Consider the following 144,179-nt stretch of genomic DNA (forward strand, 5'->3'; position numbering starts at 1 on the left):
GAGCATGTTAGATTGCGCTGTCAGAGTTTGACAGCAAGATCTAAGGTGTTAACAGGCGATGTATACATTAAAAGGAGGGAGGCGACCTAGGATGTATAGGTACTTCCTTAAGGGGGCTTTACACGCTACGATATCGTTAATGTTTTGTTGTCGGGGTCAAGTTGTTAGTAACGCACATCCGGCGTCATTAACGATATCGCAGCGTGTGACACTGACCAGCGACCTTAAGCGACCTCAAAAATGGTGAAAATCATTCACCATGGAGAGGTCGTCCCAAACTCAAAAATCGGTAAGGGTTGTTTATCCAGGTGGTTCATCGCTCATGCGGCAGCACACATCGCTATGTGTGACACCGCAGGAGCGAGGAACGTCTCCTTACCTGCCGCCGGCCCCAATGAGGAAGGAAGGAGGTGGGCGGGATGTTACGTCCTGCTCATCTCCGCTCCTCCACTTTGATTGGCCGGCCGCTTAGTGACGTTGCGGTGACGTCGCTGTGATGCCGAACGTCCCTCCCCCTTGAAGGAGGGATTGTTCGGCAGTTACAGCGACGCCGCCGACCAGGTAAGTATGTGTGACGCTGCCGTAGCGATAATGTTCGCTATGGCAGCGATCACAAACAATCGCATGCGCGACGGGGGCGGGTACTTACACGCTCGCTATCGCTACAAATTGCTAGCGATATCGCTACCGTGTAAAGCCCCCTTTAGTCGTCAAGGGCTTAAGGAGGTTATTCAATCTAAAATGACAAGTCTGCAGCCTCTCTATGTAACTACAAACTTATGAATCTTCCCAGTGCACAGACTGTGTGCTACGAGGAGTCACCTGTTTCAGGAATGGCAGTCACGTGACCGCAATTGTGCGATATTTATGTTCCTGGCCAGAACTTGACTAGTGGGCACGGCTTCGCTCTATACAAATGTATGAAGTGGGCATGCCTGACTAGTAGGCATGTGTCACGGCCAGGTGGACGGGCAGACCCAGGGGGTGGATCCACTGGGCCGAACTCCTAGATGGTAGTAGAGAGTCCGGTAGCTGGAACACTATAAACAGCAGAACAGTCCGTGCACACGAGTATAGCGGAGAAGTCCCTGGGACCACGGAGTCACGGGTGGTAGTCCGGGTGACGCAGCTCAGGTTCGGAAGCCGAGATGATGTCAGGCGGGGTCCGGAACCTTTGGAGCGAGATGATGGGTCACCGCAGGGATCCGAGATGGTGCGGACTGTCAGGATGGCAGATGGACAGCGTTCGGGGTTCAGGATACGGCAGGACTGGATGGCGAGGCAGGCACGGCTCTACAAGAGAGATAGGTGAGTATATGCACAGAAACACCAGGAGACCTGACTCCTAGCTTAGGAAACACGAAGATCAGGCCCCGCCCCTTTGGACAATAAACCCCTTTATACCCTGTACCTGTTTAGCCTCATTTCCTGTTAATGGACGCTGGCCCTTTAAGAAAGGGTCAGTGACCGCGCGCGCGCCCTAATGCGCATGCGCGCAGCCCGGGTGCCAGAAGCCAGGGAAGGAAGCTGAGAAGAGGACGCAGGGGAGCCGGCCAGGGCCTGGGAAGCCGTCGGGCGCCGAGATCGGAGACCAGGGGGCCTGGGAAGGACAGGCACCGGAGGCTGGAGAGCGGGGAGCGTGGCAGGTGAGCCGGGGAGCGGGGCTGAGGACCCGGGAAGCGGAGCAGAGGACCCGGGGAGGGGAGCCGAGGACCCGGGGAGCGTGACAGCATGGCTGTCCAGTGGGAGTGGCCTTGCTCAATACATTTGTATTGAGCAAGGTCATGCCTACCTGTCTGTTTCTCAACGGGCCATGTACTATATAGCACAACTGTGGTCAAGTGACCACCATTCCCGGCTCAGAAACCGATTAATTTATGGGTTTGCAGTCACATAAAGTGACACAAAGAGTGACTGCAGACCTATCATTTTAGTCCGGTCAACCCCTTTAAGGTATAAAACATAGTTCCATCATGAACTCTTTGTCAAGCATTAATAGACTTTTTTTTTGCTTTGTGTACCCCTTATCTCTTGGTTGGGGTAATTGAAGCCCAGTTAGTGGAGTAAAGTTTATAATGACACATGGTAAGTTGAACTCTTAAAAATATATTAAATGTTTGCAAGTTATACGGTAATTGTCAGGGGACATACTTCTGCCGGTTTACTCTAAGCTGTAAATAATGAGAAGTTTTCAATGTGTTTCACTGAGTTTACATAATTTATGATAAGGAAAGTGAGCCCACTTGTCCTGATATCATTGTGCAGTACATACAGTAAATCCACTGTGGCAGGTGACACCGGAATGAATTGTCTGCTGCTGTTAACCTAAGTGTCGGACAGGTAAAAGAGTGTGATGACTTTGGCTGCCTTGATCACATATCAGCTGCCATTTTGCAAGTGAAGCGTACATGATAAAAGCAAACTGCTAACGAAAAGAAAAAAGAAGCTGACAGATTTATTTTTGTTGGTGAAGAGAAAAATGTTGCAAACCTGAACTGCATTTATAATATTTGCAATTCAAAAAAACTGTTAATCGAGCACAAGGTCAGACCGGCCGTGCAGTCTGCAAGGGTTTGCTGAAGGGTGAAAAATTGGCACCGGTAACTTTTTAAGATACAGCAGACGTCATTTATATACTGTGATAGGTTTACTTTTATAGCATGAAGACAAACAAACTTTCAGCCAATAAAGGTAAATAACAATGTATTAAAAAGTATATAATATAAGATAATATTACTTTTCCCAATAGTAGTGTGTAACAGGCTTAATGATCAAAAGACAATCTCAAATAAAAAAAAGGAATCATTAAATAGCCAAATAGTAACAAAATATAATTTTATTAAATATATTAAAATAGTATTAACAAACAGTAACAATAATACACTAGGAGAAAAGCGCCTCAAACCAGCAGGAGAGGGACGAAAATATATCATATTATTTAGTATGCTATTGGTCCATGTAAATATATTGTAGATGATATACCTATCAAATCATAAAGATTTCATAAGGTATAAGTGTAAGACAAAGAACCAACCTGTCTGCATGTTCCCCAGCCGCTGGAATGGCAACCATAGACCCGACGCGCGTTTCAGAGTGGATTCCTTCATCATTGGCCATGGCGTCATTCCAGTAGTGGTCTCGTTATATACCCAGCTGGACCAATAAAATGTGTAGATTATAAGCGGCACATGCGTACCGTTCCATCGGACCACAGCTGACCCGATATGCGTCACCCAAAAAGGAGGAGCTGAGTGATGCAGCGAGCGGGTCACATGAGTGATAACCGGTCACATGACTTAGGTCCTGACAGGTTAAAGATGCACTTGAGTATCTGGCAAGTCGGTTCTCTTTGGCATTCCAGCGGCTGGGGAACATGCAGAAAGGTTGGTTCTTTGTTTTACACTTATATATATCTTTATGATTTCATCGGTATATCATCTACAGCATATTTACATGGACCACCAGCACACTAAGTAAAACAATATATTTTTGTCCCCCTCCCGCTGGTTTGAGGCGCTTTTCTCCTAGTGTACTCAGTGTACTCATTGTCATTGTTTGTTAATAATATTTTAATATCTTTATTAAAATTATATTTTATTACTATTTGGCTATTTAGTTATTCCTTTTTTGGTCTGAGATTTACTTTTATAGCATATTCTCATATACCATGTTCTAAATTATTATGCAAATTAGATTTAAGTGTCCAAAAGATGTAATTATTTTTTTTTCAAATAAGCTCATGGATGTTATTGTATCTCAGGTCTCTTTGGATCACTGAAATCAATCTCAAACACTTGTGATAATTAGTTTGCCAGTTGAGCCCAATTAAATAAAAACTACTTTAGGGAGTTCCACATTAATTACTCAGGCCCACAGGTTTCAAGCAATGTTGGAAAAGTTTTAAATAGTGCAATGCCTTGAACAGGGTATAAAATCATTAGATAAAACACTTCACAAGCATGATTACTGTACTGTGAAGACATTTGTGGCTGATAGTGAGCACAAATGGGTTTTGTGCAGATAAAGGCAGAATGAGGAAGGTTTCTGCCAGACAAATTCATTGGATTAAGAGAGCAGCTGCTAAAATACCATTACAAAGCAGCAAAAAAGTATTTAAAGCTATTGATGGTGCCTCAGGTCCCTGAACCTAACGGGTAGGATCCTCCAGAGGTTTGCTGTTATACATAAACCTACTCTTTGGCCACCGCTAAATGGTGCTCCCAGGAAAATTAATATCCATGCAACAAGTCCAAAATTGTGTTTTCATATCACAATCAGCAAAGGGAATATAGGGATTTGTAAAGTTACTTTATTAGCCTAGAGCAAATGTAGGCTTACATATGGGGTATACCTGTGTACTAACTGTAGTAGGTACAGAAGTTACATGCCTAACAATACCAGACATGGAGCTTGCAGTAGATAGGAGAAAATGGTTTACCTCCAAGATGGTTGACTAGATTTCAAACTTCTCATTTCCAGTTACATTTTGTAGAGGAACTCTGGAGCATAAGCTGTTGTTCTGAAGACTATAATGTTGTACAACCTATGGGATCGTCGTAAAAAAGTGTAAGGTTCAATTTAAGTCACTTCAACAAAACCATTTATTTAAAAAAAAAAAAACACATTATGCTAAGATATTACAACCACTCTATTAAAAGTAAAGGCTACTTTACACACTGCGATATCGGTCCCGATATCGCTAGTGTGCGTACCCGCCCTCATCTGTTGCGCGACACGGGCATATCGCTGCCCGTGGCGCACAACATCGCCCAGAGCCGTCACACATACTTACCTGTCCGGCGACGTCGCTGTGACCGGCGAACCGCCTCCTTTCTAAGGGGGCGGTCCGTGCGGCGTCACAGCGACGTCACTGAACCGCCGCCCAATCGCAGCGGAGGGGCGGAGATGAGCGGGACGTAACATCCCGCCCACCTCCTTCCTTCCGCATAGCGGCCGGGAGGCAGGTAGGGAGACGTTCCTCGCTCCTGCGGCGTCACACGCAGCGATGTGTGATGCCGCAGGAACGAGGAACAACCTCGTTACTGCTGAAGTAACGATAATTGGGAATGGACCCCCGTGTCGCCGATTAGCGATTTTTCACTGTTTTGCAACGATGCAAAATCGCTAATCGATGTCACACGCAACGGCATCGCTAATGCGGCCGGATGTGCGTCACGAATTCCGTGACCCCAACGACTCCGCATTAGCGATGTCGTAGCGTGTAAAGCCCGCTTAAGCCTTCATGTAGAAAAATGAGTTATATTGTCACAACTGTAGACCAGGCCATTGATTTTTAGTGACTTCACTAATTACAAATGCTAAAAGCTATTTTATGGATATCTAAAACACATCAGAAAATGAAATATTTCCTTTACTAACTCAATATCCCCTTAGCAAAAAAAAAATCTCCACAATTTGTCTTGTTTAATAGGTGGGGGTATATTGACTATAAGATTTCTTGGCTGGATGATTAATGTGATAATTCTGATGCATGCAAGTAGAAACCAAAGTAAAAAGCTGGGAAATTATATTAATGCATAAAAATAATAGCCACGTCGTATATAAACTTCAGACTGCATATCTTTCAACAATTTAAGCATTTTTTTATAAGATGGAGATCAAATTACATACAATTACAGTATATATAATAAGCTTCAGTGTATTGAAGGGGTTGTCCACTACTTTTACATTGATGGCCTATCCTATCCTATTGGACACCCGACACCCCCATCGTTCAACTGATCTCAGTACCCAGTGATGGCAGCAGGCAGCCGGAAATTGTCAGTTCCTGAAGTTGCCCCGTAAGCTGATAGTGGCTGAGGCTGGTTACTGCAGATCGCCTCCTATTCAAATCAATAGGAGGCAGAAATGCAGTACCTGGCTGTGGCCACTATCTGAAGATGTGGCAGTTCCAGAACTAAGCAGTTCCAGCCACAGGCTGCCGCCAGTGCCGAGAACATCTTATCAGCGGGGGTACTGGATGTTGGACTCTGGCGGGTCAGACATTGATGACCTATCCAAAGGAAAGGCCATCAATGTAAAAGTGCTGGACAATCTCTTTAATCATGATAGGGTGTTACCTCTTCCAATACATGGGCCTGGCTTTCTTCTCCTGTTGCAACCCCCCTTTGCAGTACGCCATGCAGGATTTCTCAGTTAGCCAATCAAACTCATAGTTACATTGGTTGAAAAAAGACCTGGGTCCATCTAGTTCAACCTTCCTCCACCAATTAAGTATGTTGTCATTAAATCATTTATAACCAACAATGTTGTGTGCACTGAGGAAATCATCCAGCCCTTTTTTAAAATCTGTTATAGTGTCAGTCAATACTACCTCTTGTGGTAGGGCACTCCACAATCTGATTTATCTAACTGTAAATAACTCTTTTCTATTTAACTGCCGGAATCTCCTTTCTTTCACTCGCAGTGAGTTCCCTCTGTTCCTTAGTATTGTCTTTGGAAAGGAATAAGTCATGTGCCAGTCCTTTATATTGACCACACATGTTTTATTTCTGCACATTTCTTGCAGGTATCCAAACTAGAGATGAGCAAACCTGGAATATGGTGTACAAATGTCAGCACCAAAACTGCATCTTTCTGGATAAAAATGGAAAAAAAACCCCTTTTCTTCCATTACATACAGGTCTGTGAGTTCATTGAGGTCCCCTGCTGAGGTCAGGCTACCTGCAGTGAGAGGTGGAGGGCCGTCGGAACCTCCAGCTGTGACTGCGGCTAACCTGAGTGATGTCACTGCTCACAGTCGAGGCTCAGTCTCTACCTAAAGTTAGAGCGGGCAGTCATATTCTCGGTGTAACTTCAGATGTTCAGATGTAACAGAGATGGAATTGTCGTGGGACCTCATGTGGATTACGTCAGAACTGGGTGCTTTTGGGGTTAATAAAATGTTGAAAAAGGATGTTTTTTTTATCTTATTTCAAATAAAGGATTTTTCATTGTTTATGTTTATTTTTTTTGCTTACAGATTACTAATGGGAGGGGGTCTCATAGATGCCTTCCACTACTAATCTATGGCTTACTGGCAGCTGTGAGCTGTGATTAACCCCTTATTACCCTGATTGCCACCGCACCAGGGCAATCGGGAAGAGCTGGGCAAAGTTCTGGGACTGTTGCATCTAATGGATGCGACAATCTTGGGTGGCTGCAGGTTGCTATTTTTAGGCTGGGCGAACCCAATAAGCATAGGTCTCCCCAGCCTGAGAATACCAGCCCCCAGCTGTCGGGCTTCATCATGGCTGGGTATCAAAAATGGGTGGGACCACATGCCTTTTTTTAAAATAATTTATTTATTTATTTTATAAAAAAGCCACATGCAGTTCCTCTTATTTTGATGCACAACCAAAATAACCACACGGCTGGGGCTGCAGCATGTAGCCATATGCTTTATCTGTGCTGGGTATTATAATTTGGGGGGACCCTACACCAATATTTTTATTTATTTATAAATGGACAACAGCAAAAGAGGCGTGACCAACAGCATAGATGCCATAGAAGGCATCCAGCGACTGGGGCCAGCATCCAGAGGGGGCGTCACTGGCAGCAAGTGGGAACGTGGTTGGCAGAGTGCGCGGGCGTGGCAGCCACTTATCACTGCACTGCTGGATACATAGCTAACAGCCATAAAAGCTGGGCTGAGGCATAAAATCGTAGATCAGGCCACGCCTCCAACTCTGAGCTAAGACGGGCGGGCCGGTCACAGACAGTAGGCGGGCTGGATGTGGCCTGCGGGCTGCCTCTTGCCCAGATCTGGATTAAATACATGACTTAATGGACAATTACTTTGATCTGAGGTCCTCATGTATGTCATTACACAAAAACTTTAAATGTGGATTAAAGAACAACAACAAAGCGTTTTGGGTTTTATTCACAAAAGGTATCAATGTAATCAGTATAATATCGCCATGATGGTCATGCCTTGAGTTTAAAGGGGTTGTATGGTCTGAATCCATGCTTCTGCAGTCTTAGGAATGCTCATATTGTACCACACTGTGTGCTGTGAGGATTCGCTGATTTCAGAGCCAGGAACGGCAATCGTGTGGGAGCGAGAATGCGATCTGCATACTCTCAAATAGAATCTGACTAGAGGGACATGGCCTTGCTAAATGTAGATGTATTGAGTGAGGCTGCCACCCCTTAGTTGGATTGTGGCCAGATGTTTGCATATCGCTTACTCGCAGATACGTGACCACTATTCCCAGCTCTGAAATTTGCGAATCCACAGAGCGCACTGTGTGTGAGATGTGAAGATTGATAAGTCTGCAGTCACAGAGTGACTGCAGATTTATGGATTTAGACCGGACAACCTCTTTATTTTGCACAATCGCCGTGACAGGTTCTATTTAACTTTATACATTTATCAATAAACTTTTTAACATAAACTGTAAACATTAGAAATATGTGATATATTACACTGTTCTACATATTTTCAAAAGTTGTCAAGTTCAGTTATAAAATCAGCCATTTCTTAATGATTTTGACTTAATGAATACCAATCTGACAATTAACATTTTTAGTTCACTCTTGTTTCTATGATATCAAAGAGCTTCTCTTTAAATCCTACATATAATGTATGCATAAAAGTTTCAGTATTTTGAAAGATTATTACTTTTGCAAATATAAAGATGCAGAATATTTTATTATGAGAATTTTCTCATATTTATTTAGAAGAGACTTAGCAACAATTCAAAAAACTAAAACATGTCTAAACACTAATATGAATTCTAAACAGTTATAGAACTTGTACAAAATTTGGTCCTCATTCAGTGACAACTTTTGCTTGTCTCTTGAACTCCTCTCCATCAGATATTCTCTTACAATTTTCCAATAGTAATCTACAAGCATTGATGGACTCCATTTTCTTGATATCTTTTCTCCATAGCCACAATATCTTGATGAAATCTTTCACCATGCTCGTCGCTCACTTGTAATGCCCTCCGGACGAACACTGGATTAGGGGATCCACTGGAATGAAGATAACGACCACTGGCCTGGAGGAGAGAACTAGAACGGCTACCGAATGTTGACTAGACACCAGAGGTGGCGAATAGACAAACACACTAGTAGGTCGCTGGCAGAGGGCAGCCCCAGGGGATCAACAGTATCTCGGCAGACTGGCGCCACAGATATGAACACAGCCTTTGATAGCAGAAGCAGCAGCAGTCACTGTCATGCATTCGGCAGGATGGATGGATGTTTTCAGTAGCAGCAGCTGGTAAGGTAGTTGTAACAGCAGCAGCTGGTATCGTAAGAACGGACGATGGATAGTTAAGGCAGCAGCTGATATTGTAGGAGCAGCCAGAAAGGATACTTGCAGCAGCAGATATCATGGAAGTGGCTGCCATGGATAATTGCAGCAGCAGCCTTGTCGTGCACTGAAACACAGATAGGAATCAGCAACAATACACAGCTCAGTAACAGCAGTGGCAGCATACAAAGGGACCTGAGAACTAGCAATGAATAGAACTCGTTGCCTAGGCACCTCTCTTAAGGAGAAGGTGCCTTAAATACCCAATGCAAACATACTGGCCAATTGAGAAAGGGGGCATGTTTGTGCATGCACCCTACGGGCACTTGTGGGAGGCTTGTGCGCCGTGCACAGACCCTGGGAGGCAGCAGCAGTAATCAAGGATGGAACAGTCACCACTGGGGGGCCAGGAAGGTGAGAGTGTTGGTGGCCTTACCGGGGGAGGGGGGCAGGACAGCACGTGGATGTCGGTACAGGTGTTACATCACTGCAGTTTAGTGGAAAAAAGTCTAGATGTGAATGTAAGAAATGAATCTTTAAGGACATGTTACATGTTTTAAGGAGATTTTCCATCAAGTTCTCATAATTATCTGCTCTTAACTTTCACCTAAAATTTGTTAGAACTAATGAGAATGCTACCAATGCAGCCTTTTCCTTGCCCTGCAACAAATTAAGAAACTCTGCATCTTAAAGAAGCTTACGAGTCTGAGGTCAAATTACAACTACTTCCTTTATCTTTGCTTTGCTCAACTTTGAGATTCTTGACTGCTTTTGCATTTATATTCATTGCCTTTATAAAGTTCTTCACTAGGCAAAACTTGACATGTAATAGTGGTAACAAATTATTATGTGGGTCAACATCAGCTGGATACTGGACATTTTTACTCTTTGGCTAAAGGGAATATTGGAGACGCAAGGCTCTTTTATTGTAGTGATAGTCTCTTACATGACCATGCCACTCACACAGAAAGCAGCAGTACATTGTGTATCAACCCTGGAGACCAAATAAGAATGCAACCACCTTTATGTCACCACAGAAGGGACACAAATTTTGGTCATAGTTCGGTTCCTCAACAGCTGTTTCATGTTGTCACAGATTTCTTTCATGTGGACTGAAGGTAGCACATTGCCATAATACAGCAAGATGGCTTTTATGCTTGTTTCAGTTGAATTGATGAAGATCCTCCATTCCTCCGGATTATGACTGATATTCAGAGCTTCCGTTAAACTGTTGACGTTGTTGCATGTCACAATACAGCCTTCCATGAAGATGTATAGGACAAGATCTTTATCATGGTTGTGGAATAAAAATTTAGAACATCACCTTCTAGGTTGTAGCCTGGTAACTAGGGGCGGCTTTGCACACTACGACATCGCAGGTGCGATGTCGGTGGGGTCAAATCAAAAGTGACGCACATCCGGCGTCACTTGCGATGTCGTAGTGTGTAAATCCTAGATGATATGATTAACGAGCGCAAAAGCGTCGTTATCGTATCATCGGTGTATTCTCCGACATTTCTATAATGCCGGTGCAGAGACAGGTACGATGTAGTTCCTCGTTCCTGCGGCAGCACACATCGCTGTGTGTGAAGCCGCAGGAGCGAGGAACATCTCCTACCTGCCTCCCGGCTGCAATGAGAAGGAAGGAGGTGGGCGGGATGTTTACATCCTGCTCATCTCCGCCCTTCCGCCGCTATTGGCCGCCTGCCGTGTGACGTCTCTATGACGCCGCACGACCCGCCCCCTTAGGAAGGAGGCGGGTCGCCGGCCAGAGCGACGGTCGCAGGGCAGGTGAGTGCATGTGAAGCTGGCGTAGCGATAATGTTCGCTACGCCAGCTATCACAAGATATCGTACCTGCGACGGGGGCAGGCACTATCGCACTCGACATCGCAGCATCGGCTTGCGATGTCATAATGTGCAAAGCCCGCCTAAGAGCTCAGCCTAAAGGGTGCTTTACACGCTGCGACATCGCTAGCGATAGCTAGCGATGTCGTGCGCGATAGCACCCGTCCCCGTCGTTCATGCGACATTTGGTGATCGTTGCCGTAGCGAACATTATCGCTACGGCAGCATCACATGCACATACCTTTTCAGCGACGTTGCTGTGACCGCCGAACAATCCCTCCTTCAAGGTGGAGGTGCGTTTGGCGCCATAGCGACGTCACTGCGGCGTCACTAAGCGGCCGCCCAATAGCAGAGGAGGGGCGGAGATGAGCGGCCGGAACATGCCGCCCACCTCCTTCCTTCCTCATTGCCGGTGGACGCAGGTAAGGAGATGTTCGTCATTCCTGCGGCGTCACACATAGCGATGTGTGACACCGCAGGAACGATAAACACCCAACGGCATGCAACACCAACGATATTTTGAAAAGGAGCGACGTGTCAACGATCACCAATTTTTGACGTTTTTGCGATAGATGAACGTCGCTCCTTGGTGTCACACGCTGCGATGTCGCTAACGGCGCCTGATGTGCGTCACTAACGACGTGACCCCGACGATATATCGTTAGCGATGTCGCAGCGTATAAAGCACCCTTTAGTCTTGGGCAGATCCAAATCTCTAACAAGATCAGTTCCCTTTGTGTGAAAAGGTGAGGTTCAGTTGAGGTTGCTGACAGAAGATGTTTCATGACACCAAGTGCCCTCTTCTTTCTCACTTGACTGAAAATGTTTCTGTTGTTTTTGGAACCGGCAGTTCTTCTGTATGTGGTACTAGGCCTATTGCAGATAAAATATTTTTCCACTGTAAAGTCCACTTATTCTTATTTGAAACTCCTTTTCTAATGGGGGGCACCAGGCAGAAATGGCAATTGGTAGTGTGATCAGTTGGCTCTCTCCAGATCATTGGGACTGCAAAAGGCATAGATTACCTCTTCACATGCAACCACTGGATAAGCTGTGATGCACATCTATTGTAACATATTTGTGGAGCTCAACACTTTTGCTGATCTACTTTCTGCAGCGACAATACAAGTCTTAAGGCCCAGTCACACACAACGACTTACCAGCGATCCCGACAACGATTCGTCCCGATAAGGATCGCTGGGAAGTCGCTGGTGAGATGACAAACAGTCGGGCCTTACCAACGACACAGTAGCAACCTGTATAACGATCTCTGCGGTCATTAGGACCCTGTCACACAGTGTCAAACACAGTGATGTTTCCTGCACAGTAGGACATCGCCTTTGAAGAAAATGGTTCAGACCATTCTGCAACGACTAGCGATCTCACAGCAGGGGCCTGATCGCTGGTAGGTGTCACACATAACGAGATTGCTGGCAGGATCGTTGCTGCGTCACAGAAACTGTGACTCAGCAACGATCTCGTTAGCAATCTTTTTGTGTGTTACGGGGCCTTTAGGCTTTCTTTATCATGGTAGTCAAGTTTTGCCTTTGTGAAGCAACAGGAACTTCTCCATATATGTAGCAAAATCTATCCACTTTGTTAAGAATGAGGCATATCTGAAAAGAAACATATAGAAACATGTCAATATGCTAAGAAACTAAGCTAAGAATTCCTAAAACTGTATACCTGTAACGCCTGCCTGGATCCACAGGCTCAGACTGGCTGTAATAGACAGGCTAGAGGGAAGCCACTCACCAAGCAGGACCCCTAGAGCCCTGAAACCCTTTAACCCCTATACATGGATTTAGAATTACACAGGGCCCAAGGTGATCACTACCTGTGGAAGGCTGCAGTCCGAGAGGGTAGTAGTCAGATAGGGTCAAACCAGGAATTGTGGAACAGGGACAGAATCGGCAGGCAAGGACGTAATCAGAAAACAAGCAGAGGACAAAACTGGATCGGGCAACGAGGTACATCAACAGCAGGCAGGAGACGTAGTCAGGAAACAAACGGTGGTCAAATCCAGATCGGGCAGCGAGGTACATAAACAGCAGGCAGGAGATGTAGTCAGGAAACAAGCGGTAATCAGCACATGAAATCACAGAACAGGACGGAACAGGAACCAGAATTTTTAGAACTATCTCTGGCAGAGGTCAGCAGACAGGAGGGGCATTAAAAAGGGTGTGGTGTCTTCCCATAGGCTGTAGCTGAATGATGGTACTTCATCTGGGAGACACCCACCACCTACAGTCAGCCAGTGGCACTGCAGATTCCCAGGAAACCCAGACCAGTGGGTGAGCAGAGCCTGCATCCACTGACGCCGCTGGCATCGACTCCTCTCCAATCACCATCCACAGGAAGGAACACGACGTCGCCTGGCGATCGGAGTAGAAGTCGATGGAGCGGACTCCGGTGGTGACGTAACAATACCTTACACATAGAGTATTTATAAAGCAGGGGATGTAACTGTAATTCGAATTATGTCATCAGAGCTAAGTTGGTGTTTTTTGATTGGTCACCTTAAAATGATAGAATACTGAAGGCTCAGAGAGAACATGTGTATATATGGGAGAAATAGCTGTTAGCTGACAAGTCCTTATGCTAGATATATTTGGAATATCCATTAGTTAGTCAGAGAACCTAAACAGTATACAGAACATATAATCCACCATATATTGTAACATAAAGAAAGAATAAAGGAAATCTGAAATTGTAATACACCATATAACAACATACTGTTCCAACTTTCTCTCCTCTGGTTTTTATGACTTGGAAGAGATATATGGTATGCGTTATACAAGATCTTTTATATCCTCTCACAGGTAGCACAACTCTGGAACTGAAAGAACCAATATCGGTACAATAATCTTCCGGCTAATTGCAAATTAAAAATCTGTTGCTGCTCAGATACTTGACAGTCAAGCCTCCCGCTGGCTGATTTTCACTGGTTCAGATATTATGGATTGAACTCCAGGGACCCATGCAATCTACAGATGCTGTTATAAGGGGAAGATGGGTGACTGTAGTAATTCACAGAGGAATAGCTATCAAAGGTGTAGAAGAGGCTGTGATATCTGCTGAGATTTCTAATAACAAGGTTTTTGCGTTTACGGTTTCAATTCAATTTAATCATAATTCTCCCTTAAAGCAACTGTACGGTGTTCAGTGCCACTCAATACCATCTATTTATGATTCCTCTCCTTGTTTTCTATATTATTATTTCTATTGCTACATGTTCATCTTCCCTGTCTTAATAATTTCTAAATCTGAGCAGATTTCCTTTATTTTTCCAGTTACTTTAATTTATTGCTGAATTTGGAAGTGGTGCGAGGTGTTTGTTAACGTCGTAGCTGTCAGGTGAGGATCTGTCAGATATTTATAACAATGTATTACTCAACATTAGGCCTCTAATCCAGACGATTACATAACACGAACCCATTGAATCCTCCAGATCCAAGATGATTGCAACTTAATTAGTTTTTATATGTTTCCACTTTTGGTTTGGATAATCTCTGCGCTTTGCAAAGTCTGCTTGGAATTATCAGATACACTTTTCTTATTTTTGTTCAGCTATAGTTTATTGTCTTGATTTCCATTTCTTTGTTTATCACTTCAGCCATGTATGGATTAGAGGACATGACCGTTTATATCAGATTTAGCAAATAAGACTAATTCCCAACAGACATGACATTAATGATATCAATTTTTAACCTATTAAAGATGTAAGAGGGTGTCCAGTGCCTAACGCCCCTGAAGAATGTTATAGAATGTGATGATAAATTGGTATATTTTAGTGAAATGTGATAGTAATGTACTGTATGATATATGTTTCTTCTATGTAATTTGGCCAGCCACCACCAGGTATCACAGGGTCTATGGTCCCTCAGTGTATGGGAATGTAAAGGGAGTGACAGGATGACATGGGTTAAAAGGGGGAGGATAGTCCCCAGCACAGAGGAGATATAGGGAATAATAGCTTCCTAGTTAGGGCAGTTAGAGAGAGTAGTGACAAGCAAAGAAAGGACCTGCAGGGTCAGAAGTAGCAGAGTGGAATAGGGTGGTGTGGAGGATGTAGACATAGACGAGAAGACAGAAAGAAGGAGTAAAGGAGACTGAAGTGAGCATGAGCCCCCCTCAGCTAATGAGCGTAATTCCAGTATGGAGGAAGTAAAGGAGGGTAGCGTCCCCTTTCTCAGGAAGGAAAGGATAAATCACTCCTTGGTGGCCATAGATGAGAATTCTGGATTCTGTAAAGCAGGTAACAACAGTTTTAATAATGAATAGAATAGGTGACGCAGACAAGGGACTTTTGGTATTAGGTTGGAACAGCAAGGCCTGTTAGGCTCTAAACGTTGACTATATGCCTTTAGCCCAAACCTATCTCCCCTTCAGCAGCTATAATTGAATACAATTAACACCGGTATTAATAGGGAATAGAATAGATGGAGCCCTGACAAGGGACTTTTGGTTTTAGGTTCTAGCAGCAAGGACTGTAAGGCGATAATTCATGCCTATATGTCTGTAATCCTAACCTATCCCTCCTCCGGCAGGTTTCCATACACTGAATGAAGCAAACAGTTTAATTAATTAGGAATAAAATAGATGTAGGCTTGACAAAGGATTTTTGGTTTTAGGTTGTAAGACTCTAATCCCTGGCTTGATGCCTCTACTCCTAACCTATCCCTCCTGCAGAAGCTATCCCTACACTACTTCTAGGGTAGAGTGAGCAAAGCATTGTGTCAGCAGGTCTTATATATGATGCGTTGTGGCCAGCCAATCACAGTAATGACAAGAGCCTACATTGCTACAGCATTACTGGGATTGACAGGCAATCCCCGCATGTTTAGGGGATGAAAAACAGCCATGAAACAAGCAGGGCTAGGATTCGAGAATGGTGCATGAACACCATGGATACTTGTCGTGCCCAAGCATGAGTATTGAGCAGTGGCAATAACAATCGCCCATCACTGTCAAGACTATTTTTTTTTCGTGTGATTAGCTGATATTTTATTTGTACTATTTTTGGGTAGATTTTTTTAATTGCATGTTCTGGTTTTGATCTCCTGCAGGGCCTAGTAGATGTACAAAAAAACCAAAAGATCTTTGTTAGGCCCCAGGTGCCATTGCAATCCATATGTACTGCATCTTTCTTTTACATGGGGTGGAAAATTGGGGGACACAAGGGGCCTCTGCTTCTATCCAGCCTTATGGTCATTTGTATGACATTTAAGAGGTTAAGTAGACAGTATTAAAGTAACCTTCACTTCATGCAGTTGTTGTGAAAAGAGTCCATAAAAATATAGGTCCAATAAAAGTTATAGGTAATATTTTGCATCTGGGTCCTCATTGCAGCTTTTTGAGCAGATCTATCATCTCAGTGAAATTCGTAAAGGTTTGTACAGAATGAGAAACAGAAACACCAACATACTTGGTCATGAATTGTGTCTGGTATTGTAGCTCATCTCAATTAAAGTGAATGTGACTGAACTACAATAAATTGGGCATCTATGGACATGCATGACACTGTTTTCAAAAAATACAGCCATGTTTTTGAAAACTTGAACAACCCCTTTAATACTTATTAAATTCTGGAGCATCTAAACTCAGTATTGTGATATTTCCATTAATCAGAACATCAAAGTTATCTTTAATCTGCAGTTCAGAGAAATATGAAAAACATCTCAAGCTCCTCATTGTCTAATTTCTATGTAATTCATCTGAAATGTCATGTCAGTGAGGCTGTTTCCGTGAGCAGGAAAAGTACCGCACAGGAGTTGATATATCATTGGAGAAACTTGTGCAGTTCTCCACTTCCAAAGCAGGTAGAATCGTGGATTTTATTGATCTATTGAACTGCAAGGTGCCATATACAGTATTGTTATTGCATAGGGCCCTCATGTGTAAATGTTCCTTCCTGATATTCCAGCTAGAGGAACGCACTGTGGATCGGACAAAATTTCTGTGAGAGCGATGATCCCATCAATAAAGGCCAAGGGGAAAGCTTTAGGTATGGTTTAGTTGGAAAAGTTGAAGCCCTTTCTGGGAAAGGGCCTGCCCTTTGCATATGTGACCAAAGATAATTCCCTCTTTAATTGTGTCATGGTTGTCAGACAGTCCCGTGGTGTCTGACTGCAGAAGGTCGCTGCTTTTGGGTGCAAAAACTGCTTCTTGATTTTCCATTTTTTCTTCTTTGGTGTGAATAGAGTTCTATGTATCTCCTCTGTTAACTCTTTCCTTTTTGTACCCTGTGAGTATCTTGACATTTCAACAGTAAATCCTTATCCCCACTCCTTGTGTCTATATACACCTGCATTTCCCATGGTTTGTTGCTGGTGATAGAGTTTACTCCTATGCTGTCCAGATTGCAAGCAGTCAGCTTGAAATCTCCTACCATAACACATTGTTGTATGTTGCTGTCATACTCCCAAAGTCATTTTGCAGATAAATTATCTGTTTGCATTTCTCTGTTTTCTCTGTGTGTTTTTTAGGTCTTAGGGTACCTTCTCACTTAGCGATGCAGCAGCGATCTGACCAGCGATCTGACCTGGTCAGGATCGCTGCTGCATCGCTACATGGTCGCTGGTGAGCTGTCAACCAGGCAGATCTCACCAGCGACCAGTGAACAGCCCCCAGCCAGCAGCGACGTGCAAGCGACGCTGCGCTTGCACGGAGCCGCCGTCTGGAAGCTGCGGAGACTGGTAACTAAGGTAAACATCGGGTATGGTTACCTGATGTTTACTTTAGTTACCAGCGCACACCGCTTAGCTGTGTGTGCAGGGAGCAGGGAGCCGCGCACACTGAGCGCTGGCTCCTTGCTCTCCTAGCTGCTGTACACATCGGGTTAATTAACCCGATGTGTAATGCAGCTACATGTGCAGAGAGCAAGGAGCCGCGCACACTGCTTAGCGCTGGCTCCTTGCTCTCCTAGCTGCTGTACACATCGGGTTAATTAACCCGATGTGTACAGCAGCTACATGTGCAGAGAGCCGGAGCCGGCAGCACAGGCAGCGTGAGAGCTGCGGAGGCTGGTAACTAAGGTAAATATTGGGTAACCACCTTGGTTACCCGATGTTTATCTTGGTTACAAGCTTACCTCAGCTGTCAGACGCCGGCTCCTGCTCCCTGCTCGCTTCATTTGTCGCTCTCTCGCTGTCACACACAGCGATCTGTGTGTCACAGTGGGAGAGCGCCTTTGAAGAAAACGAACCAGGGCTGTGTGTAACGAACAGCGATCTCGCAGCAGGGGCCAGATCGCTGCTCAGTGTCACACACAGCGAGATCGCTAATGAGGTCACTGCTGCGTCACAAAAAGCGTGACTCAGCAGCGATCTCGGCAGCGATCTCGCTATGTGTGAAGCACCCCTAAGTCTCAAGTAGCAGACTGTGGAGACGTAGGCGGCTAACATTGGCCTTTAATAACTACAGGAGTTGCATAAATGTGTTTCCAAGTGTCCTTGATTTCCCAGGGCCGTGACAAGGCTTGAACATTTGACCTTAGAAATGTTTCTTGTTGAAAATTACACAATTTTTTTTAGTTTGGAACAAATGCTAAACTACAAGGTTTCAGAAAAACCCAAGACGTTTTGTCGATATTAGCAATTTACTTGCATTTTTTTGCACTTTTGTAAGTACTTTTTTAAAACATTTATTAGACCTTATCGAAATGAGCTTTACCTTACCATGGGCTCCTGAGGCTAAGGCCAGCATGTCATGCAGAATAGTATACAAGGGCCTTTCAGGGGCCTCATAACCACTACAGAATGGGTTCAGAAGCTACTTCTATCATCCTATACCAAATCATGATGAGAATTTTCAGTCAGTGGACATCATTACGTATAGCTATTATAGCGCTAAATAATCTGATTTACATTTGTAATTATGCCCTATTTATGTCATGTAAAAGGCACTGTAGTGTAAGGCTACATGAATTTCATTTCATGCAGTAAAATCTTGTTTGTTCCAACCGCCCCCATCCTTAGCAGGTGAGCGAGTCGAAAATATTTATGTCACATATTCTCCTTGGTTTAAATTCTTTGAAAATTGATGTCCTGATGTGACCAGCAGGAAGCGGTGAACTATCTGGGAGCTTTCTACTGTTTTAAACTATTTGATTTGGGGATGTCAATAGGTCTGATTGTCATTGAAGCTCAAAAAGTATATTTTGTCTGGAAGTCAAAACACATACAAACAGTGGCGTAACTAGAGTCTGATGGGCCTCGGTGAAAAGTTTAGGCCTGTGTCCCTCTTATGTTGATCAGATGTATGGACCATTGAAACATTCTAAATTCTATAAAGATATATGAGTTGCCATCCCCTTCATTATTAGTAATGTCCTCCATCCTGTACTAATAGCCTCCATCCTGGGCCACTTCCTGGTAAATTTGTCCCGGATCCTGGTATATATGTTCCTGATTCTACTATATATGTCTCTCATCATGTTCCCCATCCGGGTAGATATTTTCACCATCCTGGTATATATGTCCCCAGTATGGTATATATTCTCCTCATCCTGGTATATATGCCCTCACTATGGGTCCACTCTGGAATAAATGTCCCTATCCTGGTATATATGTCCTCATCCTTAGCCCATTCTGGTATATATGTCCTCATCCTGGGCCCACCCATGTATATCTGTCCACATCCAACTATATATGTCCCTCATCCTGGTATATATGTCCGTCATCCTGGGCCAATCCTGGTATATATATATAAAAAAAAAGACTGATGGCACATCTTATCTTTCTAATGTGAACAGGTGCAAACTGAACATGGACCTGTCAAAGATGTGCAGTCTGGCTGTCCGAGATGATCACATATATATTCATGTCATTTTCCCACTTATATAGCGATGTTAATTCCACAGCACTTTACAGATGTGATCATCAATGTCCCCATTGTGGCTCACAATCTACATTCCCTTTTAGTATGTTTTTGGAATGTGAGAACCAGAGAACCCGGAGGAAACCTACACAAACACAGGGACAACATACAAACTCCTTGAAGATGTCCTCGATTACCACTAAGGCTGCTTTCACATCTCCGGTTTTAGCAGAGCTGGCCAATCCGGCTCTAAAACCTATGCAACAGATGCAGCGACAAAACCGCATCCTTTGCATAAGTTTTTTACATGCGGCCCGTCCGGTTTTTGCCGCTTGCGGCAGGCTACTGAGCATGCGCAGGAGGAAAAAACGCATTCGGCGGCCGGATGCAGTTTTTGCCGCAGGACGCCGCATGCGGCGTCCATAGGCATGCATTGCAAATCGCGCCGAATCGGCCGGATGCGGCGCGATGCGTTTTTTTTTGCCGGACAAAATAACGTGCCAGGCAACGTTCCATCCGGCCGCCACATCGGCTAAATCTGCCGCATGCAGAAAAAACGGACGGAACGCAAGCCCATGCGGCACAATACGACACTAATGTAAGTCTGTGCAAAAAAAACGCAACCGGCGGCAAAAAAACCCGGTTGCGTTTGTTCTGCAAAGCGCCGGATTGTGCCGCACAGGAAAAACTGGATGTGTGAAAGCAGCCTGAACCACCATGCTGCGCAATCATGAAGAAAACAATGGAACTGGTACTAGCATCTACAGTATTTCCCTCTTGCAAGGTAGGGCAAGGTCTAGCGGACAGCACCTCAGCACAAGCTAAGCCTGAGACTACCTTCAGAGAACTTGCAGGATCATTTTCATATCCAAACAAACAATTTTCTCTACAGTGCTAAATCTATCTGTAGCCACTGGAACATGTAGTCAACATTGCGGAGTAGAAAGTTTGGAAGGAATAGACCAATTCATAGAGTCTCGTCATATGGAGTGCATTGATTAGGCCTTGTGCGCATGCTGCATTTTTTTCCGCGTTTTTGCACATTTTTTGGGTGAAGTTTTGGTCCCACAACTGCATGAATTTCCTTCCCAGCAAAGTTTTTGAGATCTCAGTTATTCTGTCCTCACGTTGCAGCTTTTTTTTGGCTGAGTCTTTGTGGTCAATTCTTTCTGCGTTTTTGAGCCCTTCCAGTCCATAGATTTGACTTAAAAAAAAACGCACTTGGCAAAAACGCTGTAAAAAACGGCAAAAAATATATGCCGAGGAAGCATTTTTTTGGGACCAAAAACATGCATCTTTGTGGTCACCACAGATGCAGTGTGCGCACATAGCCTTATAGTGATTTTCCCAACTGTTCCTTCTGTATCCACTTGTGATATTTGTCACTTGGGGTGTCTATCAGCAGCTCATCACTTTGGTTTCATAAGGCATTAATTTCATAAGTAACAACCATGAACATTGTTATGGAAATATATAATATTTTAGTTCCCGAACCAGACCAGTATTTGTACAGAAAAACATATTGCCTGCAACTTTTGTGATCCAAGTACTGGCCCAATCGGAGATGCCTCAGATGTCAGAAACAATTCTAATTAGAAAACATCTGGCATCAGTTTTTCTCCCGATTTTTGTACCATGCAAAAGAGAAAAGACACCAGATGGTCCGATACAACCCTAAAAGTATTGATTAAATAACTCAGCAAATCATCAAATCTTATCTTCATATCCTGTTCATCATAAATAAAATATACCTGGAACCTTGTTGGATGTAATCAATACTGACTTTGTTTCTTAGAATACCGTATTTTTTATGTTACCGTATGACGTACCGGATTAAAAGACACACTCCAAATTTAGAGGTAAAAAAGGTAAAAAAAAGGTTCCGTCTTATACTCCGGTGGTGTCATACCGGAGGGGGGCGGCAGCAGTGGTGGAGCGGGGTTACAGGAGACAAGAGTGGTCCTGGAGTAGGGCGATGCTGCAGGCGTTGTGGTGATTGCTGTGCTGGCTGTGGTGGGGGCTGTGCTGGCTGCAGGCACAATACTGGCTGTGTGGAGCAGGGCGGTGCAGCGGGTGTCACAGATGCTCTGTCAATGATGCAGGTTTCAAAGAAATGGTGCCCGAAGTAGACGCATGCGCAGATTGAGCTCTCGGCTCAATGACAAGCACATCATCTGCACACTCCCCACTTCCAGGCACCAATTTTCTTAAGTCCGCTGCTAGGAGATCAATCGCCCGGAGGCGGCGCGTGCACAGATGAGATCTTGAGTCGAGAGCTCCATCTGCACATGTACCGACTCTGTGTGCCATTATTTGTAGCTTACAACGCTGAAAGAGTATCTCACTAGCTACATCGCTCTGCACCACACAGCCCCCACCGCAGCCTGCATAGTCCCCATTGCAGCCCAGCACAGCTCCCACTGCAGCTGTGGCGCCCCTGACCTGGTCAGGCACCACTGAGTACTGCACCCATGCTGGGGACAGTACAATACAGGTAATCCAGAAGGCTGACCGAGGTGTGACTACACAGGCGCATAGTGATCAGGTCTCACACATGTACCTATGAGAGGACCCCTGGGGATCCCAGGAGGGGGAAAAGCCTTCACCTCCACTGGAATAGTGGAGGGGGCCAAAAGCCTCCATCTCCTCTCAAGGGGTGTGGTAAGAGAGTCTGGTTGCTAGGTGGCGTAGGCAGGCACAAAAGGGAAAAGAGAAGGAGGAGTAAAGAGTCTGCAGCAGAGTGTGGAGGAGTGAGGAGCAGGAAAGTGAAGCTCTGACAGGAGCAGGAGTGAAGGTCCCAGATGTGAGCCGGTTCAGTGCAGAGTCCAGGGAGCTCCGAGGAGAGCAGACCCCTACCCCTGGGGCTGTTGCAGTCTGACAGCGTCCGCGCAGTGGCTACCGACGGGGGAGAACGGTCACCTAGGAGTGCTACCCGAAACCCATCTCCAGCTAGAGAGAGAGCACAGAGTGGGAAGTAAGGAGACTGCTAGGGAGTACCAGGCCCAAACGGGCGGCAGATCCCGGAGCGGGGATAGATCCACCTTTCCCTGCTAAACCTGCCGGTGTGGGGCTCTCAAAGCCCACACCACAACACCTAAAAGCCGCAGCCACGTAGCCACAGTTAGGGCCCACAGTTCACAGGAGGCAAGAAGCTGGAGTGATCTGGCCCAGGCAACAAGCATACGGCAAACGAAGGGGAGTGAGGCTTCAGCAACTTCCCTGGGTGACCCCCATAGGGACTAAAAGTCGGGGTTACCCCAAACCACCAAGGGCTAAGGAAGGCGAGTTGGTAGTCACCATCAGAAGTCAGCCTGAAGGATACCTGGTTCCCGCCTGGTTCATCCCAGCTACGCCCGGGTTACTCACCCTGCCACCTGAAGTGAGTAAAACCCCTGAAAGACATCCTGCGTGTGTGGAGTTATTCTGCGCCTTGTGGTTCTACGCATCTACACAGGGCCCTGGGGCTTGACTCACTCTCAGGAGGCTATTACAACTAACTGCACCCACCATCAGCCCCAGGCGTCCCTTAACCTGCAGTGGCGGTCCCCACTGACCGCAATACTGAGAGTGGCGTCACGACAAATAGAAGATCTCCTACTGGTGACAAGATCCAGCCGAGTGGAGTCCCTGAAGGTAATGCACCGACACAACACCTGTGGGGCTTCACATCTGGCGTCACGAACAGGATAAGGACTAGACCTGTTCAGACAGGTGACCATGTGCCTGGGCGGTCCGCTTGAAAAATTGGAAGCGCCGCCATATTGCCACCATGAAAAGCGCGCTGAAAAACAACAGCAGCCCGCGCTGGGAGAAGTTACCGCCCACGAAGAGGTGTGGCTACCCAGAGATCCCCTGCAGAGTTCTGACCTCGCTTGTGAAGAGAGCGGAAGCGTCCAGAGACGTCGGGACAGAAAGGGAGCCAGAAGCCTGCTGCTGGGAGAGGAGCTGCTGAAAGAGGCAGAGCGGAAACTGAACAGCTTGCTACTAGAGGCAACGACGAGTCCACTGCTGGGAAATCGTGCAGAAGAGGGCGCAGAAGAAATGGCGTCTGACCGCAGAAACCCAGAACCGGGCTCCGCTGCCTGGTGGTATCGGGAGCTGGCCCAGTTCTGCGACCGACTGGAGACCCGGGTCGTGGAGCAGATCAGAGAAGAACGCATGGAACTTCTGGAGATGGCTGCCGCGGTTCAGGCCTATGAAGGGAGAGCCGCGCGCCGAGCGCCAGACCGAGTGGCAACGACTCAGACCCCGATGCTGCCACCGATGGGTGAGTCCAGTGTTACCCCTGCCAGCACGAGTGCCCCGACCCCTGCTGCCACGCCCGCGGTCCCTGAGGAGGCGCCCGGCGCGGCGACGCTGAGCCAGGCCGCAGCCACGCCAGGTGCGGCCCGCCAAGCCCAGGCCGCCGCAGCGATGCCCTGCTCGGCCCACCAAGACCCGGTCCCTGCAGCGATGCCCTGCTCGGCCCACCAAGACCCGGTCCCTGCAGCGATGCCCTGCCCGGCCCGCAAAGAACCGGCTGCCACCGCGACCCTCATCCATGCCGCAGGTGTGACGCTGACCCAGGCCGCCGCCATGCTAGGCCCGGCCCGCCGAGACCCCACCGCAGCAGCAACGCTCGTCCGCGCCGCAAGTGAGGTGCTGAACCAGGCCGCAGCCCCGTCAGGTGCGGCCCGCCAAGCTCCGATCGCTGCAGCGACGCCCAGCCCAGCCTGCACCGATCCCATCGCGACAGCGACGCCGATCCAGGCCGCCGCCATGCAGGGCGCGGCCCGCCAAGACCAGGCCGCCGCCATACAGGGCGCGGCCCGCCAAGATAAGATTGCATCATCATTAACCCCGGCCTGCAAGGCCAGAGCAGACACCGCTCCCCAGTCCAAAGAGGTCCCTGCTGGAAAGCCCACGCTGGGGGAGGACCCCGCATACTGGCAGCTGAAGGCTGACATGGAGGCCAAGTTTCCACAATGGTTGGTGGATCAGTACATGCTCCCTCCACACACCCCCAAGAGGATTCCGACAACTCCTGCAGCAACCACGCCAAAGAGTCCCCCGCCTGGGCCTGCTGAAGAAAGTCCATCCCCAGCACTGCCACCAAAGGAGTGCTCAGAAGAACTAAGGGGGAGAGGAGGCCAGGAGGCTGGGGAGCTGACCTCGGAGAAACCAGCAGTGGATCCATGCCCAGAGCCGGAGATGTTGCCCTATTCCCGCTGGGATGAGGAAGACCTCACACCGTCTGCTGAAGAAGATTTGTCTAAAAGCCTCACCTGGGAGCTTGTAAGCTGTACCTCGCAGAATCCAACCCGCAAGACACGGCGCCGTAGCAGAACCCAGTCTTTCCCTGCACCGCCATCCCCAGAGCAGAGAGAAGTCACGGCCCGAGACCTAGAAGAAAAACGGTTCCTGAGAAGAGCCAAAGCCCAGGTCAGAGGACCCCTTTGTAGAGGAGTAGTAGAAGACTTTAGCCTGAAGTCAGGATACGGGTTCATCGTTGCACCTGGTATCAAAGGAGGCATTTTTGTCAATAGGAGAGACATCAGAGCTAATTTGCCCAGAGGACATCCTGGAAGGAACCTGCGTACAGGAGACTCCGTACAGTTTACCATGCATCAAGGAGAAAGAGGGTGGTATGCGCTAGACGTAACACCATGTCCTACAGAAAAAGAAACAGATACAGAGAAAGAAACAGATACAGAAGATACAGAGGAAAGAAAAGAAAAGGAACCCATTGATGACCAAGATGGAGAAACCAACAGGTGCCGCAGCCCTACAGGCCCAAGCCCTGGTGAGGAGGAATCTGCCTAAAGTAAGAAGTACAGCAGTTGAAAAGTTAAAGTTTTGACTAGTTTTGAAGTTTTTGCAACGTTTTAAAGTTTAAGAATGTGCCCACATAAACTGATGTGAGAAATGAACCTTAAGGCTATGAACTGGCTATAGCCACAAACTCTCGCAGTGTAAATAGTTACACCAGAGGGCCCCACCACCACCAGAGCCAGCCTGTTTAGGGGCTTGGCTCGTCTGCAACCAGGGAGCACGTCCGTATATAGGGCCTTGGCTCACCTGCAACCAGAGAGCATGCCTGTTTATGGGGCCTGGCTCTCCACCACAAAGAGGGTACCTGGTCAGCACCAACTGTGGAGGCCGCCTCTACATCCTGCCAGAAGAGGCTGAAGGCGCGGATCCACCAGGCCAGGTATACCCTGAAAACCACCAGCCCATGGAAGCCGCCTCTACATCCTGCCAGAAGTGGCTGAAGGCGCGGCCAACGTGAGAGGGTTTTGGGTGGGTTAACGGACTTGTGGGTGGAGGGTGGTGATGTATGGTACCTGGTGCTTTTAAAAGTTTTACCATGTTTTAATGTTTTATGCATTTTAAAATGTTGTCTTGCAGCCCGAGGACGTGCTGGTGATAACTAAGGGGGAATGTGGCGCCCCTGACCTGGTCAGGCACCACTGAGTACTGCACCCATGCTGGGGACAGTACAATACAGGTAATCCAGAAGGCTGACCGAGGTGTGACTACACAGGCGCATAGTGATCAGGTCTCACACATGTACCTATGAGAGGACCCCTGGGGATCCCAGGAGGGGGAAAAGCCTTCACCTCCACTGGAATAGTGGAGGGGGCCAAAAGCCTCCATCTCCTCTCAAGGGGTGTGGTAAGAGAGTCTGGTTGCTAGGTGGCGTAGGCAGGCACAAAAGGGAAAAGAGAAGGAGGAGTAAAGAGTCTGCAGCAGAGTGTGGAGGAGTGAGGAGCAGGAAAGTGAAGCTCTGACAGGAGCAGGAGTGAAGGTCCCAGATGTGAGCCGGTTCAGTGCAGAGTCCAGGGAGCTCCGAGGAGAGCAGACCCCTACCCCTGGGGCTGTTGCAGTCTGACAGCGTCCGCGCAGTGGCTACCGACGGGGGAGAACGGTCACCTAGGAGTGCTACCCGAAACCCATCTCCAGCTAGAGAGAGAGCACAGAGTGGGAAGTAAGGAGACTGCTAGGGAGTACCAGGCCCAAACGGGCGGCAGATCCCGGAGCGGGGATAGATCCACCTTTCCCTGCTAAACCTGCCGGTGTGGGGCTCTCAAAGCCCACACCACAACACCTAAAAGCCGCAGCCACGTAGCCACAGTTAGGGCCCACAGTTCACAGGAGGCAAGAAGCTGGAGTGATCTGGCCCAGGCAACAAGCATACGGCAAACGAAGGGGAGTGAGGCTTCAGCAACTTCCCTGGGTGACCCCCATAGGGACTAAAAGTCGGGGTTACCCCAAACCACCAAGGGCTAAGGAAGGCGAGTTGGTAGTCACCATCAGAAGTCAGCCTGAAGGATACCTGGTTCCCGCCTGGTTCATCCCAGCTACGCCCGGGTTACTCACCCTGCCACCTGAAGTGAGTAAAACCCCTGAAAGACATCCTGCGTGTGTGGAGTTATTCTGCGCCTTGTGGTTCTACGCATCTACACAGGGCCCTGGGGCTTGCCTCACTCTCAGGAGGCTATTACAACTAACTGCACCCACCATCAGCCCCAGGCGTCCCTTAACCTGCAGTGGCGGTCCCCACTGACCGCAATACTGAGAGTGGCGTCACGACAAATAGAAGATCTCCTACCGGTGACAAGATCCAGCCGAGTGGAGTCCCTGAAGGTAATGCACCGACACAACACCTGTGGGGCTTCACACAGCCAGCACAGCCCCCACCACAGCGGGCACAGCACCCCACAGCCAGCACAGCCCCCACCACAGCCAGCACAGCCCCAGCCCCCATGACAGCGGGCACAGCCCCCACCACAGCCAGCACAGGTCCCATTCTCCACCTCCCGGTAAACTACATTCATATTATAAGACACACCCCTCATTTTTCTCCAAACTTTTTGGGAATAAAAGTGCGTCTTCTAATCCAAAAAATACAGTACTTTCGTTTAGTGGAAATCCATTATTATCAGCATTTTGACTCAAGAAAGTCATAGGTTTTTGCATAACCTACGCTTGTACAAAAAATCTGCAACTTTTTGTCAATATTTTGCTGCCATTCCCACCGTTCTAAAAATCAGTGTTAAAGCTGTTTCAGGAAACCAGACTGGTGGTATACATTCATTCTATGCACATTTGTAGCTCTTTATAATAAAAAAGACAAAGTTCCCAATGCTATAAAGATTTATTAAGAAACCAGCCGAGAAGTTTGGATCTATAAAGGACCTAAAGCTTTAAGGGTTTCAGATGTATACGGGGAAACAATGTGCTTATTGCAAAAATAAGGATTGTGATAAACTATTCATGATTTCATGATGACAAGTGGGATAGTGGACTGTTCTACAGCGTCCAGGAAATTTCCAATTTAGTGGTAAACCGACAATGGAGATTTTACTCTGCAATTCTGTTAAAACAAAATAGAGGTCAAGTAGCTGAATATTTTCAGTTCTCAGTAGATAATTGCAGAAACAGCAAAGCAAAACCCATCATTTTACTTGTAATCTAGAGAATGTAGATGTTATTGTTCGACTGGTGTCTTCTATCTGTGATGCTTCCTCATAACTGCCGAATGCTCATGTGAACTCACATCGCATTTGTAGAAGCATTTATTAAGTGGAATCTGTCAGCAGGTTTTTGCTATTTAATATGATAGCTGCATAGTTTAGAGACCCTGATACCAGCAATGTGTCACTTTCAGGGCTGCTTCTTATACATACAATAGATACATACGGTGGTTACTTTGATTAAAGAAAATACATAAAAGTGCTTCTCAATAAATTAGAATATCATCAAAAAGTTTATTTTTTTTAAATTTATTTCAGAAATTCAATTCAAAAAGGGAAACACTTATATTATACTAGAAGGTGGCCCGATTCTACGCATCGGGTATTCTAGAATTTACGTATTGTGTAGTTCATGTATGATTTTTGTTATATATATATATAGATGTTGTTGTGTGTAGTTACCAAGTGTTTGTGTAGGGCGCTGTACATGTTCTGGGTGTTGTCTGGGTGTGGCGGGGGGTGAGAGCGGTGTTGTTTGTGTGTTGCGTTGTTTGTTGAGCGCTGTGTGTCTGTAGCGTTGTGTGTGTGTGTTGCGCGGTTTGTGTGTGTGTGGTGTGTTTTGGGGGGAAGTATGTTTTGTGCAATGTGTGTGTTGTGCGGTATGTGCGTATATTTGTGTGTGCAGCGTTGTCTGTGTGTGGGTGTCTGCGTAGGGCAGTTGTTTGTGGTTCCCAGTGTGTGTGTGTGTGTGTGGTGTGTTGCGCAGTGCGCGCAGCGCGTGCGTGTGTGTGTTGGGGGGAGGTGTGCACTCCCAAACGTGCTCCATCCCCTATGCTGCGCACCCCCCATCGTGCTACATCTCCCATCCTGCGCACTCCCAAACGTGCTCCATCCGCCATGCTGCGCACTCCCAAACGTGCTCCATCCGCCATGCTGCGCACTCCCAAACGTGCTCCATCCGCCATGCTGCGCACTCCCCATCGTGCTCCATCCCCCATGCTGCGCACTCCCAAACGTGCTCCATCCGCCATGCTGCGCACTCCCCATCGTGCTCCATCTCCCATGCTGCGCACTCCCCAACGTGCTCCATCCGCCATGCTGCGCACTCCCAAACGTGCTCCATCCGCCATGCTGCGCACTCCCAAACGTGCTCCATCCGCCATACTCCGCACTCCCCATCGTGCTCCATCCCCCATGCAGCGCACTCCCCATCGTGCTCCATCCCCTATGCTGCGCAACCCCCATCGTGCTCCATCTCCCATGCTGCGCAGTCCCAAACGTGCTCCATCCGCCATGCTGCGCACTCCCAAACGTGGTCCATCCGCCATGTTGCGCACTCCCAAACATGCTCCATCCGCCATACTCCGCACTCCCCATCGTGCTGCATCCCCCATGCTGCGCACTCCCAAACGTGCTCCATCCGCCATGCTGCGCACTCCCAAACGTGCTCCATCCGCCATGCTGCACACTCCCAAACGTGCTCCATCCGCCATGCTGCGCACTCCCAAACGTGCTCCATCCGCCATGCTGCGCACTCCCAAACGTGCTCCATCCGCCATGCTGCGCACTCCCAAACGTGCTCCATCCGCCATGCTGCGCACTCCCAAACATGCTCCATCCGCCATACTCCGCACTCCCCATTGTGCTGCATCCCCCATGCTGCGCACTCCCAAACGTGCTCCATCCGCCATGCTGCGCACTCCCAAACGTGCTCCATCCGCCATGCTGCACACTCCCAAACGTGCTCCATCCGCCATGCTGCGCACTCCCAAACGTGCTCCATCCGCCATGCTGCGCACTCCCAAACGTGCTCCATCCGCCATGCTGCGCACTCCCAAACGTGCTCCATCCGCCATGCTGCGCACTCCCAAACGTGCTCCATCCGCCATGCTGCGCCAGCATCAGCCTCTCTACCCGCAGCATCAGCCTCTCTGCCCGCAGCATCAGCCTCTCGCCTCCCAGCATCAGCCTCTCTACCCGCAGCATCAGCCTCTCTGTCCCCAGCATCAGCCTCTCTGTCCCCAGCATCAGTCTCTCTGTCCCCAGCATCAGCCTCTCTCATCCCAGCATCAGCCTCTCTGTCCCCAGCATCAGCCTCTCTGTCCCCAGCATCAGCCTCTCTGTCCCCAGCATCAGCCTCTCTCATCCCAGCATCAGCCTCTCTGTCCCCAGCATCAGCCTCTCTGTCCCCAGCATCAGCCTCTCTGTCCCCAGCATCAGCCTCTCTCATCCCAGCATCAGCCTCTCTGTCCCCAGCATCAGCCTCTCTGTCCCCAGCATCAGCCTCTCTGTCCCCAGCATCAGCCTCTCTGTCCCCAGCGCAGCCTCTCTGTCCCCAGCATCAGCCTCTCTGTCCCCAGCATCAGCCTCTCTGTCCCCAGCATCAGCCTCTCTGTCCCCAGCATCAGCCTCTCTCATCCCAGCATCAGCCTCTCTGTCCCCAGCATCAGCCTCTCTGTCCCCAGCATCAGCCTCTCTGTCCCCAGCATCAGCCTCTCTGTCCCCAGCATCAGCCTCTCTCATCCCAGCATCAGCCTCTCTGTCCCCAGCATCAGCCTCTCCATCCCAGCCTTCCCCAGGATCAGCCTCTCTCCTCCCAGCCTCCTCCAGCACGCCATGCTCCTCTGCCGACACTCACACACCCGATCGCATACACTCACACACACCCACACACACCCGATCGCATACACTCACGCACGCACACATTGACGATATTGCACATACGCGCTCATACTCACAACATCCGGAGATACCACATGCTTCTGGCCATGTGATCCTCCGACAGGTCCTGGAAGGTCACAACAGCACAGTATCGAGGCCGAGAAGCAAGCGATATCTCCGGATGCTGTGAGTGTGTGGATGCGATGTGATGTATGTGTGAGGTGTGTGTGAGAGTGAGTGTGAGCCGGTGTACACTGTTAACTATGATACACATCGGGTAACCAAGGGACCTTAGTTACCCGATGTGTATAATGGTTAACAGCGTTCACGGGCTCCGTGAAGATCCCAGCATCGCAAGGTTATGTCTGGCGCTGCTGGGATCGTGACGGAGCCGGTGTAGAAGCAAGCAATATCCCAGGATGTTGTGAGTGTGTGGATGTGATGTGTGAGGTGTGTGTGAGAGTGAGTGTGATCTGATGTGTGTGTGTGTACTCACCTGGGAGTCGGAGCTACGTGTCAGTTGGGCAAGAGCGAGTGTGGATTGCGTGAGGGGGCGGGGCCTGCAGAGAGCCGGGGCAAGAGGCCAATCCGTGTGGGGGGGCGGGGCCATGGCGAGCCCAGCGGCCAATCAGCTTTGTGTCACCGTAAGGACACAATTTTGGAGCATGACAGACAGACAGACAGACAGACAGACAGAATAAGGCAATTATATATATAGACTAGAAGGTGGCCCGATTCTAACGTATCGGGTAGTCTAGAATGTGTATGTAGGTTAGCAGATTGAATAATAATATAATCATCAAGTTTTGAATAATGATGGTTCATTTCTTGCTCGTTGGTCTCCCACTGTGCAGCACGCATCAGCGTGTTTGACAGTGGGAGACCATCGATCTGAATGGGCAGGGAGCCGGCGTACACTGGTAACCATGTTAAACAATCGGGTAAGTATGCAAAGCGCTTTGCTTAGTTACCCGATGTGTACCATGGTTACCAGCGTACGCCGGCTCAAGCACACGTGTGCCAGGAGCCGGGGGTAAGGTGGTAACCATGGTACAGATTGGGTAACTAACGAAAGCGCTTTCCATAGTTACAGGATTGTGTACCATTTGTTACCAGCGTACGTCGGTAAGCTGATAACTATGGTACACATTGGGTAACTATGCAAAGCGACAGTGCTGGTTTATTTTTTGCTTGTTGGTCTCCTGCTGTGCAGCACGCATCGGCGTGTTTGACAGTGGGAGACCAACGATCTGAATGGGCAGGGAGCTGGGGTAAGCTAGTAACCATGGTACACATCGGGTAACTATGCAAAGCGGTTTCCATAGTTACTCAATGTGTACACTGGTTAACAGCGTACGCCGGCTCCGGCACACGTGTGCCGAGAGCCGGGGTAAGCTAGTAACCATGTTACACATTGGGTAACTAAGCAAAGCGGTTTCAATAGTTACCCGATGTGTACCATTGTTACCAGCCTATGCCGGCTCCGGCACACGTGTGCTGGGAGCCGGGGTAAGCTAGTGGTTTCACACATCCAGCTTTTCTCCACTTTGTCGGATCCGGTGTGCTGCCGTAGGCTGGTTTCAGACGTCTGTTGTTTAGGTATGTGTGATATGCGTTTTGTAACACGGATATCACACGTACCCATGTTTTTCTCTGATGTGCCTCACACGTCCGTGTTTGCACACGGACCATGTGACTTTTCATGACCCCGCACACACACACGCAGGCATCTCCGGCAGTACGGATGTCACATGGATCGCACACTGATGTGATCCGTGCGACATCAGTGTAAAACATACCGGAGAAAATATGGGTCTTTTTAATAAAAATATTTTCTATATTTACGTCTCTCCAGAGATGCTCTCTCTGGCTCTGCTGCCTCCCGCTCCTTATCGCCGCTCATTATACTCACTGAATATTCAGTGCCCTGAGGAGCTGGAAGCAGGAACAGCGCTGAGGACTTCAGTGCCGGGGACCGCATCGCTGGGTGAGTGTACAGCAGAGTGTGTGTGTGTGTACATGCATGTGCGGTATGTGTGTATGTGCTCGATATATCCATGTGTGTCTGCTGTGTGTCTGCTGTGTGTGCATATACATGCATGTGTGCTATGTGTGACACGGACGTCTGAAGGCAGCCGTACACTATGTACAGGACAGTGGCTGCGCCGCAACTTCCTGGTCACATGACAACATGTGATCGGAGCTTGTCGCATGGCAACTGTAGTGTACACAGTGCACGGGAGCGCGCCGACAAAGTGGAGAAAAGGTAAGTATTAGGCCCTGTGCGCACTGGAAAATGGAATTTTCTTAAGAAAATTCCGCAGGGTCTGAAAGATTACCGCACCTGCGGTAAAAAAACGCAACAAACCGCACCCAAAAACCACATGCTGTTTGCGGCGGCTTTACCACGGTATTGTTCGCGATACTGCCGCGGTTTTGCCGCGTGCGGATTGGTACATGTGTTTTAATGCATTCAATGCAATAAAGCACATTGAAAAAAAAAAAATTCTTCTGAGATAGAGGGATAGATAGATAGATAGTGGAATAGATAGATAGATAGATAGATAGAGGGATAGATAGATAGCTAGATAGATGATAGAGGACAGATTGACACGCTGCATTTCTCCCGGGCGGTAGTGTGTTTATATTACCGGCCATGGGAAATGACCTGTAATTACCTCTACAGGCTCCCTGTGAGGCTGCATTCATTCAGCGCTGTTGTCAGTCGCAGCTGGATGCAGGCATCGGAGGACGTGGATTACGTCGGAGCTGTGTCTTTTGGGGGGCTTAATAAACGGGTGAAAGAGGAGCTTTTTGTTTTATTTAAAATAAAGGATTTTTCGGTGTTTGTATTTATTCACTTTAATTACAGGTTTTAATCATGAAAGCTGTCTCATAGGCGCTGCCATGATTAAAAGCCGGGACTTAAATGGCGGCGATGCGCTGTCATTTAACTCCTTATTACCTGGACTGCCATCGCATCACGGCGTCTGGAAGAGAAGGGGACACTCCGGGACCGCCGCATAATGGATGCGACAGTCCCGGAGCAGCTGTGGGCTGATATTCTTGGCTGTGGGAGGGGGGGGTACATTAACGCTGTCCCTCGCTCTCCCCAGCCTGAGAATACCGGTCCGCCACTGTGTGTTTACCGCGGCTGGACGGTAAAAATACAGCGGAGCCCACGTGTTTTTTTTTCTATATGTCCGTTTGATTTCTGTGTGTATTCTTTATGTCTGTGTCTGTGTGTGAGTGTGATGTGTGTGTATTCTGTGTCTGTGTGTGATGTGATGTGTGTGTATTCTATATGTCTCTGTGTGTGATCTGTGTGTGATTACTCTCTGCTCCGCTTCCTCTTCCTGTCATAATGACATCACTTCCCTGCAAACCGCAGGGCAGCGATGAACATTACCGCAGGTAAACCGCCAAATACCACAGGGAATAACGCAGGAAAACGCAATGAACCGCACAGAATTTGCTGCCTGCATTATTCCCTGCGGGATTTCACAATTACATTGCAGTCAATGGAGTGAAATCCCGCAGCTACCTGCGGAAAAGAAGTGACATGCAATTGTTTTCGCTGCGGGAATCCCGCAGCAAAACATGCAGCTGTCACAATCCGCATATTGCGCACAGCATTTTTTTTCCATAGGTTTTGCTTTTAATAAAAATATTTTCTATATTTACCTCTCTCCAGCGATGCTGTCTCCGGCTCTGCTGCCTCCCGCTCCTTATCGCCGCTTATTATACTCACTGAATATTCAGTGCCCTGAGGAGCTGGAAGCAGGAACAGCGCTGGGGACTTCAGTGCCGGGGACCGCATCGCTGGGTGAGTGTACAGCAGAGTGTGTGTGTGTGTGTACATGCATGTGCGGTATGTGTGTATGTGCTCGGTGTATCCATGTGTGTCTGCTGTATATGCATGTGTGTTATGTGTGACACGGACGTCTGAAAGCAGCCGTACACTGTGCACAGAACAGTGGCTGTGCCGCAACTTCCTGGTCACATGACAACATGTGATCGGAGCTTGTCGCGCGGCAACTGTAGTGTACACAGTGCATGGGAGCGCGCCGGCAAAGTGGAGAAAAGGTAACTATTAAAAGCGACAGTGCCGACGTGTGCGGGACCCGGGGTAAGCTAGTTACATCGGGTAACTAAGGAAAGCGGTTTCTATAGTTACCCGATGTGTACTATAGTTACCAGCCTACGCCAGCTCCGGCACACGTGTGCCAGCAGGCGGGGTAAGCTAGTGGCTTTTCTCCACTTAGTCCTGCCGGTGTGGGCTTCCGGGGCTGCAGCAGTCACCTGGGAGTCGTGCGTCTCCGTGTGGGTTCGGGGAATGCGTGCGGGGGGCGGGGCCAGGGTGAGCATCCAATGCGTGAGGGGGCGGGGCCTGGCCGAGCGCCCAATACGTGCAGGGGGCCGGGGCGAGAGGCCAATCCGTGCGGGGGGGGCTCAGCACCTGGGAGTCGGGCGTCTCCGTGTGGGTTCGGGGAATGCGTGTGGGGGGCGGGGCCAGGGTGAGCATCCAATGCGTGAGAGAGCGGGGCCTGGCCGAGCGCCCAATCCGTGCAGGGGGCCGGGGCGAGAGGCCAATCCGTGCGGGGGGCGGGGCCAGGCCGAGCCGAGCGGCCAATCCGTGCGGGGGGGGCGGGGTCATGCCGAGCCCAGCGGTTGTCACTGTAACGACACAATTTTGGAGCAAGACAGACAGACAGACAGAGTAAGGCAATTATATATATAGCTAGAGTCATTACACACAGAGGGATCTATTTCAGGTGTTTATTTCTGTTAATGTTGATGATTATGGCTTACAGCCAATGAAAACCCAAAAGTCATTATCTCAGAAAATTAGAATATTATATAAGACCAACTGAAAAAATGATTTTAAACTCAGAAATGTTGGCGCCTACTGAAAAGTCTGTACAGTAAATGCACTCAGTACTTGGTCAAGTTCTTTTTGCTTGAATTACTGCATCAATGAGGCGTGACATGGAGGCGATCAGCCTGTGGTACTGCTGAGGTGTTATGGAAGCCCAGGTTGCTTTGATAGCAGCCTTCAGGTCGTCTGCATTGTTGAGTCTGGTGTCTCTCATCTTCCTCTTGACAATAGCCTATAGAGTCTCTATGGGGTTTAGGTCAGGTGAGTTTGCTGGCCAATCAAGCACAGTGATACTGTGGTTAGTAAACCAGGTATTGGTACTTTTGGCAGTGTGGACAGGGGCCAAGTCCTGCTGGAAAATAAAATTTCCATCTCCAAAAAGCTTGTCAGCAGAGGGAAGCCTGAAGTGTAATTCACAAATATTTCTACCCCAATTTCAAAAAGATAAAATTTGGAATAAAATTTGGTGTTTAAAAAAAAGATATAATTTATTTATATGGTAAAAACACCCATACAAAATCACAGTACAAGATACCATATAGACCATAAATATTGCCATTTCATATTAATATAAATGAAGCAAAATGATTAGCCACTAGGCAGAAAAATATATGCTCTCAACTCTACTATCCCGCCTAATAAGCAAATGAATGCCCTGATATGCAGAGGCGGAAGATAGAAGGATAATTAATCTGGGATAGCTTCTGCATGATGGTGGTTACTTTAAGGATGGCTAACATTGCATGCTGATGTCTTTAATAATACTAATCCAATGGATGAGAGGCGGAAGATATGTGGATATCTAATTCTGACATTTTGATTATTGTGGTGTGGATGGTCTGAGAGCAACCAGAATCTTATGCTGTTGATCCGGATACCACTAAAGGCCCCGTTACACGCAATGACATCGCTAACGAGATGTCACTGGGGTCACGGAATTCGCAGCGCACATCTGGCCTCATTAGCAACGTCGTTGTGTGTGACACTTACGAGCGACTGCTAACGATCCCAAATACTCACCAAATCATTGATCTTTGACACGTCGTTCATTTTCAAAATATCGTTGCTCGTTCTGGACGCAGGTTGTTTGTCGTTCCTGAAGCAGCACACATCGCTACGTGTGACACCCCAGTAACGACGAACAACAGCGTTCCTGCGTCCTCCGGCAATGATGTGGGAGTGACGTTAATGCGGCTGCTCTCCACCCCTCCGCTTCTATTGGTGGCCTGCTGTGTGACGTCGCTGTGACGCCGCATGAACCGCCCCCTGAAAAAAGAGGTTGTTCGGCGGCCACAGCGACGTTGTTAGGAAGGCAAGTTCGTGTGATGTGTACCTGCGATATTGTTTCGCCATGGGCAGCGATTTGCCCGTGACGCACAAACTATGGGGGCGGGTGCTATCGCTAGCAACATCGCTAGCGATGTCGCTGCGTGTAAAGCAACCTTTATCCTTTTCTAAAGCTAAGGGACATACATATGGATTAATGCATCAAGGAACTATGCATCTGAGAAGAGGAAAATTTTTGCATTATCATATGTTTTTTCCTGTATTAATGTGATCTCTTTTGATCATTTGAGGTGGGATTTGGAGATATTCTCTCTCTCTTTTTCCCTCCCTATCTATTACTGCTCTTTATCAAGGTATATTGGTGAGGGATTTAGGGAGATTGGAAGGTATATATTAGGGATAGCCATGGAGGAGCAAAGATGCTCTCTGCATATCAGGGCATTCATTTGCTTATTAGGCGGGATAGTAGAGTTGAGAGCATATATTTTCTGCCTAGTACCTAATTATTTTGCTTCATTTATATTGATATGAAATGGCAATATTTATGGTCTCTCTCTCTCTCTCTCTCTCCCTCTCCCTCTCCCCGGATCCGCTCCCCATTGATATACATTGGTCCGGATTCCGGATCGGATCTGGACTTCTTTGACAACCCGCGACCAATCCGCCGGACCCGGATTATTGGAAGTCCGCTCAACTCTAGTGAGGACCCATTACTATTTGATTTGTATAGGATTTAATATAGGGAACCCTGAAGTGCTCTAAAATTTCCTGGTAGACGGCTGCGCTGACCTTGGTCTTGATAAAACACAGTGGACCTACACCAGCAAATGACATGGCTCCCCAAACCATCACTGATTGTGGAAACTTTACACTAGACCTCAAGCAGCTTGGTTTGTGGCCTCTCCACTCTCCCTCCAATAGAGCAGGAACAAAGTAGATGCAGAACTGTTACTCCATTGCTGAAGATATGACATAAATTCAGGAAAGTTGAATGAAGGAGGTTTATTCCACGTGTTTCGAAGTGTCATCCCACTTTCTTCATCAGGAAATCCACGGATATACCCGGTAGATAGTGTAGATTAAAAAAATACAGTGATACCATGGTTTTCGTTGATAATAATCCATCTGGATACAATCAATGAAAACCGAAACCGACTCAAACCGAAGCAATTATTTTTCTAGGGATCAAGGTAAATCCAATTAATACATTTAAAGCCCGCTTTACACGCTGCAATGTATCTTATAATGTGTCGGCGGGGTCACGTCGTAAGTGACGCACATCCGGCATCGTAAGTTACATTGTAGTGTGTAACAGCTACGTGCAATTGCGATTGAACGGTAAAACGTTCATCGCACGCACGTCGTACATTCCTCATGAATTGTACGTCACATTGTTAATCGTACCCGGAGTAGCACACATCGCAGTGTGTGACACCCCAGGAACGATGAACAGATCTTACCTACGCCCTGCGGCTCCCGGCCGGTAATGCGGAAGGAAGGAGGTGGGCGGGATGTTTACGTCCTGCTCAGCTCCGCCCCTCAGCTTCTATTGGCCGGCTGCCGCGTGACGTCGATGTGACGCCGAACGTCCCTCCCACACCAGGACGTGGACGTTCGCTGCCCACATCAAGGTCGTATGGAAGGTAAGTACGTGTGACGGGGGGTAATCGTTTGTGTGGAACGTTCAACAAATTGAACGTGCCACACATACGATGGGGGCGTTGCAAATCGCATACGATATCGTATGCGAAATTGCAACGTGTAAAGCAGGCTTTAGACACTCTAAAATGCATACCAAAACCACATTTTATAGGGAATTAAAGTTAGTGATTAATACTAAAATCAATAAGAAATTAATATAGACTGAATATAAAATACTGATGTAAAGAATAAATACATTTTAGCTTACATTTCTTACATACATTTTGAAACTGATGAGTGGGGTGATACTCACACAATGCCACACAGAGCAGGAGAATGCACGGATCACCCTTTGTTGTTTCAAAAATAGCAGCGTAGTCACATGGGCATGCAGACAAAAATAAACGAAAACCGAGGCCAATTTTTAGTGGAAAAAATCAACGAAAACTGAAATTAACGACAACCGATGTCAACGAAAACCGAGGTAACACTGTATTATACATGCATTTAATAGACACTCATCTATGTTACATCAGGATCTGATATTGTAAAAAAAAATTCCGGGAGAATTAGGTGTGTGGCTAGAAAATCCAAGGATTTAGGAAGTATGCTATTGCCCAGCTTGTTTTGCAGCAATAAGTCACAACCTACATGGTTAAAATACAATGGTTGTTTTAGGTGTGGACAGAGGAGATGTGGGCTTTACCAGTATATAGACAAAACAGAATTTTTTCAAGATAAAAATACAAACAAGCGATATCAAATCAAGAGCTACATAAATTGCAATACCACACATGTTGTTTATTTAGCAACATGTGTAGTATGCGATGTGTATTATGTGGGTTGTACTACCCGCACTATGAAAAAAATTGTCTGAACATATTACCGCATCCAATCCAGAAAACAATAGTTCCCAACGTTCCATCTCTGGGTTATCTAAACATTTTTGTGAGGTGCATGAGGGGTGAGATGACGGGATTAAAGGGTAATTTACACGCTGCGATATCGGTACTGATATCGCTAGCGAGCGTACCCGGCCCCGTCGGTTGTGCGTCACGGGCAAATCGCTGCCCGTAGCGCACAACATCACTTACACCCGTCACACGGACTTACCTTCCCTGCGACGTCGCTCTGGCCGGTGATCCGCCTCCTTTCTAAGGGGGCAGCTCGTGCAGCGTCACAGCGACGTCACACGGCAGCCGTCCAATAGCAGAGGAGGGGCGGAGATGAGCAGCTGGAACATGCCGCCCACCTCCTTCCTTCCTCATTGCCGGTGGACGGAGGTAAGGAGATGTTCGTCGCTCCTGCGGTGTCACACATAGCGATGTGTGATGCCGCAAGAACGAGGAACAACATCGCTACTGACCAGACAATGATATTTCATAAATAAACGACCTCTCACATACCATCGATTTTTGCGTCTTTTGTGATCGTTTAAGGCCGCTCCAGCCTGTCACACGCTGCGATGTCGCTAATCACGCCGGATGTGCGTCACAAACACCGTGACGCCGACCATATATCGTTAGCGATGTCGCAGCGTGTAAATGGCCCTTTAGAGTTAAAGGAATAGAGAGGGTTTTCAAGCCTCCAAGAGGGGGAGATTGGGAGTGTGTACTCCTGGATAAGCATTTGGATTCTTGCTTTAAATGCACGCTTTCCTGAAGGGTTAAACTATCGTGGAGACCTGTTGTATATTTATTGAATAACTGTGTGTTGCACCTACGGGCCACATTTATGTGATTGTATTTGGGTACATCATAATTTTTTATATATACTGTATATATATATATTTTTTTGTACATGGTTATTGAACCGCTGTGGGTTACTAAATGATAACCGTTTATGGATATATTTAGGTAACATCTATGTATAAAATAGGATTTGGATGACATCATGCATTTTGTGCATCATTCACACATATGGGATTATTTTTTATTGTTTATTTTTTTATTCTAACTTTCAAATCAACATGATATTGAGGAATATTTCCTATTGAGTATAGTAGGGGGATTTTTGCTTAATTTAAATCCAGAGATGGAGTGACAAAGACTGAAATAATTTTATTTCATTACGAAATTATATATGTACCGTATATAAAAACATGTGTGGTATGCAGGCAGAAGAAATATTTGTGGTTGCATATTATGTGATCTGCCTCATTCTTGGGAAAATTCTTGGGAAAATCTATATATATAATTGCCTTATTCTGTCTGTCTGTCTGTCTTGCTCCAAAATTGTGTCCTTACGGTGACAAACAGCGGATTGGCCGCTGGGCTCGCCATGGCCCCACCCCCCGCACGGATTGGCAGCTCACCTCGCCTCGGCTCCGCCCCCTCTCACGGATTGGCCTCTTGCCCCGGCCCCCTGCACGCATTGGCAACTCGGCCACGCCCCTCCCCCCTCACGCATTGTACGCTCGCTCTGGCCCTGCCCCCCACACGCATTCCCCGAACCGACTCCCAGGTGAGTGCTGTACCCCTGGGAGCCCACATCAGTGTATGCCGGCAACCCAGCATTGCTGGGGTTGCCGGCATACGCTGGTGTGGGCTCCCGTGCGAGCGGGGTATGCTGGTAACCATGGAACACATCGAGTAATATTGTAGCATGGTTACCAGTGTACACCGGCTCCCAGGTGAGTGCATCAAGGTCGTGCAGCGGCGGAACACACACACACGCACACACATAAGAACAAACACACACCTCACACACACATCAGATCGCATCCACACACTCACAACATCCCGTGATATCGCTTGCTTCTCGGCGGCGATACTGTGCGTGCAGTGACCTTCCAGGACCTGCCGGAGGATCACATGGCCGGAAGCATGTGGTATCTCCGGATGTTGTCAGTGTGTGTGAGCGTGTATGCGATCGGATGTGTGTGAGTGTATTCTGATGTGTGAGTGTGTGTGTGTGTGAGTGTATGCGATCGGATCTGTGAGTGTCGGCAGAGGAGCACGGCGTGCAGCACAGCTGCTGGGACCGCCCACCGGTGGGCACAGGGAGAAGTGGGGTGTGTGTGTGAGTGTGTGCGATCAGATGTGTGCATTTATACTGTCTGATGTGTGACTGTGGAGCACGATGGGGGGTGCGCAGCATGGGGGATGGAGCACGATGGGGAGTGCGCAGCATGGGGGATGGAGGATGATGGGGAGTGCGCAGCATGGGGGATGGAGCACGATGGGGAGTGCGCACATGGGGGATGGAGCACGATGGGGAGTGCGCAGCATGGGGGATGGAGCACGATGGGGGGTGCGCAGCATGGGGGATGGAGCACGATGGGGAGTACGCAGCATGGGGGATGGAGCACGTTTGGGAGTGCGCAGCATGGGGGATAGAGCACGATGGGGAGTGCGCAGCATGGGGGATGGAGCATGTTTGGGAGTGCTCAGCATGGGGGATGGAGCACGATCGAGAATGCGCAGCATGGGGGATGGAGCACGATGGGGAGTGCGCAGCATGGGGGATGGGGCACAATGGGGAGTGCGCAGCATGGGGGATGGAGCACGATGGGGGGGTGCGCAGCATGGGGGATGGAGCACGTTTGGGAGTGCGCAGCATGGGGGATGGGGCACAATGGGGAGTGCGCAGCATGGGGGATGGAGCACGATGGGGGGTGCGCAGCATGGGGGATGGAGCACGATGGGGGGTACGCAGCATGGGGGATGGAGCACGTTTGGGAGTGCGCAGCATAGGGGATAGAGCACGATGGGGAGTGCGCAGCATGGGGGATGGAGCACGTTTGGGAGTGCACAGTATGGGGGATGGAGCACGATGGGGAATGCGCAGCATGGGGGATGGAGCACGATGGGGAGTGCGCAGCATGGGGGATGGAGCACAACGGGGAATGCGCAGCATGGGGGATGGAGCACGATGGGGAGTGCGCAGCATGGGGGATGGAGCACAACGGGAGGTGCGCAGCATGGGGGATGGAGCACAACGGGAGGTGCGCAGCATGGGGGATGGAGCACGATGGGGAGTACGCAGCATGGGGGATGGAGCACGTTTGGGAGTGCGCAGCATGGGGGATGGGGCACAATGGGGAGTGCGCAGCATGGGGGATGGAGCACGATGGGGGGTGCGCAGCATGGGGGATGGAGCACGATGGGGGGTACGCAGCATGGGGGATGGAGCACGTTTGGGAGTGCGCAGCATAGGGGATAGAGCACGATGGGGAGTGCGCAGCATGGGGGATGGAGCACGTTTGGGAGTGCACAGTATGGGGGATGGAGCACGATGGGGAATGCGCAGCATGGGGGATGGAGCACGATGGGGAATGCGCAGCATAGGGGATGGAGCACGATGGAGAGTGCGCAGCATGGGGGATGGAGCACAATGGGGAGTGCGCAGCATGGGGGATGGAGCACGATGGGGGGTGCGCAGCATGGGGGATGGAGCACGATGGGGGGTGCGCAGCATGGGGGATGGAGCACGATGGGGGGTGCGCAGCATGGGGAATGGAGCACGATGGGGGGTGCGCAGCATGTGGGATGGAGCACGATGGTGGGTGCGCAACATGGGGGATGGAGCACGATGGGGGGTGCACACCTCCCCCCAAAACACACACACACCGCCACACACGCAGTGCACAACACACCACACACACACTGGGAACCACAAACACTGCCCTACACAGACACCCACACACACAGACAACGCCGCACACACACAACACCCAACACACAAACACCGCGGCACACACAAATATACGCACATACCGCACAACACACACATTGCACAAAACATACCTCCCCCCAAAACACACACACACCCCACACCCACACAAACCGTGCAACACAAACAAACACAACGCTACAGACACACAGCGCTCCACAAATAACGCAACACACGCAACACACAAACAACACCGCTCTCACCCCCCGCCACACCCAGACAACACCCAGAACATGTACAGCGCCCTACACAAACACTTGGTAACTACACACAACAACATCTATATATACATATATATCTATATATACAGTTAGGTCCAGAAATATTTGGACAGTGACACAAGTTTTGTTATTTTAGCTGTTTACAAAAACATGTTCAGAAATACAATTATATATATAATATGGGCTGAAAGTGCACACTCCCAGCTGCAATATGAGAGTTTTCACATCCAAATCGGAGAAAGGGTTTAGGAATCATAGCTCTGTAATGCATAGCCTCCTCTTTTTCAAGGGACCAAAAGTAATTGGACAAGGGACTCTAAGGGCTGCAATTAACTCTGAAGGCGTCTCCCTCGTTAACCTGTAATCAATGAAGTAGTTAAAAGGTCTGGGGTTGATTACAGGTGTGTGGTTTTGCATTTGGAAGCTGTTGCTGTGACCAGACAACATGCGGTCTAAGGAACTCTCGATTGAGGTGAAGCAGAACATCCTGAGGCTGAAAAAAAAGAAAAAATCCATCAGAGAGATAGCAGACATGCTTGGAGTAGCAAAATCAACAGTCGGGTACATTCTGAGAAAAAAGGAATTGACTGGTGAGCTTGGGAACTCAAAAAGGCCTGGGCGTCCACGGATGACAACAGTGGTGGATGATCGCCGCATACTTTCTTTGGTGAAGAAGAACCCGTTCACAACATCAACTGAAGTCCAGAACACTCTCAGTGAAGTAGGTGTATCTGTCTCTAAGTCAACAGTAAAGAGAAGACTCCATGAAAGTAAATACAAAGGGTTCACATCTAGATGCAAACCATTCATCAATTCCAAAAATAGACAGGCCAGAGTTAAATTTGCTGAAAACACCTCATGAAGTCAGCTCAGTTCTGGAAAAGTATTCTATGGACAGATGAGACCAAGATCAACCTGTACCAGAATGATGGGAAGAAAAAAGTTTGGAGAAGAAAGGGAACGGCACATGATCCAAGGCACACCACATCCTCTGTAAAACATGGTGGAGGCAACGTGATGGCATGGGCATGCATGGCTTTCAATGGCACTGGGTCACTTGTGTTTATTTATGACATAACAGCAGACAAGAGTAGCCGGATGAATTCTGAAGTGTACCGGGATATACTTTCAGCCCAGATTCAGCCAAATGCCGCAAAGTTGATCGGACGGCGCTTCATAGTACAGATGGACAATGACCCCAAGCATACAGCCAAAGCTACCCAAGAGTTCATGAGTGCAAAAAAGTGGAACATTCTGCAATTGCCAAGTCAATCACCAGATCTTAACCCAATTGAGCATGCATTTCACTTGCTCAAATCCAGACTTAAGACGGAAAGACCCACAAACAAGCAAGACCTGAAGGCTGCGGCTGTAAAGGCCTGGCAAAGCATTAAGAAGGAGGAAACCCAGCGTTTGGTGATGTCCATGGGTTCCAGACTTAAGGCAGTGATTGCCTCCAAAGGATTCGCAACAAAATATTGAAAATAAAAATATTTTGTTTGGGTTTGGTTTATTTGTCCAATTACTTTTGACCTCCTAAAATGTGGAGTGTTTGTAAAGAAATGTGTACAATTCCTACAATTTCTATCAGATATTTTTGTTCAAACCTTCAAATTAAACGTTACAATCTGCACTTGAATTCTGTTGTAGAGGTTTCATTTCAAATCCAATGTGGTGGCATGCAGAGCCCAACTCGCGAAAATTGTGTCACTGTCCAAATATTTCTGGACCTAACTGTATATATATATATATATATATATATATATATATATATAACAAATCATACATTAACTACACAATACGTAAATTCTAGAATGCCCTCTAGAATACCCGATGCGTAGAATCGGGCCACCTTCTAGTAAATCTATATTTAATCTGTTTAATTTGTTATTTGGATCATTAAACAGCTTTTTAGGTATACAAATAGTGCGACTTAGAATTAGGTAGTGGGGTGTTTCTCCAAAAGGGTTAACGTTAAAAAATGTCAAATGATTATCACATTCATGTGTGTTTTTTACTAGGTTGGTTTTATATATGGATTTGTTTTTATTTATCTGTGTATGCTTTTGAGTAAGGAGCCATCTCCAAATATAATATCAATATCAATAGCAATATCAATAGCCTAACATATCAAGAAGTATTAGCTACCTCTTACATTCCCAATTGTAAAAGGGGTCAAGTTCTGCAGCAGGATGGTGCTTCATCTCATACATCCATCTCTACAACAAAGTTCTCCTGGCAAAGAAGATCAAGTTGCTCAAGGACTGACTAGCCCAGTCACCAGACATGAACATCATTGAGCATGTTTGGGGTAGAATGAAAGAGGAAGCTTGGAAGACAAAACCAAAGAATCTAGATGAACTCTGGGAGGCATGTAAGACTGCATTCTTTGCTATTCCTGATGACTTCATCAATAAATTGTATGAATCATTGTTGAACCGCATGGATGCAGTCCTTCAAGCTCATGGAAGTCACACAAAATATTAAATATGGCTCTAATAGCAACACAACTTCATTCAACAATGTTATGCAATATATCTTTGTATTAGAAGTTAATTATTTGTTTGAATTTCACATTATTTTCTGTGGGCGATGAAACTTTTGTCTTGCCAAAATCTGACCTTTCTGTGTTCATTAAATGATCAATATTTCAGCTTTGCAGCAACTTTATTGTCATAAAATAAACCAAATTTGGGAGGGTTTCAGCTTTCAAAAGAGTAATTTATGAAACCAATGGATGAATTTAAAGTCAGGTTATATGCTTTTATTTACATAACATGGATAAGCGACAGAACTTTTGTCAGGGACTTTATAATGGAAATAACATAGGACACCATGGCCATTCATTTGGAGGCCATAACACCTGTAGCAGTAAAAAAGGAGCTCTTCAGCTGTATAGTAAAAAAGTATGCACAAAGCCATTTATACCACATTTCCCCATGTTCTAGAAATCATCCACAAGAAGAATGAGCATGTTGTTTCCTCATGTGGATTAGCGGCATATCCATGCCAGTAATATGAGCGTCACCCTCTGATTTCTGTCACAGATCTTCTTGTAAAGTGCATTTTAGATTGCAAAATCCGAAAACTACAGCAGTTAAAATATATCTAATTATCCTTTATACAAACAGAAGAGATTAATATGTGAAAAATCTGATAATAACATGGACAATGACACAAGTAGCGATTCTTAAAGTTTCTTGCATGTTTTACTATAATACCACGCTTCAATTTGCAAGTGCAAAGCCCATAATTATGACGTGTATACAAACCCTAATCTCCAAATCTAATCTAAATAATAGCATAATTATGCTCAAGGACACAACCCATACTTACAACTTAACATACTTTTGATATTTTCCTATATTTTTTACTCCCTAGACTTGCCTGTAATTTAACCTAATTATCCAGACTGATACAAATAAATCTTAAAACCATAATTTAGCACAAACCCCAAATCTATACACAAAAAAACAGAGAAAGGACCACATGAAATAAATAATCATCTTGAAATATGCAAGCTACAAAGACGGTATTAGTTTACATGAATTTCAGTGACACTGCTTGTATCTAGGCGTCCAAAGACTTGGTAATTGCACCACCCGCCATGAGCTAGGTCATTCTGTAAAAAAAAAACATCTGCTCTTAGTAATTCAATCCACTACACCCGTTCATCTACCTCACTAGGCTAAGGTAACCTTTCTCATGTAGCTTTATCTTCCTTTGTTGCAGAGACATTGTGGGCAAAGATGTATCCATGGATGCAATTACAGGATAGCAGGTATAGCGGCTGCTACGGGACGCAGAAGTAGGAGTTGATGACTATTACATGACTTCAATAATGTAAGGATTTGGTGTCCTTAGCTCAAAGGACATTCTTACAGGAATTCATCTTCACTCTAGGCTAGGTGTACCTCCTTCATTTTACCTTTTTGCAGGAGTCACAGAAGGAAAAAGTAAACGGCTTTGAAATAACATTCAGAACTGACCAGAGTCTGGGGTTTCTGCCAGCTCAGCCTGTGGGGACAAAAGGGTAGTGCCTAAGGCCTCTTTCACACGTCAGCAATTCTGGTACGTATGTTACTGTTTTTATATGTACCAGAATCACGGACATACGCAGCAGACCCATTATAATCAATGGTTCTGTGCACACATCAGTGATTTTTTCACTGACCTTGTCTCCGTACGGCATACACGCATGTCTCTGATTGCCACACAGAGACATGTCCATTTTTTTCTGTCATCACTGATGTCCCACGGACCACACTATGGTGGGATCTGTGAAACACATACCAGAAAAACACAGACATTGAAAATAAAAAGCATGTTTAACTCACCGTCTCCAGCGACACTCTCTACGGCCTCTGCATGCTGCTGCTTCAGAGCCTGCTAATTACTAGCATGCATATTCATGTATGCAGCCACAGTCGACCCGGAAGTAGCTGCAGCGGCAACAGGAAACACAGCATGGCCGAAGAGTTCAGCACCACGGACAGCAGGTGCGGGGACAGGTGAGTTTATCTCCATGTGCAATCACGGATGACGGATCAGGTGTCACTAATTGCACATGGACAACCCACGTGTGAATCACGGCACACGGAGGGACATATGCATTTTTAACATGTCATTAAAAAACGTCTGTGTTTTAGAGTGCGTAAGTTGACGTTTGTGGGCTTTAAAGCACCATCTGTTAAGCCTTTGCAGACGAAGTCAAAACAGGAGATCTGTTAACGAGTCCAAAGCACTGCAAACTCCTTATAAGTATCCAAAAATATTGATTATCAATCCCAGCATACAAAGAAAAAGCGCAGGTAGCAACATTTTGGCCAACACAAGGCCTTTGTCAACCCAATTAAATGACATACCCTGAATTGTGTTGTGACTGTATTATATATGGAGATATGATTGCAGATCACTCCAATCGACCCTCCCACCGGTAGGGTTTCTGTAGTCATGACAATACTAAACACAATTTCAAACAGAAGTTAAAATCTGTCACGCTCCCCGGGTCCTCACCCCCGTTCCCCGGCTCACCTGCCACGCTCTCCGCTCCCCAGTCACCGGATTCCGTCCGTCCCAGGGCTCCGGGCCCCCGATCCCGGCGCCCGACAGCTTCCCTGGACCTGGCCGGCTCCCCTGCGTCCTCCTCGCAGCCTCCTTCCCTGGCTTCTGGCACCCGGGCGGCGCGCATGCGCATTAGGGCGCGCGCGCGGTCACTGACCCTTTCTTAAAGGGCCAGCGTCCATTAACAGGAAATGAGGTTGCACAGGTACAGGGTATATAGGGGGTCATTGTCCAAGGGGGCGGGGCCTGATCTTCGTGTTCCCTGAGCTAGGAGTCAGGTCTCTTGGTGTTTATGTGCCTGTACTCACCTATCTGTCTTTGTAGAGCCGTACCTGCCTCGCCATCCAGTCTGCCGTGTCCTGATCCCCGCACGCTGTCCGTCTGCCATCTGACAGTCCGTACCATCCCGGATCCCTGCGGTGACCCGTCATCTTGCTCCAGAGGTTCCGGACCCCGCCTGATATCACCTCGGCCTCCGAACCTGAGCTACGTCACCAAGACCACCTTCTGTGACTCCGTGGTCCCTGGGACTCCTCCGCTGCCTTCACTTGCACGGACTGTTCTACTGCCCATCAGTGCTTCAGCTGCCGGACTCCCTACCACCATCTCAGAGAGTTCGGTCCAGTGGATCCACCTCCTGGGTCTGCCCGACCGCCCGGCCGTGACAGTAAGATCAGGCCATGGATCCCGCTGCAGCACTCATGGCTCTGCAAGAGGAACTCCAACGCCAGCGTGAAGTCCAGACCCGCATGCTGCAATTCATGACCTCCGTGGACACCCGCCTGTACACATTACAAGCATCAATGACGCCTGCGGCACCCAGGTCCCCCGCCAGGCAAGCCATGGCCCCCGCACCAGTGGCAACCTCGTCAGATGCTTCCCGACTCCGTTTGGCGTCACCTCCTCGTTATGCTGGAGATCCCAAGACCTGCAGGGGCTTCATAAATCAATGTTCCCTTCATTTCACGCAGCTGCCACATCTGTTCGCCTCCGACCAAGCCAAGGTCGCCTTTATAATGTCCTACCTAGAGGGCGAGGCGCTGGCGTGGATGAACCCCTTGTGGGAGAAGGAGGACCCCATGACCAAGGATCTTCAACAGTTCCTGCAGGCATTCCGCAGCACCTTTGACGAGCCGGGACGCGCTTCTGCCTCTGCTTCATCACTCCTCCGCCTACGTCAAGGAACACTGACGGTGGGCCAATACGCCATCCGTTTTCGCACTTTGGCTTCAGAACTCGGGTGGAATAATGAGGCCCTAACAGCCGCCTTCTGGGAGGGACTCTCGAGTCGCATCAAGGATGAGTTGGCGGGTCGGGACGTGCCCTCCACCCTAGATGCCCTGATTGCCCTAGCAACTCGTGTGGACATACGTTTTCAGGAGCGCTCCAAAGAGCTATCTCGTGAGAGACGCCCGTTACGGCATTCATCTCCTCCTCAGAAGCCCTCCGTACCTCAGTCATCAACAGCTGGGAGTCCCGTCCACGAGCCCATGCAGATTGACCGAGTGCGTCAGTCTGCACAACGTAGAGCAGAGCGGCTTGCCCAGGGTCTCTGCTTTTACTGCGGTGAGGGCACACACCTCCTCCGTTCCTGTCCGGAAAGGCCGGGAAACTCCAAAGCCTAGGGTTGGTAGGAGAGGCCACCCTAGGTGCTGGGACTCTCTCTGATCCGGTCACATGGACCGTGCAAGTGACAACGGGAGAGACGCGGTTCACGGCTGAGGCCTATCTTGATTCCGGGGCAGCAGGCAATTTCATCCAGCAAGCCACCGTGGACAAATACCAGGTGCCTGTTATCCCACTCAACAAGCCCCTGGTGATTGCCTCTGTGGATGGGAGACCCCTTTCTGACACCATCTCCTGGACCACCAGGCCGGTTGAACTGCGCATCGGTGCTCTTCACACCGAGAACATCGCCTTCTACGTCCTTCCGCACATGTCCCATCAGATCCTGCTGGGCCTTCCATGGTTACGGACTCACGAACCATCAGTCAGCTGGGGCACTGGCGAAATCACCCGCTGGGGTGCTTCGTGTCATGAGAGATGCCTAAAATCCACACAACCCATCCGACGACCTCCGGTTCCTGAGAACCTACCGGGGCTGCCCTCGGCTTATTGGTCCTTTGCTGATGTCTTTGATAAAAAAGAATCCGAGGTACTGCCGCCACATCGCCCCTACGATTGTGCCATCGACCTGCTCCCTGGAACAACGCCACCACGAGGACGGATATATCCTTTATCTCCAGCCGAAACAAGGGCTATGTCGACTTACATCTCAGAGAGCCTGGCTAGGGGATTCATTCGGAGATCCTCCTCTCCTGCTGGAGCAGGTTTCTTCTTTGTCAAGAAAAAAGAGGGCGATTTACGTCCCTGCATCGACTACCGGGGTCTGAATCAGATCACTGTTAAGAACAAGTACCCTCTGCCGCTCATCCCCGAATTGTTTGACCGGCTTAGAGGAGCTCGTCTGTTCACCAAGCTGGATCTTCGGGGTGCTTACAATCTGGTGCGCATCCGCTCTGGTGACGAATGGAAGACCGCGTTTAATACGCGCGATGGACATTATGAGTACTGCGTGATGCCCTTCGGCCTGTGTAACGCCCCTGCCGTCTTCCAAGAACTGGTGAACGACGTGTTCCGAGACCTCCTCTACACCTGTGTGGTAGTATATCTAGATGACATCCTTGTCTTCTCTCCGGACCTCCCAACCCACAGAGAGCACGTACAGCTGGTTCTACGACGACTAAGAGAGAACCGTCTGTACGCAAAGTATGAGAAGTGTGTCTTTGAGCAGTCTTCTCTCCCCTTTCTGGGGTACATCATCTCTGAGACTGGACTGCAGATGGATCCCAAGAAGGTCTCCGCCATTCTCAACTGGCCTCCCCCTTCTGGACTGAAGGCAATCCAACGCTTCCTGGGATTCGCCAACTACTACCGCCAATTCGTCCCTCACTTCTCTGCTCTGACTGCTCCACTTTCCGCTTTGACTAAGAAAGAGGCAAATCCAAAGGACTGGTCGCCTGCGGCCGACGCCGCGTTTGGCTCTTTGAAGCGGGCTTTTGCTTCCTCGCCTGTACTTCACCGTCCGGAGTTGAACCGCCAGTTCACCTTGGAGGTGGATGCCTCCTCCTCAGGAGCCGGAGCAGTGCTCATGCAGAAGTCCTCCTCCGGGAAGATGGTGACTTGCGGATTCTTCTCCAAGGGCTTCTCAGCGCCTGAACGCAACTATACCATCGGGGACCGAGAGCTCTTGGCAGTCAAACTGGCACTGGAGGAATGGCGCTACCTCCTGGAAGGTGCAGTGTATCCCGTGATCATCTACACGGACCACAAGAACCTAGAATACCTGCGGTCCGCTCAGCGACTGAACCCACGGCAAGCCAGGTGGTCCTTATTCTTTGCCAGGTTCGACTTTCAGCTTCACTTCCGACCCGCGGACAAGAATGTACGCGCTGATGCCTTGTCCAGGTCTTTCATGCCCATGGAGCAGGAGGAAGAGACTACCCAACCCATCATCTGTCCTAGCAACATCATTCCGGTGGCCCCTGTTACCCTAGCCCAGATACCGCCCGGGAAGACCTATGTCTCCGATACCGACAGGCAAAAAGTGTTACACTGGGGTCATGCCTCAAAAACAGCCGGGCATGCTGGTCAGAGGAGAACATGGGGTGCGATTGTACGCCATTACTGGTGGCCATCCCTTCGCACGGACGTCGCTGCTTTTGTCTCTGCCTGCTCCTCCTGTGCCAGGAACAAGACGCCCAAACACTTGCCCCATGGCCGTCTTCTGCCTTTACCGATACCCTCAGTCCCGTGGCAACACATAGCAATGGACTTTATTACGGACTTGCCATTATCCTCCGGGCACACAGTCATATGGGTCGTGGTTGATCGATTCTCCAAAATGGCCCACTTCGTTCCTATGGCCGGACTGCCCTCTGCTCAGGAACTCGCGGAAGCCTATATACAGCACATCTTCCGCTTGCATGGCTTTCCATCCCACATAGTGTCCGACAGAGGAACTCAGTTCACCTCCCGCTTCTGGAGGGCTCTATGCAAACATCTGGGAGTGACTCTGGACTTTTCTTCTTCTTACCATCCTCAGTCTAACGGCCAAGTGGAGAGGGTCAATCAAATCGTGACCTCATACCTACGTCACTATGTCAACGCCCATCACGACGACTGGTCCTCACTTCTGCCTTGGGCTGAATTCTCCCATAACCACCACGTCAGTGAGTCATCCTCCGAATCTCCCTTCCATGTTGTTTACGGACTCCAGCCCGCCGTCCCATTGCCTATATCCCCTTCATCGGATGTCCCGGCTGCTGATACTGCAGTTCGTGACTTTGCTACCATTTGGGACTCTGTCAAAGCGTCCCTTGGGCGCGCTTCCCAGCGGATGAAGAAACACGCTGACAAGAGACGTCTGGATCCTCCGTGTTTCTCTCCTGGTGACCTGGTCTGGCTTGCTTCCCAGTACATCCGATTGAAGATACCTTCCTACAAGCTGGGTCCTCGCTACATCGGGCCGTTTAAGGTCCTCAGCAAGATCAATGAGGTATCCTACAAGCTACAGCTCCCGGCCACGATGAGGATACCCAACTCCTTCCACGTCTCTCTGCTCAAGCCGGTTGTCCTTGGTCCCTTCTCCGCTGCTGCCAGTCCGGCCCCTCCTCCTATTGCCGATGATGACATCTATGCGGTAAGGGATATCGTGGCCATGAAGACCGTACGAGGTCGACAGTTCTTCCTGGTGGACTGGGAAGGGTATGGTCCTGAGGATAGGTCTTGGGAGCCCAGGGAGAACGTGGGCACTCCTCTTATCCGTGCCTTCATGTCCCGGTTGCGGGGAGGGGGGCGTGGGGGGGGGGGTACTGTCACGCTCCCCGGGTCCTCACCCCCGTTCCCCGGCTCACCTGCCACGCTCTCCGCTCCCCAGTCACCGGATTCCGTCCGTCCCAGGGCTCCGGGCCCCCGATCCCGGCGCCCGACAGCTTCCCTGGACCTGGCCGGCTCCCCTGCGTCCTCCTCGCAGCCTCCTTCCCTGGCTTCTGGCACCCGGGCGGCGCGCATGCGCATTAGGGCGCGCGCGCGGTCACTGACCCTTTCTTAAAGGGCCAGCGTCCATTAACAGGAAATGAGGTTGCACAGGTACAGGGTATATAGGGGGTCATTGTCCAAGGGGGCGGGGCCTGATCTTCGTGTTCCCTGAGCTAGGAGTCAGGTCTCTTGGTGTTTATGTGCCTGTACTCACCTATCTGTCTTTGTAGAGCCGTACCTGCCTCGCCATCCAGTCTGCCGTGTCCTGATCCCCGCACGCTGTCCGTCTGCCATCTGACAGTCCGTACCATCCCGGATCCCTGCGGTGACCCGTCATCTTGCTCCAGAGGTTCCGGACCCCGCCTGATATCACCTCGGCCTCCGAACCTGAGCTACGTCACCAAGACCACCTTCTGTGACTCCGTGGTCCCTGGGACTCCTCCGCTGCCTTCACTTGCACGGACTGTTCTACTGCCCATCAGTGCTTCAGCTGCCGGACTCCCTACCACCATCTCAGAGAGTTCGGTCCAGTGGATCCACCTCCTGGGTCTGCCCGACCGCCCGGCCGTGACAAAATCATATATCAAAGATACATACATAACATGTAACATAAACCATGGCAAATTATTCTGGATTATCTATACACTATTCTTACTGTCTACTACATTCAGAGCCATCACTATGTCATTCACATAGATCCACCCTATACTTCTTCAACTCCTAGTCAATCACCTTGTTCAGATAGCCATACCCTTCAATGTTTCATTGGCCATGTGGGGCCATGTGGGGCATATATTTGGGGAAGGGTTCTCCTCAAGGAATTGTGCCATTACCTCTCAGTGGTGCATACAACCATGTGTGTCAGATCCATCAAATACTTCCTGGTCACGACCATCATGTGACACACCATATGATGGAACAAATATGACACAATGTTCCGGAATTTTAACACATCTCTCACATTAGAGCCTAGGATACCTCATTTGGGTCTCCACATAGAGGGTTTTAATACTTAATAAACATATGGATTAATGGCCGGTCATGTGATCACTGTATTACGAAAGATGCATGTCTCATGTGATCACCATACCTCGGTCACAAAATAGGTGCCCCAGAAGTCAGATCCCTACATACTTATAAGGAGTTTGCGGTGCCTTGAACTCTTTAACAGATCTCTTCAATTCCTGCAGCCTAATGAAGGGTTGTACCCAGCAGCATGAATAATGGAGTGGTGCAAGTGATCTCTTTACTTCAAGAAGAGTCAAAACAGGAGCAAGGCCAAGTGATGTGACCATAATTTATTTTTTACAAAATATTTAGTTAATATCTAGATGAATGAACCCGAACTGTAAAGGTCGGGGTTCATACCGAACACTGGATGTCCAGGGCTCAAACCCGAAAGTGTTTTTGTAAAAAAAAGTCGGTGTCCAAGTTCAGGTGCTGTCCATATGCTAACCACTCAATTGAGGTGCTCGAGTACGCTTGGTACTAGGCCTAGTAAGCGCCTCTTACAGTCTCTGAATGGCTCTCATTGGGGGTAAAAACAACATTTTGTTGTGTGTCCAAAAAAGAACAAAAAAAACCCGTTCTACCTCCCATCAGAAATGCTCTGTTTATGGCTGGCTGTATGTGGGCAGAGAGAGCTAAACTGCCCAATCATTGGCTTCCATTATACTCGTTACTCGAGTCGAGCCCCTACGTTCATGTCCCCATTTACTTATATGGGTTTTGGGGTCTAGATTAATTTTGGTTTCTTGCACTTACTTGCCTCTCTTTTTTTTATTCCTTTTAAGAAGCACAGAAACGCAAAGTGACTTCATCTGCTTCATTAAAGTCAATGGTCCTGTCGGCCCGAATCTTTGTCAGGGCTTCAAACTGACGTGTGACGGAAATGTGATCTGAACTCGGCCTTACCTGAGCCTTGAGTTTGTGATAATGTTATTATGCTCGAAAAGTTTATAACATTTTCAATTTTTTGCTAAACTCTTCATTTTCATCAGGACCAGATGGCAGACCTCCTTGGTTTGCCTGTAGTTGTGAAGTCTGCAGATATTACAGAACTGCATACAATGTGGTCATTCAGCAGACTGTGTGACATACAGTGCCTACAAGTAGTATTCAACCCCCTGCAGATTTAGCAGGTTTGATAAGATGCAAATAAGTTAGAGCCTGCAAACTTCAAACAAGAGCAGGATTTATTAACAGATGCATAAATCTTACAAACCAACAAGTTATGTTGCTCAGTTAAATTTTAATAAATTTTCAACATAAAAGTGTGGGTCAATTATTATTCAACCCCTAGATTTAATATTTTGTGGAATAACCCTTGTTTGCAATTACAGCTAATAATCGTCTTTTATAAGACCTGATCAGGCCGGCACAGGTCTCTGGAGTTATCTTGGCCCACTCCTCCATGCACATCTTCTCCAAGTTATCTAGGTTCTTTGGGTGTCTCATGTGGACTTTAATCTTGAGCTCCTTCCACAAGTTTTCAATTGGGTTAAGGTCAGGAGACTGACTAGGCCACTGCAACACCTTGATTTTTCCCTCTTGAACCAGGCCTTGGTTTTCTTGGCTGTGTGCTTTGTGTCATTGTCTTGTTGGAAGATGAAATGACGACCCATCTTAAGATCCTTGATGGAGGAGCGGAGGTTCTTGGCCAAAATCTCCAGGTAGGCCGTGCTATCCATCTTCCCATGGATGCGGACCAGATGGCCAGGCCCCTTGGCTGAGAAACAGCCCCACAGCATGATGCTGCCACCACTATGCTTGACTGTAGGGATGGTATTCTTGGGGTCGTATGCAGTGCCATCCAGTCTCCAAACGTCACGTGTGTGGTTGGCACCAAAGATCTCGATCTTGGTCTCATCAGACCAGAGAACCTTGAACCAGTCTGTCTCAGAGTCCTCCAAGTGATCATGAGCAAACTGTAGAGGAGCCTTGACATGACGCTTTGAAAGTAAAGGTACCTTACGGGCTCGTCTGGAACGGAGACCATTGCGGTGGAGTACGTTACTTATGGTATTGACTGAAACCAATGTCCCCACTGCCATGAGATCTTCCCAGAGCTCCTTCCTTGTTGTCCTTGGGTTAGCCTTGACTCTTCGGACAAGCCTGGCCTCAGCACAGGTGGAAACTTTCAAAGGCTGTCCAGGCCGTGGAAGGCTAACAGTAGTTCCATAAGCCTTCCACTTCCGGATGATGCTCCCAACAGTGGAGACAGGTAGGCCCAACTCCTTGGAAAGGGTTTTGTAACCCCTTGCCAGCCTTGTGACCCTCCACGATCTTGTCTCTGATGGCCTTGGAATGCTCCTTTGTCTTTCCCATGTTGACCAAGTATGAGTGCTGTTCACAAGTTTGGGGATGGTCTTAATTAGTCAGAAAAGGCTGGAAAAAGAGATAATTAATCCAAACATGTGAAGCTCATTGTTCTTTGTGCCTGAAATACTTCTTAATACTTTAGGGGAACCAAACAGAATTCTTGTGGTTTGAGGGGTTGAATAATAAATGACCCTCTGAATAAACTTTTCACAATTTAAAAAAAAATAAAAAAAGAAATAACATTCTTTTTTGCTGCAGTGCATTTCACACTTCCAGGCTGATCTACAGTCCAAATGTCACAATGCCAAGTTAATTCCGAATGTGTAAACCTGCTAAATCTGCAGGGGGTTGAATACTACTTGTAGGCACTGTAATTGCTGATTTTCTGTAAAATAAGATGACATGAGGATGATTTTTTTTTTAACTAATAATGCAATCACTTCCAGTTGTTTCTAGTCAGGATTAGAAAAACTGGGAAACTCTGAATGAAAGTATATACAGTAATCCCTCACTTATCGCGTGAGTCACATTCTAGAGACCCCCACGATATGTGAAAATCCGCAAAGTAGCGGCACTATATTTACTTTATTATTTGCCTGTATTTTTTTTAATTATAAGATGCACTTTTAGTTCCAAAAATTTGGGATGAAAATGAGGGGTGCATCTTATAAGCCGAATCTAGCTTACCGGGGGGTGGTGGACAATGATGACAAGTGGCAGGGACCATACTGCAAACTGTGCGCTGAGCTGCAGAAGATGAGGCAGGGGCCATCCTGAAAATATCAGAGATTCAGGCTTCCAGTAATGGCACCCGGATTCAGCACGTGCGCAGATTGAGCTCTCGGCTCAAGATCTCATGTGCACATGCGCCGCCTCTGGCCCATTGATCTCCCAACAGCGTACTTAAGGAATGGCGCTTGGAGGTGGTGCGTGCAGATAAGATCTTGGTCTGTCATTGGGTTAATAGCTCAATTTGTTCATGCACCGACTACGGGCGCCATATCTTTGAAGTCCGTATCGCTGACAGTTTCTGGATGTTCCTGACAATGCCTGCAGTGAGCATCTGCCCTGCTCCACCACTGCCCCTGCCTCCTGTGACCCTGCTGCACCACCGCTGCAACACCCCCGGTACCCGCGATACACTAAAGCCACAATAAGTGAACAGCGATATAGTGGGGGATGACTGTATAGATTTTAGTTTTATTTTTCTCCATTTTATTCTGCAAATTTACATAGTTTAAAAAAGATTTGCAACCAAGTAGTCATTTATTTCCAATCCTGAAAAGTTTGTATGATGAATCTGCAAAGTTACTTTTATTGCAGAGGACAATTACATTCTGAGAAATATGGAACTTCCAGTAGTTTTGCAAGTAGAGAAATATTTCAGAAACTTAAATGTTTAATGAGGCGTCTATAGACTCGTGAGTCAGGTAGCAAGATGGACAGAAAAATAAAATAACAAATCTCTTTAAAAGTCACCTCTCAGTCATGTGACCATACAAATGCATAGGGCTGCAGGCCACGTGCATCTATAAAGGTCACGGGTGATGTATAACATCCCTAATAATTCAAAATAGGGTTAACAAACTTCCCATTAAAAAAGAAACTGCAGCAGCCAATCTGTATTTTGATGTTCTGCCTAAACTGGGGCAGAAAACAGTATAAGCCTCGCTCTGCTACATATTTTTTTATTTCACTTATAATTCTCACCATCATTTTCATACATTTTTCAAGAAGAACTCTGTACATTCTGTTTTTTATTTAGACATTTCTACACACAATTGTTTTCATGCACTTTTTTATGGATATCCATAAAAAAATTGCTTAAAACCACGAAAACTACAGCATGTGGACCCAAAAATTAATGAAAAGCCAGTAAGAAAAAAGGAACAAAAAGTACTTTGTAATATATTTCGTATTTCTCTAATTGGAATTAGGGTATGTGCATCTTTTTCTGGAGTATACCTGTCACAAGGGTACCATGATGAGGAGTGGTCACCTCTATTTTATGTGTCAGAAGATTACAGAGCAGGGCTATTCCCACAATTGCACAATTTAAAACTGCTGGCTGTGCAGATTCTCCCTGATCCTGTGTTCCAAGGGTTAAGCAGTTCATCTGGTCTCTACATTCAGGATGAAAAGTAGGGTATCGGCTGTTCTGAGTTTCCCATTCACCTTTGATATAAATGTATCATGGGCGAAGGTACCTCTGCTAGGCAGAGTTCAATTACAGTACAGGAGATGGGGGTGCAGAAACAAGGTAACAGCTTTATTACTGGACAGGAGGTGGACAGGAGAAAAAGATGCAATTAAATTAAAAAGTCTGCTATATCAACAATAAAGGTAACAAACTGTTGTACGTTCTAGCTGGACTGCACAAACTATGTCACCCCAACTATTACAGACACAAATACAGCAGGAAAACTTTAGTACACAAACTAGGCTAGAAACTTCACTACGATTACAACTAACTGGCCTCCACTCTTTGGGCAGCGCGGCTACCACAATCTGGCTACTGGGGCCTGCACTACACCCTATCGGAACTGTGCACTGGTAAAAGGACTTATGATACCACTATGGAGTGCCAAGTCCACTCTCAGAAGCTCGTGCTTTGTGGTGTTTGGGTGGCTTGTCAGTGCACACTTCTTGTTCACAGACCCAGGGGGCTTGCTTCCTTCTGATGGCGTCTTTTCTCATCTTTGGAATTGCTGACCTCAGAAACTTTCCAATCTGATACTGGCTCGGTGGACACTAGGGCTCTGTTACAGTTCTGTTTGTAATGTCTCTCGCAGCCCAGCATTGTGCCTGTCTCCCGACCGCCTTACTTGTATAGTCTCTCTTGTAAGCTCTCCTCTCTCAGGTGACTTGACTTCTCCTGTTCCTACCCAAAGCTCTTCTCCTGCTCTTTCTTAGCTTCCCACAATGTTTGGGCAGGGTTGGTCCAACTGTGTAGATCAGAGGGGAGTGCCGACTCTGCTGGCCAGTCCACACAAACAAAACACAAGGAGAGTTCCCTCTTAAAGTCCCAGCGTGCTTAACCGTTCATAGGGATGACACCCCTACATAAATACTCTCTTCTCAGGTCAGATAGTTGCCAGTGATAGCTTTGCCATAAATAGCTTCAGGAGTGGACTTGGGAGCTGTGGACTAAGAAGTCGTTTTGGTAGTTGTAGCCAAAGATTGCTGCTTGGAAGTTTTGTACTGTTTTCCCTTCATTTTAATCCCATTTCAGTTTGCCTCACTTATCCAATCCCTTTACTCTTTCTTGTAGTTTGGTGTGCCTGTTTCTTTTACCCCTGTCTGTCTTATCCTATCTGTCTTTAATCTACAGTGGGACTAGTGTTCCTGCTGCCCTGCGCACTAGACAGGGTTGTGTTCAGGGTAAGACAGGGATAGGAACGTGAGCGTTGCATGGGGTGAAATAACCCATCTAGGAAAGGCTTATCTCTCCCTTTCCTTCCCTACTGACAGTGTATCCCTTCTGCTGTCTTGCATTGCGTCGACCAGCCTCCTTGGTGGAGTGCGATAACCAGGAGGTGCCCAGTTGTGGTACCTTGTGCCTATTGTCAGACAAGTCCAATCTCATGATCAGAGGCTCTGGTGATTGTTGGGTAGGCACTTAGTCACGCCCCTCTCAGGGAAAGCCTGGTTCTGGGAACAGTGGTTTTATGCCCCTCTCTTCCCTCCATCACTGTACAGTGACAATACCTTAAGAAGCACCCCAAAAGCACCCCATGAGAAAATGAACACTGTGCACAGCAATGTTCTGTATTATGGCCTTCTTTTAACTGCTTCAGGCTTCAGAAACCCTAAAGTGGTTCATAGAGGTAACATGCCCTTTCTTCCACTGGGAAACTCATTTCTTAGATTTTTGCTTTAGTTTGTTATGCTTTGTACATCCAGAGGTGTAGCTCCCCCTTTTTGGGCGGTGCATCTTCTTTATATAGTTTTCCAAGTAGAAGTGCAAAACAGACAGGTCTGGGTCCTACTATGCCCATGTATGTTTTAAGCTCTGCTGATATCTTGTAGTGTTGGATGGTTTTAACGTCCTATTGAAAATAGTGTCAACTAAGTACCCTATGTTATTTACATGTACTATTACAATTTTTTATTTATGTATTTACTTATTCTTTTTTTTCAGTTTTTTTCTGTTATAGGTTGCTAAGTGAGCATAAATCATACCCCAACACAGTCCACCAAACCAGACACACAACAGGCTGCACCAATCACAAAACAGGTCAAGAGTCCACTAAATATATGTACTACTTTCTGACAGTATAAAGGCCACAAACACTCTGAAAAGCTATGGATTCTTTTTAAGCATACAAGGACCAAACTTATCAAAGTTTTAAGCCTTAACCTCTTCACAACCTACGATGTACCAGTACTAAAAGAAGTAAATAAATAGCTAGTGCATGTAAATAAAATAGGGTACTTAGTTAACATTATTTGACCCTTCGTGTAGTGTCAATCATAAGAAGGGTAGACAATCTAATGTTATTTTACCAATCATATAATTTCTCTGAGGGTACGCTTACACATGCATATAACACATTGGTCCCTTTCTCATTCAGAAAAGTGGGATGAGTGAAATCTGTTTTGTATTCCATATGACGTGCTATGTGAGTGTGCGATTTATTTTTTTCCTCCCCTAGCATCCATAGGACGTTTTTTTTCTCAGCAACTATTATTTTGCAATTATTTACAGAACCACTTACAGTGCTCGTGTCATGCTAGATATGGGGAAATACCAAGTGAATGGGAAAAGGGAAGCAAACTCCTGTGTCTAGGGAAAGGGAGATGGTGACCCCTGGCCAAACCTACTGCTGGTCCCTGCGGTTCCTCACCACCTTAGTTAGGTTCCGCACCTATGCGCTGAGCAGGATACCGGACCCTGGCTGACCCTAAATAGGCCCTATGTAGGTAATAGATGGGATGAGCGCTTAGTCAACCCCACTAAGCTCTAAAGAAGAAATGGGATCACAAACTGGGGAACTTAAACAACATACTTATCTCCAGATGTCTGAGGGAGAGGAACTGCAACAACAACAAAGTTTCTCCAGATGAATACAAGTCGACTGCTTGCACTGAAGACTTGTTAACGGTATTAGACCTATCATTAGCACAGAGAAAGGGGGAATTAGGGTATTTAAAGGCACAAAGGGAAGTGTTGAAGGTTAACAGCTGAAAAGGTGAGGAAATCTGCAGTGTCTGAGAAAGGGATAAACCCCAAACAGGGAAAAGGGGAAAGTCAAAAAGCAGCTTGTGTAGCCAAACACTGCGACCTTCTACAGCCAGAAACTACAGGACTGTCTGACATGTGTGACACACCTGGACAGTTATATGCTTCAGAATGGCAGGTGGCAGCATTACAGTTTGCTTTTAAAAATGACTTTTTTGTGACCTTTCTATAAAGGCAAGATTTGTGGAGTTTACAACTAATATTCATCTTATGGACAGATTCTCCTACCTGAGCTGTTTATCCATACAGCTACTCCAAAGTGACCATGGGCCTCTTGGCTGCTTCACTAATTAGTGCTCTCCTTGCTTGAGATCTCAGTTTAGGTGGATGGCCATGTCTTGGTAGCTTTGTAGTTATGCCATTCTTCTTCCAATTGTGGATGAAGAAATGAACAGTGCTCCGTGAGACTTTCAGAGCCTGGGCTATTTTTTTTCTAACTTGACCCTGTTTTACTCTTCTCCACAACTTTGTCTCTGACCTGTCTGGTATGTTCCTTGGTTTTCATGATCCTGCTTGATCCTTAATGTTATCAAACAAATATCTGAGGCTTTTACAGGACTGCTGTAGTTATATTGAGAATACATTACATACAGGTGAACTCGACTCAATTATCAATTAAGTGACTTCTCAAGGCAATTGGTCACTTTGGATTTTATCTAGGGGAGTCGGAGCACTGGGAACTGAACACAAATGCACATCACAATTTTAAGTTATATTTTTAAAATAATTAGAAAACTGTATCATTTCCTTTACACTTCACAAATACTTGCTACTTTTGATATATCGCAATAAAATCACAATAAAATAAGTTTTTGGGTGTAATGTGAAACATTATGGAAAAATTGGCAGAGAATGAATACTTTTTCATGGCACTTTATCATGCTGGTGTCATCTTATATAGGAGAAGGGTCTTTGAGCCTTGTCACGCACGAGGGTCTATATGTGACTCCCACATCTGCACTAGGTACAGATTCTCCTGCCCAGACTTCATAAAAAGAGGTTGTAATTCATCTGAATAGACATGGAGGTTATGTGCGGTAACCAATTACATGAACTGTGAGGGAACTGTTAGACTCTAATTGAAACTTATTTTTCAAGGGAAGTGGGGGGTGAAGATAATGTGCTTGTTTATTGTCAAATTTACATTGACTTACCCATGTTACTGGCACGTGACCAGCTTTGCCTATTGCCAGCACATCTTCTTTATGGCAACATTTAATTATTCTATAGAACAAGTGTTCAGTTTGAGTCACATTGAAATGTAATTGTAATTGCATTAAAATAAAAAAGTACAAGGGGCTTTCACGTAATTATAGCACAGAAGCAGCAGTTTCTCGATGAACTATAAAAGGTGTTTCTCCTGGTGTGAAATTAGTAGTTCAGCAAGTCAAATGAAATCAATGATGTTTCTGCACATTTCTAGATGTCTAACACAAAGTGTTCTGAAAACGGAAAGACAAAAGAATTAACTATTGCAACCGGCAGATAACATACAGTAATACTAAGAGACCTAGACCCCAGGTGTTATATGTTTTGTCTTTAGGTTACATAGTTTGAGAAGCTGATTGGCTTTTTGTATTACTATCTGTGTCCATTGGGCACCAGAATTAGGAAAATGACACACGATGCACGCTTTGCATTGTGCCGATGGTCTTCATCGTGAACCCGCGCCGAATAATGGCCAGCGGCTCACCCAGTACTGAGACTTGTGAGGTCATGCCTTGACCAGGACCTGATACACCTACTGTATGTGTGTGAGTCACTGATCAAATTCCCTACAATGTACAATGCAGAGCATTAGATGAGCAATCAGACTGGGAAACGTTAATGTCCCATCATGGGACTAGGTAAAAATGTTTAAAAAAAAAAGGTTTAAAAAAGTGTATTCTTTTTTTTTTTAATGACAAAATACATATATTTACCTAAAAATCTAAATAAAATTTGATATCTCTGCTTTCATAAGACCCGCTCTATTAAACTGTCACACTAGTTAACTGCTTCAGTGAAAATCATAAAAAATAAATTAAAAAAGTGGTAAGAGATGATGCTTTTTCATCATACCACCGAAAAGTGTAATAAAACGCGATCAAAAAGTTTCATGTTAATAAAAATGTTATTTCTAAAAAACGTTTTTTACTTCCACTTAAAATAAGCCCCTCCTCAATAAAAAAGTTCTTATTGATGGAAAGACATTTCATTTTTCAACAAAATTGTCAAAACCTTGAAAATAATTACATAAATATGGTATCGCTGTAATCAGACCGACCCAAAGAATAAACCTGTCTTATTAATTTTACCACACTGTGAATAATTTTTAATGAAAAAACTATTTCTGAATTGCTTTTATGTTCATTCTGCTTCCCCAAAATCAGAATAGAAAGTAATCAAAAAATGTTATTTGCCTGAAAATGGTATCAATAGAAAAGTCAAATCTTCCTGCAAAACACAATCTGTTACTTGACCCTGTCAGCAAAAAATAATATGGCGATGCAAAAATGTTGTTAAAAAAAGCGTTTTTTAGTGTGTAATAGTAGCTAAACCTAAAAAAAGTTATAAATCTGGTATAGCTGTAATCGCACTGAACCGAGCAATAAAGACGCATAATCATTTATACCACACAGTGAGTGGCATAAAAAATAAATAAAAGCAATTCTTGACCTCCTGTTGATTTATACATTCTTTTTCCCAAAGATCATAGTAAGGTTCCGTCCAAATTTATCCTGCACTCTATGCTGAGCACTTACATCATGGTTTCCGTGTAAATCTCTGAAATATGTGATTCAGAGAGAAACCCTAATGGAAGATTTCCTGTAATCAGGGCCAGCTTTAGACACATTGGGGCCCTGGATGAAATTCAAAGTGAGGCTCCTATCCTGTAATATTCCAACAACACTGTTAGGGTAGGTTAACACAAGCAAGTAGGACCATTTCTTTTTCTCACTTGTCACTCAAATACAATCCATTTTTTTACAGCAGCAGCTATAAATCATTTACAGTACATTTACAGTTTTTGATGTTACAGAATTACAATAAATAACATATGCTATACTGTGGCTCCTTGTGGCATGCAATTTTTTTCATGCACCCATAGACCTGAAAGGGCGAGTCTCATCCAATTTACAGAAGAAACTAGTGTATGCTGCAATTTGTTTTCACACGCAGATTCAGTTGGTGGAAGAAAAAAAAATCACTCGTCTGCAATAACATTGGGCCCAAGGGCTCTCTGTATATTTTCATAGACAGCTCTCGAACCGAAAATACTGTCTTGTGAATCTAACCATAAAAGCCAAAAAAAATGTTTAAAAGAACTGAGAGTCCTCAGTGGTTGAAGCCTTTTTGATATATTTTGTAGTACATTTTTTTTCTGACTGAGCACTCCGCCCTATAACCAGGCTGTGTCCATCCTTCTTTAAGCTGGATCCTTCCTGCCCAGACATGTAGATTTTTAACTTAGACAGAGGTATTTAACTTAGGGTCCCAGTGTATTGAGATCACCTTGCTGCTGGTTACTGGGCTCACATGCATTGGCCAATACATAAGCTAATTAGCTCGTTTTTCAAATATTTCTATAGCAGTAATGCAATACCAGAGTCCCCTTATTCATTGTTATTAATTATTGTTAATAATTATTATTATTATTATTATCATTAATAATATTTATTTATAGAGCACCATTGATTGCATGGTGCTGTACATGAGAAGGGGTTACATACAGAATACATATACAAAGTACAATAGACAGACTGGTACACAGGGAAGAGGACCCTGCCTTTGCGAGCTTACATTCTATAGGATTTTGGGGAGAAGGCAGTAGGTAGAGTGTTGGTCGGGCGGCAGTTCCGGCATGGTGTTAAGGCGGCAGCTCCGCACGGTGGTGGGTCGGCAGCTCTGGCGGTGGTGACGTAATGGCGTCATTGGAGATTATAGGCATTTTTGAACAGATGAGTTTTCAAGTTCCGTTTGAAGCTTGCGAGTGTAGCAGATAATCTGACGTGTTGAGACAGCGAATTCCAGGAAACAGGGGATGCTCAGGAATAGTCTTGGAGGCGATTGCATGAGGAGCGAATGAGAGAGGAGGAGAGAAGGAGATCTTGGGAGGACCGGAGGTTACGTGTTGGAGTATAGCGGGAAATTGGTTTGGAGATATATGAAGGAGACAGATTATGGATGGCTTTGTAGGTCAGAGTTAGTTTGAATTGGATACGGTGGAAGATTGGGAGCCAATGGAGGAATTTGCAGAGGGGAGAAGTGGGGTCGTAATAAAAAGTAAGGTGGATCAGTCGGGCTACAGAATTAATGTTGGACTGGAGAGGTGCAAGAGTGTTAGCAGGGAGGCCACAGAAGAGGATGTTGCAGTAATCAAGGCAGGAGATTATGTGTCGCGGGCGGGGAGGAGGGTGTCAGCACTGCGCTCACCCCTCTGCTCGGGTCCGGCTGCGGCTGCTCAGTGGTGGCTCGAGCTGTGGGCCGGATCCCGGGGGTTCTCGAGCGGCGCTCCTCGCCCGTGAGTGAAAGGGGATTGGGTTTGGGATAGACTCTATTGTTCGTGATGCCACCCACGGTTGTGGTGATTTGTTAACACCACCGCTGCTCTGTGTGGGGATCCCGGGAGTGATGGCGTGAAGCAGCAAGTTGTTGTGTTGCCCTCCGTGGGTAGGGGTTGGTGATCCCGGGGCCCAGTGATGAGGTGGGAGATGCAGGGCCTGGTGGGCGCAGGGACGCGGGGGCAGCGCTGTGCCTCGCGGCACTGTGGTACTCACTCAGCCTGAGACGATGACACAGTTCTCGGTAAACCACACGGCTGGAAAGATGGTTCCCACGGACGGCTGCACTTGCTTCCCCAGTAGGTGACGGTGATGTCCCTTTTCCTGCGGACTATCACCGCCGTCTGCTGACCTTGCTGTCACTGTCCGGGGTACGCACCCGGACACCCTTCAGGCTTTACAAACTGTTTCTTTTCTGTCACCACTCTTACTGTCCTCCTTTACCACTTCACTGTTTACTCAAGCTCTCCCTGAGCTAAACTGCCTGGTTTTCCTCCAGAGCTGTGAACTCCTCGGTGGGCGGAGCCAACCGCCTTGCCCACCCCCTGGTGTGAACATCAGCCTCTGGAGGAAGGCAACAAGGATTTTTGGGGTTTAGCTGATGTGCCTAACTGGGGTGTAGGGTGTGGTGGTGTAATGACCTGTGACCCCTGGCTTGCCCAGGGCGTCACATATGAGATTATTGTTAGCATTCTAGAGTGCAGCTGTATGTATTTTGTGCTCACTGCCTCGTGCAGTGACTTGGCATCATTTTAAGTCAAGTGATTTATAGAGGACAAAAAAGACCAAAATGGATTGCCTTATTATAATTAATAAAGCTGTGGCCATTTGTTCACTAAAGACTGGTGTTTTGCTTATATTAGTTAGTAGTTATAAAGTTTGTGAAGTTGATCAAGATGTATGGAAGCAGTCTTAGGGGTACTTTGCACGCTGCGACATCGCTTGCTGATTGTAGAGATGCCAAGCGCGATAGTCCCCGCCCCCGTCGCAGATGCGATATCTTGTGATAGCTGCCGTAGCGAACATTATCGCTATGGCAGCTTCACATGCACTTACATGCCCTGCGACCCGCCTCCTTCCTAAGGGGGCGGGTCATGCGGTGTCACAGCGACGTCACAGGGCAGGCGGCCAATAGAAGCGGAGGGGCGGAGATGAGCGGGACGTAAATATCACGCCCACCTCCTTCGTTCCTCATTGCCGTCGGGACGCAGGAAAGGAGATGTTCCTCGCTCCTGCGGCTTCATACACAGCAATGTGTGCTGCCGCAGGAACGAGGAACAACATCGTACCTGTCGCTGCAGCGAAATTATGGAAATGACCGACATTACACAGATCACCGATTTTCGACGCTTTTGCGATCGTTTATCGGTGCTTCTAGGCTTTACACGTTGCGATGTCGTTACCGGCGCCGGATGTGCGTCACTTTTGATTTGACCCTGGCGAGATCGCAGTAGCGATGTCGCAACATGCAAAGTACCCCTTAGAGGCAGCAACCCAACCCAAATAACATTCTCATTACCACTCTCAGTGACCAATTATACAAGTCTGACTGTAATATTACTAAGCAATCTTACTGTTTTGCAATAAAAATAAATAAAAGTCATATGATTCTGTTAAACTATCACTGATTTTCTAACACATTCTGCTGGAAACCGGTATCAAATATATCTAGAATAATATTTACCCAAATCTATTTGCGGCTCAGACTGGCACATTGCTTCCAATATAAGGCCTCATGCACACTACTATAGTGTGTCGCCCAGGGCTATGGGGTACTCGGTCCCAGGCAGTGTATTGCTGGGGAAATTTCACTTGGTGGCCTTTGCATGGTTCCGTTTCCTGGGGATGCTTTTTAAAAGGGGTATATTTACAGGGGAGATTAAGTGAAAGTTTAGAACGTGAAACCACTTGCGGTTTGCGGCTATGTGGATGGAGCCGCCGCTGCACAGTTCTCACTACTAGGCTGGTGTTGGTGGCAGCCTGGATGTTAGGCCCTCTGCAAGCAGGGCCGGGCCCCAGAGGGTAGGTGATGTAGATGGGTGCAGAAAGAAGGTAGACCACACAGGGGGTTGCAGTGTAACTGGTTCCTTTACTCACAGTAAGATGGAAACTGGTCACCCGAGAAAGGCTGGTCTTGACCACTGTTCCCCTTAGTTCCAGTGCTGGTTTAGTGACCTGGTGGCTTCTTTCCCTTGCACCTGTCTTTAGTTGGTGGGTTCCCGTGGCTTGGAACGCTTGGGGGTCCCCTCCTGGTAGTCTCTCAACGGTAGTCCGTATGATGGTTGCATGAACCCTGTGAGGTCGGAGTCTCTGGTCCTGTTCCTCGGTTCTCCCATTGCTACTGAGTCCCGAACTTCAAGGTCAGTGAGATCCTTGATGGTCCCCTCACTGTGCATATTTTATCAGGTCTGCCTTGGAGTGTTTGCCTGACCTAGGATTCTGTACCCCATTCGTACTATGGTTCCGAGAGCACTCCACCGTACTCCACCGGCAACCAAACGCCTTGGCCCTCAGGTCACCGTCACACTCCTGTCAGTGCTTCACTCGCTCTCCGTCCGTCTGTTGCGGTCGGGGGCCAGACCACTGTAAGGGGGTACCCAGATCCAGGTTCGTTACTGTGGCCCGAGTGGTAGCCAGACCCGGACTCGTGTGGCCGTCCGTCCTCACAACCGTAGGAAGGGTGTATTTACAGGGGGAAAAGTTTGTCAGTGACGCCACCCGTGGGTTGCGGTGAGAGTTGGTAGCACTGCCGCTGCCTGGATGTGGAACGCCCGGGGCTGATGGAGTGGGGCAGCATGATGGTATCCCCTCCACGGATAGGGGAGGTGTTGTCCTGGGGCCCAGGTGTATGGGGACGTATCTTGCGGAGAGTGTCATGCAGAATTGTGTACTCACAGTTCCAAGGAAATTCTCACAGAGTCCAGTAGTAAACCAAATTGCCTGTGACCAGTAACCTCCGGCGGTTGTATTCGGGTCCCAAATCCTGGTACAGCAAACAGGGGTCCCTTCCTCCTGCACTCAGTGTTTGCATCTTCAACAGGACAACTCTGCTTGAAACCGTGGAAGTCCACTCCCGGTAACTTTGTATGTTGGGAGCTGTGGTCCGCGAAATCTGACCCGTAGGATCTCTGTGTGTTTTGGCGGACACCCTATCCCCCACGTTGGGCTTCCGTTTCGCTCTCTGGGCTTGCTGGTGGGACAAGATCTGGAATCTTGTCCCCAGCTGGCTAATTGACAAGGGGCTTGAAACCTTCCTCGCCCTAGGGTCCAGGCACCCTGACTGTGCACGACCTCCGGACCGGATTCCCGCTGTCGGCACCGGCGGGCTACAACCCTGCCCCGGTCCACTTAAGGTCTCCCGCAACCGGATCTCCGTCGCCTGTGGCCCTGTCTGCTGTCTGCCTCCTAGTCAGTAGTCCGGTAGTCCAGGGGCCCCAACCCCTGACTCCGCTGTCACTCCACACTCCTCTCTCTTCAACTGTCAGTACTTGTCTTCTTGTTCCCTCCCCTGACACCTCAGGACCCCTAGGTGGGCGCTCCCCTTTCGCCTGGTCCCGCCAACTGGTGTGTCCTTATTGTCATGGGGGGTGACTAGGCTTTGCTAGCTGGTGTTGTGTACCTGGGTGTGGGTTTGTGTTGATATGCCAAAGAGGATGGAGTCCTGCACCTAGAAGATCTGTGCAGTCTCTGTGACAACCTGGTTTTGCCAGGGCGTCACACGTCCATCACAGATGACTCTCTCCACTCCACTCCACTGTCTTGTCTGACTGTCCACTATCTTGTCTGGCCCTCCCACCTGGTCGTCTAGTAGACTGGATTGGCTCCACCTCTAAGTGGCCATCTATTAGGTCCAACCCTAGTCTGCCACCAGTCTATGGGGAATTTGGGAATAAAACCGGGATTAACTGGAATGTTTTTGTTGTTACCGGCACTGGTCTTCTGGGGGTAGGCCCTGCATTCTGATGGGGATGCAGTACCTTGTAGCTCCCTGATGGCTTCAGGGGCGCTACAATAGCATGGCTCCATGGTATACAGACCTGTTATTGGGCAACCATAGAAATTCAGTCCAGACCAATAGAAATCATTTGACGCATTATGAAATAAAAATCCGACAAAGACCCAGCATTGTAGAGCAGCCAGAATAATATATTAGACAAAAATGGGAAAACATACCTGTCCCAAAATGTCAGGAATTCATCTCCTCACTTCTCAGACATTTACAGATTGTGGGAAGAAGAGGGGCTAGACTTGGTAGACATGAAAGAAGAGGGGCTAGACATCGTAGACATGTAAGAAGAGGGGCTAGACATGGTAGACATGTAAGAAGAGGGGCTCGACATGGTAGACATGTGGTCACGTCACTATCAGAACCCGCTCTTGCAACTTCTGCTTTGATCAGTAGGCAACACCGTGTTCCCGCCATGGACAGTGACGGGAGAGGAGACGGTGTTGGTGGCTGTGGTGGGCACAGTCTCTGCTCATCCACTAAGCTGGCTGACCTGCAGTACCACTGGCTGACTGTGGGTGGCGTGTGTCTTCCAGCTGATATTACCACTATTCAGCTACAGCCAATGGGAAGACACCACACCCTTCTAATTCCCCATCCTGTCTGCTAGTCATTGCCAGAGATAGTTTTGAATTCCTGCTTCCTGGTTCCCGCTCTGTTCTAAATAGTGATTCCTGTGCTTTGACCTTTGCCTATTCTCTGACTACCCTCCTGCCTACCATTTTTGTACCTCGTAAGCCTGCTTTACACGTTGCAATTTCGTATGCGATTTGCAAGGCCCCCATCGTATTTGTGGCACGTTCAATTTGTTGAACGTGCCGCTCAAACGATTAACCCCCGTCACACGTACTTACCTTCCATACGACCTCGATGTGGACGGCGAAGTCCACTTCCTGGAGTGGGAGGGAGGTTCGGCGTCATATCGACGTCACGCGGCAGCTGGCCAATAGAAGCGGAGGGGTGGAGCTGAGCGGGACGTAAACAACCCGCCCACCTCCTTCCTTCTGCATTGTGGGCCGGGAGCCGCAGGATGTAGGTAAGATCTGTTCATCGTTCCCGGGGTGTCACACACTGCAATGTGTGCTACCCCGGGTACGATGAACAATCTGACATGCAATTCTAGAGAAAGGTACGATGTGTATGCAATGAATGTTTTAACGTTCAATCGCAATCGCACGTACCTGTCACACACTGTAATGTAACTTACGATGCCGGATGTGCGTCACTTACGACGTGACCCCGCCGACACAGTGTAAGATACATTGCAGTGTGTAAAGCAGGCTTAAGCCAGAACTGGATTTGACCTCTGCCTAGTTTACTGACTACATCCTAGTCTGCCGATTTTGTCCCTGCTCTGCATCTTCTGGTTTGACCTTGCTGGACTACAACTCTCATATGGACTGCAGCCTTTCACAGGTAGTGATCTCCAGGGTCCTGTGTAATAACAAATCCCTGTATAGGGTTTAAAGGGTTTTGGGGTGCTTGGGGTCCTGCTTTGTGATTGGCTTTCCTCTAGCCTGTCTGATACAGCCAATCTAAAGTCTGTGGTTTCAAGCAGGCGTTACACATGTATGAAGAGGGGCTAGACATTGTAGACATGTAAGAAGACGGGCTAAACATGGTAATCATGTAAGAAGAGGGGCTAGAAATGGTAGCAGGCCCGGCGTCAGCACCCGTCAAATGCCGGGGCCCCGGGCTGCCGGGGGGGCCCACTCACGGTGGCATGGGGCCCGGTGCCCTTGCTGTCACCAGCCTCCCTCCCGCCGAGGATCGCACTTTCAATTGTATCGGCATCGCAGTTGCCGATAAAATTGAAAACAATGATGAGAGACGGAGCGGCGCTCTCCCTCTGTCATCATTCTCCCCGCTATGTCACTGTCGGCGTTCTGAGCCTCTGACAGCTCAGCAGCGGAGCACGGTGACGTCATCACTGCGCGCCTGCTGAGAGGTCAGAGCGACAGCGGTGGTTGCGCCGAGGAGACCGGAGCAGTGGGGGAATGAGGAGAAGTGAGTATTTATGTAATCGTGGTGGCCAGACAACCATGGAGGTGCATTAAATGATATAGGTGCTGTGTACTACATGAAGGTGCCTAATGCTATCAGGGTCTGCACTGTGCTATATAGGTGCTGTGTACTACATGATGGTGCTTAATGCTATCAGAGTTTGCACTGTGTTATATAGGTGCTGTGTACTACATGAAAGTGCTTAATGCTATCGGTCTGCACTGTGCTATATAGGTGCTGTGTACTACATGGAGGTGCCTAATGCTATCAGGGTCTGCACTGTGCTATATAGGTGCTGTGTACTACATGGAGATGCCTAATGCTATATGGGTCTGAACTGTTCTATATGGCGGCTGTATACTACATGGAGGTGCCTAATGCTATGTGGGTCTGCATTGTGCTATATGCAGCCTGTATACTACATGGAGGTGCCTAATGCTATCTGGCTCTGCTCTGTGCTATATGTTGGCTGTATACTACATGAGGGTGCCTAATGCTATCTGGGTCTGCACTGTGCTATATAGCGGCTGTATACTACATGAAGGGGCCCAATGCTATGTTGGTCTGCACTGTGCTATATGGCGGCTGTATACTACATGAGGATGCCTAATGCTATCTGGGTCTGCACTGTGCTATATGGCGGCTATATACTACATGAAGGGGCCCAATGCTATGTGGGTCTGCACTGTGCTATATGGCGGCTGTATACTACATGAGGGTGCCTAATGCTATGTGGGTCTGCATTGTGCTATATGCAGCCTGTATACTACATGAAGGTGCCCAATGATATGTGGGTCTGTCTGCATTGTGCTATATGGTGGCTGTATACTACATGAGGGTGCCTAATGCTATCTATCTGTTTGTCCCCCCCACCCCAGAGCCACTGCCCCCCTCTAGAGCTGTATGGCCCCTATTACTCTATATCCCTTTTCTCAGTAATATGTATACCCCCAAGTAATGTGCATGTCCCCAGCCTCTCTTGTGATGTACTGTATATACAGCAGTGTTAGTGTTCTCTATGTGCAGCCATGTCTGTTAGTGACGGCCGCCAATCAGCGTGGCACAGACACATGCCCAGGAGGAGCTGGATGGACACAAGCGGGGAGGTGAATGAGGCTGTTGCCGGCTTCCTAATATTAGAAATATCTCTAATGTGTCAGTGTGTGCATGTATGATGTGTATCTATGAATGTCAATGTATATGAAAGTGTATAGATTTTTGTCTATTTATATGTGTTTTTGTGAATTTCTCTTTAAATATGTATGTTTACGTATGCCTGTATGTGTATGTATCTGTGCATGTCTATGTGTGGATGGGGCCCACTGAGACTCTTTCGCCCAGGGCCCACAAAAACCTGTAGCCGGCCCTGCATGGTAGACATGTAAGAAGAGGAGATAGAAATGGTAGACATGTAAGAAGAGGAGATAGAAATGGTAGACATGACCGACAGCCCACTTTTTGCAGATGTGTTTCTGCCGTCAGTTTCTAAATTATCATAAATTTTTTTTTCAAATGAAAAGGAAAAATTTATGACATTCAACTTCTGTTGTAAGTTTTACTTGACTGTGAATAAAATATGCTAATGATTTCCAAATCATTGTATTCTTATTTTCTTTACATTTTACAGTATATTGTGTCCCCACTTTTTTTGGAATTGGGTTTGTATAAATAGACAAATACTGCACAATATACATTTTTGTGCAGGGCCTTCGATTTTGGTAAGCCAGCTGTTGTTTTCTAGCTAGTTGAAAAAAGTATGCTTATGTATTCCACTCGGACACTGGACAAAAACAAAAAAATAGCCCTATTGATACATACTATATGCTTGGAACATTTTTTAATGCAATTGTGGAATTATGTTTGTGGCTTTTTGTTGATATCTTTCTCCTCTTGCTTTTCTCCTAAGTCTCTCATTGTTTATTTCTGTGTGCAAGAGTTTTGGTGTTCCCTTCTCTGTCTTTATCTGTGTTTCCATCTCACTCTTGCCCTTTCTATGCCTGGTGGGAGGTGGAATCAGATTAGTTCTGGTCAGGAGCATAACCAGGCACATGACTCAGGCATCTCCACCATCAGGAGTAACCCTGAGTTCATGGATAGCTTATGGTCCCCTAGCATGAGGGACAGTATAGGAGCCCCTATTCCTCATTATCCTACAGTCACATCATGACAATTGGAAGGAGGAAATGAGGGAATTAGAGTAGAGGAAAAACAAAATAAGGTGTATTTTAGTAAATACCATAAGCAAAAAGTGAAAAACTCCAGAACTTCTTTAAACATCACATTTAATATCTGCAATAATAACTAAGGGTGTTTTCCGAATGATTATACCCTCTGAGAGGACATCACCCTCACGTATCTTTTTTTTTTGTGGAAATAATTATCATGTATTTAAATAGCATTTCAGTATCCTCATCATATAATTATATAGTCATCCAATAATTGAAGCAATTATTGATGCCATAATTCTGGCATAGATCACAGAACGCAGAGTGGCAGCTAAATAATACAAATCTGATTAGAGAAATTAAAGGATGTAATGAGGATTGTGAAAATATTAACTATTTCCTTTACTCTGTAATGCATAACGGTCATATAGATCACTGGTCTAACCTTAGAGGAAAAAGTTGCTGTTTATGTGTATTATTGCCACTACTTGACATCAAGAAGTGCCTGCCTATGTTTCTCTTGGGATTCCATAGTCAGATACAGCGAGTGTATCATATAGCATAGTATATAGTGCCCAAAACACAATTGACTATCATAAAATAGAAAAAAGCGAATCCGTGTAAAATTGCCATCAATCCTATAACGGAGCTATAATATGCCCAAGTAATATAAAACATGAAAGCATGAAAATTGATCTCAAATTCACACTATTTGAAAATTGGGTTTATTTAAACACCGTTTACTTATTGTACTATACTTTTTTGTGTAATTACAGCTCAAATTCTACAACCAAAATTGCACAACAAATATAATACCACAAATAAGGTCAATAAATTGACATAGGAAAGAGCGTGCAGGATACATACTGACAACTCTTAGGGGTACTTTGCACGTTGCGATATTGCAAGCCGATGCTAGCGATGCCGAGCGCGATAGTCTCCGCCCCCGTCGCAGATACAATATCTTGTGATAGCTGACGTAGTGAACATTATCGCTACAGCAGCTTCACATGCACTTACCTTCCCTGCGACGTCGCTCTGGCCTCCTTATTAAGGGGCGGGTCGTGCGGCGTCACACGGCAGGCGGCAAATAGCAGCGGAGGGGCGGAGCAGAGCTGGACTTAAACATCCCGCCCACCTCCGTCCTTCCGCATAGCCGGCGTGAGCTGCGGTTAGCAGGTAAGGTGATGTTCCTCGCTCCAACGGGTTCACACACAGCGATGTGTGCTGCCCCAGGAGCGAAGAACAACATTGTACCGTCGCAGCAGCGTAATTATGGAATTCCCCGACACTACACCGATGATACGATTACGACGATTTTGCGCTCGTTAATCGTATCATCTAGGCTTTACACACTACGATGTCGAGAGCGACGCCGGAAGTGCGTCACTTTCGACATGACCCCACCGACATCGCACCTGCGAGGTCGTAGTGTGCAAAGTGCCCCTTACACTTGGTTGGACATTTCTCTGTGTTTATGACACATACAGTCATGACCAAATGTATTGGCACCCTTGCTTTTGTTCCAAAAAATTTAGTATTTCTACCATATAATTTTTGCCATTACACGTCTTGTTAGTCACATATTTATTTCCTTTCTGTGTATTGGAACACCACAAAACAACAGTAAAAAAAAGGTAAATTGGACAGCATTTCACACAAAATCCCCAAAATGGGCCGGACAAAATTATTGGCACCTTCAATTCAACATTTGGTTGCACACACTTTGCAATAAATAACTGCAATCAATTCTTCATATAACCATCAACAAGCTTCTTCCACCTCTCAACTGGAATTTTGAACCGTTCTTTTTTGGAAACTGCTCCAGGTCTCTCACATGTGAAGGTGCCTTCTCCCAACATCAATTTTAAGATCTCTCAACAGATGTTCAATGGGATTTAGATCCAGACTCATTGCTGCCACTTTAGAACTCTCCAGCGCTTTGTTTCCATCCATCTTCTTGAAGTATTGTTGGGGTCATTGTCTTCTGGAAGACCTATGAGCCAAAATGCAAATCCAGCTTTCTGACACTGGACACTACATTGCAACCCAAACTCCATTGGTAATCTTCAGATTTAATGATGCTTTGCACACAGTCAAGGCACCCACTGCCAGAGGCAACAAAACAATCGAAAACATCTTTGAGCTTCCACCATATTTGACTGTAGGTATTGTGTTCTTTTCTTTGTAAGCTGCATTCCATTTTCAGTCAACAGAATGATGTGCTTTACCAGAAAGCTCTTTCTTGGTCTCATCTGTTCACAAGACGCTTTCCCAGAAGTATTTTGGCTTACTCACATACATTTTGGAAAACTGCGGTCTAGCTTTTTTATGTCTCTCTGTCAGCAGCGGAGTCCTTCTGAGTCTCCTCCATAGTGTTTCATTTCATTCAAATATGGACGGATAGATTCCGACTGATACTGATGAACCCTGAGCCTGTAGGACAGCTTGAATTTCTTCTGAACTTGGGGCTGTTTATCCACCTTCTGGACTCTCCTATGGTGCAACCTTTCATCAATTTTTCTCTGCATGTCCAGGGTGGTTAGCTACAGTGCCATAGCTTACATAGTTACACAGGTTGAAAAAAGACCTAAGTCCATCTAGTTCAACCTTCCTCCACCAGTTCTACATTTTGTCCCTAAGTCACTTATAACCAACAATGTTGTGTGTACTGAGAAAATCATCCAGCCCTTTTTTAAAAGCTGTTATAGTTTCTGCCATTACTACCTCTTGTGGTAGGGCATTCCACAGTCTGAAAGAACTCTTTCTTATTTAGCTGCCGGAATCGCTTTTCTTCCATTCGCAGTGTATGCCCCCTGGTCCTTAGGTTGTAAACTTCTTGATTATATTGTGCACTCTGGACAAAGTAACATCGAGATTTTGTTTCTCCAGTCCTCACAGTTCTCTTTCTCCTCTTTCTGTTGATGATAGATAATAGAAATACGTATGTCATATCCAAGTAATATTTCATCCCCTCATAAAACAGGATATAAACTGTGGAATTTCCATTGGACACATGATATTTGTTAGATCAACATGGATTCTAAGTTTGGGGTTCCCACCAATTGACAAAACATAGAATATAAGTTTACGCTGTCACAGCTCTGAACTAGTCTGCCCATATATCTTCAGAGGCGTTAAGAAGCAAGATAACCTTAAAGACAATGCCACCAGGGGCTTAACTAAAGTGGGTGCAGCCTGGGGTTGTAGTCATGCCTGGGTCTTGGAGCCTAGTGAGAGGGTCTAAAAGGTCCATTTGGTACAAATGAGATGGTCAATACTATTAAAAACTTACCACATACCAGCAGATTTTGACATACTACTGGATAAAACAGTGATTCAATGCAAAAGACGTTGATTTGTTTTCAATTTTTTTTATCTTTATTGAACACATAATACAAATACAAAAATATATACACAACAGGGACACCTACTCCTAGAAGAGCTACAGCCTATACCTAGTTTCCAAATTATCTCACTTCATTAATATGCATACTGTATATCATATAGTGGCATTATAACCATACAAAATGCCTTTTTACATAAAATGGGAACAGCAAGGGGTACAAACTGTTGCAAAGTGCAACTGCACGTAACTACAGATGTAGAGTGCATCACTGGCCTTATTAGAAAATAGCTAAAGGACAGCAAGAAGTACTGACTGTTCAAAAAATACCCCTGAGTATAACAGCAGATATAAAGTGAACCAGTGCTATATAATATAACATAATACAATGTGCCTCACATATATGACATTGATTAAGAGCCTAAGCATCTGTACTCTATTAGCCAGACTGTGGGCACACTATATCATAATAAAGTTCAGAGCAAAGTCCCTGTCTTAAATAGATTTAATATAAAGTGCACTGGTGCCAAAAAATACTACTGTCTCCTGCATTTAGCCTTAATCAAGTATTATAAAAGTTAATCTTTGATTGGGGTTACCTTATATGTGCTGGATGTAGGTTGTGAGCTCCAGGCAGAGTGTTCCTCCACCGCAACGCACATTTCGCCCAGCTTCTTCCAAGGGGAGTGTCAGGGTGGGCAACACTGTCCAAGATATACTGTGCATTGGCCAATAGAAATGCTCGTTTACTAAGGGAACGTTGATGGTAAAGTGATTGTAGATGGTAACAGCTTATTGCAGCACATAGCATGTCAGCCTCCAACCTCCATAAGGATCTTCCGGTTATGCGCGGTGACATGCAAAGGCATTTTGTATGGTTATAATGCTAGTATGTAAAGCGAAGAAAAAGCTTGGGCTAAAAAATGCACTCCACTCACTGGTATACAAAAACTTCAAACATGTTTATTTAGACAGAAAGATAAAAACATATTAAAAACAAGGTGCCATCCATCATATATACAGCATAAATAAAATAAGGTTGTCATGAGCAGAGTCCATATGGATCAATAAATAGACCGTGGATATGAATATCAACAAAAGGCATAAACAGTCAAGGAAATATCCACATATAGAAGCCCTAAATAAAGACAATAAGGCTGGAAATAATCTAATCTAAGTCACTGGGATCCAATAAGTAACAATAATTCATAGCAAATAACACCAAAGATTATTCAATATACAACCTGTATTAGGTACCCATACTGCCACAACCAAACGGACAGAAAATCCCATCATTATTCAAGGATAAATGCTGACATGATGTGAATGTTCATAAATCCCCACCCAACGCGTGTCGCTTGTGAAGACAAGCTTCATCAGGGAAATAAGGAGAACATTGAAGTGTGACACACAAACATATACTTATATACATGTAAAACAATGTCTAAATAGGATACCGGTGTGCTGTAGTCAGCAGTGCAACTATTTTTTTAAATGACCAAGGTGAATACTATGAATCTACCTGAACAACCAACTGTGGGACACAATTTGAGCTCACGGGAGAAAAAGGCACTAAGGAATTGAGTGAGAATAAAATGTTTGTCATCAAAGAAGCCGACAAGGGCGGAAATGTGGTCCTTTGGCCAACTGATATGTACCTTGATGAGGCCAAAAGACAACTCCTCAACTCACATTTCTATTCTAGATTGCCTTCAGATACAACTATGACCTTCCAAACAAAATTCATGCGTCTACTGGACACGGCCTTGTAGATGTGCATAATTACCAAAAAGGAAAGAGAATTTCTCTGAATACCAAAACCAACCGTAGCTACGTTTTATCTTCTGCCGAAGATACATAAAGATCAACAGAGACCACCGAGACGCCCGATTGTCTCAGGTATGGGAAGCCTTTGCGAAAAAGCAGGTGCATATATTGATTACTTTTTGCAATCATTCATACAGCGGCTCCCATCACACATTAGGGATACTATCCATTTCATTCAACACACCAGAAATTTACATCTTCCAGAGGGTACCCTAATTGTCACCTGTGATGTGGAGTCTCTGTTTTCGAACATCTCACACCAGGATGCCATCAAGGCGGTTGGTTACTTTTTGGAACAACAGAGTAATTCGGATAGATTACATGATTCCTTTTTACTTTATCTTTTACAATTTGTACTTCATCATAACTATTTTGTTTTTGATGGGGTTTTCTACCGGCAGACATCAGGCATGGCTATGGGGGCACGTTGTGCACCGTCCGTAGCAAATTTGTTTCTTGGCTGGTGGGAGGCCACGGACGTCTATACTTCTGTCCAATACTCCAATAACATCTTGGTGTTGTACAGATTTATAGACGACGTGGCCTTCTTCTGGTGTGTCGCTTGTAAAGACAAGCTTCATCAGGGAAATAAGGAGAACACTGAAGTGTGACACACAAACATATACTTATATATATATACACATTTAAAACAATGTCTAAATAGGATACCGATGTGGCGTAGCCTGCATTGAGCCTTCACGCGTCCGGAAGTCGCAATTGCGCAAGTGCTAGAGCTTTAATCTAGTAATGAAACTGAAAACACAACGCGCATGCTTTAGTTTGCATATCAGTTCTTAAAGCAGCAGGCGCCGTAAACACAATGCTCGTTCACATCGCTAATGCGCATATTTTAGTACTTTACTATGCATCAATCACATGTGCGCTGTGAACACAGCGCACATACACATCGCTGATGCGCTTTTATTTCAATACTATGTTTTCACATGAATCAAATAAGCGCTAGATACAAAGCCCCCATCCACATAACTGGTGCAGATGTCTGCTATATGTAACTTTGTTATTTGGAAAAGTAAAGTGTACAGCGCCCAGCAGTGGCGTAACTAGAGTGCGATGGGCCCCGGTGCGAAAGTTGGACCTGGGCCCCCCTCCGGACGTTGGTCAGATGAATGGGCACCTGTAGCGTTCTAAATCCTATAAAGGCATATTAATTGCCCCTTCCCCCCCTTCATTATGCAGTAATGTTCCCAATCCTGGTACATATGTCCCCCATACTGGTATATATGTCCCCATCCTGGTATACATGTTCCCCATCCTGGTATACATGGTATATAATGTCCCCATGCTGGTATATATTTATCCAATCCTGGGCCGATCCTAGTAAAAATGTTGCACATCCTGGGCCCATCCTAATATGTCTCCCATCCTGATATATAGTATATGTTCCTCATCCTGGTATATATGTCCCCCATCCTGGTATATATGGTCTGGGACTGTCTCTAATGAATAATTAAAAAAATATAAATAATTTAAAAAAAATTCTACTCATCTTGCCTCTGCTCCCACATCACCAAGTGTCCTCTGTAGCGAGTGCGGAGTGGCCTGCAGCTGACATCAGAGTGCATGCTATAGAGCATGACCATACTACCATGCGCTGCCCCCAGTTATGGTATGAACGTCAGCTGCCAGCCACTGTGTGCCCTGTACCTTTGGGCCTGGTAACAATCTCTACGTTTGTGATTGTTACTCCCCTACCTGCTTTCCTCACTCCATCCACCAACTATTGATTGCTGAAGTCAGCTCACGTATTGTAAAGATAAAGCACCCTCCCAGGACATACTGCATCAAATCTACTTCAGGCTATGTGCCCACTTTGCGTTTTTATGTGCAGAAAATCTGCACATAAAAACGCATGTTTGGAACGAAAAAAAGCAACTGAAAAAAACCGAGCATTTTTTATTGCGTGTTTTTTCACCTACCTCTTTTTGAGCGTTTTTTAGTCATGGCGATCATAGGGGTTCAAGCGCTGTACCCCCGCGGTCGCCAGGTCCTGGCTCTCGCTGCCAGGAGGAGTACCCGCGCCGCTCTCGGCAGTTGAACCCTCTAAATGCTGCAATCAATGCAATTGCTGCATTCAGAAGGCAGGGAGAGGCATCGCTTACCCTCCCTGGCGATCAGGTCCCTGTAGTGCAATCACAGGGACCCGATCACTGCCATGGCAACCCTGGGTCATCACCCTGATGACCCCGGTTTACTGAGGCATGGATCGCCCCCCAAACCAGGGCACCTACGTCACCAGAGTTCCCTGCAACAAGGTCCCGTGGTAAAGACCACAAGGCCTAGATGCAGGAAACCCTGGTGACATCACAAGGTGAACTGAGTTCATGGCGGTGGATCTGCAGGACACCACGGTGATCCGTAGACATGAACTCGATTCACCTTGTGATATCACCAGACTTCCCAGAAGCAATGTCCTGCAGTAAAGACTGTGAGATGAGGAAATGGCTGCAGGGAGCCCCAGTGACGTCAACACACGCAAATTCAATGTGGGAAATACACATGCGTTTTTTCCTGCATTTTTCACTGACTCCATTGAAGTCAATTGGTGAAAAAGCAGGAAAAATACAGAAACAACTGACACGCTGCTTCTTTTTTTCAGCAACAAAAACTGCAAGAAACAGCGTGGGCACAGCAAGTCAGGATTCTCAGACTTTGCTGAGATCATTTTTCCTTGCTTTTATCAATTAAAAAAGCAAGGAAAAACGCATGAAAAAAGCGACGTGTGCACAAGGTCTTCTGTGTATGTAGCTGAGCAGTGCACAGTAATTTAGCTGGATTTAGATACAGGACCTGGCTGTGCTGCTTTCATCAAACTGCTGCAAACACTTCCCCACTGCTCACATTGTGACTGATTCTGTGGGCTGGCCCCAATCACCTGATTAGCCTCATCCCACCTCCCTCCCGCCACCACCAAATCTCAGTGTCCAAAGCAGCACCTGAACGCTTTACAGTAAGATAACAGAATGTAAAGAAGGTCAGATAAACTTTCCTGCCATATATACAGCTCACCCCTCTCCACATGGTCGCACATCAGTAAATAAACGATCGGACGCTGTCAGTGACTGCTCAGAGCGATGGAAGGGAGGCAGAGTATATATTATACTGCCATGCCTGAGCTGCTGGGACTGAGAGGTACGGAGTGCTGCCTCACAAACATGCCGGTCAGACCGCACTGCTGCCCTCACCTGATATGTCTCCTGCAGAGGCCGGCACCACAGTGTAATCACATGCAGAGACTGGAGGGGGCAGAGCTCACGCTGCCCGGCCGCTTCTACTGAAAATGCAGGAACAGCCCAGCTCCTCTCACTGACAGGAGCCGCTGCTGATCTGCAGGGCGGGCCCCTAACCTGCGGGCCCGGTCGCAATCGCGACCCCTGCGACCGCGGTAGTTACGCCCCTGGCGCCCAGCATTATCAATAAGCATGCGGTATAACCATAGTTCTAAGATAGGGAAAAGTATGCACATATAAATCCTGATATATAGAAGTACCATAGAAATGGATTATATAATGGTACCATAGTTGCAAAAATCATTAGAAAAACATATCTCCACATATATCCACATAAATTAGACACATGGGTGTAAATACATAACCTGAATAAGGATATTAACAAATATCCCAAGACCCCAGAAACAAATATAGATTTAGATTTTTCCATTCATATCAAAAAATATTTTGTTATATTTTACTATACATTAGGATCCCAGTAGTACCAATTAGATTATCAATACCATCCATATATGAAAATATATACAGTAATGTTTTTCAATAACAATTATCATGCATAGAAAATGTGTATTTTATACGAGATGGCAATCATTACTCCACCTGGATACTAGCTTCTGTATGACAAAAGCATATTATATGTCAAAGGTTTTGTATACAGGTGATCAGTTACAATATTTCATTGGTGATGGATAACAATATTCTTCTATACATGATCAAGGGCACAAAAGTTGTTACAACAAGTGAGTAGAGAACTTTTTATATACCATATGGATCTTCAAGATTGCAGAGGGAACTTCATTCATCCAACAATAATTCAAAATGTGCTGTATCAGAGCTAGAATTTCAATCCTGAAAATAAACAAGAACAAAGTATTTTAGGACAAAAGGAGCAGAAGCACCGAGTGGTCTAGCCCAAGAAACCAGTAAACTGGAGTTCTTCGTTCAGACCCATCGGTGCAACACTATCCAAACACCATATCCAGCGTGATTCTAATTGAAGCAGACGTTTGATGACATCCCTGCCTCTAATATTGGTCTGAAGCCGCTCCAAACCCACCACCCTCAACCCATTGGGTCTACCCGGTGATGGAGTAAAAAATGTGAAGCGAAGCGATAGAAGTAAGCTTTTTTCCTTTCATTAGATCACTTGAGGCCAGGTTGATGGTGGATATGTGCTTCTGCATTCATTTTCTGAGCTCTTGAGTGGTTTCCCCCACATAGATTTTGGAGCAGGGACAGATTATTGCATAGATGACACAAGCAGTCTTACAATTAATGTAAGATTTTAAATGATGACCACTTCCCTCAGTCGGATGATTGAAGACATCCTGGACGGGTAGCACATAGGGACACACATTGCAATCACCACAGGGGAAACTTCCTATGATATTTCTGCCACGTCCCAATCTTTGTGTAGGCCTAGTGAAGTGACTTTTCAACAAACAATCACTAAGATTAGGATCTCTTTTAGCCGAAATCAAGGGGCATTCACTCACAATATCCCATGTTCTTGGATCTGTTCTTAAAATTCTCCAATGATCCGCAATAATCTCTCCAAATCTCTTCCATTGATTATGATAATTAGTAGTTAGTCTAGGTCGTGGATCCTCAACACGTATTCTGGAAGAAAGAAGAGAGCATTGAGATTCTGTTTTAGCCCTTATGAACGCATTAGAAAGAGTTTTTCTGGGATACCCACGCTGAATAAAGCGATTGGTGAGTCCACGGGCTTGTACCTGAAAGTCTTCCTCTGTTGTGCAGTTCCGCCTGACTCTCAGGAACTGGCCAACAGGGATCCCGGTCCTCAGATGATGTGGATGGAAGCTATTTAAATGGAGTAGCCCATTAGTTGCCGTTGGTTTCCAGAAAAGATTAGTGTGCAACCGTCCGTCCTGGATCCCAAGTGTCAGATCCAGAAAAGTTCCTCCTGTTGACGAAATCGTGGAAGTCAAAAAAATGTTGCATGAATTATGATTTAATGTAGTAAAAAAATTCCTACAATCTAGTTCCGACCCACGCCAAAAGAAGGCCACGTCGTCTATAAATCTGTACCACCCCAAGATGTTATTGGAGTATTGGAAAGAAGTATAGACGTCCGTGGCCTCCCACCAGCCAAGAAACAAATTTTCTACGGATGATGCACAACGTGCCCCCATAGCCACGCCTGATGTCTGCCGGTAGAAAACCCCATCAAAAACAAAATAGTTATGATGGAGTACAAATTGTAAAAGATCAAGTAAAAAGGAATTATGTAATCTATCCGAATTACTCTGTTGTTCCAAAAGTAGCCAACCGCCTTGATGGCATCCTGGTGCGAGATGTTAGAATACAGAGACTCCACATCACAGGTGACAATTAGGGTACCCTCTGGAAGATGTAAATTTCTGGCGTTTTGAATGAAATGGGTAGTATCACTAATGTGTGATGGGAGTCTCTGTACGAATGATTGCAAAAAGTAATCAATATATGCACCTGCTTTTTCGCAAAGGCTTCCCATACCTGAGACGATCGGGCATCCCGGTGGTCTCTGTTGATCTTTATGTATCTTCAGAAGAAGATAAAATGTTGCTATGGTTGGTTTTGGTATCCAGAGAAATACTCTTTCCTTTTTGGTAATTCCATCTCCAAGGCCGTGTCCAGTAGACGCATGAATTTTGTATGGAAGGTCATAGTTGTATCTGAAGGCAATCTAGAATAGAAATGTGAGTCGAGGAGTTGTCTTTTGGCCTCATCAAGGTACATATCAGTTGGCCAAAGGACCACATTTCCGCCCTTGTCGGCTTCTTTGATGACAAACATTTTATTCTCACTCAATTCCTTTAGTGCCTTTTTCTCCCGTGAGCTCAAATTGTGTCCCACAGTTGGTTGTTCAGGTAGATTCATAATATCCACCGTGGTCAATTAAAAAATAGTTGCACTGCTGAAGACAGCACACCGGTATCCTATTTAGACATTGTTTTAAATGTATATAAGTATATGTTTGTGTGTCACACTTCAGTGTTCTCCTTATTTCCCTGCTGAAGCTTGTCTTTACAAGCGACACGCGTTGGGTGGGGATTTATGAACATTCACATCATGTCAGCATTTATCCTTGAATAATGATGGGATTTTCTGTCCGTTTGGTTGTGGCAGTATGGGTACCTAATACAGGTTGTATATTGAATAATCTTTGGTGTTATTTGCCATGAATTATTGTTACTTATTGGATCCCAGTGACTTAGATTAGATTATTTCCAGCCTTATTGTCTTTATTTAGGGCTTCTATATGTGGATATTTTCCTTGACTGTTTATGCTTTTTGTTGATATTGATATCCACTGTATATTTATTGATCCATATGGACTCTGCTCATGACAACCTTATTTTATTTATGCTGTATATATGATGGATGGCACCTTGTTTTTAATATGTTTTTATCTTTCTGTCTAAATAAACATGTTTGAAATTTTTGTATACCAGTGAGTGGAGTGCATTTTTTAGCCCAAGCTTTTTCTTCGTTTTCCATTGTTCCTTTTGGGCTTATGCACCCTCACATAATTAAATTAAATATTAACTATTGCTGTGCATCCCCAACCTTTGTTGTTTGGATAATGCTAGTATGTGACATATGCATATTAATGAAGTGATCTAGTTTGGAAATCAGGTATAGATTGTGTCTCCTCTAGAACTTGGTGTCCCGGTTTATGTATATATTTTTGTATTTTTATTATCTATATATCTATATATAATTGTCTAATTCTGTCTATAATGGAAATCCCACGTCACTGATTGGTTGCGCCAGCTGCTCGCAACCAATTAGCGACAGGCGCAGTCCGGCCACAAATTGGCGCGGGATTTGAACCACGCTTCGCTGATTCGTCGCACACAGACACCACCGCACATAGACACCTCCGTACACAGACACCGCCGCACACTGAAGCCTCTATATACACCCCAGCAGCCTCTATATACACCCCAGCAGCCTTTATATACACCCCACAAGCCAAGGCCTCTATATACACCCCAGCATCAGCCTCCAGCATACAGTTAAAAAAAAGAAACGATTATACTCACCTAGCACTTTCTTCTCTTTTCATACTCTGTAGTACTTTCTCCCTCTCCTCGCTGGTCCTGCAGGCTGGGAGATGCGGCTGATTCCTATTTCCTCCTCGGCATGTCATGCCCACCTCTCTGCTCAGCTGCCTCTGGATTGGATGTGGGTGTTTCTGAGGGAGTGGTTCGGGTAGGCCCCTTAGATACTCGACTGAGGCCTTAGCAATGTGACACAGACTGTCACAGAACCTGTGTTAGAGAGCAAGTGTAGGGGAGAGGGGAAATTTAGCAAATACAGGGGAAAATAATGATTGCGGCATGATGGCACGATGTGTGTGGGCAGCGGTGGGTGCTGACGCTGGCCCTGCATAGTTCACTCATGTTTACTAAACAAGTGTGATGTAATTCAGACACGTTTACTGGACAGGTTCTGTCTGTGACAGTGACACGTAGTTCAGTCACATTTACTCAACACGTTCTGTCAGTCACAGTGTGACATGTGCCGCCCCCGTCAAGCAGCCTGCCGCTGCTCGGGTCCGGACCTTCCGGTGGGTGGCTCGAGGGTCTCCGGACCCGGGGGATCCCGCGGACACTCCGAATGAAAAGGGGTCGGGGGGGTGGTGGATGTAGGACGTATATGTATGGGCTTGGCCCTAATAGGTTTGTGACGCCACTCACGGTGTGTGGTGATATTGGACACCACTGCTGCAGTTACGGGGCATCCAGGGGAGATGTGCAGCAAGTTGTTAACCCATCCTTGGGCAGGGATGGTGGCCCCGGGACCCGTTGGGGTTTGGTGGTGCTGGGAGATGGGCGACCGCAGGGTGCTGGTGTACACACTATGAAGGAAATACACGAGTCTCTGGTAAACCAAGGTGATGGTGGTTGGTGCCCGCAGCCGGCTGGTGGTCTCTGTCTTTCTCCTGCACCTTTGTAGAACGGTGGACTGCTTTTGCTTGCAACTTCAGGAGTCTGCTCCTGGCTGGTTGTCGCCTAAGGAGCCCTTGCCCGCAGATGCTGGCCCGTGGGATCTCTGAGCCTTGGCGGTGGTCTTGTATCCCCCTCGGTGGGCTGTTGCCTTCTAATAGGAACTTTGGGTGGGACAGGACCTCTAGTCCTGGCTTCAATCGGTTAATTAGCTGATTCCAGTCGCTTCTGGTCCCAGCTTCAGTGTCCGAGTACCCCCCGTGTGCTCCGGTTTCCGAGTCGGTTACCCAGGTCAGTACCGGCGGGCTACAACCCTGTCCTGGTCCACCTCGGTTCCGCCGAGCTGTCTTCCCGACTCCTGCAGACAGAGATCGCCGTCTGATTTCTAGCCAGTGGCACCAGGGCTCCTACCCTGGCGCCGTTCAATTTGGGTATTCGCCTCTACTGGAGCTGGACACAGCTCCAGCCCATACTCCTCTCCAACTTGAACTCTAACAGAATCTACACTGAACTGTTTTCCCACCCCCGGGCTGTCTAGACTCCTTGGTGGGCATCTTCCAAACGCCTGGTTCCGCCCCCTGGTGAGTCTATCCAGCCCTGAGGGGGGTGACTAGGGTTTTAAGGTTGGCTGATGTCACCTGTGAGGGAACGGTGTAGTGCAGGGGCCTATTTGGTGACTACCTGGCCTGGCCAGGGCGTCACAGACATACTTCTGTCACGTTTATTGAATACGTTCTGTCAGTCACAGTGCAACATAGTTCAGTCACATTCACTGCGCTGAACAGATACTTCTTTACTGTACGCTATCACGATTAATGCTTCCTGTCGTCCAATGGGTCATAAGCGAAAATACGCCACTGAGGATGGCAGAAAACCAGCAGCAGCAGCAAGGCAATGACAACGTCGAGAGCAAGAGACACTTCAACAAACTGCCGCCAGACAAGCTCAGGATGCGGAATCTCACAGACAATGTCGGGAACAGGAGACACCACAACAAACTGGCGCTAGGCAGGAACATGATGCGGAATCCCACAGACAACGTCGGGTGAATGAATCTCCACAATCCAGGGTAAACAGACAACAACACGATGGCCGAATTCATAAAAAAAGAATGGTCTACCAAGTAAGGCAAGCCCAGCCTTAAATATTAAATCTTCATAAATAAACTACATACATATTCTAGAATACCCGATGCGCTAGAATCGGGCCACCTTCTAGTATGTTCAATAAAGACCAAAACTATTTTTTTAAATCTTTTTTCAAGTCTTGCATTGAATCATTGTTTTATCCAATAGTATTTCAAAATCTGCTGGTATGTGGTAAATCTTAAAGTGAGGTGTTACACAATTTACATTTGGGACATTCAGTTGAATAACAATACTATTAAAGACCTGTGATAGTTGGGGGCCCTGTTAATGATTTTGCATTGGGGTACTTCCAGTTACACGACAGCCTGTCACCAGATCTATTACAGATCAATTTGTCAGGTCATTCTACAGAGTGCTATGTACTGTGATACTTACAGTAGATGTTGTAGTTGAACAGTCCCTGACAGATGTTCTGTCGCTTATCCATGTGATGTAAATAAAAGCTTATAACTTGACTTTAAATTCATCCATTGGTTTCATAAATTACTCTTTTGAAAGCTGAAACCCTCCCAAATTTGGTTTAGGTTATGATGCAAAGCTGAAATATTGATCATTTAATGAACACAGAAAAGTCAGATTTTGGCAAGGCAAATGTTTTGTCATCTTGTCATATAATGCACCCAATCCTAGTTTACATCCTCACCTTTGCTCACTAAATGATCGCTTAATTAGTGGGTGTGTATAAAAAGAAACCCAGCACCCCAGACCTTCACTTGAACTGCAACTTGACCTCTGACAACATGCCAAAAATTGATTATCAAGAGGCTGAAGACCAGATCCACTGCAGAGGTGGCTGGCACCTTTAATGTTTCTCAGTGTCAAGAACAAAGAATTAAAAAAAGATTTGAAGAGGCTGTAGATGTTTTTGACAAACCCAGGTCCGGCAGACCCCGCAAGACAACTACTCAGGAGGAACGTTTGTTGGTTAGAAAATCCAAAGCCAGCCCCTCTTCCACTGCAGCAGAGCTCCAAAAGGCCTGGTCACCTCAAGTTCCTGTGTAAACTAGAACAGTTTGTAGGATTCTGTCTTGAAATGGGCTCCATGTTTGAATCAGTGCCCAGAAGCCAACACTAAACAAAAGTCAGTTAAAAAACCGTGTGGCATTTGCCAAGTCCCACAGACTGCTAAACAGATGGACGCTGGAAAAGTGCATGCATATAATTGACTCTAGGTCTAGGGAATATTTCAATTGTAAACAAAGCAACCTTTTCCCATACAAAATATATTTATTATTAAAAAACAGGTAAATACCATACCGTTTGGTGGAAGGTGATACTGGATTACATCAATTCGTCTCAGGTTTTGCGCCAATTCTTGATTAACCCTGGCCCTGGATAGAGTACAGGTTCACATAAAGGGACATACATATAATTAGTATGACAATAATTAGCCGGACTTATCTTTAGGACCGTAAGTAAGTCTTCAAGCAGTAATAAACATTGCATAGATATATAGATCACTGAAGACAAGGCAGTCCATATGGGTCTAAGAGTCGCATAGCTTATGATGTCCAAGTCCCTTCAATAATAGAGTGAACCAGCAGCCATCTATGATGGATGAAATCTGTCTCTGCCTCGACACGTTTCCCCACAAAGGTGGTTCATCCAGAGGCCAAAGGAGTGATGTCAGACATGTAGATCCATGGCGCAATACCCATCCAGATCAGCAGCAGCACAGAGAATCTTGTATGATAGGGTCCACCACCGTCATAAGGGAAAAGTGGCAGAAGGTGGATTTCTCTGATGAATCTTCAGTTGAATTACACCACAGCCTCCGCAAATACTGCAGGAGACCTACTGGAGCCCGTATGGATCCAGAAAACAGTTAAGTTTGGTGATGGAAATATCATGGTCTGGGGTTACATTCAGTATGGGGGTGTGCAAAACATTTGCAAGGTGGAAGGCAATATCGATAGCCTAAAATATCAAGAAGTATTAGCTACCTCTTACATTCCCAATCATAAAAGGGGTCAAATTCTGCAGCAGGATGGTTCTCCATCTCATACATCCATCTCTAAAACAAAGTTCCTTCTGTCAAAGAAGATCAAGGTGCTCAAGGACTGGCCAGCCCAGTCACCAAACATGAACATCATTGAGCATGTTTGGGGTAGAATGAAAGAGGAAGCTTTGAAGACAAAACCAAAGAATCTAGATGAACTCTGGGAGGCATGTAAGACTGCATTCTTTGCTATTCCTGATGACTTCATCAATAAATTGTATGAATCATTGTTGAACCGCATGGATGCAGTCCTTCAAGCTCAATGAAGTCACACAAAATATTAAATATGTCTCTAATAGCACCACAACTTCATTCACCAATGTTATGCAACATATCTTTGCATTAGAAGTTAATCATTTGAAGGGAATTTCACATTAGTTTCTGTGGGCGACAAAACTTTTGTCTTGCCAAAATCTGACCTTTCTGTGTTCATTAAATGATCAATATTTTAGCTTTGCAGCAACTTTATTTTCATAACCTAAACCAAATTTGGAAGGGTTTCAGCTTTCAAAAGAGTAATTTATGAAACCAATGGATGAATTTAAAGTCAGGTTATAATCTTTTATTTACATAACATGGATAAGCGACAGAACTTCTGTCAGGGCGTGTAAGTGGTTTAAAATTTGTACTGAAACTTTAGAGCAAGAAAGGGTATTGGCGAGCCGTGCTTGATATAAACATAATCCTACCCCTTATTCCATGAAATAACCAGACCACACAATAAGGTGGATTAAATTGGCCACAGCAGCCTTTATTAAACAAATCACATGCATAGGAAAACCAACAAATTGAGAAAAAATAGAGGGGCGGCTCTCTCTACAGACATTTATTTTAGAAGTTATGAAATAATTTGCATCAGAGACATTATACAGAAAATTAAATTGACCTTGTATTTCACTCAACTGGTGTTTTCTGCTGCAGAGATCTCTGCGACCCTTCTCCGGAGTATGCCTACCAAGTTGTTTTTCTCTAATTCAGATGATTGAGTCATTTGTAGAAATCATTTTTTTCCTGGAGATAAGGTTTAATGAAACAGAACTTTAGCAGAACTGATGGCTTTCTTTCATCAAAGTCACACCGCAGAGATTTCCATTTTGCACAGTAAGCAATGAAATGAACTCCACTGATGTCAGAGACTTTACTGCAGGTATCTTAGTACAGGGTACATCCGGGACATAAAAAAAAAAGCATTGCTTTTCATTTGCGCTGCAGATGGGGGTCACTTCCAATGTTATGCTGATTGACAGTCAACTCCCCCATTTGAGAGGAATTTGGTGTGCACACGGTGATGAGTTGAGATGCAAGCGGAAGGGGGTTCTTAGCCCCTGCAAGATCCAAATTGAAGATTCAGTGCACACTCTTATCCAATTTGCATGAGTTTTATTCACAAAAAAGTCCCAACGTGCAGGTGCATAAATAGTAACTTGTTAGGTGCAGCTATACTGTACAAAGGGAAAGCGACAAAGCAACGTTTCGACCGATTTTGCTGTCTTATTCATGAGGTCACTGGCTGGTTTCCTTCATGCATGTTTGTCATGGGACTAGCAATCCCTGGAGGGCTTTGTGCTGCCACAAAGGGTTTAAGTCTTGCTTATGCTTTGCAAATAGCGCTCCCATAGCTTTAATGGTGCCTGTATCTTCCCCATTTAGGCAGTGGCTGTTAATCAGCATGACTTTGGCAGTCTAGCCCCAATGTGGAACAGAAGCTTCTGCTCGGTTGACGAAGCTATTGTATCACCTTCAGGAGCTGCCTTTGACTTCTCTGTGCCAATGGTGAATGGCGCTGAACACAGCAGGCATGTAGGTACCAACTACCTGCCTGTTAGTGATCAGGCACTTTTTTATTTTTTAAGTCCTGGATATGCTGCTCCTGCCGCGGATACAGTGGCTTTGTGAACAGGACAGATGCTTCTTTTCCGCTCTGCTCTGTAGACAGGGCAGTACTGCCGACATCATGTTGATTAACAGCCGCTGCCTATCTGGGAGATCCAGCTGTCAATCAGCATGACGTTGGCAATGACGCCCATCTACAGAGCAGAGCGAATGAGAAACCACTGCTCTGTTGTCAATGCCAGTAGAAGCTGCAGAATCACCAGCGGGGAAGAACGGCATTGGACACAACAGGCAGGTGGGTAGCAACTACCTGCCTGTTAGTGCTTAGGCACATTTTGTTTTTTCATAAATAGCAGAGCAAGAGTATATCAATTGTGCTAACAATTAAAATGTAACCTTTATGCCAGGCCCAGACACATCAGGCTGGAGGTCCATTTTACTAAAGCTCACTCATGACCATAATCCCCTGAGGAGTAAGCCTAATTATGAAACGTGTCGGGAGGTCTTGGAGCATCTAAGGTCAGACTGTTACCAATTGAGGGGTAGTGTGTATATTGGATAACCCTTGTTTCTATTATTAAGATTGTAGTAAGTTGTATTTACTTGACCTTGCTGAACAAGTGTGTCTGACAACCTGTTTTATGTTGTCATAACTATTACCACGGTGGAGGTTAATTCCCTCTGTTGTGGTCCTCATGTGGAGTTTTGTCCTCTATTGACAATAACTGGAGCTTAAAATCTGCTCCTTTTGGGTTGGTTTTACAACCGTTTATGTTTATGTTGTGTGGTCCTCTCTTTTAGATATTTATTATTAAAGGTTACATTTTAATTGTTACCACAATTGATATACTCTTGCTCTGCTATTTATGGTGAATTGGTGGAGCATACGACACATTCCTTTGAACATTTTGTTTTTTGTAAAATCCTAGATATACACTTTAAATACAGACTACTGTCACAAGACACTCACTAAACCTCAGATACATTTTTAAACAATTTTAAATATTCACTAAGCAGGGATTATAACATTCACTGGAAGAATAGTGGAAGTAATCTAAACAATTCTTAACAAAATGTAGAACAATTTATCCAATGGGTTTTGATCCTTTGTCTCCCTTTAGTCTAGAACAAAAGATTAAGGAAGACTAAATAAATGTATGATTAGGTCTGATACATTAGGTATATATTGTTAATAATGGAAGAACTCACCATAAACAATAAGAAAATGTGAAAAACCTTTTAAGGCTTGGGTTCACCGGATCAGTAGGAAATTACCCTGCGTCCTAAGCACTTATTATAGCAGCGTCTGTAGTAGCTATGTACAACTCGCTGTTTAGTGCTTCTTAATAGCAGACGGTTTGGAGAAGGATTGAAATAGATTAATGTTATCTGCTGTATCCCGTAGAGAATATTCCATTGTGGCTTCTAATATACACTGGCATTTCATAAATTATCTGCTGTTAGATTGCATTTGGCTTCAGAATGAAATTCTTTAGCAGGTTTAACCCTCGGAGCTATTGCTGTACATGGATTTTATCCGGCGTCTTCCACAGTACTGTACAGATTTCACTTTTCTGTAAATTAATACTACAAATGAATCTGCAAGCAATGTTTATAGCCCTTATGTAAAGGTAAATGATTATTTTAAAGTTTTAGCTGATAGAGCTGAAGACTGTTAAATAATAATGAATACATTTATTGATGAATTTTTCCTACTCAGCATACAGTTGCCATATACACAGATAAAAGCTTTATGCTTGGGAGTAATTTATTACACCTATTGGATATATGTAGGTTTTACCGAAGTAATAGTTTCTAAGTAGTGATGAGCGAGCATGCTTGTAACTACTCGGTACTCGCACGAGTATCGCTGTACTCGGGCTGCTCGGCGGGGACCGAGTAATCTCGCGATACTCGTGCTGTACTCGTGGTCTTCATCCCTGCATGTTGGCGCTCTTTTGAGAGCCAGCCCTCATGCAGGGATTGGCTGGCAGACCACTGCAATGCCACAGCCCTGTTAGTTGTGGAATTGCAGTGATTGGCCGGCCTGCACAGCGTGACCGAGCCTTTATACCGGCCGGCGCGCTGTGCTCTGCTCACAGCTATCCAGACAGTGAGTGCAGGGAGAGTGTCGCTGATTCAGGGAAAGCTTTGCGGCCCTTTATAGCTTTTTCAGTTGCAGGGCTGCAAACAGTGTGACCAAAAGTCCTTCTCAGGACTATTCTAGTTGTATACAGGCAGGCAGGGTATAGCCAGGTCGGAGTACAGTAGCAGAGTCCTTCTCAGGACTATTGTTGCTATATACAGGCAGGGTATAGCCAGGTCTGAATACAGGCTAGTGACCAGAAGAGTCCTTGTCAGGACTATTGTAGCAGTATACAGGCAGGCAGGCAGGCAGGCAGGGTATATATAGCCATTCCTAGTGGTGACCGTATACCAGCCTTCATCATATCTGGGGCTGGTGTACACAGTCTAAAACAGTCCAGATAGTGTCTGACTTGTCTGTAATTGTCGCTCTCCAAAAAAACCTGTTAGGTTCTTAGTGCGTCCGTGCTTGGTTTTTAAAACCGCACGTGTGTGCCTGTCGGTGGCAGCGTACAGGTGCACTTGTGTGCAATGTCCACAAACTTTGATATAACGCACAAGTAGTGAATACACGTCAGCACAGCATTGCAAAATGCGCAAGGGCATTGGCAAGGAACAAGGAAGTGGACGTGATGGTGGTGCAGGCAGAGGCCGAGGTCGTGGGCAAGCTCTAATTTCGCCACAACAAAGGGCCACATCTAGTCGCTCGCACGTCCTGTCCCAAATTCTTGGGGATCGCAGCAGTACACCGCTCTTGAACCAAGACCAGTGTCAACAGGTTGTTAGTTGGATAGCAGATAATGCTTCCAGTCAGATTGGCACCACCACAAACACTCTGTCTTCCACACGGTCAAGTGTCAGTAGCCGTGATACTGCACCGCACATTTCTGAACCTGATCCTCCTTCCTACCACCAGGCTGAGTACACGTCCTCCTCGGACATTAATGATCCCACACTTGGACACTCGGAAGAGCTGTTCACGTTTCCATTCACACATTCTGGCCTCTCGCCAGCTCATATTGAAGTGGGTCATGAGGAGATCGTCTGTACAGATGGCCAAATATTTGAGCAGCCACGTTCTCACGAAGTTGGCAACGTGTCTCAACAAGTGGTGGACGATGATGAGACACAATTGTCAGGAAGTCAGGAGGAGGAGCAGGGTGCGGAAGAGGAAGACGACGTGGTGGATGATCCAGTAACTGACCCAACCTGGCAGGAGGATATGCAGAGCGAGGACAGCAGTGCACAGGGGGAGGGAGGCGTAGCATCACAACAGGCAGTAAGAGGCAGGGTAGTGGCCCCAGGCAGAAGTCAGGCAACCGTTCCCCGGAACAACACGACGACACAAGGTGCCTGTACAAATGTTAGGTCTTCCCGAGTCTGGCAGTTTTTTAAGTTGGCTCCAGATGATTCTAAAAAGGCCATTTGCAACACCTGCCGTGCCAGCATCAGCAGGGGTACCAAAACTAGCAGCCTGACCACCACCAGCATGATCAGGCACATGTCAGCCAAGCACCCGACTTTGTGGGAAGTACAACAGAGTCGAGGAGCAGTGCTTGCTGATGTCACTGCTACGTCTTCGCTGGTTGTGCATGCGAGCCAATCCCCTGTCCATGCTGCCTGCGAACAAGCCTCCTCCACTCCTGCACCTGCAGTTGCCTACGCAGAAAGAACACCATCATCAAGCACGTCCTTGTCCCAGCGCAGCGTTCAGTTATCCATTCAGCAAACCTTTGAACGCAGGCGCAAATACACTGCCAACACCCCACATGCCACAGTTCTAAATGCTAACATTTCGCGACTGCTTGCGCTGGAAATGTTGCCTTTTAGGCTGGTGAAGACAGAAGCATTCCGCGACCTGATGGCGGCAGCTGTCCCACGTTACTCGGTCCCCAGCCGCCACTATTTCTCCCGGTGTGCCGTCCCCGCGTTGCATAACCACGTGTCACAAAACATCACACGTGCCCTGAACAACGCTGTTTCACCCAAGGTCCACCTAACCACAGACACGTGGACAAGTGCTTGTGGGCAAGGCCGCTACATCTCGTTGACGGCACACTGGGTTAATATTGTGGAAGCTGGGACCCAGTCTGAGCGAGGGACGGAACACGTCCTTCCCACACCAAGGTTTGCAGGCCCTACCTCAGTCAGTGTTTCACCCACACTCTACAGCTCCGGAATGTCATGCTCTTCAGCCTCCTCCTCCTCCTGCGCATCCTCATCCACTGTACCCTCCACACCAGTCCCAAGCTGGAAGCACTGCAGCACTGCCTCGGCGAAGCGGCAACAGGCTGTGCTGAAGCTAATCTGCATAGGTGACAAACCCCACAATGCAGAAGAGCTGTGGACAGCTCTGAAACAGCAGGCAGATCACTGGCTCACACCTCTGAACCTAAAGCCAGGAAAGGTCGTGTGTGACAATGGCCGGAACCTGGTGGCGGCTTTGAGGCGAGGCCAGCTGACACATGTTCCATGCGTGGCCCATGTGCTCAACCTCGTGGTTCAGCGGTTTCTAAAGTCATACCCAGAGCTGTCTGATCTGCTGGTAAAAGTTCGCCGCCTGTCTGCACATTTTCGAAAGTCACCTACTGCTTCAGCCGGCCTTGCCGGCTTTCAGCGCAGTTTGCATCTTCCGGCTCACAGACTGGTGTGTGATGTCCCCACGCGTTGGAATTCAACTCTGCACATGTTGGTCAGGATATGTGAGCAGAAGAGGGCAGTTGTTGAGTACCTGCATCACCTAAGCCGTCGGGAAATGGTTCAAATTCCACACATAACACCTGAGGAGTGGAGATGGATGTCAGACCTATGTACCATCCTCCAAAACTTTGAGGACTCCACCAAGATGGTGAGTGGTGATGACGCCATTATTAGCGTCACCATACCGCTACTCTGCCTTCTAAAACGGTCTCTGCTGAAAAACAAACATGATGCATTGCAGGCGGAGCGCGATGAGTTGCAGCAAGAAACAGTAGTGGATGTGGGTGATAACACACAGCCCAGCCTCGTCTCATCACAACGTGCAGTGGAGGACTATGACGAGGAGGAGGATGAAGACATGGAGCAACTCTCCGGCCAAATTGAGGATATGACATGCACACCAGTCATATCCTCGGTTCAGCGTGGCTGGCCAGAGGACAGGGTAGATGAGGAGGAGGAGGAGGAGGAGGAGGAGGACAGCATGTTCAGTCATCTTGTTGGTCAGGCTACTGAAGTCCTGGCTGTTAAGAGTCTGGCGCACATGGCTGACTTTATGGTAAGCTGCCTGTCTCGTGACCCTCGCGTTAAGAACATCTTGGCCGACAATCATTACTGGTTGGTAACACTGTTAGACCCACGCTACAAGGAGAACTTTTTGTCTCTTATTCCCGTGGAGGAGAGGTCAACCAAAATGCAGCAGTTCCGGAAGGCCATAGTCACGGAAGTAGGCAAAGCATTCCCCTCACAAAACGCTAGCGGCATAGGTCAGGAATCAGTGGACAACCGAGGCGTACAGCCGAGAGGGGCACAAGTCCAATCCGCCAGAGGTAGGGGAACAGTCTTTAAGATGTGGGACAGTTTTCTCAGCCCCTCACGTACCACAGCCCCTGAGGTGCGGGGTAGTGCCACAAGAAATCCTAAGTTTGCCCAGATGCTGAAGGAGTACCTTGCAGATCGAACAACTGTACTCCGACATTCCTCTGTGCCTTACAATTATTGGGTATCCAAGCTGGACACGTGGCATGAATTGGCTCTCTACGCCTTGGAAGTCCTGGCCTGCCCTGCCGCTAGCGTTTTGTCAGAGCGTGTTTTTAGTGCCGCAGGTGGAATCATTACAGATAAACGCACCCGCCTGTCAACTGAAAATGCTGACAGGCTGACTCTGATCAAGATGAACAAGGGTTGGATTGGGCCAGACTTCACCACACCACCAGCAAATGAGAGCGGAATTTAAAGTTTGCCATGTACCTCCACTCACCCATGGGTACACACTTCTGGACTTTGGATAATCGCTGGACTGCTCCTCCTTCTCCTCATGCGCCACCATGATGACCGTTACAAATTGCAATACTTAGGCCTTTGTTTCAGGTATACCCCCAGTGGTAAATTTTTTCGCCCATTCTTTGCAGAATGGACATTACAACGACAGGAGACCCGCTCCTTTGCAATGGGAACAATGTTTTGAGGCCCTCATGCACGTCTCTACCCAGGGACAACGTGGAGCCTCCCAATTTTTGGCTGCCCTGCCTAAGGGCTATACTATAATACACCCACTTCCTGACAATGGACACTTAATGTTTTGAGGCCCTCATGCACGTCTCTACCCAGGGACAACGTGGAGCCTCCCAATTTTTGGCTGCCCTGCCTAAGGGCTATACTATAATACACCCACTTCCTGACAATGGACACTTAATGTTTTGAGGCCCTCATGCACGTCTCTACCCAGGGACAACGTGGAGCCTCCCAATTTTTGGCTGCCCTGCCTAAGGGCTATACTATAATACACCCACTTCCTGACAATGGACACTTAATGTTTTGAGGCCCTCATGCACGTCTCTACCCAGGGACAACGTGGAGCCTCCCAATTTTTGGCTGCCCTGCCTAAGGGCTATACTATAATACACCCACTTCCTGACAATGGACACTTAATGTTTTGAGGCCCTCATGCACGTCTCTACCCAGGGACAACGTGGAGTCTCCCAATTTTTGGCTGCCCTGCCTAAGGGCTATACTATAATACACCCACTTCCTGACAATGGACACTTAATGTTTTGAGGCCCTCATGCACGTCTCTACCCAGGGACAACGTGGAGCCTCCCAATTTTTGGCTGCCCTGCCTAAGGGCTATACTATAATACACCCACTTCCTGACAATGGACACTTAATGTTTTGAGGCCCTCATGCACGTCTCTACCCAGGGACAACGTGGAGCCTCCCAATTTTTGGCTGCCCTGCCTAAGGGCTATACTATAATACACCCACTTCCTGACAATGGACACTTAATGTTTTGAGGCCCTCATGCACGTCTCTACCCAGGGACAACGTGGAGCCTCCCAATTTTTGGCTGCCCTGCCTAAGGGCTATACTATAATACACCCACTTCCTGACAATGGACACTTAATGTTTTGAGGCCCTCATGCACGTCTCTACCCAGGGACAACGTGGAGCCTCCCAATTTTTGGCTGCCCTGCCTAAGGGCTATACTATAATACACCCACTTCCTGACAATGGACACTTAATGTTTTGAGGCCCTCATGCACGTCTCTACCCAGGGACAACGTGGAGCCTCCCAATTTTTGGCTGCCCTGCCTAAGGGCTATACTATAATACACCCACTTCCTGACAATGGACACTTAATGTTTTGAGGCCCTCATGCACGTCTCTACCCAGGGACAACGTGGAGCCTCCCAATTTTTGGCTGCCCTGCCTAAGGGCTATACTATAATACACCCACTTCCTTACAATGGGCACTTCAGGTTTACAGGCCCTCATGCACGTCTCTATGCAGGGGCATTGGTGAACCTCACAATTTTGGACTGCCCTGCCAAAGGGCTATACTACAATAGACCCACTTCCTTACAATGGGCACTTCAAGTTTACAGGCCCTCATGCACGTCTCTACCCAGGGACAACGTGGAGCCTCCCAATTTTTGGCTGCCCTGCCAAAGGGCTATACTATAATACACCCACTTCCTTCCAATGGGCACTTCAGGTTTACAGGCCCTCATGCACCTCTCTATGCAGGGGCATAGGTGAACCTCACAATTTTGGACTGCCCTGGCAAAGGAAAATACTACAAAGACTCACTTCCTCAAAATGGGCACATTAGACTCAAGAGGCCTTCATGTACGTCTCTTCTCAGGGACATCGGAGTGCCACACAATGTTTTCACGTAAAATCTTTCATGTATTAATCTCAAAAAGTAACATACACCAGCTCTATCTCACTATTGGGTATGTGCCCTTAACATTTCTGCCATGAAAAATCATTTTGGGGTCATTTTGGAAGGTTTTCTGGTGAGTCCGTAAAAATGGCGTGAAACGCGGACAAAATTGTTCACAGCTGTGACTTTTGAGTGATAAATGCTTCAAGGGGTCTTCCCCATGCTGTTGCCATGTCATTTGAGCACTCTTCTGAGACTTTTGTGACATTTTTAGGGTTTCTCCATGCTGCCGGGGGGTCATTTCACAAAAATACTCGGGTCTCCCATAGGATAACATTGGGCTCGTTGATCGGCCCGAGTACACGAGTATCTTGGGATGCTCGGCCCGAGCTTCGAGCACCCGAGCTTTTTAGTACTCGCTCATCACTATTTCTAAGTAATTTTCTATATTAGAGTATATAATTTCTGTTGATGATGATGTTAAAATTGACCATGCAAATTAGATAATTGTCAGCCAGTGACTTACTGATGAAGCCCAAAAGTTGGTTGGTGCCAACACCCCCACACACAACATCTCATCTTCAATGGTATGTGCATCCTCAGGATCCACATACAGTTGAACGAAATGGTCAAAGAGGTATCTGCCAGCTCTTTTCTCCAACATTCAGTCTGTGTGATTACACTAACAACATCATGCCTGATGTTTGGAGTTTCAGCCCATATTAAGGGACCAATGTGTCACGGGAGTGTAGGGGAAACTGGAGCAGGGACCTATAAATTGGCTCTCAGACTAGGGACCCTGCGCTGTCCATTATCCCAGAGGTAGGCTTGATGGTAGCCAGGTCTGGACCCCCAGCGTGACCCTAACTCCTGTCTGAACCCTGAACAAACACCCCCTGTCTCCCACCCCTGAAGAGGGCTGGGACCAGAGAAGCAAACCCCACAAATACCACAGACGGGAAAAACAAAAACATGTGCACACTGCAATCAGACACAAGGGAGAGACAATACAAACCCAAAAGGAAATAAAACACAGGGAAGAAGAGTGGGTCATTGAGAGTGTATTTTGCTGTCGTGGGTCATTGTGAGTACATTATACTGTGATGGGTCATTGGGATGATGGGATGAATTATACTCTAAGAGTCACTTTGCGTAAATCATACAAAATTGGGTGCAACAGGGGCAAGAATATGTGGGTCGGGTCTTGTTATCTATTCTTACCTCTATCTGTCTGCCTGAGTTGGAATTAACATCTATGACGGAAACAAGGGGAGGAAGGTCAGGCAGGCAGACAGGGGCGTGAATAGATAACAAGACCCGACCCACATATTCCCACCCCTGTTGCACCTGTCAATCAAATAGCAGTGCATTGCTGGAACTTTACATGCACATATTTCTGAAATACATCCAATCTCTGAACAAAAGGTATGGTTACATTCAGCAACATAGAGCCAGTATAGCACGGGCTTTACTTTAAATATGAAAATCCTGCTGGTTGGTTCCCTTTAAGGACAGAAATGTCCAGGAAGGATTGTAAATTTTGAAACATGAGATTCTGAAAACACAATTGGTAACAATCCCTAAAGGAAGGAAGAATAGGAAGCATTTCATGAGACCAAAATGGATGAACACAGAAGTTAAACACATCCTAAAAGGAAAGAGAAATGTTTAGCAAATTGAAAGAGGGAGGCACCTCTAAAGAGTATGATGCAGTCCGCAGAACCTGCAGGGCATGCATTAGATTACCAAACGCTAATAATGAATTAAAGGGGGGTTTTACACGTAACGACATCGCTAACGAGATGTCGTTGGGGTCACGGAATTCGTGACGCACATCCGGCCTCGTTAGCGACGTCGTTGAGTGTGAAACGTACGAAGGACCGCTAACGATCAAAATTACTCACCTAATCATTGATCATTGACACGTCGTTCTAATCCCAAATATCGTTGCTGTTGCAAGATGCAGGTTGTTCGTCATTCCTGAGGCAGCACACATCGATATGTGTGACACCCCATGAACGAGAAACTACACCGTACCTGCATCCTCCAGCAACGAGGTGGGCGTGTCTTTCTTTCGGCTGCTCTCCGCCCCTCCACTTCTATTGGACGGCTGCTGTGTGACGTCGCTGTGACGCCGCACGAACCGCCCCCTTAGAAAGGAGGCGGTTTGCCGGCCACAGCGACGTCGCTAGGCAGGTAAGTATGCGTGACGGGGACTAACGATTTTGTGCGCCAAGGGCAGCGATTTGCCCGTGACGCACAACCGACATGGGCGGGCATGATCGGCAACGACATCACTAGCAATGTCGCTGCATGTAAAGTGGCCTTTAGATTTGCAAGAGAGATCAAAAGCAATAAAAAAGGGGGTATGTCAAAAGCAAAAGAGAAGTAAAGGATGATATAGGATTTTTACACAATGAAAATGGTGATGTGCTAAAAAATGATATAGAGAAGACCAAACTTTTAAATTCCTGTATTGCATCTGTTTTCTCTCAGAAAGTAAATGTAACATCAACTGATCTTCACTGTGCTATTAAATAGAAGAATCCAGGCTATCAATAAACAGAGAGATAGTGAGGGAATACTTAGCAAACATAAATTAATTCAAGTCTCCAGGTCCAGATGAATTCCACCCCAGGCTACTAAAGGAGATAGCAGAAACAAATTCTGAACTGCGCTCTATATTTTTTGAAAATCATTGGAGAACAGAAGTCCCAGAAGAATGGAGATGAGCAAATGTCCCCCATCTTCAAAAAGGGGAAGAAACTGGACCCAGGGAACTACAGGCCTGTGAGCCTGACTTCCATACAAGGAAAGATCTTTGAACAAATTACTAAGCAACATGTATGCAAGTGCCTGGATGAGAATGAAGTGATTAACCAGAGCCAGCATGGGTTTGTAACTAATAAGTCATGTCAGACTAAATTAATTTTCTTCTATGATAGAATCACTGACTGGGTGGATGAGGGAAATGCAGTAGATACAGTATAGTATATCTTGGCTTCAACAAAGCATTTTACAAAATATCTCATACCATTATTTCATACCATCCTTATTGAAAAAATGACCAAGTATGGATTGGAGAAGGCAACTGTAAGGTGGATTCATAACTGGTCTAGTGATTGGACCCAAAGAGTGGCCATTTATGGCTGCCCATTTAGTTGGAAGAATTTCTCAGGTGCTGGGACCTGTGTTGTTCTACATCTTTATCAATGATTTAGATTAATAGCAAACTATTTTTGTCATTGGTTAATTGAGTAACACAATAATTGGTGTATTTGTAATTTGGCACTCATTTGTATATAAAAATATGTATATTTATTGTAGTATATGCTATGATTAAGGCCACACTCTGCCTGAAACGTGACAGCTTTTTAGCATGGATTCATCTCCTCTTTAAAATCATGAAATAAAATAAATTTTTGGATTTTATTATTGTATGGTCGTGCCTGATATAACTTTTTTTTCTATTATTATATAATATTGTGTACATTTTTGCTACAACAAAGATTTTTTTTGTTTATCTCGCTTGTGCGTAATTTCAGGCCCATTTTGTGCAAAATCCATATGTGATGGTTAAAATACAAGTGTTTTGGGGTTTTTTTGTTTTTTTTTTAAAATCACAGAATAAGAAAAAATAAGAATCATTGGATTTGCAAAATTTCATAAACCCAAATTTTGCATATCTTTGTAGTTTCCTGATTATTCATATACAGTATATGACAAAAGTGAGTACACCCCTCACATATTTGTAAGTATTTTATTATATCTTTTCATGGGACAACAATGAAGATATGACACTGTATTACAATGTAAAGTAGTACACTGGATCCTCATAATAATATTTATTCACTTATATAGTGCCATTAACTCCATAGCGGTTTACATACATTGGCAACATTGTCCCCATTGGGGCTCACAATCTAAAGACCCTTTCAGTATGTCTTTAGAGTGTGGGAGGAAACCCACACAAACACGGGGAGAACATACAAACTCATTGCAGATGTTGTTCTTGGCGGAATTTGAACCCAAGAGCCCAGCACTGCAAGACTGCAGTGCTAACCACTGAGTCACCGCCTCTTCCCCCAGGGAGGATGGAAAAGGATAGGATCCAGCAGCTCCTGTCAAGCTTTAGTGATCTCTATGCCCAAGAGAGTTAAGGCAGTACATGAAAATAATGAGTGGCCTCACAAATTTTTACACTTAACTAACTTTGACTATATGCGTGGTCATAACCATGGATACCTAAGGTCCTGCAATGCCCTGAACACGAGGTAAGCAACATGACTATATCAGAAGAACTATACTACATTTCTAATAGGATGTATTTGTAAGGGGTGGACGGACCCCTGGTAACAAAGAAGCAGTTTTCCCCCCTGAAGATGCCCCACGCTGGGGTAGCCAGAGATGTTGATGTGATGTCATTTGTGTTTATAGCAGTAACTGGTTTCCCCACTAGGTGTCAGGGTGGAACAGTGGTCCCCATGGAAACAGTGACAGGGAAGAAAGGGGCAGGACAGCCTAGGGGGAGGGATAGAGGACTCTGTAGCAGAGTGAGAGTAGTAGTTAGTGCAGTGTGTGTAGAGACAGAGAGAAACAACGATGCAGAGTGTGGGAGTGACAAGTGGCAGATAGCCAAAGGAAGAGAAAGTGCCTCGACCACGCAGACAGAAATACTCGGGTAAGACCCGTACGAGCTTAGACAAGAGAAACAGGAGCGTGTGGGTAAAGCCCATAGGAGTGGAATACGTGTATAGCTAAAAGGGACAGAAGTAGCCGGGTAACGCCCGCTGAAGAGAAAAGGAAAGTAGTCCCCCGGCAAGAATTGTACTTTGAACCTGAAGGGTTTGTGTGCCGAAACTGTACAGCAAGATGTTCAATAAAGTGTCTTTTGGTTTATCAACTGAATATCTGCGGCGTTTTACTAAGCCTGAAGAAGAGCCCCTGCCATCCACACTCTGCCCCACAAACGGGACCCATCCTTTAATAGTGACGGCTGGGCCGGGGGTCTGCCTGATGCATCAAGTGGCCACCACAGCACCCCCCAAAGCACCCCCCAAGGCACCCCCTGCCCCCGTTACAAAGTGGCGCTGCGAGTAGGGTGAAGCCTGTCTGCAAGGAACCCCGACCCAAAAATGTGAGGAAGACCAAGTGGTGCCTAAGGCGTTGGACTGGTCGCAAGATGGCGGTAAGATGGCCGCTGTCTTCATAGACACAGTGGAGGCGCGGAAAATTGGCGCCAAACGAAAAACACTGAGCTGGCTGGTGAAGAAGAAGAAGTGCAGAGTGTGCCGCCCAAAGAGGGGAGATGCTTGCCCCAAGATGCTACAGAGGACTAGAGACATGAGCGGCGTTGCAAGAAAGAAAAGGCATTGCCTACGCTGGGTCGACTTGGTGGGCGAGGCCAGGGGCGGAGTGCATGCAAGAGCGGGAAAAGAAGGACCGCCTCCACTTTCCCTGGCGCCATTACAGCTAGAGCAACAGGAGATGGCGATTCAGCGGCCTGCGCTAAGCAAAATGGAGACACAGACAGACAAACGAGCCGAAGTAGGCGTGCTGGTGACAACAGGTCTAGGAAGAGGACGCCCTAGGCAAAGCTTAGTGGAAGAGGCACCTACCATAGAGTTGCTGGCTGTGACCGGAGGACCGGAGAGGCCCGCAAAGGTCACGTGGGTCTGTGACGCCCTGGGCAAGCCAGGGGTCACAGGTCACAACACCACCACACCCTACACCCCAGTTAGGAACACCAAGGCTACCAAAATCCTTGTTGCCTTCCTCCAGGGGCTGATGTTCACACCAGGGGGTGGGCCAGGCGGTTGGCTCCGCCCACCGAGGAGTTCACAGCCCTGGAGGCGGGAGAACCAGGCAGAACAGTTAGGGAAGTGAAGGAAGAAGGAAGTAGTAGTGGAGCTAAGGAGAAAAGCTGAAGTGACAGAAAAAGTGAGAGTAGTAAAGCCTGAAGTTGGTCCGGGTGTGTGCCCCGGACAGTGACAGCAAGGTCAGCAGACGGCGGTGATAGTCTGCAGGGGGACTGCTCGGAGGTTGCTGGAAGGACCGCGGACGGGTAGTGGCCCGGCGGTCTGGAGCAGTATACAAAGAACAGTCAGCACCAGGGCAGGGGCCTCTCGGATCCCGGCAAGGCTAGGAGTCGCCATAATTTTCCAAATCCGTCAGTGAAGGTGACGTCTGTCTCCTAACAACCAAGCCCCGATTGAAGGCAACAGTCCAACCATTGAGAAGAGACACCGCCACCGCCAGGGCACCAGTTTCTCAGGGCCAGCGCCTGCGGGCAAAGTAGGGCTCCTCCGGCCCATATCCAAGCCGGGGAGCGGGTTACCGGTGGGAACCCATGGCAACCATTATCATCATAGGTGCAGGACAGAGGGACCGTCACCGTCACCTACTGGGGAAAGCAAGTGCAGCCGTCCGTGGGAACCGTCTTTCCAGCTGTGTGTTTTACCGAGAACTGTGTCATCGTCTCAGGCTGAGTGAGTACCACAGTGCCGCCAGGCACAGCGCTGCCCCCGCGTCCCTGCGCCCACCAAGCCCTGCATCACCCACCTCGTCACTGGGCCCCGGGATCACCGACCCGTACCCACGGAGGGGCAACACAACAACTGGCTGCTCCATACCATCCTTCCCGGGATCCCCATACAGAGCAGTGGTGGTGTCAACAAACCGTGGGTGGCGTCACAGACAATAAACAATCCCCACACCCAAACAACCCCTTTCACTCACGGGCGAGGAGCGCCGCTCGAGTCCCCGGGATCCGGCCCATCGCTCGAGCCACCGAGCAGCAGCAGCAGGCCGCAGCAGCGGCAGCCGGACCCGAGCAGTGGGAGAGCGCGGCGTCCCCTCCTCCGCCCGCGACAACTTGGCGTCACGAACAGGATCTTACCGCTCTGCCGTTGGGTAGAGGTGCGCCTTGTGACCGCCGGAGGTATCTGACTGAAAAATTTCGGAAGTCGCCATCTTTGGCGCGAAAAGTTCCCGCCCGAGCGTCTTCTCGAGTAGCAGAGGCGCGAAGGCCAAAACCCCGCCCCAATAGAGGAGGGGCCGAAAAGAAGCTAAGGGGGACGGAAACAAGATGTCTGCGCCCGACGGAGCCGCTGGAGGAGCGGTGGTCGCAGCCGCAGTGGCACCCGCGGATGGGAATGGGCCTGCCCAGGTTCCGGCCGCGCTGGCGGGAGGTGCCGCGGCCCCCGCGCTCGCTCAGGTGATGCCGTTCTCCTTGCCCTATGCGCCCGGAGCTACCTGGCTACCGCAGTATGATGGGAAACCTGATGCTTTACAGGTCTTCCGGAAAAAGCTTAACCCCTGACCGATAAGCAACGCGCAGCGGTAGTGCTGGGCCAGTTAACCGGTGCGGCTGAGCAGGAGGTGGAGACCTGGGCCGAGGGGGACCGGCTCTCTGTAGCCACCATCTTTGAGAAGCTACAGACTGCCTTTGAGACCCGGACTGAAGCTGAGCTGAGGATGCAGTTTTACCAGTGCCGGCAACGGGCTGTGGATAGCATTCGGGACTATGCTCTACGTCTGCAGACCGCCCTCCGCACGCTAAAGCGGGTGAATCCTATCAATGAGGCGGACAGCAACAAGATGTTAGTAGAGCAATTTGTGCAGGGGATGAGATCCCCTGAAGATCGCAAACAACTCCGGCTGTGGGCCCTGGAACACCCTGATGTGGACTTTGCTGTGTTAAAGGAACGGGCCATTAAAGCACTACAGCCCCCAGCCTCAGAAGTCCTGGAGCCAGCCCCGTGGCCCATTTAGACGGCCCCCGTTGTGGTGGCCCCTGCCCTACCAACCTCTCCAACACCTACCGCCCCAAGCAGCACTATGGAGGAACTGGCAGCCCAGGTCCGTCGCATGGACGGAGACCTCGCCAAGATTCTTGCTGCACTCCAACCTTTGACCAGATCTCAGCCTTCAGCACAAATACAGCTTGCCGACAGCCCTGAGGATGTTCCCTGGATGAAGCGGAGAAGTAATAGCAACCCGCGGAGCAGACCTCCAACCTGCTACAAGTGCCGTAAGCCTGGGAATTACATCCGACAGTGCCCGTTAAACGAGCAACCCCTGGGGCCCCGGGCCAACCCTCAGGAGTAGAACCCCGTGGCCCCTCGGACTGGCGGGACCGGTATATCGGGGCCCGGCCCATCATCCCCGTGGCTGTGGACGGCATTCCGGTGATGGCTCTCTTGGACACAGGATCACAGCATACCATACACCTTGTACCAGCGGTATTGGGGGATAGACGAGCTGGCACCCCCAGACACTAGTATAACGCTAATTGCTGCCAATGGACTCCCATTGACCCAAGTGGGGTATAAACAGGTGGCTATGACAGTAGGGCAAGCTGAACTGCAACACCAGGGTATGATTGTGATCATGAATGAACCCAGTGATCATAACCCGAAGATAGTGCTAGGAACCAATGTGATGGAGCACTGCATGGGTGATGTGTTGGCCCTACTGCAGCAGCTGGCCGCCACGGCGGCGGGGAGCCGACAGAGAGCTGTGCAGCGTGAGATCCGAGCCTTGATGTACCGCCAGCATGTAAACTCAACAGGAGGAGAGATTGGTGGAGTGAGAGTGATGGATGTTGCTCCGTTGCTTGTGCCCCCTAGGAGTGAGATGATGATTTGGTGTAGGGCAGCAGTAGGGCCTCAGGGGCGTGACTACCCTGCCATGATGGAGCCCATACCCTCCGAGCACTGGCCCACTGTAATGGCCGCCCGAGGGGTGGTAGACGTGAAGAAGGGGAGAGTGCCCGTGAGGGTGCTGAACTGTGGGGAGGAAGAAGTCAGGCTTCCCCGGTATGCCACCATTGCCAAGCTACTCACCCTGGATCCCCACACCCTTCACGAAGCCAGTCCCTCAGTCTCCCCACCTACTACCAGCACTTCCCCGCCTCAAGGGGAGGTAAATGAGTGGCATCAACAGCTACACGTGGGCACTGATGATACCCTACACATCACAAAGCAGGGGTATACAGGGTGGTGTGGGAGTATGAACAGGTTTTCAGCAAACATCCACTAGACTTTGGGCAGATCAAGGGGGTCCAACACCATATCCCCACCGGGGAACACCCCCCTATCAAAGAGAGGTACAGGCCTATTCCCCCTGCACATTACCAGTGTGCCAAAGATATGTTGAGGAATATGAAGGAGGCAGGGGTTATTCGGGACAGCTGTAGTCCCTGGGCCGCTCCGTTGGTACTGGTCAAGAAGAAGGATGGTACCATGCGGATGTGTGTGGACTACCGGAAGATTAATCAGATAACCCATAAAGATGCCTACCCACTGCCCCGTATTGAAGAGTCTTTGGCCGCACTGAGAACTGCAAATTACTTCTCTACCCTTGACCTCACCAGTGGGTACTGGCAAGTGGCCGTGGCCCCGGAAGACCGGGAGAAAACCGCCTTCACCACCCCGATGGGGCTCTGTGAATTCAATAGTATGCCGTTCGGGCTGTGCAATGCCCCAGGAACCTTCCAACGGCTGATGGAGTGCTGTCTGGGACACCTAAACTTCGAGACCATCCTATTGTACTTGGATGATGTGATTGTTTACTCCCAGACGTATGAAGCCCATCTGGAGCACCTGGCCGAGGTGTTCGCGTCCCTTGCCAAATACGGGATGAAGTTGAAGCCCTCTAAGTGTCACCTGCTGAAACCCAGAGTGCAGTACCTGGGGCACGTGGTAAGTGCAGAAGGTGTCGCCCCCGACCCTGAGAAGATCACTGCCATCCAGGGCTGGCCGAGACCAACCACCGTGAGGGAAGTAAGGCAGTTTCTGGGTCTGGTGGGGTACTACCGGCGCTTTATCAAAGGGTACACGAAGATGGCTGCCCCCATGCAAGATCTCCTCGTGGGACAGATCAAAGGGGGTAGACCCATCGGAGCCCCACTGGTGTGGGAAGAAAAGCATGAGGAATCCTTCTGCCAGCTGAAAGCGGCCTTGATCGGAGAAGAGGTCCTAGCGTATCCTGACTATGGCTGCCCGTTCATCCTCTACACAGACGCCAGCAATGTGGGACTAGGAGCAGTCCTGTCCCAGGTCCAGGATGGGAAGGAGAAAGTGATTGCTTATGCTAGCCGGAAGCTTCGGCCAAATGAAAGGAATCCTGAGAACTACAGCTCCTTCAAGCTCGAGCTCCTGGCATTGGTATGGGCTATCACAGAGAGGTTCCGCCACTACTTGGCTGCAGCAAAATTCACCGCTTTCACGGACAAAAATCCGTTGACTCACCTGGACACGGCCAAGTTGGGCGCGTTGGAGCAGCGGTGGGTGGCCTGGCTAGCCAACTATGACTTCACCATCAAGTACCGTGCTGGTCGTGTCAACATTAATGCTGATGCACTCTCCCGAATGCCGCATTTGTCAGAGGAAGGGTGCGAGGATGACGACCTCGAGGAGATTGAGTTGCCTGCATTTCACCAGCCATCAACTGAGAAGGTACAGGTACACCAACAACGGGTGGACTTGGACCCACGGACCAGTCAAGAGTGGCAGGAAGCTCAAAACCAGGCACCGGCTGTCCGCCTCGTCAAGACCCTGGTGGAACAAGGTGCTGTTGGAATGGACCCTGCCGCCCCAGCTGAAGCCCAGCGCTTGTGGAAAGAATGGAAACGGCTGTATCTCCATCAAGGGAAGCTGTACCGTGAGCTGATCAACCCGGAGACTCATGAGAAAATCTGCCAGTTGGTTATTCCCCAAGCTGATGTAGCTACTGTTTTGCGGGCATACCATGATGGGGCCGGGCACTTCGGGTGGAAAAAGCTGGAGATGCTGTTGAGAGAGCGGTTCTACTGGAGTGGGATGCGGGAGTCGGTAGAAGCCTGGTGCCGGGAGTGTGGTCCTTGCACGCTGAGGAGGAAGGACGAGACCAGCCAGAGGGCGCCCCTACACCCAATCATCACACATCAGCCACTGGAACTGGTCGCCCTAGACCATGTCAAGCTCAACCCCAACCGAAGTGGGTACACCTACGCGTTGACCATCGTCGACCACTATTCAAGATTCATGGTGGTTGTCCCCATCAAGGACCTAACTGGTCGAACTGCCGCTCGAGCGTTCCAGGCTTATTTCTGCCGACCACATGGATATCCAGAAAAGGTGCTTACTGACCAAGGCCCGGCTTTTGAAGCGGAGGTGTTCCACGAGTTCTGCCATTTGTACGGCTGTAAGAAGATCCGGACCACCCCTTACCATGCCCAGACCAACGGCATGTGTGAGAAGATGAACCACTTGGTCCTGGGACTCCTCAAGACGTTACCGCTGGAAGAGCGGAACCTGTGGCCGGAAAAGCTACCCGACTTGGTCGATATGTACAACAATATCCCGTCCAGCTCAACAAAGTGCACCCCAGCATATCTGATGAGGGCTCGCCCCGGCCGCCTGCCGGTGGACCTGGACATGGGGTTGGAAGCCCCAGAAGCACTCCCTTCGACAGCTGAATGGGAAACTCGGCGTAGAGCACAATACTGGCAGATTCAAGAATATGTCGAGAAGAACTTAAGTCGGAGTCGGGAACTGCAGGAGCAGCGCTTTAATCAAAAGGCGTCTGCTGGCCCTTTTCAGCCCGGAGATGTCGTACTGAAGCGGAAGAGGAGAACCCACAAGCTGGATGATCAATGGGAACAGAACCCGTACGTCATACAGCCCACAGGATGGGAAGACGGGAAGGCCTACCAAATCGGCCGTGATCAAGGAGGCACTTTGGCCACAGTTTCCCGGGACCATCTGAAAAGGTGCCCACCAGCCTTAAGAGCGGTGGCAGAAGTACCGGTTCCCCTACCAGCGGATAAGGCGAAAGAGGTGATCCACACTGCGATGGGAGACTTCCCAGCAGACTGGCCTACACAGAACAGCGCGGTGATTCTTCCAGTGATACTGTTCCCACAACCTGTGGATGAAGAAGTGGTGGAAGCGGTCAACCGTGAGCCAGAACCAGTGCCAGTGCCCAGGGATGAATCTGTGCCCAGCTCCCCTATGCCTCCGCCTGCCCCACACGATAGCCGGGAGGGGGAACCGATTGTTCCCTCTGCCCCACTGCCTAGCCACACTGACACCAGAGCCCGGAGGTCCACCCGTCCCAACCTAGGTAGACCCCCACTTAGGTACAGGGAGACCGTCCTTTAAAAAGGGGGGGGGAAAGGTGTTTGTCTGTGTTTGTGTTTGGAAGTTTAAAAATGAAAATGATAGGCAAAAATGGAACCGAAGCTTAACCTGATTCTACCATGATTTCAGAAAACCGGCCGTTGCCGGCACCGTTGTCCCCGTGGGAACCGTTTGAAAAGGTTTTGCATGGAGAACTTTCCATGGACAAGCCCGTGAACTTGCAGGGCAACCACAAACGTTAGTGGCATGTAAATAAGTTGTTCTACCGTTACCGTTTCCGCAGTTACCGCCTCCGGAGAGGCAGGTTGGAGGGAGGGCCCTCAGCAGAGCAGGCTGGGGCCCAGCCACCACAGGAACCGGTGGCTACCCTCTGGAGGGGAAGGACAGATCCCGCTCGGGTGACTTGGTGCAGGACTGGGGTAAAGGGGTGCTGCCTGGGCTTTAGGGGCAGCATCAGGGCCAGGTTGCTTGGGTGGGAGAGAGCGGAGACCGTAACCGTAAACCGTTTGCAACGGAAGTACTGAACCTCCCGATGTGGGATGATGTTATAAATTGTTATGTTTACCGTTTACCTTTTTCAGAAAATAAAACCGGTGTTGGACGGGCAGCCCGCGGACGGTCTGCATTTTGCTAAGGGGGAATGTGACGCCCTGGGCAAGCCAGGGGTCACAGGTCACAACACCACCACACCCTACACCCCAGTTAGGAACATCAAGGCTACCAAAATCCTTGTTGCCTTCCTCCAGGGGCTGATGTTCACACCAGGGGGTGGGCCAGGCGGTTGGCTCCGCCCACCGAGGAGTTCACAGCCCTGGAGGCGGGAGAACCAGGCAGAACAGTTAGGGAAGTGAAGGAAGAAGGAAGTAGTAGTGGAGCTAAGGAGAAAAGCTGAAGTGACAGAAAAAGTGAGAGTAGTAAAGCCTGAAGTTGGTCCGGGTGTGTGCCCCGGACAGTGACAGCAAGGTCAGCAGACGGCGGTGATAGTCTGCAGGGGGACTGCTCGGAGGTTGCTGGAAGGACCGCGGACGGGTAGTGGCCCGGCGGTCTGGAGCAGTATACGAAGAACAGTCAGCACCAGGGCAGGGGCCTCTCGGATCCCGGCAAGGCTAGGAGTCGCCATAATTTTCCAAATCCGTCAGTGAAGGGGACGTCTGTCTCCTAACAACTGTTAGGGCCAGGTGGACGGGCGGACCCAGGAGGTGGATCCACTGGGCCGAACACCTTACTGAAGGCAAGGGGTCCGGTAGCCGGAGCACTACGGGTAGCAGGACAGTCCGTGCAAAAGAGTGGAATGGAGAAGTCCCTGGGACCATGGAGTCACTGATGGTAGTCCGGGTGACGGAGCTCAGGGTCGGAGGCCGAGATGTTGTCAGGCAGAGTCCGGAACCGATGGAGCGAGAGGACGGGTCACCACAGGGATCAGGGATGGTACGGACTGACGGGATGGCAGATAGTCAGCGTTCGGGGTTCGGGAATCGGCAGGACCGGATGGCGAGGCAGGAGCGGCTCTAGGAGAGAGAGAGGTAAGTATATCACAGAGACACAAGGAGACCTGACTCCTAGCTTAGGAAACACGAAGAACAGGCCCCGCCCACTTGGACATTAAACCCTTTTATACCCTGTACCTGTGTGTTCAATATCCTGTCTGTGAACGCTGGCCCTTTAAGAAAGGGTCAATGACCGCGCGCAGCGCCCTAATGCGCATGCACGAGGCCCGGGTGCCAGAAGCCAGGGCAGGGAGCGGCGAACAGGAGGCAGGGGAGCCGGGCTGGAGCGAAGCTGCCGGCGGACGCTGGGAGTGGGGACCGGGACGCCTGGGGATCATAGGTGAGGAGGCCTGGAGGCTGTGGAGCGGGGGACGCCGGACAGAGGAGCCGGGGAGCGAGCCAGGGAAGCCGGGGAGCGTGGCAGGGGAGCCGGGGAGCTGGACAGGGGACCCGGGGAGCGTGACAGTACCCCCTCCCCCACACCCCCCTCCCCGCAACCGGGACAGGAAGGCACGAATCAGAGGAGTACCCACATTTTCCCGGGGTTCCCAGGACCTGTCCTCAGGACCATACCCAGCCCAGTCCACCAGGAAGAACTGTCGGCCCCGCACGGTCTTCATGGCCACGATATCCATTACCGCATAGATGTCATCATCAGCAATAGGAGGAGGAGCCGAACTGGCAGCAGCGGAGAAGGGACCAAGGAAAACCGGCTTGAGCAGGGAGACGTGGAAGGAGTTGGGTATCCTCATCGTGGCCGGGAGCTGCAGCTTGTAGGAGACCTCATTTATTCTGCAGAGGACTTTAAACGGCCCGATGTAGCGAGGACCCAGCTTGTATGATGGTAGCTTCAATCGGACGTACTTGGAAGCAACCAGACGAGATCTCCTGGAGAGAAACACGGAGGATCCAAACGCCTCTTGTCTGCGTGTCTCTTCATCCGCAGGGAAGCACATCCAAGGGACGCCTTGACAGAGTCCCAAATTGTTGCAAAGTCACGGGCTACAGCATCAGCAGCAGGGACATCCGAGGAAGAGGATACAGGCAATGGGACGGAAGGCTGAAGTCCGTAAACGACATGGAAGGGAGAGCTGGAGGAGGACTCACTGACGTGGTGGTTATGGGAGAATTCAGCCCAAGGAAGAAGCGTGGACCAGTCGTCATGATGGGCGTTGACGTAGTGACGTAAGAAGGTGGTCAAGATCTGATTGACTCGTTCCACTTGGCCATTCGACTGAGGATGGTAGGCTGAAGAAAAGTCCAGAGTCACTCCCAGATGTTTGCAGAGAGCCCTCCATAAGCGGGAGGTAAACTGAGTTCCTCTGTCGGACACAATGTGTGATGGAAAGCCATGCAACCGGAAGATGTGCTGTATGTAGGCGTCAGCGAGTTCCTGGGCCGAGGGCAGTCCAGCCATAGGGACGAAATGAGCCATTTTGGAGAACCGATCCACCACGACCCATATGACTGTGTGTCCGGAAGACAGGGGCAAGTCCGTAATGAAGTCCATTGCAATGTGTTGCCACGGAACTGAGGGTATAGGCAGAGGCAGAAGACGGCCATATGGCAGGTGTTTGGGCGTCTTGTTCCTGGCACAAGAGGAGCAGGCTGAGACAAAGGACGCGACGTCCGTGCGAAGGGATGGCCACCAGTAATGACGTACAATCGTACTCCATGTTCTTTTCTGACCAGCATGGCCGGCTGTTTTCGAGGCATGGCCCCAGTGCAACACTTTTTGCCTGTCAGTCTCAGAGACGTAGGTCTTCCCGGGCGGTATCTGGGCCAGGGTGACAGGGGCCACTGGAATGATTTTACTAGGGCAGATGATGGGCTGGGATGTCTCCTCCTCCTGCTCCATGGGCATGAATGACCTGGACAAGGCATCTGTGCGTACATTCTTGTCCGCAGGTCGGAAATGGAGCTGGAAATTGAACCTGGCAAAGAACAAGGACCACCTGGCTTGCCGTGGGTTCAGTCGCTGAGCGGACCGCAGGTATTCCAGGTTCTTGTGGTCCGTGTAAATGATCACGGGGTACACTGCTCCCTCCAGAAGGTAGCGCCATTCCTCCAGAGCCAGTTTGACTGCCAATAGCTCTCCGTCACCAATGGTGTAGTTGCGTTGAGGCGCTGAGAAGCTCTTGGAGAAGAAACCGCAAGTCACCATCTTCCCGGAGGAGGACTTCTGCATGAGCACTGCTCCGGCTCCCGAGGAGGAGGCATCCACCTCCAAGGTGAACTGTCGGTTTAACTCCGGACGGTGGAGCACAGGGGAGGAAGCAAATGCCTGTTTCAGGGAGCCAAACGCGGCGTCGGCCGCAGGTGACCAGTCCTTTGGATTAGCCCCCTTCTTGGTCAAGGCGGACGGAGATGAAGTCAGAGCCGAGAAGTGAGGGATGAACTGACGATAATAGTTTGCGAATCCCAGAAAGCGTTGGATTGCCTTCAGTCCAGAAGGAGGGGGCCAGTTGAGAATGGAAGAGACCTTCTCCGGATCCATCTGCAGTCCGGTATCGGAGATTACGTAACCCAGGAAGGGAAGAGAAGACTGCTCGAAGACACACTTCTCGTACTTGGCGTACAGACGATTCTCCCTCAGTCTTTGTAGTACCAGCTGCACGTTCTCTCTGTGGGTCTGGAGGTCCGGAGAAAAGACCAGGATGTCATCAAGATACACTACCACACAGATGTAGAGAAGGTCCCGGAACACGTCGTTCACCAATTCCTGAAAGACTGCTGGTGCGTTACACAGGCCGAAGGGCATCACACAGTATTCATAGTGCCCATCGCGAGTATTGAACGCGGTCTTCCATTCGTCCCCAGAGCAGATGCGGACCAGGTTGTAGGCACCCCGAAGATCCAACTTGGTAAACACACGAGCTCCTCTAAGCCGATCAAACAATTCGGGGATGAGCGGCAGGGGGTATTTATTTTTCACGGTGATTTGGTTCAATCCCCGGTAGTCAATGCATGGGCGTAGGTCGCCCTCTTTCTTCTTAACGAAGAAGAAGCCTGCTCCAGCAGGAGAGGAGGATCTCCGAATGAATCCCCTTGCCAGGTTTTCTGTGATGTAGGTAGACATGGCCCTTGTTTCAGCAGGAGACAGCAGATATATCCGTCCTCGAGGTGGTGTAGTTCCCGGGAGCAGGTCGATGGCACAATCGTAAGGACGATGTGGCGGCAGTACCTCTGACTCCTTTTTATCAAAGACGTCCGCGAAGGACCAATAGGCCGAGGGCAGTCCCGGTAGGGACTCTGGAACCGGAGGTCGTCGGATGGGTTGAATAGTCTTCAGACAGTTCTCGTGGCAAGAGGAGCCCCATCGGGTGATTTCACCAGTACCCCAGCTGACTGAGGGTTCGTGTGTCCGTAACCAGGGGAGTCCCAGCAGGATTTGATGGGACATGTGTGGGAGGACATAGAGAGCGATGTTCTCGGTGTGCAGGGCACCGATACGCAGTTCCACCGGCTTGGTGATCCACGAGATGGTGTCAGAGAGGGGTCTCCCATCCACAGAGGCAATCACTAGGGGTTTGTCGAGTGGAGTAACAGGCACCTGGTACTTGTCCACCGTGGCCTGCTGGATGAAATTGCCTGCTGCCCCGGAATCGAGGTACACCTCGGCCGTGAACCGCGTCTCTCCCGTTGTCACTTGAACAGTCCACGTAACCGGGTCTGAGAGAGTCCCAGCACCTAGGGTGGCCTCTCCTACCAACCCTAGGCTTTGGAGTTTCCCGGCCTCTCTGGACAGGAGCGTAGAAGATGTGTGCCCTCTCCGCAGTAGAAGCAGAGACCCTTGGCGAGCCGTTCTGCTCGGCGTTGTTCAGACTGCCGCAAACGGTCGATCTGCATGGGCTCGTGGACGGAGACACCAGATGACGTTGACTGAAGTACGACGGGCTTCTGCGGAGGAGAGGAATGCCGTATCGGACGTCTCTCACGGGACACCTCTTTGGATCGTTCCTGAAAACGAAGATCCACTCGAGTCGCTAGGGCAATCAGGGCATCCAGGGTGGACGGCACGTCACGACCAGCCAGCTCATCTTTGATACGACCCGAGAGACCTTCCCAGAAGGCGGTGGTTAGAGCCTCATTGTTCCACCCGAGTTCCGAAGCCAAGGTACGAAAACGGATGGCATATTGACCCCCCGTCAGAGTCCCCTGACGTAGCCGGAGGAGAGATGAGGCAGACGCGGAGGCGCGTCCGGGCTCGTCAAAGGTGCCACGAAATCCCTGCAGGACCTCCTGGATGTTGGTGGTCACCGGATCCTCCTTCTCCCACAAGGGGTTCATCCAGGCCAGTGCCTCACCCTCTAGATGGGACATCATGAACGCGACCTTGGCTTGGTCAGAGGCAAAAAGGTGCGGCAGCAGCTTGAAGTGGAGGGAGCATTGATTTATGAATCCCCTGCAGGTCTTGGGATCTCCGGCGTACCGGGGTGGTGAGGCCAAACGAAGTCTGGAAGCATCCGAGGAGGCTGCCACGGGAGCTGTGGCCGTGGATGGTACAGTGGAAGCTCGAGATGCTGAAGATGTGACCGACGCTTGTAGCGTGTTCAGGCGGGCGTCCACAGAAGACATGAAGTTTAGCATGCAGGTCTGGGTCTCACGCTGGCGTGTGAGTTCCTCCTGCAAGGCTGCTAGTGCTTCGGCGGGATCCATGGCCTGTTCTTACTGTTAGGGCCAGGTGGACGGGTGGACCCAGGAGGTGGATCCACTGGGCCGAACACCTTACTGAAGGCAAGGGGTCCGGTAGCCGGAGCACTACGGGTAGCAGGACAGTCCGTGCAAAAGAGTGGAATGGAGAAGTCCCTGGGACCACGGAGTCACTGATGGTAGTCCGGGTGACGGAGCTCAGGTTCGGAGGCCGAGATGTTGTCAGGCAGAGTCCGGAACCGATGGAGCGAGAGGACGGGTCACCACAGGGATCAGGGATGGTACGGACTGACGGGATGGCAGATAGTCAGCGTTCGGGGTTCGGGAATCGGCAGGACCGGATGGCGAGGCAGGAGCGGCTCTAGGAGAGAGAGAGGTAAGTATATCACAGAGACACAAGGAGACCTGACTCCTAGCTTAGGAAACACGAAGAACAGGCCCCGCCCACTTGAACATTAAACCCCTTTATACCCTGTACCTGTGTGTTCAATATTCTGTCTGTGGACGCTGACCCTTTAAGAAAGGGTCAATGACCGCGCGCGCGCCCTAATGCGCATGCGCGAGGCCCGGGTGCCAGAAGCCAGGGCAGGGAGTGGCGAACAGGATGCAGGGGAGTTGGGCTGGAGCGAAGCTGCCGGCGGACGCTGGGAGCGGGGACCGGGACGTCTGGGGATCATAGGTGAGGAGGCCTGGAGGCTGTGGAGCGGGGGACGCCGGACAGAGGAGCCGGGGAGCGAGCCAGGGAAGCCGGGGAGCGTGGCAGGGGAGCCGGGGAGCTGGACAGGGGACCCGGGGAGCGTGACAACAACCAAGTCCCGATTGAAGGCAACAGTCCAACCATTGAGGAGAGACACCGCCACCCGCCTGGGCACCAGTTTCTCAGGGCCAGTGCCTGCGGGCAAAGTAGGGCTCCTCCGGCCCATATCCAAGCCGGGGAGTGGGTTACCGGTGGGAACCCATCGCAACCATTATCATCATAGGTGCAGGACAGAGGGACCGTCACCGTCACCTACTGGGGAAAGCAAGTGCAGCCGTCCGTGGGAACCGTCTTTCCAGCCGTGTGTTTTACCGAGAACTGTGTCATCGTCTCAGGCTGAGTGAGTACCACAGTGCCGCCAGGCACAGCGCTGCCCCCGCGTCCCTGCGCCCACCAAGCCCTGCATCACCCACCTCATCACTGGGCCCCGGGATCACCGACCCCTACCCATGGAGGGGCAACACAACAACTGGCTGCTCCATACCATCCTTCCCGGGATCCCCATACAGAGCAGCGGTGATGTCAACAAATCACCACAACCGTGGGTGGCGTCACGGACAATAAACAATCCCCACACCCAAACAACCCCTTTCACTCACGGGCGAGGAGCGCCGCTTGAGTCCCCGGGATCCGGCCCATCGCTCGAGCCACCGAGCAGCAGCAGCAGGCCGCAGCAGCGGCAGCCGGACCCGAGCAGTGGGAGAGCGCGGCGTCCCCTCCTCTGCCCGCGACAGGTCACCTCGTGGGATGCTGTTACCGGGGAGACGACCACAGAAGTCCGGGCCACCTGCACGACCCAACTGACGCTGGGAAGCGGGACACTCGGAGCATCCCTCCAAAGACCGGAGGCGGCCGCGTCGGTCAAGGGAGGGCCTCCGGGCAAAGATGCTACTAAGACCGGGAGCTCCCTTGGAGGGACTCCGGGCACTGAACTTGGGTGCCTTTTGATGTGTTGTGAAGATTGTGCTCTATAGTTTGGTTTTAAAAGTTTTATGAGATAATGTGAGAAGGTTGCTTTACGCCCGTGTGTATGTGTTTTTTGTCAGGTTTTGTCTTGCAGATCCGAACCTTGCCGGGAGGCTAAGGTAAAAGATGGGAGGAATGTAAGGGGTGGACGGACTCCTGGTAACAAAGAAGCAGTTTTTCCCCCTGAAGATGCCCCACGCTGGGGTAGCCAGAGATGTTGATGTGATGTCATTTGTGTTTATAGCAGTAACTGGTTTCCCCACTAGGTGTCAGGGTGGAACAGTGGTCCCCATGGAAACAGTGACAGGGAAGAAAGGGGCAGGACAGCCTAGGGGGAGGGATAGAGGACTCTGTAGCAGAGTGAGAGTAGTAGTTAGTGCAGTGTGTGTAGAGACAGAGAGAAACAACGATGCAGAGTGTGGGAGTGACAAGTGGCAGATAGCCAAAGGAAGAGAAAGTGCCTCGACCACGCAGACAGAAATACTCGGGTAAGACCTGTACGAGCTTAGACAAGAGAAACAGGAGCGTGTGGGTAAAGCCCATAGGAGTGGAATACGTGTATAGCTAAAGGGACAGACGTAACCGGGTAACGCCCGCTGAAGAGAAAAGGAAAGTAGTCCCCCGGCAAGAATTGTACTTTGAACCTGAAGGGTTTGTGTGCCGAAACTGTACAGCAAGATGTTCAATAAAGTGTCTTTTGGTTTATAAACTGAATGTCTGCGGCGTTTTACTAAGCCTGAAGAAGAGCCCCTGCCATCCACACTCTGCCCCACAAACGGGACCCATCCTTTAATAGTGACGGCTGGGCCGGGGGTCTGCCTGATGCATCAAGTGGCCACCACAGCACCCCCCAAAGCACCCCCCAAGGCACCCCCTGCCCCCGTTACATATTTGCTAATATTCTTATTATTACACCTACTACATATTGGTATAGGATATTGTAGGTGGGAATAATCCTGTAACCCTGTAAGCAGAGAAAATTCTGTTATACTTGGAAGTGTAGGCTGTGGCTCACCCTAAGGCTATGTGCCCACGGGGAGAGTGTCATGCAGATATATCAGCAGGACATTCCGCAGGAGCTCCCAGAAATCCGCAGCACAACTTTGTCTGTTTTAATGCGGCGGATGTGCTGCGGAATGTCCTGCAGATATGCTGCGGTCATTCTGCATTGAGGATACAGTACCATGGCTTCGGCACTACATCCTCGATGCAGAACAAGTGCTGGAGTGATGGGGGAGTTCATACTTACCTCCATCACGCAGAACTTCACTCTCCGTCTCCGGCCGTGTCTACAGTACACTGTGCAGGAGAAGGTGGGCGGGCCTGAACTAGCTCTGGCTGTCACATGACCGGAGCTCGTGCAGGCCATGCCCACCTCCTTCTTCCTGTTCCTGGCTCCACCGCGCTCCTCTGCACCGGAGGAAGTGACTCCGGTGTCTGCTATCAAGGCAGGTAAGTATGGGACCCTACGGAGAAATCCGCAGGAATAATTCACATGCTGCAGATTTTTCCGCAGGGAAATTCGTATTCTTTCCGCTGCTGAAAAAAACGCAGCATGGGCATAGCAGTTCAAAAATGCCATAGAAATGGCTGGGGACTCGCTGTACTGCGGATTTTTGAAAAATCCGCGGAATTTCCGCGAAAAAAATCGCGGCAAATTCCGCATATTTTCCGCAGTGTGGGCACATAGCCTTAGGCTATGTGCTCACACAGCGTTTTTTTTAAGCTGCATTTTTGTGCATTTTTGTCTGCAAAAACAGCACAAAGATGCAAAAAACGCACCTTCGGCAAAAATGCATGCGTTTTTACCACGTTTCGGTGCGTTTTTGGCTGCGTTTTTGATCACTGCATTTTTCTGCATTTTCGTCATTTTTCTGCATTTTCCCAATGCATTGCATGAGTGAAAAATGCAGTAAAACGTAGGAAAGAATTGACATGTCCATTTTTTTTTTTAGCTCAAAAACGCAGCTAAAAAAAAGTTGTGTGCAGACAACAGAGCTATGATTCCTAAACCCTTTCTCCGATTTGGATGTGAAAACTCTCATATTGCAGCTGGGAGTGTGCACTTTCAGCCCATATTATATATATAATTGTATTTCTGAACATGTTTTTGTAAACAGCTAAAATAACAAAACTTGTGTCACTGTCCAAATATTTCTGGCCCTGACTGTACGTTTTTGGTGCACCTAATCTGCAGCGTGCGCATATACCCTTAAGGGACCTTTCTTTACACGCAGTGACATCGCTAGCGATGTCGCTGGTGAAAGCACCCGCCCCCGTCGTTTGTGCGTCACGGGCAAATCGCTGCCCGTGGCGCACAATATCGTTAGGAGCCGTCACACATACCTGCCTAGCGACGTCGCTGTGGCCGGCAAACCACCTCCTTTCTAATGGGGCGGTTCATGCGGCGTCACTAAGCATCAGCTTAATAGAAGCGGAGGGGCGGAGATGAGCGGCCATAACACCCCGCCCACCTCCTTCCTTCCTCATTGCCGGTGGCCGCAGGTAAGCTGTAGTTCGTTGTTCCCGAGGTGTCACACATAGCGATGTGTGCTGCCTCAGGAACGACGAACAACCTGCGTCCTCAACAATCAACGGTATTTTGAAAATGAACGACGTGTCAACGATGGACGATTTGGTGAATATTTTCCATCGTTAACGGACGCTCGTTGGTGTCACACGCAACGACGTTGCTAACAATGCCGGATGTGCGTCACGGAATTTGTGACCCCAGCGATATATCGTTAGATACGTCGCTGTGTGTAATGGGGCCTTTAGGGTCATTTTCTGGATGAAATCTGCACCTTCTGGGAGAAAAACGCACCAAAAAACACATGTATTTTTGCTGCATTTTTTGATGAAATCAATGGCTGAAAGGGCCAAAAGAAACGCAGGAAAAAAATGCCTCCAAAATTGACATGCTTCAGATTTTTTCTGCGCTAAAATCTGCACCATATCAGCAAAGAAAAAATGCAATGTGTGCACAGCACTTAGAAGCCTCATAGACTTTGCTGGCTTCAGGATAGGCACATGGATTTTGGTGAAGATTTCTCAAAAAAATGCATCAAAATCTGCATCAAAAGAAACACCATGTACAAATAGCCTTAAAGTATCTTCTTGCTGAGTTAAAGGTTGTGCATTTCAACACGAGGAAAAACCACTTCAAGGAAAGCAAATAATGAATTACTAATACAATATGCCTGTAAAGAATAAAAATATTATGTTAGTCATTTCAGGATAATCTACAAGGGGAGAAAGCAGAAGAAATACAGCACTATCCTTATTTAGAAACAATATAATTGTATTGCAGTTCGACTAAAAGAAGTATTGTCACTGATCTTCTTCACTGGGTCATTCTTTCCCATGAACCTATTGCTTTCAGTCTGATATCTTTAGACTCAACAATTATTTATTTTTAGACTTTTACATGAAAAATCTTTTTTGGCAACTCCTGAAGAGCATTTAGTGGCCCAAATAGCAGTGGGTGATACTGTTCAATGACCACTTTCCTATTGAGATCCCATCATATAAATTCCTTCCTCCCTGGAGAGACAATTTGAACGTTTCCCAGAGGACCATTGCAGCTAGACTGCTCACTCGCAGCCAGACTGGTTTGTCAGGTTTCCGCAAAGAGAAAAGTGTTCCCCTTAGACCCCATTATAGCTTCTCATACAGCCAGATCAGATCTCATACTTTGCACTGATGAAGAGCAATCACCCCGAAACACCGTGTCTGCAAATTGGGGTTTTGATTTGGTATAAATCCTAAGTCATGGGTCTCCAATTCCAGTCCTCAAGGGCCGCCAACAGTGCATGTTTTCAGGATTTCCTTAGCATTGCACATGTGATAATTTAATCACCTGCACAGTTGATGATTCCAACACCCATGCAATGCTAAGGAAATCCTGAAAACATGCACTGTTGGTGGCCCTCGAGGACTGGAGTTGGGGAACCCTGTCCTAAGTCATGTGAAAAGGCTCGTTAAAGTGCCACTTTTGACTTTTAAGATCGCTACTTCCAATAGGTGGCGCTAGAGTTTGTCTCCTTCCACCCTGGAGAGACAATGTGAATATTTCCCAGAGGGGCCTTTCAGCTATTAGACCCCTCACTGACAGCCAGACTGGTTTGTCAGGTCTTCACAAAGAGAAAAGTGTTCCCCATAGAGGTATTCCAGAAATTTCATAGAAATTAGCTGTAAGTCCTAAAACTTTAACTAGCTGTTTCTAAGAATATTTCGCCAAGACCCCTTACACTGGCATTCAATTAGCTCCCAATTAAATGGATGTTCTGTACATGCTAAAACCAACATCAGGAAAAAATAAATGCCATGGAAGGCTAATGAATGGCAAAACAAATGGATTCCTCTAATGTTGAGGTTAAGAAGACCTTGAAGACATAAAAAAAGACATAAAAATAAGCGCCCTTTGCTCCCGTTCTGCCCTTTAGTAGGCAAGTGAAGGGAAAAGCTATCTGTGGATATTCTGTTGGTTTATAAGAAGTCAAAGAAAATTCCTTCTCCTTAAAAAAAAAAAAAAAATAAAGAAAAAAAAAAAAATAAGAGATTTTCAATACATTACTTGTTCTGTCTGACTTGCCAGGAATGTAAATAGGATATGTAAGCATAAAGAAATGGTGAAGAAGCCTTCATGGTAAAAAACTGTCTTTGTCCGAATGTATTTGCTTTGCCGTCCAATTAGCAATTATTCTTTTGCCATGAGATTATTAGAACATCTCGTTTTTGTATATATGTGGCGCCCCTGACCTGGTCAGGCACCACTGAGTACTGCACCCATGCTGGGGACAGTACAATACAGGTAATCCAGAAGGCTGACAGGGGTGTGGAACACAGGCGCATAGTAATCAGGTCTCACACATGTACCCATGAGAGGACCCCTGGGGATCCCAGGAGGGGGAAAAGCCTTGACCTTCACTGGAATAGTGGAGGGGGCCAAAAGCCTCCATCTCCTCTCAAGGGGTGTGGTAAGAGAGTCTGGTTGCTAGGTGGCGTAGGCAAGAACAGGAGAGGAGGGGCAGTGAGTCAGTTAGAGCAGAACTCCATAGGGCTCAGTGAGGAGCAGACCTGTGGGGCTGTTGCTGTCTAACAGCGCCCGCGCAGTGGCTACTGACGGGGGAGAACGGTCACCTAGGAGTGCTACCCGAAACCCATCTCCAGCTAGAGAGAGAGCACAGAGTGGGAAGTAAGGAGACTGCTAGGGAGAACCAGGCCCAAACGGGCGGCAGATCCCGAAGCGGAGATAGATCCAGCTTTCTTTTGCTAAACCTGCCGGTGTGGGGCTCTCAAAGCCCACGCCACAACACCACAAAAAGCCGCAGCCACGTAGCCACAGTTAGGGCCCATAGCTCACAGGAGGCAAGAAGCTGGAGTGATCTGGTCCAGGCGACAAGCAAACGGCAAACGAAGGGGAGTGAGGCTTCAGCAACTTCCCTGGGTGACCCCCATAGGGACTAAAAGTCGGGGTCACCCCAAACCACCAAGGGCTAAGGAAGGCGAGTTGGTAGTCACCCTCACAAGTCAGCCTGAAGGACACCTGGTTCCCACTTGGTTCATCCCAGCTACGCCCGGGTTACTCACCCTGCCATCAACTGTGAGTAAAAACCCTGAAAGACATCCTGCCTGTGTTGAGTCATTCTGCGCCTTGTAGTTCTACACATCTACACAGGGCCCTGGGGCTTGCCTCACTCTCAGGGGGCTATTCCAACTAACTGCACTCACCATCAGCCCCAGGCGTCCCTCAACCTGCAGTGGCGGTCCCCCCCCACTGACCGCAATACTGAGAGTGGCGTCACGACAAGAAGAAGATCTCCTACCTGTGACCAGATCCAGCTGAGTGGAGTCCCTGAAGGTAATGCACCGACACAACACCTGTGGGGCTTCACATCTGGCGTCACGAACAGGATAAGGACTAGACCTGTTCAGACAGGTGACCATGTGCCTGGGCGGTCCGCTTGGAAAATTGGAAGCGCCGCCATATTGCCACCATGAAAAGCGCGCTGAAAAACAACAGCAGCCCGCGCTGGGAGAAGTTACCGCCCACGAAGAGGTGTGGCTACCCAGAGATCCCCTGCAGAGTTCTGACCTCGCTGATGAAGAAAGCGGAAGCGTCCAGAGACGTCGGGACAGAAAGGGAGCCAGAAGCCTGCTGCTGGGAGAGGAGCTGCTGAAAGAGGCAGAGCGGAAACTGAACAGCTTGCTACTAGAGGCAACGGCGAGTCCACTGCTGGGAAATCGTGCAGAAGAGGGCGCAGAAGAAATGGCGTCTGACCGCAGAAACCCAGAACCGGGCTCCGCTGCCTGGTGGTATCGGGAGCTGGCCCAGTTCTGCGACCGACTGGAGACTCGGGTCGTGGAGCAGATCAGAGAAGAACGCATGGAACTTCTGGAGATGGCTGCCGCGGTTCAGGCCTATGAGAGGGGAACCGCACGACGAGTGCCAGACCGGACGGCGACGACTCAGACCCCGATGCTGCCACCGATGGGTGAGTCCAGTATTACCCCTGCCGGCCCGGATGCCCCGACCCCTGCTGCCACGCCCGCGGTCCCTGAAGAGGCGCCCGGCGCGGCGACGCTGAGCCAGGCCGCAGCCACGCCAGGTGCGGCCCGCCAAGCCCAGGCCGCCGCAGCGATGCCCTGCTCGGCCCGCCAAGCCCAGGCCGCCGCAGCGATGCCCTGCTCGGCCCGCCAAGCCCCGGCCGCCGCAGCGATGCCCTGCTCGGCCCGCCAAGCCCCGGCCGCCGCAGCGATGCCCTGCTCGGCCCACCAAGACCCGGTCCCTGCAGCGACGCCCAGCCCAGCCTGCACAGATCCCATCGCAGCTGCGACGCCGATCCAGGCCGCCGCCATACAGGGCGCGGCCCGCCTAGACCAGGCCGCCGCCATACAGGGCGCGGCCCGCCAAGACCAGGCCGCCGCCATACAGGGCGCGGCCCGCCAAGACCAGGCCGCCGCCATACAGGGCGCGGCCCGCCAAGACCAGGCCGCCGCCATGCCGAGCGCGGCCCGCCAAGACCAGGCCGCCGCCATACAGGGCGCGGCCCGCCAAGAGATGGCATCACCATTTTCCCCGGCCTGCAAGGCCAGAGCAGACACCGCTCCCCAGTCCAAAGAGGTCCCTGCTGGAAAGCCCACGCTGGGGGAGGACCCCGCATACTGGCAGCTGAAGGCTGACATGGAGGCCAAGTTTCCACAATGGTTGGTGGACCGGTACATGCTCCCTCCGCATACCCCCAAGAGGATTCCAGCAACCCCTGCAGCAACCACGCCAAAGAGTCCCCCGCCTGGGCCTGCTGAAGAAAGCCCATCCCCAGCACTGCCACCAAAGGAGTGCCAAGAAGAACTAAGGGGGAGAGGAGGCCAGGAAGCTGAGGAGCTGACTCAGGAGCCACCGGCAGTGGAGCAATACTCAGAGCCGGAGATGTTACCCTATTCCCGTTGGGATGAGGAGGACTTGACACCGTCTGCTGACGAAGATCAGCCCAGAAATCTCACCTGGGGCCCTGCAGGCATTGAGGTAACAGCCCAGCAGAACCCAGCCCGCAAGACAAGGCGTCGCAACAGAACAACGCTGTCCCCTGCACCACAGTCTCCAGAGCAGAGAGAAGTCACGGCCAGAGACCTACAGGAGAAAAGGTTCCTGAGAAGAGCCAAAGCCCAGGTTAGAGGACCCCTTTGCAGAGGAGTAGTGGAGGATTTCAATTTGAGAAGTGGATATGGATTCATTGTAGCACCTGGTGTGAAGGAAGGGATATTTGTCAACCGAAGAGATGTGAGCGCTCATCTGCCTAGAGGACACCCTGGCAGAAACTTAAAGATGGGGGATTCAGTACAGTTTACCATGCATCAAGGCGAGGGAGGACTGTACGCGCTTGACGTAGCACTATGTACCAGCAAACCTTACAGCCACCCCATGCTACAGGAAAGAGAAAGAAAAGACAAGGAACCTACAGATGAGACAACAACAGATGAAGAAAGAGGCCAAGAAAGCAACAGGTGCCGCAGCCCAACAGGCCCAAGCCCTGGTAAAGAGGAGTAGAGAAAAGTAAAGTAAGAAGAGAAGTTACTGTTTTGACCAGTTTGGAAAGTTTGTTTTGCAACGTTTAAGCATGTGCCCACAAAAACTATTGTGAGAAATAAACCTTAAGGCTATGAACTGGCTATAGCCACAAACTCTCGCAGTGTAAATAGTTACACCAAAAGGGCACCACCACCACCAGAGTCAGCCTGTTTAGGGGCTTGGCTCGTCTGCAACCAGGAGGAGCCCGTCCGTATATAGGGCCTTGGCTTACCTGCGACCAGAGAGCATGCCTGTTTATGGGGCCTGGCTCTCCACCACAAAGAGGGTACCTGGTCAGCACCAACTGTGGAGGCCGCCTCTGCATCCTGCCAGAAGAGGCTGAAGGCGCGGATCCACCAGGCCAGGTATACCCTGAAACCACCAGCCCACGAAAGCCGCCTCTACATCCTGCCAGAAGTGGCTGAAGCCGCGGCCAACGTGAGAGGGTTTTGGGTGGGTTAACGGACTTGTGGGTGGAGGCTGGTGATGTATGGTACCTGGTGCTTTTAAAAAAATGTTTTACATGTTTTAATGTTTTATGCATTTTAAAAAATGTTGTCTTGCAGCCCGAGGACGTGCTGGTGATAACTAAGGGGGAATGTGGCGCCCCTGACCTGGTCAGGCACCACTGAGTACTGCACCCATGCTGGGGACAGTACAATACAGGTAATCCAGAAGGCTGACAGGGGTGTGGAACACAGGCGCATAGTAATCAGGTCTCACACATGTACCCATGAGAGGACCCCTGGGGATCCCAGGAGGGGGAAAAGCCTTGACCTTCACTGGAATAGTGGAGGGGGCCAAAAGCCTCCATCTCCTCTCAAGGGGTGTGGTAAGAGAGTCTGGTTGCTAGGTGGCGTAGGCAAGAACAGGAGAGGAGGGGCAGTGAGTCAGTTAGAGCAGAACTCCATAGGGCTCAGTGAGGAGCAGACCTGTGGGGCTGTTGCTGTCTAACAGCGCCCGCGCAGTGGCTACTGACGGGGGAGAACGGTCACCTAGGAGTGCTACCCGAAACCCATCTCCAGCTAGAGAGAGAGCACAGAGTGGGAAGTAAGGAGACTGCTAGGGAGAACCAGGCCCAAACGGGCGGCAGATCCCGAAGCGGAGATAGATCCAGCTTTCTTTTGCTAAACCTGCCGGTGTGGGGCTCTCAAAGCCCACGCCACAACACCACAAAAAGCCGCAGCCACGTAGCCACAGTTAGGGCCCATAGCTCACAGGAGGCAAGAAGCTGGAGTGATCTGGTCCAGGCGACAAGCAAACGGCAAACGAAGGGGAGTGAGGCTTCAGCAACTTCCCTGGGTGACCCCCATAGGGACTAAAAGTCGGGGTCACCCCAAACCACCAAGGGCTAAGGAAGGCGAGTTGGTAGTCACCCTCACAAGTCAGCCTGAAGGACACCTGGTTCCCACTTGGTTCATCCCAGCTACGCCCGGGTTACTCACCCTGCCATCAACTGTGAGTAAAAACCCTGAAAGACATCCTGCCTGTGTTGAGTCATTCTGCGCCTTGTAGTTCTACACATCTACACAGGGCCCTGGGGCTTGCCTCACTCTCAGGGGGCTATTCCAACTAACTGCACTCACCATCAGCCCCAGGCGTCCCTCAACCTGCAGTGGCGGTCCCCCCCCACTGACCGCAATACTGAGAGTGGCGTCACGACAAGAAGAAGATCTCCTACCTGTGACCAGATCCAGCTGAGTGGAGTCCCTGAAGGTAATGCACCGACACAACACCTGTGGGGCTTCACATATACAATGCTGCTAATTGGAATTTCTGGGTTGAATGGAGAGATGTCCAACATCTGAAGTTGTGTTGGAAAGACTGAAAACGCAGGTGAAGCCGAATTGTGGAAAAACAAGGTTTTGTTTGTAGAACTAGGCACTACATACAATAAACCGTTTATACCGGTAATGCGGCTTTATCTTTGTAAGAAATAGCATTCTGTTATATCTTTAAACAGTAAAATACTTATTCCTACAGAAAGTGTAGATGGTCATTTAGGTGTAGTTTGTGTTTATTAGTACATTAATTATTATTTTTGAATCCACTCTATTTGTATTGGATAAGAGTATAGTATGGCCACATTAAAATGTTCTTCTCCAAGATGGCACTACCTACCATGGTGCACTAGAGGAGCCCAACACCTAAAGTGCAAAGAAATAATTGTTAAAAAAGTGCTGACATCCACATACACTGATTATCCATAGCATTAAAGCCCCATGTTAGAAAGATTTGGAATAATTACTAGCACAGCAGCAAAATTAACTGGATGCTCTTATGTTGTTTGTGTATAAACCACTGTTATGTTCGTCGTTGATGAGCAGTCATTCAGCTGACTTATTTTATATTGTATGTTCTGTGCCTTTAAAAATGATGATTATTGCTTGTGATGGGTGCAGACCCATATACAGAATTCCATGGTTCATTCACTTCGTGTTCGAGCATCTTTTTTTATCATTGACTCCATTAACTTCTTTATTTAAAGTTGTGCTATAGTAGATGGGCATCAGTGACCCTGTTGGGGGGTTTAACTGACTGTCCTTCCTTGGACTTGTTTTGGTAGATACTAACACTCCATACCATTGTAAATGGGGCGTGGGGTGGTAGCGGTGGGCGAAGGATTCCCTCCGTTAGGTGCCATTGGCCTTTACAGGATAAGTCGTGTATCCAATAATTGTGTGGGATTTATAGCATTCACTTGCTTAATTCTACCGTCAGCTTCCTCCGAGTCGTCCATCTCAGAAAGTCCACAACATGAATCAGGCGATACCTCATTTGTTTTATACAAAAGAACTTTACTTGTCACAAATTTTCTTCACTGGATACACATTATAACAGGCACATTCACTTTAGTAGTTTGGTTCGAAGTTACAGTACACTTCAAGGCTGTTTGTCAGGTTTCCAGGTTTTCCAGTTCTCTTTTGATTGCCCTTGCCCTCGGTTAACATGGAGGTTACCGTTCTGTTGCCCTACTTCCTGTCCAGCTGCTTAAAAGGCCGCCTCTAAGTCCAGTCCAGTGCCTGAGTATACTGCCTGCTGTGTGCTCCTGCTGTGTTGCTGCTTATTCCTGATTGCCTCTGGATTCCCCTAAAAGACTACCTACCGATTGACTCTGGACTGTACCCGGCTCTTCAAGGCTGTGCCCGGATTCCGTTTACCATCTTCGGTCAGCACTCCACCTGGTTCTCTTTTGGTTCGTAACCATTCTGGACAAACATTTCCCGTACGGACACTCATTGACTTTACCGCTTGCTCCTTATCCCGGCTGCTGCGCATTTAGGCCTTCCAGGGTAGATTGCCGGACAGTCCCTGTATAGGGGTTCGCTCTGGTGGTCTCCCTGGGGGAGTCCGGTGCGTGGTCCCGGGAATTCCCTCCGCGTCGATTCCGGAAAGTATTGCATGTGTTATTGTGTTGCTGTGTTGTTCTGTATCTACCGTGGTTGCATACTATAAAACATCTTGTACCCGGAACTCGTCTCTGATTGTCATTGCCCTACGCTATCGAAATCCTCAGAACATAGAATAAGTATTACATTATACTCAGGCCATTAGAGGATTTCGCTGGGGCAATGACTGAGACACGAGTAGATCAGCTGTTCTCCATGATTAACTCCCTGCAGCAGGAGATGGAGGTGGTGCAGACTAAGCTTAGAGATGTGGAGGCGCAGCTGGGCCATGATCACCAGGTACTGGGTCCGGCTATACAGGATTTGCAAGCCAGAGTGGAGGCTCAGGAAGCCGTCCCCACTACGTCCGTATCAGCTGCCGGTATGCCTAGGTTACCCCCATTCCGTTTCAATGGTGATCGTAGTCAGTTCCGTGGATTTGTTAACCAATGTATACTGTTTTTCGATGTACATGCTGATTATTACCGTTCTGACCGGTCAAAGGTGTTATGTATCATCATGTTATTAACCTCACGAGCACTGGCTTGGGCTAATCCTATGATAGAGAACCGGGACATCCGTTTAAATCACCTAGATGACTTTCTGAACGCAATGGCACAAATGTTTGATGATCCGAATCGCCGTGCTACCGCTGAATCGGCTCTCCTTTCCTTACGTCAGGGAAAGCGTTCTGTCGTTGAATACGCCACTGAGTTCCAGAGGTTAGTGGTAGACACCGACTGGGGAAACAATGCATTATTGTCCGTTTTCAGAAAAGGTTTGTCCGGTACCATCAAGGACGAGTTAGCCCGTTCTGAATCCCCAGGGGATTTTGACCTATTTCTCCAGCACTGTGTGCGCATAGATACCCGTTTGACGGAACGTAGACAGGAAAAATGGGCAGCTATAAACCGTGTAAATAATAATATGTTTCCTTCCAGAGAACCCGCTCTCAGGACGCCACGGGAGGCCGAGGACGTTCCTATGCAAGTGGACTCTCTGCAAAGACGAGAGACCAACGAACGTCGTGAACACCGGCTCCGTGAGCGTTTGTGTTTCTACTGCGGTCAATAGGACCATTTCTTAATCGACTGCCCGAAATGTCCGAATCGCCCAAATAAGGTATTGGCAGCCATGGCAGAGTGTGACAACACGGACGCAGAGTCTGATATCTCTGAGGCAAGTGGACACTTGGATGCGGTATTTCCCTTGACTGTAATGTCTACCTCACCGAAGGACTCAGAAGGGAAATATACCCATTGTTCACTCCCCATTCAGATCCGGTGGGAGGGACAGCTAATTCCTACCTCTGCAATGATAGACTCTGGGGCAGGGGGAAATTTCATGGACTTTTCTTTTGCCAGAAAACACGGTATCCGAACTCAGCAAAGATCCTCACCGGTTACCATGGAGACGGTAGATGGATCTCCGTTAACCTCTGGACCAGTGGATCGGGAAACAGTACCGCTAGAATGCGTGATGAAACCAGGTCAGCAGGAGACCCTTATTTTCATGATGATCTCTTCTCCACATTTTCCGATTATTTTAGGTATTCCGTGGCTACGGTCTACAAATCCGGTCATCGATTGGGAAACTAAGGAAATATCCTTCCCACCGCAGAGTGGTCCGGCCATTTGTCCAACTGTTCCGGTTCCGGTAACACCACATGCAGAAGGCACGGTACAGGTACCTGTTTTACCCCCGGTTTATCGTGACTTCGCTGACATATGCGACAAAAGAAAGGCCGATCGGCTTCCTCCGCATAGACCGTATGATTGCCCCATAGACTTACTCCCAGGGGCAGAGATCCCGTTTGGTCATGTTTACCCGTTGGCGGCACCTGAGCTAGAAGCCCTAAAGGAGTATATTGATGAAAGCCTGGCCAAGGGATTTATTCGCCCGTCTACCTCACCCGCAGGGGCACCCATCTTTTTCGTGAAAAAGAAAGAGGGGACTCTGAGACCCTGTATTGACTACCGGGAACTGAATAAAATAACCATCCGGAACCGGTATCCGTTACCGTTGATTCCGGAGCTATTGGAGAGGGTCCAACAGGCAAAAATATTCACCAAATTGGACCTCCGTGGGGCATATAATCTGCTTCGTATACGTCCCGGAGACGAGTGGAAGACCGCGTTCCGATGTCGGTACGGACATTTTGAGTATTTAGTGATGCCTTTTGGACTTTGTAACGCTCCTGCGGCATTTCAACATCTAGTTAATGATATTTTTAGGGATATCATGGACCAATTCATGGTGATCTATCTGGATGATATTCTAATCTTTTCTGATTCTCTCCAGGAACACCAGGAGCACGTCAAGACCGTACTTACCCGGCTGAGGGAAAACCACCTGTACATTAAACTGGAGAAATGCGAGTTCCACTGCTCACAAATACAATTCTTAGGTTATGTCATCTCTCCTCAGGGGCTGAACATGGAGTCTAGCAAGATACAAGCCATTCTAGACTGGCCGGAACCGGGAAACATCAAAGAGGTACAACGCTTTGTCGGTTTTGCCAACTTTTACCGACGCTTTATCCGTAACTTTTCAGAGATTGTTCGTCCCATCACTCTGTTGACTAAGAAAGGACAGAAGTTTGTATGGTCCGCCCAGGCCCAGGAAGCGTTCCATCGTCTCAAGGGATGTTTTACCTCAGCACCCATACTAGTACATCCGAATCCCGCACTTCCCTTCATCGTGGAGGTCGACGCTTCTGACTACGCATTAGGGGCCATTCTTTCTCAAAGGACCGGGGACAAGAGTCTCCTGCATCCGTGTGCCTTCTTTTCCCGCCGGTTGTCCCCTGCAGAAAGGAACTACGACATTGCGGATAAGGAATTATTGGCGATTATTTCCGCTTTCAAGGAATGGAGACACCACTTACAGGGAGCCGCGCAGCAAGTGATAGTACTCACAGATCATCGAAATCTGGAATTTCTTAAGTCTGCCAGGTGCCTGTCTCCACGGCAAGCCCGTTGGAGCCTATTTCTTAACCAATTCAATTTTGTCGTTACATACCGTCCAGGTTCACGTAATGGGAAAGCCGATGCCTTGTCCCGAATCCATGCCGTGGACTCCGTGCCTGGAACCCCGTCTCAGACCGTGTTATCGGATGCCAATTTCGTTGGAGTGATCCAGGATCAGGACTTATGGAAGGACATCAAGCTGGCCTATGATGGTGATGTATTTCTTGCTGCCCCCCCGAATGATGTAACTCTTGTTCTTCGGAATGGTGTGTGGTTGAGAGAACGACGCATTTATGTCCCGGAGGCCGTAAGACTTCGGGTTCTCAAGTTGGTTCATGACTCCGTGTTGGCTGGTCATAGGGGGGTACAGAAGACGCAGGAATTTCTAAGCCGTTTTTTCTGGTGGCCTACCTGTTTGAAGGATGTGAAGGACTATGTCCACTCCTGCGTGGTTTGTGCCCGGTGCAAGGTCCCTCGTGTGGCTCCTACGGGACTCCTCCAACCGTTACCCGTGCCATCTCGCCCTTGGGGGTCTATCTCCATGGATTTTATTGTAGAGTTGCCAGTCTCTGGCGGGCACAATACCATCTTAGTGGTGGTGGATCGATTAACTAAAGCTGCTCACTTCATTCCGTGTACCGGTCTTCCCTCAGCCGCAGAGACAGTGGATTTAGTGATCCAGAACGTATTCCGTTTGCATGGGGTACCAGATGAGATCATCTCTGACCGGGGCGTGCAGTTTACGTCTAGGTTCTGGAAAGGCTTTTGTACGGCACTCCAGATTGATGTCTGTTTGTCTTCTGCATACCATCCTCAGACTAATGGGCAAACCGAACGGACGAATCAAACCCTGGAACAATACCTTCGATGTTACGTCAGCCATCTCCAAGACGATTGGTTGAAGATGCTTCCGTTGGCGGAGTTCTCCTATAACAACACTCAGAGCAGCTCCACTAAGGTAACTCCCTTTTTTGCCAACTTGGGTTACCATCCGAATGTGTTGCCTAGGTCCCCGGTTGCGGTTTCAGTACCGGCGGTGGAGGACAGAGTTTCAGAGCTTCGACAGAATCTGGAGGTTCTGAAGGACACGGTGGCTACGGCCCAGGAGCGTTACAAGAGGTCAGCGGACGCTCACCGGAAACCGGCACCCATGTATAAGGTAGGGGACTCTGTATGGTTATCCACCAAAAACCTTAGATTGGGTGTTCCTTCGCAGAAGCTGGGACAGAAATTCATCGGTCCATTTAAGATCACCGGGATCGTGAGCCCTGTGGCCTGTCGGCTACGGTTACCGCACCATCTAAAGGTACACCCGGTTTTTCATGTGTCTCTCCTCAAACCAGTTTCCCCTAATATGTTTCATGGTCGTGTCGTGCCTCCTCCTCCGCCTGTGATGGTCGACGGCGAGGAGCAGTTCGTCGTCGAGGACATTATTGACTCCCGGCTCCATCGTCGTCGGCTTCAGTATCTGGTACGTTGGCAAGGGTACGCCCCCGAGGACGATTCCTGGGAACCGGTGGGTAACATTCGGGCACCCCGGAAGATCGCTCAGTTCCATCGACGGTACCCGGACAAACCTGGCCCTGATCCGTCCTGAGGCCGTCTCTGGGGGGGGGAGTAATGTCAGGTTTCCAGGTTTTCCAGTTCTCTTTTGATTGCCCTTGCCCTCGGTTAACATGGAGGTTACCGTTCTGTTGCCCTACTTCCTGTCCAGCTGCTTAAAAGGCCGCCTCTAAGTCCAGTCCAGTGCCTGAGTATACTGCCTGCTGTGTGCTCCTGCTGTGTTGCTGCTTATTCCTGATTGCCTCTGGATTCCCCTAAAAGACTACCTACCGATTGACTCTGGACTGTACCCGGCTCTTCAAGGCTGTGCCCGGATTCCGTTTACCATCTTCGGTCAGCACTCCACCTGGTTCTCTTTTGGTTCGTAACCATTCTGGACAAACATTTCCCGTACGGACACTCATTGACTTTACCGCTTGCTCCTTATCCCGGCTGCTGCGCATTTAGGCCTTCCAGGGTAGATTGCCGGACAGTCCCTGTATAGGGGTTCGCTCTGGTGGTCTCCCTGGGGGAGTCCGGTGCGTGGTCCCGGGAATTCCCTCCGCGTCGATTCCGGAAAGTATTGCATGTGTTATTGTGTTGCTGTGTTGTTCTGTATCTACCGTGGTTGCATACTATAAAACATCTTGTACCCGGAACTCGTCTCTGATTGTCATTGCCCTACGCTATCGAAATCCTCAGAACATAGAATAAGTATTACACTGTTCTCCTGTTCCTCCTAGATGGCTTCTGCGCTAACTGCTCCTATCAGTTGCAGGGTTCTCAGCTCTATGTTCGCAATACCTCCTGAGTCCCTTCTCCCACATATCTGCAGCTCTACGTCTGTCCTCCTCCACAAGAAGTAGATTTAGTTGCCTATCTTAGGCTACCTCAGGGAAATCTGCTTGTGGAGAACTGGTCTGACTCCGTATTGGGCAGGACATAGTGCCTTCACCAGCACTACCCAGCATGTTTTCTATGCTCTTTCAAGAAGATGTTCCTCCACTAGCCCCTTCTACAGAGTTCAGGCCTAACCTTAACCACTTGTGTCCGTACACTATGTTGCAGACAAAGCTACTTTACCAAACCTCCTACTGAACAGTGTTTTTACCTTCTACATAGCATTTCTAACACTGTTAAATCTACAGAGCATTCCTATTCAACATTCTTATCACTTTATGCAATATATATGTTACAGGCAATGTATGAAAACCTGTCATTCTATAGAATACCTAGGCAATGTATACAATCCCTGTCGTTTTCAGGCAAGGTATGAAATATTTGCGTTGTTCTATACTTTTCCTCGGCATTGCATAAAATGTCTAGGTATTATAAAGAATGACAAGAACTGTTGAAATATCTGTGTTGTTCTATACTTTTTGTAGGCATTACATAAGATGACTAGGTATTATAAAGAATGACAAGAACTGCTCAAGGCAAAGTCTGATATAATGCCCAGATTGGAAAAGTATTTAGCAACAAACAGTCAAAAAACTAATGAAAGAAGAAATTCTAAATGAACAACAGGATATCTTTACTGGGAAAAACACAAACAGAAGTGTCATTCCTCACTATTAAGGGGGCTTTACATGCTACGATATCGTTAATGTTTTATCGTCGTGGTCACGTCGTTAGTGACGCATATCTGGCGTCATTAACGGTATCGCAGCGTGTAACACTTACCAGCGACCTTAAATGTCCTCCAAAGTGGGGAAAATCGTTCACCATGGAGAGGTCGTCCTAAAACCAAAAATTGTTAATGGTTGTTTATAGATGTTGTTCCGCGTTCCTGCGGCAGCACACATCGCCATGTGTGACACCGCAGGAGCGACGAACCTCACCTTACCTGTGTCCCGCCCGCAATGAGTAAGGAAGGAGGTGGGCGGGATGTTTGTCCCGCTCATCTCCGCCCCTCCGCTTTGATTGGCCGGCCGCTTTGTGAGGGCGCGGTGACGTCGCCGTGACGCCGAACGCACCTCCCCCTTGAGGGAGGGATTGTTCGGCAGTCACAGCGACGACGACGACCAGGTAAGTGCGTGTGACGCTGCCGTAGCGATAATGTTCGCTGCGGCAGTGATCGCACGATATTGCATGCACGACGGGGGCGGGTACTTTTGCGTATGATATCGCTAGCAATTGCTAGAAATATCGTAGCGTGTAAAGTCCGCTTTAGTCTTTAGTAACAAATAGTCAAAAACATGAAAGAAGAAATGCAAAATGAACAAAAGGATATCTTTGCTAGGAAAAAAAAAAGGAATCAGAAGTGTCATTCCTGACTATTTGTTGCAGCACGGGAGGCTAGAATGGCATTTTAATGCTAAGGGCCACTGAGCCAGTTTCACAGATCTGCTGCTCCCTGCTCTGTCCACCTATTTTTGGACGGACCACTCCTGTAGTATTCTACACTCTGCCTGTTTGTCATTTAGGTATTCTATAGAATGACTAGGAAATATATGAACATCTGATGTATTTCATACATTGACAACCCATTTCCGGCATTGTATACATTACCTAGGTATTCTATAGAATGCCTGTTTTTACACATTGCCGGTAAGGCTAGTTTCACACTTGCTTTGAACGGTATCCGTTGCATTGCGTTGTGTGACGGATGCAACGGATGTGTTGCATATAGTGGCACAACGGATGCTGCAAAACAACGGAATCCGTTTAGATTTTTTTTTTATTTTACAGTTTACCGGTGGCAGACTATTGTGAATGATCAGCTGATCACTCACAGCAGCTGGTCGCTGGGTGATCAGCTGATCGCTCACAGCAGCCGGTCGCCGGGTGATCAGCTGATCGCTCCCAGTAGCTGGCCGCCGGATGATCAGCTGATCGCTCCCAGTAGCCGGCCGCCGGGTGATCAGCTGATCGCTCAGAGCAGCCGGATGCCGGGTGATCAGCTGATCGCTCCCAGTAGCCAGCCGCCGGGTGATCAGCTGATCGCTCACAGCAGCCGGTCGCCGGGTGATCAGCTGATCACTCCCCGTAGCCGGCCGCTGGGTGATCAGCTGATCGCTCCCCGTAGCCGGCCATCGGGTGATCAGCTGATCGCTCCCAGTAGCCGGCCGCCGGGTGATCAGCTGATTGCTCGGCCGCCGAGAATGTGTGCGGGGGGGTGGAGTGAGGAGTGGGTGGAGCCGAACGGGGCCATGGCGCTGAGGACAGGTGAGTGTGCGTGTGTGTATGTATATATGTGTGTGTGTGTGTGTATGTGTGTGTGTGTGTATGTACATACATGCGGAGTGGAGTGTGGGAGGGGGCGGAGCCAAGCGGGGAAGTGTTGGGCTCCCTGCACACGTAGCGAGGGTAAATATCGGCAAAGCATTTTGCTTGTTTACCCGATATTTACCTTGGTTACGGGTGCAGGGAGCCAGAGAGGGCATGCGCAGTGTAATCCAACGGATTGCGCTGCTCAAAAAAAGTTACATGCTGCGTTCCTCCCGCCCGGTGCAGCATCAAAATAATGACGCTGCGTCATTCAGCGGATGCAATGCAGACACTTGCATTACAGTGCGTCGTCCATACAAGTCTATGGAGAATAGCGCAGTGCGTTAACGGACTGTGCTATTCTCCATAGTGACGGACTCCACTGAACGCAAGTATGAAAGTACCCTAACATATACACCAATATGCGTGTGTCTTTAGGGGTAGGAATCCGACCCCTCCCTACACCAGAAACATCTTATAAGATGTATTGTTTTGCAACCCAGTGATTTTGGCTCTTTTAAAATCAATTTTATCCATACTTTAGCCCATACATCTTCAAACACCCCCCCAAAAAATCTTCACACACATCAGGGTTAAAAGGATCCTGTTACGTCGGTTAAACACTTGCAGATATATATAAGGTTAATCTGCATGTAAACTGCTTTGTAGTGCTTTGTAATGTTGCCCAGCTGTAAAGTGAGGGCAAGGGGTGGTATTTGCGGGTGAGGGATTCCCTCCGGTAGGCTCCTCGGCCCCAGTTCACAAAAAAAGTGTTTTGAGGCTGACTGGGTATGTGGATAAGAGCATTGCTGTTCATACCTTTCCGAAGGTGGCATGATGCCTCTGTTTTGTGCAGGCCAGAACTGGATCATGGAGGCAACAGAGATAATGGTTAATAGTTCTTATTAAACAGCAGACTTTTACATAGTCTCTGGATGACAATTATACACAAGATGTTCACTTCTTATAGGGCGTTTATTTCGCACAAACACCATGAAACACACTTCATCCAAAATCACCTCTGTTCTTACTGTTCTGGTTGTTCCCAGACCTTCTGCCACCACCAAGTTTAGCAAAACAAAATGGCATGAGAAAGTCATTTTAGTCCACATGCGGCTCCCCCAGCCACAGAGAGTAACAATGATCTTGGATCTGCCACACAGGACTGCATACTAATTTTGTGTCTGACACCATTCCAGCCCATTACCTTTTAGCTGTAATTGGGACCTGCTAGTAAGTGTCCATCTCTAGACCCTACCTACAAGGTTTGCGTTCAGCTTCTTTACCAGTATCAGGTTCAGTTGCTGATCGTTCTGGGTTACAGCCACCCTCCATGTGTCTGTTAATTCTCTCATGCTACTCTTGTTCAGTCTCAAAAGTCAACCACTGAATGCAATCAAAACATGACTCTACAGATTGCATGTCAGTCCTACTCACTAGCCGTTCCCTATCTGAATTTTAAGATGGAGTCTGTCCTTTCCCTAGAGATTGGCTCCTCCTGTAGTGGCTCGGTCCAGATTGTGTCTGTTTCTTTAAGTACATTTACTTATATGTAATATTATGCTATATGTTATAAGTAAAGCATTTTTCATTTGTTGTGTTCTAGCACCATCTACTGGTGAAAACTGTAAGAATCTGAAGTGTTCATTGGGTGTTATCCTATTGGCTAGTTCTTGGTCACATGGCTCAATAGGTGGAGCTATTCTCCAGCTTCTGTCTGGAAAGAACTGGAATGAGCTGGTTCTGGCTGAGTCTCCTCTGAGGGAAGACATTATGTGGAGTTCCTCTTCACCACAAGACTCCTACTAGGCCTGAGGCCTAGAATTTCATCATTTCCTGATTTTTACAGCCAATATGCTGAAGGCTTCCTATCCTGAATTCTAACTGGCCAAATATACATTGTGCATCTCTTCAGACAGTAGGGCATACTGACTATATACCAGACCCTACTGCATGCAGATTGGGGAAATTTGAGGGTCTCCCGCCCCACTGCAATATTAGTGGCTTTCATGCCATTGTCCACGCACCAGCCGTCCAGTCCCCGTAGCGCGCTGGGCAACTGTCTTCATTTGCTTACAAGTACTGCACGTGTCTGAACTAGCAGTGATAACCCCAGGACTCCAGGTCTGTACAATCTTATCATATCTACCCTCTAAACTCAAGAGACTCTGAACCTAAAGCATACCAGTATTAATTCTGAAACAAATCGTGCACTTAAAGATCCAGTACCCTAATTGCACTTCAGCATTCAACTCCAAGCTGTATTTGCCGTGGCCTACCCACGAGAGACTGTGAAACATATATTTCGTATTAATTTGGTTTTTTTCCTGCTATATTAAAGCAACTGTTATCCCCAAGACCGTGTCTGTGGACTGTCCATCAGCTGTGGATACTGTGTGGGGGTGGATAGCAGGGAACATCTGGGCCCTTACATTCCCCCTGTGGGCTTCTCCCACAGCTTAACTGTTTCTTGTCCTGAAATCAGTTACTGGGAAACCTATCTTACCAGCACATCCTACATAACCGTTTACCTATATTTTAATAATGTCCGAGCTCTAGATGGCGACGCTTACTTGCAGACACTATACATCATTATACTACATTGCTTAACTAACACTGCTACATCTATACATTGCACTACATCTTATGCATTCCTTTACTTTACATTAATTTCCTAGATAACATTACTTTATATCTTATCACACATATATATTTAACAACACTTTTGATGTCTTCATGGATAGAAACTCGACCACCATCTTACACAGCCACCTTATTGACACTACGGTTAATGGGAGAAAATGAAATTTAATCCTCGTTAGCCGCCGGCTGTTAGTCATGAGGGTGTGCACTGAGCAAATAGAAGTGAGCTATTCACTATACTCTGACCACACACCAGTTCTTTGATTGACAGCCGCACTGCAGAGCAAGTTATCAAAGTATGGTGGGCAGCATTGAAATACAGTTTACCTGCAATAATGCAGATTAGCCCTATATCTGCATGTACAGTAAATAGCATTTTCGGAAGTGAAAGGTTCCCCTTAAGGACTGAGTGTTCATTTGCTCCCCACTATATCCCCCTCTTTGACAGGAACCATTGTCATGAGATATTATTCACTTGGCTGATCATTATATATAAATGTAAATTCTTCTCTGAATTGGGTTCACCTTGTCTTCTGCTCAACCAGTTTCCATCCTGAGTAGAACTTCACACAAAGGCTTCGCCCTTTCTCCTCTTCTGTGCCTTTCAATGATTATTCTCTGCTAGTCTTGTATCCTAAAAATCACTCCCTTTTCCCAATCTGTAATTGAAAAAAATAAAGAAATTAATATATTATTGCGTATCACTGTGTCCATAAAAGTTTGCACTTTAAAAAATAACATTATCCCACATAGTGAATGCAGTGGATTATTATTATTATTATTATTATTATTATTAATAGTCATAATCAAGCCGCTCGGATCCGTGCTCGTCGGTGGGTGGCTCGAGCTCTTCACGGACCTGGGAGTCACGTCGCTCTGAAAGGGGGTTGGCGCTACACGTAGGGACTTCGGTGGGGAGGTCCATG

General features: G+C 48.0%; 1 long non-coding RNA gene across 1 annotated transcript; it reads right to left on the reverse strand.

Moving 5' to 3' along the window:
- Positions 1–825: 825 nt before the first annotated feature.
- On the reverse strand, positions 826–83,590 carry LOC142295582 (uncharacterized). The gene is made up of 3 exons (XR_012751495.1): positions 83,511–83,590; positions 4,439–4,543; positions 826–1,293 (listed from the first exon to the last, which is right to left on the reverse strand). It is a non-coding gene; the product is annotated as an uncharacterized LOC142295582 (long non-coding RNA).
- Between the last annotated feature and the right edge of the window lie 60,589 nt (positions 83,591–144,179).

The sequence above is a fragment of the Anomaloglossus baeobatrachus genome, chromosome 3, assembly GCF_048569485.1.
Source record: "Anomaloglossus baeobatrachus isolate aAnoBae1 chromosome 3, aAnoBae1.hap1, whole genome shotgun sequence".
Lineage (NCBI taxonomy): Eukaryota > Metazoa > Chordata > Amphibia > Anura > Aromobatidae > Anomaloglossus > Anomaloglossus baeobatrachus.